At 30.3% G+C, this 138,231-nt stretch overlaps 19 protein-coding genes and 1 non-coding gene across 27 annotated transcripts; 10 read left to right on the forward strand and 10 right to left on the reverse strand.

Annotated features, from left to right (window-relative positions):
* The first annotated feature begins 636 nt into the window (after positions 1–636).
* Positions 637–1,294, forward strand: LOC101210606 (dolichyl-diphosphooligosaccharide--protein glycosyltransferase subunit 4A). Of its 2 annotated transcripts, none has more exons than XR_004216533.1 (2): positions 637–772; positions 1,009–1,294. XR_004216533.1 is itself a non-coding variant. In XM_004142696.3 (2 exons), the coding sequence occupies exon 2, from the start codon at positions 1,009–1,011 to the stop codon at positions 1,120–1,122; it is 114 nt and encodes a 37-aa protein (XP_004142744.1). In that variant the 5' UTR covers positions 649–772; positions 1,004–1,008; the 3' UTR covers positions 1,123–1,294. The 2 variants fall into 2 exon arrangements, 1 of the variants encoding a protein (XP_004142744.1); XM_004142696.3 differs by having other exon boundaries at positions 649–772; positions 1,004–1,294.
* A 2,537-nt stretch (positions 1,295–3,831) lies between these two features.
* On the reverse strand, positions 3,832–3,903 carry TRNAP-AGG. Its single transcript has one exon. It is a non-coding gene; the product is annotated as a tRNA-Pro (tRNA).
* A 1,772-nt stretch (positions 3,904–5,675) lies between these two features.
* On the forward strand, positions 5,676–8,452 carry LOC101210925 (heat shock cognate 70 kDa protein 2-like). Its single transcript, NM_001308871.1, is given in 2 exon segments — positions 5,676–6,083; positions 6,507–8,452. Coding segments are annotated over 2 exon segments (1,959 nt in total). The 5' UTR covers positions 5,676–5,869; the 3' UTR covers positions 8,252–8,452.
* Positions 8,453–8,937: 485 nt separating this feature from the next.
* LOC101211172 (serine/threonine-protein phosphatase 7) lies at positions 8,938–17,615 on the reverse strand. Its single transcript, XM_004142698.3, has 14 exons — positions 17,382–17,615; positions 16,713–16,809; positions 15,588–15,745; positions 15,449–15,499; positions 15,214–15,375; positions 14,572–15,117; positions 13,693–14,166; positions 13,216–13,356; positions 11,734–11,838; positions 11,408–11,467; positions 10,107–10,301; positions 9,952–10,023; positions 9,786–9,879; positions 8,938–9,210 (listed from the first exon to the last, which is right to left on the reverse strand). Exons 1-13 carry the CDS (start codon positions 17,496–17,498, stop codon positions 9,826–9,828), a joined length of 2,232 nt encoding a protein of 743 aa, XP_004142746.1. The 5' UTR covers positions 17,499–17,615; the 3' UTR covers positions 8,938–9,210; positions 9,786–9,825.
* Positions 17,616–21,255: 3,640 nt separating this feature from the next.
* On the forward strand, positions 21,256–22,081 carry LOC101212150 (RING-H2 finger protein ATL52). The gene has a single exon (XM_004142782.3). It carries the CDS (start codon positions 21,447–21,449, stop codon positions 21,972–21,974), a length of 528 nt encoding a protein of 175 aa, XP_004142830.1. The 5' UTR covers positions 21,256–21,446; the 3' UTR covers positions 21,975–22,081.
* A 2,795-nt stretch (positions 22,082–24,876) lies between these two features.
* LOC101211670 (hypothetical protein) lies at positions 24,877–27,168 on the forward strand. The gene has a single exon (XM_004142700.3). It carries the CDS (start codon positions 25,784–25,786, stop codon positions 26,753–26,755), a length of 972 nt encoding a protein of 323 aa, XP_004142748.1. The 5' UTR covers positions 24,877–25,783; the 3' UTR covers positions 26,756–27,168.
* Positions 27,169–32,546: 5,378 nt separating this feature from the next.
* LOC116403943 (protein ANTAGONIST OF LIKE HETEROCHROMATIN PROTEIN 1-like) lies at positions 32,547–33,313 on the reverse strand. The gene is made up of 2 exons (XM_031885890.1): positions 33,082–33,313; positions 32,547–32,962 (listed from the first exon to the last, which is right to left on the reverse strand). The coding sequence occupies exons 1-2, from the start codon at positions 33,311–33,313 to the stop codon at positions 32,547–32,549; spliced, it is 648 nt and encodes a 215-aa protein (XP_031741750.1).
* A 1,581-nt stretch (positions 33,314–34,894) lies between these two features.
* Positions 34,895–37,707, reverse strand: LOC116403981. 2 transcript variants are annotated; one of them, XM_031886111.1, is made up of 2 exons: positions 36,715–37,707; positions 34,895–35,062 (listed from the first exon to the last, which is right to left on the reverse strand). In XM_031886111.1, the coding sequence occupies exons 1-2, from the start codon at positions 36,992–36,994 to the stop codon at positions 34,974–34,976; spliced, it is 369 nt and encodes a 122-aa protein (XP_031741971.1). In that variant the 5' UTR covers positions 36,995–37,707; the 3' UTR covers positions 34,895–34,973. The 2 variants fall into 2 exon arrangements, with proteins under 2 accessions (XP_031741971.1, XP_031741970.1); XM_031886110.1 differs by having other exon boundaries at positions 36,703–37,707.
* A 163-nt stretch (positions 37,708–37,870) lies between these two features.
* LOC101211424 (geranylgeranyl transferase type-1 subunit beta) lies at positions 37,871–41,759 on the reverse strand. Its single transcript, XM_004142699.2, has 11 exons — positions 41,512–41,759; positions 40,869–40,944; positions 40,733–40,791; positions 40,412–40,551; positions 39,943–39,998; positions 39,779–39,855; positions 39,628–39,673; positions 39,350–39,474; positions 38,914–38,981; positions 38,747–38,834; positions 37,871–38,333 (listed from the first exon to the last, which is right to left on the reverse strand). The coding sequence occupies exons 1-11, from the start codon at positions 41,716–41,718 to the stop codon at positions 38,184–38,186; spliced, it is 1,092 nt and encodes a 363-aa protein (XP_004142747.1). The 5' UTR covers positions 41,719–41,759; the 3' UTR covers positions 37,871–38,183.
* A 2,065-nt stretch (positions 41,760–43,824) lies between these two features.
* Positions 43,825–48,867, reverse strand: LOC101212392 (transcription factor ABORTED MICROSPORES). Of its 3 annotated transcripts, none has more exons than XM_031885261.1 (9): positions 48,819–48,867; positions 48,262–48,380; positions 47,972–48,163; positions 47,816–47,894; positions 47,662–47,730; positions 45,265–45,990; positions 44,797–45,087; positions 44,502–44,678; positions 43,825–44,340 (listed from the first exon to the last, which is right to left on the reverse strand). In XM_031885261.1, exons 2-9 carry the CDS (start codon positions 48,351–48,353, stop codon positions 44,128–44,130), a joined length of 1,839 nt encoding a protein of 612 aa, XP_031741121.1. In that variant the 5' UTR covers positions 48,354–48,380; positions 48,819–48,867; the 3' UTR covers positions 43,825–44,127. The 3 variants fall into 3 exon arrangements, with proteins under 3 accessions (XP_031741121.1, XP_004142831.2, XP_031741120.1); XM_004142783.3 differs by lacking the exon at positions 48,819–48,867 and adding an exon at positions 48,680–48,795; XM_031885260.1 differs by lacking the exon at positions 48,819–48,867 and having other exon boundaries at positions 48,262–48,642.
* Positions 48,868–54,627: 5,760 nt separating this feature from the next.
* Positions 54,628–58,201, forward strand: LOC101212316. 2 transcript variants are annotated; one of them, XM_004142703.3, is made up of 9 exons: positions 54,628–55,017; positions 55,102–55,163; positions 55,356–55,446; positions 56,196–56,282; positions 56,488–56,541; positions 57,143–57,327; positions 57,415–57,497; positions 57,589–57,689; positions 57,782–58,201. In XM_004142703.3, exons 1-9 carry the CDS (start codon positions 54,967–54,969, stop codon positions 57,995–57,997), a joined length of 930 nt encoding a protein of 309 aa, XP_004142751.1. In that variant the 5' UTR covers positions 54,628–54,966; the 3' UTR covers positions 57,998–58,201. The 2 variants fall into 2 exon arrangements, with proteins under 2 accessions (XP_004142751.1, XP_031740892.1); XM_031885032.1 differs by having other exon boundaries at positions 54,870–55,010.
* Positions 58,202–63,730: 5,529 nt separating this feature from the next.
* Positions 63,731–66,431, reverse strand: LOC101211905 (heat shock cognate 70 kDa protein). The gene is made up of 2 exons (XM_004142701.3): positions 66,088–66,431; positions 63,731–65,699 (listed from the first exon to the last, which is right to left on the reverse strand). Exons 1-2 carry the CDS (start codon positions 66,299–66,301, stop codon positions 63,967–63,969), a joined length of 1,947 nt encoding a protein of 648 aa, XP_004142749.1. The 5' UTR covers positions 66,302–66,431; the 3' UTR covers positions 63,731–63,966.
* Positions 66,432–82,075: 15,644 nt separating this feature from the next.
* On the forward strand, positions 82,076–84,145 carry LOC101212561 (dof zinc finger protein DOF3.6). The gene is made up of 2 exons (XM_004142704.3): positions 82,076–82,331; positions 82,518–84,145. Exons 1-2 carry the CDS (start codon positions 82,278–82,280, stop codon positions 83,547–83,549), a joined length of 1,086 nt encoding a protein of 361 aa, XP_004142752.1. The 5' UTR covers positions 82,076–82,277; the 3' UTR covers positions 83,550–84,145.
* Positions 84,146–92,608: 8,463 nt separating this feature from the next.
* LOC101212640 (CASP-like protein 4D1) lies at positions 92,609–93,530 on the forward strand. Its single transcript, XM_004142784.3, has 3 exons — positions 92,609–92,825; positions 92,908–93,028; positions 93,136–93,530. The coding sequence occupies exons 1-3, from the start codon at positions 92,677–92,679 to the stop codon at positions 93,331–93,333; spliced, it is 468 nt and encodes a 155-aa protein (XP_004142832.1). The 5' UTR covers positions 92,609–92,676; the 3' UTR covers positions 93,334–93,530.
* Positions 93,531–100,694: 7,164 nt separating this feature from the next.
* On the forward strand, positions 100,695–101,899 carry LOC101212796 (CASP-like protein 4D1). Its single transcript, XM_004142705.2, has 3 exons — positions 100,695–100,904; positions 101,003–101,123; positions 101,498–101,899. Exons 1-3 carry the CDS (start codon positions 100,744–100,746, stop codon positions 101,708–101,710), a joined length of 495 nt encoding a protein of 164 aa, XP_004142753.1. The 5' UTR covers positions 100,695–100,743; the 3' UTR covers positions 101,711–101,899.
* A 675-nt stretch (positions 101,900–102,574) lies between these two features.
* LOC116403773 (CASP-like protein 4D1) lies at positions 102,575–105,129 on the forward strand. The gene is made up of 3 exons (XM_031885330.1): positions 102,575–103,303; positions 103,401–103,521; positions 104,621–105,129. The coding sequence occupies exons 1-3, from the start codon at positions 103,044–103,046 to the stop codon at positions 104,822–104,824; spliced, it is 585 nt and encodes a 194-aa protein (XP_031741190.1). The 5' UTR covers positions 102,575–103,043; the 3' UTR covers positions 104,825–105,129.
* Positions 105,130–107,328: 2,199 nt separating this feature from the next.
* Positions 107,329–108,602, forward strand: LOC105435517 (CASP-like protein 4D1). 2 transcript variants are annotated; one of them, XM_031885250.1, is made up of 3 exons: positions 107,329–107,547; positions 107,636–107,756; positions 107,935–108,161. In XM_031885250.1, the coding sequence occupies exons 1-3, from the start codon at positions 107,399–107,401 to the stop codon at positions 107,956–107,958; spliced, it is 294 nt and encodes a 97-aa protein (XP_031741110.1). In that variant the 5' UTR covers positions 107,329–107,398; the 3' UTR covers positions 107,959–108,161. The 2 variants fall into 2 exon arrangements, with proteins under 2 accessions (XP_031741110.1, XP_031741109.1); XM_031885249.1 differs by lacking the exon at positions 107,935–108,161 and adding an exon at positions 108,174–108,602 and having other exon boundaries at positions 107,339–107,547.
* A 314-nt stretch (positions 108,603–108,916) lies between these two features.
* On the reverse strand, positions 108,917–110,182 carry LOC101213037. 2 transcript variants are annotated; one of them, XM_011657060.2, is made up of 2 exons: positions 109,800–110,170; positions 108,917–109,174 (listed from the first exon to the last, which is right to left on the reverse strand). In XM_011657060.2, the coding sequence occupies exons 1-2, from the start codon at positions 110,080–110,082 to the stop codon at positions 109,068–109,070; spliced, it is 390 nt and encodes a 129-aa protein (XP_011655362.1). In that variant the 5' UTR covers positions 110,083–110,170; the 3' UTR covers positions 108,917–109,067. The 2 variants fall into 2 exon arrangements, with proteins under 2 accessions (XP_011655362.1, XP_031741112.1); XM_031885252.1 differs by having other exon boundaries at positions 109,087–109,193; positions 109,800–110,182.
* A 2,880-nt stretch (positions 110,183–113,062) lies between these two features.
* Positions 113,063–114,763, reverse strand: LOC101213112. Its single transcript, XM_004142786.3, has one exon. The coding sequence runs from the start codon at positions 114,546–114,548 to the stop codon at positions 113,745–113,747; it is 804 nt and encodes a 267-aa protein (XP_004142834.1). The 5' UTR covers positions 114,549–114,763; the 3' UTR covers positions 113,063–113,744.
* Positions 114,764–124,179: 9,416 nt separating this feature from the next.
* Positions 124,180–124,965, reverse strand: LOC101213357. The gene has a single exon (XM_004142787.3). The coding sequence runs from the start codon at positions 124,963–124,965 to the stop codon at positions 124,180–124,182; it is 786 nt and encodes a 261-aa protein (XP_004142835.1).
* Between the last annotated feature and the right edge of the window lie 13,266 nt (positions 124,966–138,231).

Consider the following 138,231-nt stretch of genomic DNA (forward strand, 5'->3'; position numbering starts at 1 on the left):
CAGCCACGTCACTGGGTTTGAAAAGCCCAAGTGGATCACATGCAAAAAGGAAAAATGCCATATCTGACTATAACATTGAAAAGTGGCAAAGGTTCTTTTTATCTTATTTGGAGGGTTTTCAATACGCCAAGTGGAAATTAATAATATCTTAACACAATTATTTAAACATATTATTATTCTCTAAACTTGGACCTTAGAAACTATTTAAAAATGTCTTACCATATGGTTTGATTTTCCATGAAAGGACAACTGTATGTCACCCCAATATACAATCAATTCGAAGAAACCATCCATTTAATCATTGATAAGTGCCATGAGTCATCTCTCTTACTCTCCCTCTCAGATTTCACCATTGATATCACTTGTTGTAACCAATCGGGTTGGGAACTTGTTGGCGTTTGTTAACGAATGATATCAATAATAAGGATTTTTAGTTTTGGAAAAGGTTGATTGTAGGGTTCAGGTTGGAAATTTTTGTTAGTTTTAATTAAAGTGTAATTAAGAATCTTTCTTAATCAGTTTGTAACATCTCATGTTTGGGATATTTTAGACGTCCTTACCAATTTCATGAAATCTTGTTGGGCTAAATGAAGTACGGAGGCCCAATAAACGAAACCAAATGGGCCAAGGATGGCCCAATCATCCGCTGCATAGAATAGAATACAAACGAGGTTTTTCCCACTATCCTCCACTGCATCTCGAACAATTTCGTCGTCGCATCGGATCTTCTCTTTTCACTTCCTATTTCTCCCTCAATTAATCAGATCGGAAGGTACACTCCTCTTCCTCTTTTCTTTCAATTTTTTATTCTAAGATCTTTTCCCAATCCTTCTTAGTTCCAGTAGTACTAGGTAGATTCTCGTTTTTCTTACCCAATTTTTGAATCGGTCTTCCAAACCCTGTGATTAGTTTTTCAAGGATTTGAAAAAATGTTCTGATTTCTGGAACGAAATTATTGTAGGCGATTGAAGTTTTTAATTTCGTTTGTATCGTTATTGCGCAGCGCAGATGATTGACGATCAGGAGTTAGGTTTTCTTGCCAATTTTCTCGGCATTTTTGTCTTTGCTTTAGTGATTGCCTACCATTACGTTACGGCTGATCCGAAATATGAAGGAAACTGAGATGTGGTTGAATCAGATCCCTAGGTCAATCGGTAAAATGCATTACTGTTAGACGTATACCGTTTTTTTAATCTGTATGTTAGGTTTTCCCTTTTCTTCTTTGAGGATTTTCTAATCAATGTAAGCAACCTTTTTACTATGAAATCGTAACTTATTCTCATGATTTTTCTCATGGCTCTTTGATTGTGATCTCAATTAGTTATATGTATTTGATTGAGTTTCTTCCTTCAACATCGTTTGAGTTCCTTTCAAATTGCATAGAAAGAATCGGCAATTTGTAATTTCCTTATATTGGTTACTGGGTTTCATTAGGATGCTTAACATAAACTTTTTTTTTTTCCATTTCAATGATATAAAATCCCAAGAATGGATGCGTAGAAAATTTCTACCGTACAATACCATTCATGATGATGGTGTCATAGTATGATTTGTTTGAAAAAATAGACACTCTATATCTCATTAGAATTGTTTTTCTGTGGAACCAATTTAGTTTTATTTGTAGTTTTTTGTTTTTGAAAACTCTCCTAAATTTCATTATTATAATATTTATTTATTTATTATTTTGAAGAAACACTTGAAATTAACGATCAAATTATTCAAATGAAAACAGGTTTTTTATAACTTTGTTTGATTTTTGTTTGTAAGTACTATTTTTAAATATAATATAACAAAATATCATATACAATGAATTGTATAGAGGAAGATACATTACTATCGATGTCTATCTTGATTAAATTGTCACCAACTATAAGTTCATGAACTAAATTGTTGCTTCTTCCAAAGGTTTGTGATCAAAATCATTTTTCTACCTAAAATCGAAAAGGTAAGATCGATAAGGGATATTGAAAATTGGAAAAGTTATGTTTTTTTTAATCGGTGTGCAAGTAAGCTAATCCGAATACAATGAATATTTAAAGAAATTAATATTTTAGATGACATACAACTTAGGGAATACATGGAGTGTTTCTATGGATGGAATCTCCTTTTAAGTGAGGAGAATGTTAGGAAATGGAAGTATAACTTAGGAGTGTTTCTATGGATGGAATCTCCTTTTAAGTGAGGAGAATGTTAGAAAATGGAAGTATGTGGTTCAGCACCACATCCCTCATAAACAAAACATTTTTTTATCAACATCACTCATGGACTTTACTAAAATTGTCTTTCAAGTAGGCCATTTTATCCTCGTTTAATTAGAGAATTTATTGTCAATCTACCTACTGATTTCAATTATCTTAGTAATCCTGAGTTTCAGACGGCTCATGTTAAAGAAATCCTTTTTAAACTCTCTCCTACTCTCTTTAATGTCTTCCTTGAAATTTCTCGTTTAGAAGAATTTGTTACAATTCAACCATCTCTAGAGTCCATAATTTTTGAACTCATTGAGGGAACTATTTTCCAATGGTCAACTACCCACAGTATCACTGTGTTAAATATGTCATCTTACACAAGATTAGCATAGTCAACTAGTTTCCCTCTACTCATGACTCTAGCATATCCACTGCTCTTGCTACTTTGGTTGATCATATTGGCAACAGTTCCTTAGTTAATGTAAGGAAATTCATCTTTAATCAATTCCTTAAGCATGCTGACACCTTTGGCCTAAAGTTACCAATATGCTTTCTCAAGTTATTATCTAGCCTCATGCTTCATCAACATAACAAGATGCCCTTGGGCCTACCCCAAGAACATTAACTTTAAGCTATCAATTATTTCAAGACTCTCACGTGTCATATGTCCAACATTTCGTTTGTTCACTTCATTAAGCTGGATCCATCCTTCTAGAAAATGTGCACATATCATCAAAAGGGTTACTAATCCCCCCTGCCTTGGCCACCAGAATACACAGAATACTAAGTGTACTTTCTGCTTAGTCCAGATCCTTAAGTGGTCTACTACACTCACTTTCTGAATGTCGGTAAAAAATCGATGCATTAGTGAATTCTCTCACTATCCTACTACCTTTGTCTGCTGAAGAAAAGTAATTGTTTTCTTCATCACGCAATGGGGAGTAGTGGTAGTGTGCTGCTGATTGGAGATGATGGAGTGTTTGAAGGGAAAGTAGTGTAGTTTCTTTAGTTGAAACTTTTAATGTTAGTTTAAGCTTTTGCTGTACTGTAACTAACTTGACGATTGATTTGTAATAGTTACTGTATTATGTTTAAAAGTTGAAGATAGTGCACTGAGTTTTGCATTGTTATCTAAGGAGTATCATTGGTACTTAGAAATATTCGTGGCTAATACTATGTGCTCGTAGTTTCCAGTTATAGATATTATATTGTCATTCTTGTCGTCGAGTCATTCTTATATTCTTTGGTTGAATTCTTTGGCGTTAATCATCCCAAAACATCTAACGAGAAAATCAAAAAGAAAAATATAACTATCTAATTCTAACGTTTTATACTTTCAAATATCCAATTTTAGTTTCTAAAATTTTAATAAATCTTAGATTTAGTCTTCACTACTAATTTATTATAAAATTTTCATTACTTTTTATTAATCATAAAAATATATGAACACTGTATTTTAATAATAAAAAAGGAACCGTATTTAACTTGAATTTGATAATTTCAATAAATGTTCCCATTGGAACTACTTTCTCCATTCCACCTATAATGACGGACATGATTCCACCTATAATGACGTACGTGCCTGTGAGAAAGGCGGAGAAAGCACAAAATTAATTATTAAGAAGAAACGTAAATAAATAAGGGGGCATTCCGAGAATTGAACTCGGGGCCTCTCGCACCCTAAGCGAGAATCATACCACTAGACCAAATGCCCATCTACATGTAATCTCGTCTCTTAAAATTCTATATGAAATCAATAAATAACTATAGCTGTTTCTCAGTTTTGTACTCTTATTTTTATTACTATTTCATGTTAGTTTATCAACACTTTTTCATTATTATTTAAATAAATCTTCCCATATTTTAATAGTTTGCAGAAATATATATATATATTTAATTATCGTTTTCGTTTGTGTATTTATTAGTTTAGTTTTTTATTTGGTTTTTATATTTTCATTTTTATTTCTATATGAACTTTAGTTTATTTTAGTTATTGTATGCTATTAAACTTTGATTAGTTTATTTTTATTTTTAAGACATAAAAAATAAACATTTTAGAACTATAGAAATCAAAATGAACAAAAATGGAAAGTAACTAAATAAACTAAGTTTAAGAGGTTTTTTTTTTTGCAGTTTAATGGCACATTTAAAAGTAATAAAAGTAATTTAAACCAAAAATGGTTGTTGTTATCATTATTCTTGCTAAAATAGGTTATTGATTTACTTTTTAGTTATGGAACTTTGAATGAATCTTGAGACTTAAATAAAGTATCTAAAAAAATTAAAATTTATCCAAAATAGTTAAATAATAATGACTTATTTTAAAGAAATAAAATAAGTGAATATTAAAATGAGTAAGAAGAAAGTATATGTTGATACAATGTGAAGTATACATACACATTAGAAGTAAAAACATGTATGGAAAAATATAGTAAAATCAAATTTAGAATTAAAGGCATAATCTAAGGGCATAAGTCAAAGAGGTGATGGTAATTGAGAATGATGCTACAAATATATTCTCGTATAAATATGCCATCAAAGTTCATATTAAAAATTGCTAAAAGGTAACATAAATATAAATAAAATAAAACAATAAATTAGCAATGAGAATTAAATTTAGGTTTTATAACAAAAAAATACAAATACTAAAATTGATTTTTTAAAAAATATAGACCCAAAAGTTGAATAAAGTGTAGAGATTAAAATGTTATTTTGACTCATTCATTGATGCACATATTTTGTTAGGTAACTCTTTGGTTTATTCGATGTTTTCAAGCTAACCTGCAAGAAAACTCACACCTAATGTCGTGTCATGTCCACTTTGATGTCTTAAGTTAATATCAAAAGTGTTTAGTTCGACTAATCTTGAATGACATTAGTTATATGATCTATTCTTCGACACTCACTTGGAGCCAACAAGCTTGCTCACTCTTTCATTATTTGGTGAATTGAAAGTGAACTCAACTAACCCAACTACTAACAAGATTAATTTTTATGGGTCTTGAGCCTACCGAGGAGATTGGACTTGATGGAGTACAACCCCAATACTATTATTATTAATATTATTCACAAGATAACCCTACCATTATTATTATTAGTAATGAAGACATGGAAATGCCTAAAAAGTTCGTTTTAAAATTTATACAGAATAGTCGAAGAAGAAAAACCCTCCAATACAAATACTTGATCTAAATCATATAGCATAAACAAATTGTACATTTTCTTTTTAAGACTACGACAATTCAATAGCTTGAATAGTCACAACTCATTACTATGAATTGAGAGATTAAAAAAAAAAAAATTATCCCATAGTAGAAATTTAATAAAAAGAGAAGGGCAAAAAGGTAATAAAAGATGATATATAAATAAAGAAAGGGAAAAGGAAAGTTCTAGAAAAACCTAGAGAGTAGAAAAAGTAACGGTCGACGTTATATTTTGTATGTTCATACGCCAAACGCAAATAACTTTTCAGCCTTAACTATCTTTTCCCATTAGAACTCTCTAGAACCCTATTTTTTTTTCTCCTTAAAAGTTTCTATATAAATCTTCCGCCTCTCTTCTTTCTCCTTATAACTTTCAAATCTTCTAACCCTAAATTCTGCACCCACCAATCAGTTTCTCTTGCTTTCCTTTCTTATCATCGTAGATTCTTTTTTCAATCGACGATTTGAACGTTCACTATGGCCGGTAAAGGAGAAGGTCCGGCTATCGGAATCGATCTTGGAACTACATACTCTTGCGTCGGTGTGTGGCAGCATGATCGAGTTGAGATCATTGCCAACGACCAGGGTAACAGGACCACGCCGTCGTATGTTGCTTTCACCGACTCTGAGCGCTTGATCGGTGATGCAGCTAAGAATCAGGTCGCCATGAACCCGATTAATACCGTTTTTGGTAAGCTTTTTTTTCTTGTTTTCTTTTTTTTTTTTTTTTTTTGCGCTTTGAGTTGCTGTTCTATGGAGTTTTTCTTGTTTCTTGAGAAATGGATTCAGGTTGTTCGAGTTTATAGAAAGTATGTGCCTAATCGGAGCGTCTTAGGTTGTTGCTACTTTGATGAGTTGAACTGTAGGGTATATTTACGATTTCTTTTGGAGTTTTGTGCTGAGGTTTTTGTTATAGTTCTTGATTATATCGCTTTTGGTTTTCTCGAGTTTTGGTCTTAGTCCATCTGCAGTGATGTTTTTTTAAGCTAGTTCAACTGTTTATTTATTTCTGTGTTTTTTTTTTTTTTTTTTTTGTTGAGTTAAGCGGGTTTTCGTTATTTGTTTGGTGTTTGTTGAACTGTTTGATTGATCAGCTTCTTTTGTTTATTATCAGATGCCAAGCGTTTAATTGGCCGAAGATTTAGCGATGCATCGGTCCAGAGTGATATCAAGCTCTGGCCGTTTAAAGTTATTGCTGGTCCTAGCGATAAGCCAATGATCGTTGTAAACTACAAGGGTGAGGAGAAGCAGTTCTCTGCTGAAGAAATCTCTTCTATGGTGCTCATAAAGATGAAGGAAATTGCTGAGGCGTATCTCGGCACAACAGTGAAGAATGCCGTCGTCACTGTCCCGGCTTACTTCAACGATTCTCAGAGACAGGCCACCAAGGATGCTGGTGTCATTTCCGGCCTAAATGTGATGCGTATTATCAATGAACCAACAGCTGCCGCCATTGCTTATGGTCTTGACAAGAAGTCAAGCAGCTCTGGCGAAAAGAACGTTCTAATTTTCGATTTGGGTGGTGGTACATTTGATGTTTCATTGCTTACAATCGAAGAAGGTATTTTTGAGGTGAAGTCAACTGCCGGAGACACTCATCTGGGTGGTGAAGATTTTGACAACAGATTGGTTAACCATTTCGTGCAAGAATTCAAGAGAAAAAACAAGAAAGACATTAGTGGAAACCCCAGAGCTCTAAGAAGATTGAGAACCGCTTGTGAACGGGCGAAGAGGACACTTTCCTCCACAGCTCAAACTACAATTGAGATTGATTCTCTTTACGAAGGAATTGACTTCTATTCAACCATTACTCGTGCTAGATTTGAAGAACTCAATATGGATCTTTTCAGGAAGTGTATGGAACCAGTTGAGAAGTGTTTGAGAGATGCCAAGATGGATAAAAGCACTGTACATGATGTTGTTCTTGTTGGTGGTTCTACTAGGATTCCTAAAGTGCAGCAATTGTTGCAAGATTTCTTCAATGGCAAAGAGCTTTGCAAGAGTATCAACCCTGATGAAGCTGTTGCCTATGGAGCTGCTGTTCAAGCTGCCATTTTGAGTGGTGAGGGTAATGAGAAGGTTCAAGATCTTCTGCTCTTGGATGTTACCCCTCTTTCCCTTGGTCTCGAAACAGCCGGTGGTGTGATGACTGTCTTGATTCCAAGGAATACCACCATCCCCACCAAGAAAGAACAAGTTTTCTCTACATATTCCGACAATCAGCCTGGTGTTTTGATCCAAGTCTATGAAGGTGAGAGAGCAAGAACCCGCGACAACAACTTGCTTGGAAAATTCGAGCTCTCTGGAATCCCTCCGGCTCCAAGAGGTGTTCCTCAGATTACAGTTTGCTTCGACATCGACGCCAATGGTATTCTCAACGTCTCTGCCGAGGATAAAACCACTGGTCAGAAGAACAAGATCACAATCACGAATGACAAGGGGCGGTTGTCGAAGGAAGAGATTGAGAAGATGGTGCAAGAAGCAGAGAAATACAAGGCGGATGATGAGGAGCACAAGAAGAAGGTTGAAGCGAAGAACTCCTTGGAAAACTATGCTTATAACATGAGGAACACTGTGAGGGATGAGAAGTTCAGCTCCAAATTGGATCCGGCAGACAAAAAGAAGATTGAGGATGCCATTGAACAGGCAGTCCAGTGGCTTGACAACAACCAACTTGCTGAAGCTGATGAGTTCGAAGATAAAATGAAGGAGCTTGAGAGTATTTGCAACCCCATCGTTGCTAAGATGTATCAAGGTGCTGGAGGACCTGGCATGGGCGGCGGTGCTATGGATGACGATGATGCTCCTCCTCCATCCGGCGGCAGTGGCGCGGGTCCTAAGATTGAAGAAGTTGATTAAATTTAGTTTCTTTTGATTGTGATGGGAGGATTGAGGCGATGAAAATTTTCTTTATACAATGGAATGATGTATTTTGGGTTTCTTTTTGTCCTTTAAATTTTGTTTTTGTTTTTTGGCCACCCCCTAGTTAATGAAGGGAAAAGTTTATCTTATTGTAAATTCATCGCCAATCCGTTTAAAAGAAGACGCTTTTGAATCGTAGTTCTTTTGGGTTTATTCATATTGGCAAGACTGCGTTTGAACTTTAGTACTTCTTATAATACTTCCGCAATTTCTAGCTTTTTAGATTCTTGTAGCACAATTTCTTGTTGACTAAGTCGGCCTAGCCAACTAGTGTTGGGAATTCCATCAGATGCTCTTCGAAATCAAACGCGTAATTGAAGGGTATTATTCTTTTTGACCAAATTTTGAGGATATGAAAAATGGATTAGTCTAATCGATACAGATCCAATATTTATAACTCTTCCCCCCCCCCCCCCCCCCCCCCTCTAAATTTAATATAAAACTAATTTTGAATTTGAAACGAAGGGGCTAATTTTGAAATTTGTTGATCTGAAAGTAAAGGCATCAAAATTGGAATTGGAATTGGAATGAAGGGGCTGGAAGAAATATGTTGTCCTGTTTTCCTAATGGTCCTATCATTTCATGTTGGAACAGTTTTCTTGGGACCTTGGGGGGGTTATAGATGAAAGAAGAATTATTATTTTGAGATGAAATGTACAAATACTTGATAGGGGCATTGAAAGAATCAAGAATTGAATTGATCATTCAGCTCTGATACTACATCTCATCTTCATCTTTTCATGTTATCCTTTGACATTACAATGAGGAAGATCGTTAAATTGAGCCCAGAAATGAGAGCGGAGATGGCATAAACAGAGCTGCAAACTCTCAAATCACCCCCTGATGTCAACTCATTCCCTCCCCCCATCAGAGATGTTTTCCTTTGGACAAAGAACCTGTTGGAATACAAGTTTAAGTGGGGTATCATACTTTTATTCCAGACTAGTTGAAAAAAAAAAAAAAACAGAATTAGCCTCCAAATGTCTCCATCTAAAACTAGCATGCTTCTAGAAAATTTGTTCGGTCCATCTCGATCCAGATTGACCACTGAGGTAAGAAAAAACTAAATTCTTCATCTTATTGAATGTCTTGGGCTTTTTTGATGAAATCTCAAACAAGATTAACATCAAAGTTCTATAAATTTGGGCTTTCTCAATGAAATCTCGCCCATATTAACACCAAAATTGATTCGGTAAAGATAACTAAATTTGGAGAAAATTTGAAAGGATATAAAGTCTGGAATAAGATTTAGAAAGATTACATAATTAGTAGAATGGTGTTGATTTTGGATGAAGTTCCACCGATGGCTCAAAACCATCGACAAGATGAAAAAGTTTCTAACCAAGTCTAGATGATCGATCTCAACCGAGATGGACAGAGAAAAACTATCTTAACAAATTTTCTAAAATGATGCTAGTTATGAAAGATGGAAACAATTGCTTGATTCAGACAATTTCCAAAAAAGAATTACCAGATTTTCTGAATGACAAAACTTCAATTTCTTCACATGTCTAATTGCACTTCTTCCTCTTTCGATGAGAAACATGGATTTTGTTCTTATTTTCCTGCATACAATCACCATTAGTTTATCAAATTAAAAACATAACATTAACAGATAAGGGTTATGTTTCACTAACTGTTGTTTGGAGCATAAATTTCAGTCCTGCAATGAGCTCCAAGAAGTATTCATAAGCAGCCTTGTGAGGTTCCTATATTTGGAAATTGTAGTACCTTGTTTTAGATCCAATTACACTTCGACAACTGTAAGATAGCAACTAGGAAAAACGATCACCTCTATGCTAGGCGGCAGAGGCAGCCCTTCTACCACAGGAGCCTTTGGAATCGGAACATTTTGGGTACCTGTAGCATCATCTGTCAATGTAATGCTCCAAGAAGGTGGGTTTAATATGCCTAATGCCTCAAAATCAACCCCTGAATGAATCTCAATAGGACTAGAGTTGTTAGAAGAGACAGCGTCAGCTAGAGCCTATAAGAGACATCAGAAAACAAAATAAGTGATGGAAGCTGATATTATTGAAGGCATTGTTCTGAATGTTATTACAAGAACTGAAGGGACTACTAATGGGTTATTGACCCTGAATTTCCAAAAGTATGGTAGCTCCAAATTAAAATCATTACTTAAAAAAGTAACTTTATAGAGAATGGACCAATCCTTCCACGTATGTATCATAAGCATATAAGCCCAAACACCAGCTTTCACCAAGGCATAAAAGTATTGATATTCGCCAAGCAAGTTTGACTAGCCTTCAGCTCAAAGTTTACATGCTGGGCAATTAGAATTTTATTCCACAACGTTTCAATCAAGCAATTTAATGGGGGAGCGTATTTTTGGAGGTGTTGATAATTGCATGTTTATATTGTCCAAATAAACTTTTAAGGGGTGTTTGGCCCAAGGATTTGGGAAAGATGGAGTTGAATGGTGTGGGGTTCCTTGTTTGATCCAAGGAATTTGTGATTTCCACTTCCACTATTAAAAAAATATCAATTTTATACCTTCTTAACTCTTTTTACTGTAGGCCCCAGAGTTCCCAACTTCCTAGCGTCCTAGCTCCATAGAGTTCACAACTCCACTCCTTCCCCAAACACCCCCCCACCCCCTCTTCCACTGGTTAGTGGCTACTGCAAAACAGCAACAATATCCTTACTCTTGTCTCCTCAATCGGTTGGCTACAATGTCAGACCCAGAAGAGGAATTAGCTCTCTGTTTAGATGCTTCACATCCTTTGACCAAACTGTTTGCATTTGCTCGTACAAGCTGTCAATTAACACCAAACCCTATAGTCTTTTTAAGCCGGTCAATGGCTTCAATATTGATCAATATTGAAGTGCTAGAAATAATCCATCAACAATGGTGATAGTATTCCGAATGACCATAGTATTTCATTAGAAATTTGAATAATAACTAATCTGAATACAATCTACTTATCTCCAAATATATGAATCTCCAGATTCATCAAGAATACACGGTATCATGTGCATTGAGATATGCATGTGTAATTGTGAATGTAATATCACGTTCAGGTAATAACGAGGATCTGCCTTTATATTTTGAATAATATAATGCTGACTTACCATTAATGTCAAATCTAAATCTAAATCATGTCCTTCACAACCAAAATAGCAAACGTCTATCTGTGAGCAAAACCAAGCATGAATTAGAAATGCTGGAGCAAAAATAAATTCCAAATTGATCAAGAAATATTCACACTAATCAATAAATCAGATGACTATCTTAAAAGCATCTAGAAGGATCAATAATACCCTTACCCTAGCATGCAGTAATGTGCTTTGAAGTTCATGAACCTAAATCCCAATCAGAGTTGGAGTTCTATATGATCTTGCCTTATACGATCAAATTCTAATTGTTCCCTCAAGAACGTGAAAATAGATGCCTATACCTTCGGTTTATCTACAGCTTTAAATGTATGGAAGGATGGAGTTTCAAAATCCGGATGCTTCAAAGTAGCATATGCTCCCTCATTATTGTAACTCTTCTGACCAAACTGCATAAAATCCAAACACGAAAATTTATCAAAAGTTTTAGTTCATATCAAATCCACTGCTCTACCACAAAATGCATCCTAGCATACAAAGAAAAATATGAGACCACAAATAAAGAAGTGCAATAACATTGACTTTTCAGAATACAAAGTTGGTGGGAAAAGGAAAAAGTAGATGTTGGGAAGTAACAATTAAAGAAAAAATGAAGAAAAAAAAATTCATATTATGACTCTTCTTTTTGTCTTCAATATGTGAGTGAAAAAGATGGATCAATGGTTGTTCACCATGTTTTTATAAGAAACATATATTCCCCAGTAGTTGCTTCACCAATACCACCCTAGTACTAACATAAACCTCAATGGGCATCCTCTTGATGGAAATTTAAATGTTCGACAACCACATGCTAATGCTTAATTCATTTTCTAGACTAAAATATTTATTTCAATCAATATTTTATCATAAATATCATATTTAATTAAAATACTTAGGTTCTAAAGTAATTAATACGCTCATCTAGCACTTCCCGCATAACCCAAATCATTTGAATGATATAGATGAATTTAACCAAACCCATTTACCGTGATTCAATTTTCCATCGAGTGTAAATTGAGATATCATACTATTACACAAGTTATTCAATTTTAAGAATGAAATAGAAAATGAGAAGGAAAGAGAGACGGATATTTTACACACTGAAAAACAGATAAAATTTTGGATGCTAGTGGTGTGGGATTTCTGAAAAATCAGCCAGCGCTGTGGGATGAGAATTTATTCAATGAGGCTACCACAATTTGGATGTCTCTTAATAACAAAGGGATGTACATTCAAAATTTGCACATCCTCCAAGAACTACTAGATATAAGTTTGGACTTCGTAGTACTTTGTCTTTTACAAATAAGAGCTTCTCTCCCACATCTAAAGGTTCAAAATTGCTACCCACCTTGTGGTGGGCTTCTTGAATAATTTTTCCTTTCGATAACTATACAACTCATTTAATACATACCTTATATGCATATTGGACTACACCCATTTTTTTGCTACCCACCCGTCACACAACAACAAAAAAAAAAAGAACTCAAGAATATTAAGAAAAAGAAAGCAAGAGAGGTTCCGACATGGTAAACTGTGGTCGTCCCCCTTGGCTGAATTGCAAAAAGTAGGTGCAACCCAAGATGCATGGAAGTCTACCTTAAATACCTAGGAGAGACTTGTTTGAAATATGATAAGGAATACATCCACAAGCAGATTAAAGGACTACACCTAATTCAACTTATGGTTCACACATGGTGCAGTTATATGTGACTACAAGCACGTTACAATGAGCCTAAAATATGATTTAATGACAATATAAATGGAAGCATGAGGCAAGGAGTGGGTACCTGAGGGAAATCTGGAGCGCTAAATAGAGTATATAATTTCCCTGATTTGATGTCGTGATCTGTGCTATAACCCATTATCATATCATCAAAATCTATCTTACCATCCCTTGAATCTGGGCCTTCATGTGACCTAATGATCAACTACAACATTGACAATCAAAAGAAAAATAATAAACCTGTCAGCTTGGTATCATAACCCCTAAAGTTGGTTCTCAAACACAATTCAAAAGTTCGATTCTTTCCCTTTCTGACCAAATTGGTATATATATTTTCAAAAAGTTCTGTAATTACACATGATAAATGTAAATGAAAGGATGGAAAGATGGAGAAGAAATAACTTTTGATCTAAATACTCAAAATGAACTCATAGAACCTTGAAAATGTCCAAGGTAAAATGGCCTGAATTTACCACAAATGCAGGTCACAAGCTTTTTCCACAAACAAAAATGTCCAATAAATCACAGGTTTGAGTATAACCTTTAAATTGGACAGCTTTAAGAATGCTTCTGTAAAATCAGGACCCCATGATAGACCTGCTCCTCTGGCTTGATTTTCCCTTAAACCATCTACCTTGGAAGGATCTGACCACAATACATCTGCCAAAATTATATTTGGATCTTCGTCTTTAGTTGGAATATCAACAAAAAACCTTTCAAGCTTAGATAAATCTTGCAAGGATCCAATCTCCAGCTTTCCTGTCTTCATCTCCTTGTCATTCTGCAGATCAGGATTGCATGGCTTACGAAATAACCCTCCATGTGTTGTATATACTTTTCCAGCAATAATTGCAGCCAAAGGAAGTTCCTTAAATGTTTCCAAGCACCTGTGATATACTTTTTCACCTTGCTCGCCATATTTTGTCCTTACTTCTTTCTCAAAACCGTAGGATGATGTACAAATTCTCGTTTCATGATTTCCACGGAGCAGATATACTCTATCAGGCATCAAGATCTGTTTTGCATGCCTCATCAATAAATGAGGCATTAAGGTGTCAAAAAGGTATACATTTTCCAGAACAAAAATGTAATTAATGCTACCTTCTCTAAATCCTAAACATCCAATTCCTGCTCACAGAGAACCACCTTTTTTTTTTCCGTATATTCAAGGGTGTAGTTATGTGAAGAAAAAAGGAGAAAAAGCAGTGAACAATGATCCATACTCATATTTGTGTGTGCTCTACATAAGGGCAATATACATCAATAGTTTAAAAGCAATACTTATTTAACTGTTTTTTCTTCTCACAGGTAAGGATTTGCACAAATTGACTCATTCAGAATTTGTTATGCATGCTTGTTTTCCCCTTTTGGCCTCCTATACATAATATATTCAATAACAAGTAAAACAACTTCATCTTACCTTCCACGCCAATAAAACCAAAAACACCTCAAGTCCCCATGCTCCTCTGTCCACATAATTACCATTAAAAACGTAATACTGGCTTTCAGATGGCAAATTAGCAAGTTCGAATAGATGAAGTAAGTCATGATAATGTCCATGAATGTCCCCAACTATAACCACTTTTGAAACTTCTCCGTGGCAGTCAATTTCCAGGCAGTTTGGTTCCTTGTGAAGGATACTTTCAGCTACATCAAGTATTGCATCTACCACAGAAACTGGCATTATAAGTTGAAATTCTGCTGGAGAGTAGTTTCTTGAAGACAGTTCAAGAATTTTCATCATCTGTACAACCCACTCTAAGGTTAAACTACCATTTGGAGGCCAACTGACAGAGTGTTTAACATGCGACATGTCACAATATTGATTCTTGAGCCTAGCTTCAGCTACTGCCTGTTCATCTTCAATCGCTACAATTTGTGTCTCTCCAAGTGGTATGTCATCATTGCAGGAATCAATTGGCTCCACTTCCAAACTCTCTGTCGTCCAGATATCACTCACCATGCCCTATTAATGTAAATAGCATCTTGGTAATTATTATAGACATGATTTTGTAAAAAAAAAAAGTACTACATTAGAAGATCTTGCATCTTGAAGCCCTACCTGTTCAACAATACGGGAAGGTTCAGTTTCCACATCTTTGGCTCCATCAACAATCCCACAAAGAAGCTCTTTCAACCTCAATAGCTGTTGCATCTGCTGGTCATCCAAGTCTTTATAGGACATCTTATTCATAATGTCAACAATATCCTTGCACTTACCTGCCTGCAAAATAGTTTGTCAGTTCATGAATGTTTAACGAGGATCTACCTACGGTGATTAACTATGCAAATCTTACCAGTTTGTTGATGTAAAAGCACATAGCACTAATCACATCATTTCTTGTCACCTACAACACATTAAACATGCTTTTAATTACAAAACTTACGTCCCTGTCCTAAAAGCAAAGGAGTTCCCACCAGAGCATTTTTACTTACCCTCGAATCACGCTCATTAACAATCCGATGAGAAATTTCCCTCAGCCTCATAAGAGAATATACTTGCTGGTCATCCAATTTAGAAAATGAGTACAAGTTTGTGGTGTCCACAATTTTCTGACATATATTTTGAATTGTCTCCAATTTATCATCCATATCTACAATGAATTAGGGCATTTAAATGTGACACTATATCATAGCAAGCCACCAAATACCATCAAAATTATAGTTCGCTGAAGTATGTACAGTTTCACAATGCCATGACAGGTAGAAAACTTCTAAAATGAGATGGAAAAAGTTTGTAAAAGGAGAAAAAAAAAGTGTCTCAAGGTCACAGAATTTATTTATTTCTTTTATTTTGGATAAAAACTAAATTTTTATTAAGAAAGAATGGAAAGTGACTCAAGGTGCACAATAGGCGGTTCTAAGATTTCCTAGGCATAATTGACAACCTGAAGAAAAAATCAATAAATGGACGCTTTTCTCCACTTTCAGGTGTACCAGTTCAGGTGCAAATGTCAACAAAGGTCAAAAAAAATTCCAGGAACAAGCTTATTTGCAAGAGGTGGATATTGTTTCTTCTGAATTTACTTTAAAATGATCTCCAACATCAAATGTTAATCCATGGCATACAGCGGGAGTTTGAGAATTTGGACACCTCAAATACAGCAATCATATTAAGTATTAAGTATTAGAGCAACTGTGTCCACATCCTAAAGAAATCTCAAAGAGAGTGAGAGTTGCAGGATCCATGCTCCCAAGGCTAAGTGATCACATACACACTAACAATTAAGCTGCCTAAAGTGAATTTTATAAGCAACACACTTAAATCCATAATACTTTTATTTTATAGAAACTTGAATCCATAATACTTATCACATACATGCACAGGCATTCAGGTATTCTTAACTTCACATGATATGTCTAAGCACTACAATCAACAAAATTACATTGCAAGTGTGATGGACAATAGCATGACAGGAATAACAACGTTAACTGAAAGAGAAATTGGTAGTAAGAAGATTATAATCAGTTCAAGTTTCAAAAAAATTGAGTATTGAGACTTTATGCCCAAAGATAATAAAAAGAGCTAATTGCTCTCCATTAAATCTCAGAAATACTTACCAGCCTGAATCGCTACATTACATTTACTTTGCAGAGGAAGAATGGGAGACATTGGCGGTGCAAGTGAAGCAGGCATGTTTGAAAAAATAGGATGTACCTGGAGTAAATATAGCACGTAAGCCGTACTAAACTGAAAATATTAAGAGCATGATTACAGCAGAACCTAATGAACAATGGGAACTACAATTCTCAAAAACGAAGAAGAAGAATATGCCGATCCTGATTACCAGAAATAGCAATATTCACAAATGCCGACAATTTTGAATCACAGTTGAGTGAAGATAATTAGAACGTATATCGATTGAATACACTCGACTCTAAATATCTTAAACCCTACCGTTATATAGCATAATAAAATCTACTGCATCGATATAAGTGTTCGAAAATGGAAGTCGGTTAACTTCTTCTATGTACTGCAGCTTATCGCAATTTACACTCCGATAAAAAAAGAAAAACAGAAACAAAACAAGCAACGAGAATTGAGCTAAACACACACATAGTGCACCACTTGAGCAACGTATCTAGCTCAGGAAGCTTCCGTTTCCGCCAGAGCAAGAAAAAAGGCAGTGCTATGAGCTTTGCGTTCGAGAGGATAGGAATGAGATGCAAGAAATTTAAGAATGTAAAGCGAAAAAAAAAAAGAAGAAAGGAGGAGGATGAAGAAAATACATCTTCGGTATCGTTGTCGGAGGATGAGAGCTCGCCGCTGTCTCTGGTATCGGAGGGCTTGAGAGGGTTGGAAATGGAGGCGGTGGCTCCGGGCGTGAGCTCGTCGGCAAAGTCCATCCTACCGCCGAACCGCAGTTGGGATGGAAGGGGGTTGTTTGGAGACGAGAATACAGAATCAAGAAAGCGGAGTGAAGCACGGCCGTCGCTGTGTTTGCGATTTGTGTAATTACACAAACGTTCATGGTTCAACAATTAAATTACGTTAATGCCACTGCCAGGTAGTTTATTGATATTTTGTAGTCAAATTTTTAGACCACTCATTTCTTTCTCTTTCTAGAATTAGTTGCAAATATAGTTAGATTTAAAATAATTAAGTCCAAATGTATTAGGAGTTTATAATTGATAAACTATATATTGATCTATTATTAATGAACTATAATAATTTTCAGCGATAAAGTCTATTAATGATGTGAAGTGATAGACTTTGCTATATTTACAATCTTTTAAAAATATTTTTACATACTTAATCATTATTAAAAAAAAAACTGAGATCCATTAAATTATTCATATATTTATTATATCTTTATACTATTTCAAATAATATCGACAGTTAAAGATTTACGTTGATAGACTTTAACATTGATAGAAATTGATAAAAAAATCTATTTTTGTCGATATAAAATCTAAAATTTTGTCATGTTTGTAAAAAATTTTCAACATATTTACCATTTTGATTAATTTCACTTTTTTATTTACCTTCTTTTTACAAAAAAAAAACAATAATATTTGGAAAAAATTATATATGTAAATTTATAAATTAATCATGGATCAAGTTTGTTTATAAATTATTAATTTATATGAAATTTTATACTATAACAACTAAATTGTTAAAGTTTGAAAAATATCAAGACAAAAATTGTACACTCTAACTAGTTTTTAAAGTTTGATAGCAGGTGGAATAAATTATCACAAACTATAGTTTATGGACCAAAATTGTTATCCGATAATATAATTTACCTTGTTTGTTTTCGTAAAGCTCCAATCAACAAAATCTATCAATCCATCACGGCTACATTTCTCAATTCAACTATCTAAATATTTTAAAACTAATGAATTATATATATGAATCTTCTATATGAAAAAACAACAATAGTGAGATCTTTTTTGAAAAAATATGTACAGGAAGCAGCATTTTGACCAATAAAAATAATTTTGAATATTTTAAACTCGGTAAGAACTTAAATGTTTTCAATCTAAACTATTGACATAACATCAAAAGTGACCTCAAAAACAACATTCTTGTTTGGATTTGGTTAAAATTTATAAATTTGATTCGTAAAGTCGCATCTAATTTTTTAGACTCTCTAGAAGTATTGGTTTAAAGTTTAGAAATATAGGATCATTACTAGATGAAAAAATTAAGAAGATTTATATGTAATTTTTTAGGGTAAGAAAACTTGTATTTAAGATGTAGAAGTAGTTTAGATTGTTGAAGATTATGTGTAATATTTTTAATTAAAATTTAATTTATGTATAAATAACTAATGTTAACTTTGTAAATGAGAATGACGTATATAGAACAAAATATAAAAAAGGTTCCGAAATGAACTCATTGCATAATTAATTAGAGTCAATACATAGTATAATTAGTGTGGCAAATAACTCAAACAAAAAGATAAAATGATAAAGTGGAATCTATCAATATAACAAGCAGACAAATGCAACATCAAAAGTTGCTTCTATGATCCATCAAAAGACATTTTTATAAGTAAATAAAAAGAAAGAACGAGATAATGAACGTGAAAATAAAATAATTATTTATACTTTAATTTAAAATTTATAAGAATTTAGTCTTTAATTTAATAAAAAAAAATTGGATTTAATCTTTAATTTAATAAAAAAAATTACTTCACTACATAAAATAATAAAAATGAATCTATCATTTTGATGATTTTTCATACATTAAGAACTAAATAGTAACGAATTCGAAAAGTACAAGGATAAAATTGTTAGATTAATAATTATTAGGAAAATAAAAGTTCAATTGTTAAATTCTTAAGTTTATGGACCAAAATTGTTTTTTAATCGAAATAAAACACATATTAAAAAAAGATTAATTCTTTGAACATTGCTCAAAGCTAGAACTTCAATTTCCCACGTAAAAATAACTGGACAAATATCAATTTCAACCTTCAATTTTGGGATCGTATCAATTTAAACCCTAAACTAATAATTGTATCAATTTAAACTTATTTAGACTTCAAACTAATAGTTGTTTTAAATTAGACCCTATCTTGTCAGACCAACATGAATGAATGTAAGAAATGGAGTAAGAATTTGGTTGGGTCAACCTTTTAAAGCCCATTTGGTAACGTTCCCATCTCCTGTTTCCTATTTATGTTTTCATTTTTTAAGGAATAGAGGTGTTTGGTATCGTTTACTGTTTTTCGTTATAAAGATTTTCCATTTTATAAGGAATTATTGGAAACAAAAAAAGTAGTTCTCTTGTTCTGTTTCTCGATTATTTTTATTTGTTTCATTTTTCTCAATTATTTCTATTGATTTTCTTTTCCTTTTTCTCAATAATTTTTATTGGTTTTCTTTTCCTAATTCTTAATTATTTTGATCGATTTCCTTTCTCCTTTTCTCAATTATTCGTATGAGGTTCATTTTCCTTTTTCTCAATTATTTTTCTATTTCCTTTTCCATTTTTCCATGTGATTTCCTTTTTCTTCCTCTTATTTCCATCTTCTTTTCCAAATAATCATTGTCCACGTGGTTTCCTTTTTTCCTTTCTCTTATCTCCATTGTCTTCCCCAAATAACCATCATCTTCGTCATCTTCATTCTCGCTTCTCATCATCTTCCTCTTCACTGGATCTAAGTTTTCCTCCTCTTCTTCTTCGCGCTATGGGTTTTTGCCAAATTTATGTTTTTGTTGTGGATCTTTGTCTTCCTCTTCACCGTGGATTTCAATCTGACTATTCATCACAGGTTTTTGTCTTCCTTATCGTCGGCTTTGTCCTTCAGATCTCAATCTTCATCTTGATCTCCATAAAATTACTAGCACACATTTTTATTTAATTTAGGTTTGATAAAGTGAGTGGTGTAATGTTTGATTGAATTAGATATTAATAAAATAACATGAATACAATAAAAAATAAATCTCGAAGAAAATAAGGAAACAAGAAACAGTTCTCAAACATATTTTCTGTTTCTGCTTTTTTTTTTTCAAAAAACAAGAAGTAGAAACAATTATCAAACATATTAATGTTTCTTGTTTTAAAAAAAAAAAACAGTGAACAGAAAATAAGAAACAAAAAAATTGAAATAAAAATGTTACCAAACGGGCCCTTAATTAGCATTTGATTTGGGGAGTGAACTAGCATTTGTTTACCACACTATGGTCTCGTCTTTCTCCTAATGTGACAAGTGTCTTTAACCATTGAACCTTTGTTTTAAGCCGCCTTTCGAGATAGCTAAACCTCAACTTCCACTTTCCTTTCATTTTTCTTTTATGTTTCAGTTTTAGGAGTGAGTTTAGTAGGCATAGGAATGAGTCTCAATAGTTCGCTCAACCAGTTATGAATGACTCATAGAAAAATAAAGTCTTTCAAATGATTGAGTTAATGGTTAATTGTTTTTTCAAATATAAGTAAAATATTTGGCAATTTTATAAGTTAGGTTAGAATTCGAACTTCTATAAACAAATTAATTAATTTATACTTTCAACTTTGATAAGAAAAGGTTATTTTCTAAAAAAAACAATTAAGAATTCACTTTCATTTCATACAAAATGATAATGGAAAGGGCAAAAATACCCTTGTAGGCCAAAAAGTGATATCCAAAAGAAAGGGCTTTGAAATTTTCACAAAGATACTGATTCTTGTGATTCTTAACAAACAACGCCATTACAATGCATATATCTTGGAAGTTTCTTTTTGCCTTGATCAAATCACCACCTAATAACAAATTCCACATACAAAATAAAAATTAAATTAAATTAATCCCCACTTAACTAAACCCTATTAATTTCATTAGTTCTCTTAATTCTCCTCCCGCCGCTATGTCAAGCAGCACCGGCGACGCCGCCATTTACAGCCGAAAACTCGACATTTTCCTCATCGCCATCGGCTCCGCCGGCGCCGTCGTCACCATTTACCACTGCATCATGGCTTGTTGGTGTGATCGCCGCCGCTTCCTCTCCGGCGACCAATCGTCGGTTAACGACCCTCACACCTTACCGATAACGGATACGCCGCGGAGCACCGAGAATTCGGTGGTTCATTTGATTCCGGCTCACAAGTATGAGAAGCGAATGGCGGTGGACGGCGGTGGTGGCGGTAAAGACGTGGATGGGGATGGCACGTGCGCGATTTGTTTGAGTGAATTTGAAGAAGGGGAGGAAATAAAGACGTTGCCTGAGTGTAAGCATTCGTATCACATGCCGTGTATCGACATGTGGCTTTACTCTCACTCCAGCTGTCCGATGTGTCGTACTAATGCTACTCCGACGTCGTTTAACGATAGGCTGCAGTTTGAAACGCAGTCCAATTCTGGGATTGTTGTGCACGTGCTTCCCACGAGGGGTTGAGTTACTCTATACTTTCTTATATATATATGAAAAGAAATTGAAAACTACCTTTCCCAGTTTTACTAACCCGTGACGACAAACAACACAGTAAATTTCTACTTTTTCTTTTTTTCTTCTCCTTCTTTTTTTACCTTTGACATGTTTTTACTTCAATAACAAAAATTGAAGGGAAAAAAGAAGTCTCCGTTTACCTCTCCATTTCGCTGGCAAACAATAGGTAAGTTGTAAAGTAGTAGATTGAATTACTGCAGTAAATTATAATGTAATTTTTTAGGTGAATTGGGCTGGAGTAATCATATATTTGAAGATTTAATGAATAGTGTTTGAGGAAGTAAAATTGTTTGATTTAATAGGTTGTTTAGTAATGAGAGGGTGAGATCCATAATGTAAATATTTAATAAGTTGTGGAGTTTATACTCAACTTCTTCGGCTATATATATATAAACTTGAAAAAATTAGGTTTTGTATTCTCCTTCCTTCTTATGGAAGATGTAATTTTCTAATGTGAAAAAGGTTGAAGTGAATTATGTACAACTTTCAAATCATGTTTGTAAGTTGATTTGTTTAACATAGAAGAGAAATAGAAGTGCATACATATGTTAGAAGATTTGGTATGAATTTAATTTCATCTACATGAATGGTTACACTGTTGCTAAAACGAACATAACTCGATTAACATGTATATAATATATATTGTGTACTAATATATACGTGAATAAAATGTTTTTATCCTTGCTGTACTGAGAAAAGTTATAATAATCATTATAGACTTCGTATCTTATTTGTTTATCTTCTTTTTTATGTTTTTTTATTCATATATATGTGTGTTTAAAAAGCCCTTTATAAATGGTTGTTTATATATAGTTTATTTACTTCATTTTGTTGTTATTACGATTTATTTGTTAATTACTACTACTATTATTATTTGAACTTTCTATTTCTTTTCATTACTCATATTTATTTATTTCTTTTCGTTATTAAAAAAAAAAAACTTGATGTTACCTTTCAATTTTCCATTACTTCATTAAAAATTTTCTAAATGATTTTTCAACTGGATTCTAACTAAACAAAAGTTAATTTTAATAAATATAACAAAACATCAAAATATTTACTTTTCCACATGTGACAAAACAAATAAATAAAATTCATGATATTTTCATAAATTCCAAATTTGTTCTTAAATAATTTGACAATTTTTCACTCATTTTTTTGTGATTTATTTATCTCCTCTACATGTTATTACTTTTTTTCTTCATATTCCACTAACTGTTCATGATTTCTTCATTTACTCTTCTAGAATTTCTTTCTTATTTAATTTTTCACTTCTCTCAACTTTCGTACACTCATCGATATCTGAACCTAACTTTTGTTAAATAGATCGTTTTTTAAAATTATAAAATGAGTGATCAATCACACCAAAAAATGGTTGACGACAACTTCCAACCTTTCACCTCGAAAAAATCCTTAGGAAAGGATGTCGACTGCTCTGCAGCACGATGACGTTGTAACAATTGTGTTCATGAAAATGATGAACTGTATTCTAGCATTTGGTAGTCTCATTAGGAAATCAGTACAAACGTTAACTAAGTAATTTCAAGAGGTAGTGGTAGATCCAATTAAGATGTTTATTTAAAGTCAATAAATCATTTGAAAAATGAATAAAATAAAGAAGCTAAAAGAAAAAGCTAAGAAAAATGTAAACTAAAGGTATAAAAGTAGTTAAAACATAAACTAAAATAAATGAAAAATGCAAACGAAATGCATATAAATAAAAAAATTTAAAACAATAAAAGAAATATAAATTAAAAAATTTAAAGATTCAGCTGAGAAACTGAGCTCACACGACAATTAAAAAGTTGAAGAATGAATAAAATTAAAAATTTGAAGCACTGTTAAAGTTGATACGAACTACATTAACCTTCATTTCAAAGTATACATTAACATAATTGCTATAGATGTTCTATATACTCGATCTTTTCGTATTAGATAATCTAATGAACAAAAGAAAAGAATAAGAATCTTATATTATTCTTTATTAATTAAAAGTGAAAGGAGAATAAAAGTAGAGTATTTAGATAAACTTTGACATGCACAAGATTTGATTCTCAACCTCGTAGTTATTTGGTTGAAGTTCTTTTTAGTAAAAAAATCTAATATTTTAGATGGAAACATAGTAATTAACTAACACTAAACATATTTTAATATAGTTATGCATAAGAAGTTAATAAATGTCATTGTCCCTCTATTTTTTTAAACAAATTATATTTTATAAATAAACAATTCTTTTATGTTAAGCATTTTGCCTTGTTTTACTTTTATGAGAAAGACAAATATCTTTTTTAGTCTTCAAAACTTGGGTGTGAATTTTTTTTTGTTTGATGCCTAAATTAAAAAGATGGTATATTTTTTATTTAATTAATTATTTTAATTTCAGTAGTTTAGTCTATACGTTTCAACATGTTTCATGTTTAAGTAACGAATTTTGTTTTGTTTCGATGTTTTAAATTTTAAGATTTATACTTTTAACTTCACATCCTTTTATTTTTGACTTCGATAGTAATTAATTAGTTTAGAATAATAGTGAAATTTAAAAATAAATTTTAATAATAATAAAAAAAAGAACGATATTAATTGCTTATAATTCTTTTCTTTCCTTAAAATTAATCCATAGACATTTAAAATATTGGAAGTAAAAAATGTTCTCTATTGACTTTTGAAAGGTCTTAAATGTATTGTATTTATAAAAAAGAGAATATTTAGAAAAAATAGTTTTATTTAAAATTGACATGATTTAAAAAAAAAAAATGTTATATGATTAAAATAAAAGTATAAAGATGAAATGAATGTGTGTTTTTTTTTATAAATGTGAAGAGTAAAATAATATATGTTTAAAATTTAGAGAAGAAAGAAAAGAGAGTAATATTTCCTGTATTGTATCCTCCGAACCCCAAAAGCCCAAAATGAGTTGAAGGAAGCGCAGGGTTCAATAGGTTTGTATTCCCAAAGGAAGAAGAAAGGTAAGAACCAAAGAAAAAAATAGAGTAATAAATTAGAACAGCTGAGCAAAATTCCATATGTTTCTGGTCCCATGTGAGCCTCCCTCGAACCCCGCATCCACCATTTCCCCACCCTTTTGCAATTCCCCCTCTCATTTCCCCCTTTTTCCTTCAGCACCTTAAAACAGACAACACTGGTTTTCCAGCTTGTGGAATGCAGCAATTGTCCTTTTTCAACCTACTGAATACCTGTGGGCTTTTTTATTTCTGCCTCAAACCATGCTATTCTCTCCACAACACTTGTGGGTATGTTTAATTGATTCTAGGTTCAAAAGAAAAACACAAGCTTGTACTTGTAATCATGTTTCATGAGTGAAAGTGTGTGATTCTTAGAGAAACAAAACTGGGTTTTATTTTTATTTTAATGCAGTGGGGCTTTTTCTTCTCTCATTGGTATCAAAAGTGGGCTTTTTCTTCTCTCATTGGTATCAAAAGTTTGGTAATCTTGAAGCTGTTCTTTTTCTTGATTTCTTGATTTCTTGATTTCTTGATTTCTTGATGATGTAGTAGTGTTTTCTTTCCCTGTAAGTTGTGGTTAAGATTCATCATATGGTTAAGTTCTGGTAAGAACTGTATACTGGGAAGTGGGAGGATTTTGAAGCTACTTTTGTTTCTTTGCTTGTGACAATTTGAGGTTGTTTGTTTTGTGTTCTCTTTGTGAAATGGGAGATTCTCTGTTTCTTGTGTTTTGCGAAGAGTAGTAGAAGAAGCAGTAGGAAAGTTTGGTTGCCTGATGTAATTGTGAGGAGGAAGATGAAATCTCTGAGTAGTGTAGGACTTGGCTTGAGTGTGATATTTGGTTGTCTTTTCTTGGCTCTTGTTGCTGAGCTCTATTATCTGTTATGGTGGAAGAAGAGATTCACAGACAGAGATGTTGAGAATGATTATAGTAGTCCAGCTAGAGAGCTCTTTTACATGTTTTGTTGGAAAAGGTCATCTTCTTTGAGCCACACAGCTTTAAATCCTCAAGATCTAAGTTCGTCGGTAAGATTTTCAGAAACAATGATTCATGGAGCTGAAGGGCAGTTTAATATGCACACTAACAATGATTTCTTACTGAAACCCTTTGGAGAAGATGGTATAGAGACAGAGTTTATGAGGCTTCAAAGTCTCTCAGGGCCACCAAGATTTCTCTTCACCATAATAGAAGAAACCAAGGAAGATTTAGAATCTGAAGATGGTAAATCCAAAGTTGATAAGAATGGGAAAGAATCAAAAAGTAGGAGTTTGAGTGATTTACTTCTTACTGTGGAGACTCCATACTTGACTCCATTAGCTTCTCCAACTCTTTTTACACCACCTCTTACTCCCGCAGATTCTTATAAACCCCATGGATTCAATCCTCTCTTTGAATCAGTTTCAGATGCAGAGTTTAACAAGTTAAGGTCATCTCCACCTCCAAAATTCAAATTTCTACAAGAAGCAGAGGAGAAACTCAAGAGGAAGTTACTTGAAGCAGCTGAGAAAGGGGTTCATGATAATCCCAAAGAGTTTGTTGAAGATTCAGGAACTAAGGCTTCCACGGAGAAGTTACTTAAAGATGAAGAGGACAATGAGAAATCTTATATTACAATTGTTGTTGACAGCAACCAAGATATGGAGCTGAATCACCATTATCATCAATGTACAACACAACAGTATCATTCAAGCACTTCTTCACAGGTACTTCCTTTGCCATCTTCACCTTCAACCTTCAGTTCATCAATCAACAAGAAGCCAATCTAACCATTAGGATTGATTCACCAAAGTTGAAATGGGTATTTATTTTTTTTATTTTTAAACTTTAACCCCCTTCTTTGTTGGGTTAAACTTGTTGGTTTGAAGTGTTGTTAAGAGTGAGAGTTTGTAGGCTAAGCTAATCTGGTGCAGTGCATTTACCTTTTTTGACTTTATCTTAAAAATTTGTCTGAAAAATGATGTTGAGAAGTGGGAGGTGGGGCTGATGCAAGTTGGTGGATGGATGTGGGGATATTTGTTTTATTCAATCTCCATGTCTCCTAAGCTTGTCTCATACCTATTAAGTCTTCTTGTGGCTGATGGTAATGCTGAAACTTTGGGGTAGAAGGGAGCTTTGTAAAATCCTTTTCTTTTTTTGAAGTTAATGCTCTTCTACTGTATCTTTCCTCTTCTCTCTCTAAGTTAATGCCTGTGTTTTTCTAATAACCATTTGGTTTTTGGTATTTAGTTGTTGAAATTAAACTTGTAAACATTACTTTCACATTTGCAAGCCAAGTTATGGAAGAAAAAATAAAGTAAGTCTTACTCATTAACCATTTGGTTTTTCAAAATGGTTTTGTTTTCTCACAATTTTGATTTTATCTTCTTGAGAAAACATTTGGAGTTTTAGCTGGTTTTCGAAAATGGCATTGTTTTCTCACAGTTTTGATTTAATATTTTTAAGAAAACATATGAATTTGTCAGCTAAACTCCCAAACCAAAAACAAATTTTATCTTAGTTTTCAAAATGTGGACTGAATTTTAAAAACACTACTAAAAGATAGATAACCAAACAAGTAAATGAACAGGTGGAAGCAATATTCGAACAACAATCGGTTTAAGAATGTAGTTGGTACAAATACTTTCTTTGGTGTAAATTGGAGATTCCTTTAACTCATTATAGTTTATCTTTTATTTATTTATTTATTTTTACCTTTACAATTGGATATCTTTCTTGTAAATCTCCTTTAGGTGTTGTGTTTTCCCATTTCACTCCTTCCATGAAGGGGTCCTTTATTTTCAAAAAAGTTTAAAACCAAATAATGATCAAAAACTGAAATGTTACTTTAAGAAAAGTGTTATGAAAAAGTAAAATAAGAAAGCATAAACATAGTGGTCATAAATACAACCTCAACAACTTTAAACTCTACCATAACATATAGTACTAATGTTGTCAAAGGATTAAGAGGAACTTAGTCTTTACACTTTCTTTACACTTTCTTCATCAAATATACATATGAATTAGGAAGGGGTTATTTTTTCTTTGGGGGGATGGAGGATATTTAGCAGTACGTGGCTTGAAAAAGTACCAGTCAGAACAAAGAGACAGAGATGGATAAGAGCTGGGCAGATCTTTTTTCTTTTCTTTTTATTTGGTTACTTAAAAGGACAAAGTTAGGAAATTGCTCGTGAAAATGTATTGTCCGAATAGGTTGTTGGTGCCCCCACCCTTGAAGAGAATCATTACACCCATTGCCTTTTATCACTTGTTTTTTTTTTAAAGCTGATATGTCCATAGATGAATCATGACTCTTCAACTTTAGTGCCACATGTTCTACTCACTATATTTTATCATAAATACTTGGCTACATCACATATGCATCTCACTAAATTGTCTAATCATAACTTGTCATGGAATAAATTTTATTTTTTCATTTTTGTTAAAAATGTTTTGGTATTTCTTTTATGTGGATGGTGAGAAGGGTTGCATGGAGATGGATGGATAATGTCGGAATGGACTCAAGTATTACCTATGTCTTATTTAGTTCATATTCTTTCAAAATGTTTTCCCACTCTCGATTTTCTGTAGGATAATACCATCATTTTCTTAAAGAAACTTTTGTTGTCATTTTGAACATAGTTGGATGTATCATTACATTTATTATTGTTTCAAGGGTCAAAGTTTCAATTTCTAGGTATATAATTGTTGATTTAAACAAACCATTTGTTAGTTCAAGTTGTAATGTTTGTGTTATGTATATTTTATTTTATGAGATTTTGATTTTGATTTTGGTTTTGGGAAGTTGGGATAAAGCCAACTCAGACTCTGTTTCTACTTCTCTTTGTCATACTACATTATTGCAAACCCCACCATTCATAATTCTACAACTAAAAGTAAGAAGTTAATAGTTACCAAGTAAGTAATATATTTGGTAAAGCAAATATAATTATATTCTTATTTGTGAAAGTAAATATATGGATAATTATGATGGATAACAATTTTAAAAATAATAATTAAGTATAGAACAATAATTTAAAAAAATTGTAATATATTGAAGATAACTATGAATTATTAATGATAGACTTATATTAATATTTGCAACATAAACTATAAGTGATCTCATATCCATCACGGATAAATTTTGACAGATTATGTTAAGTACATTTGTAATATTTTTAAAATGTTGTTATATGTTTAATTATTTTAAATTTAGAAGTTGTGTTTGCAATTATTTTCAAGTATAATTATATTTCTATATTCGAAAAGATAAGTTATAAACTTTATCGAAATATATTAGGGGTGAAAACGACTTAATCAAAGTTGGTCAATCAGAGTATATGTATATATACATATCGTATGTACATGTGTACGTATATATATGTACATACATATGTACATGTGTACGTATATATACGTACATACATATGTACATGTGTACGTATATATACGTACATATATATACGTATACATATGTACGTATACATACGTACATATACATACGTATATATACATATGTGTGTGTATATATATATAACTTTAAATTTTTAGGATCTTTTTTTGTTTCTTTCCTCATCCTCTCATAGATTTCGCACGCCTTCAGTCCATACCCACTAACCCTTGCTTGTTGTTGGCGTCTTCCCTCCCTTGCGTGCCATTAGCGTCTTCCCTCTTTACATCTGTCGTCGAGTGTCCCTCTGTTAGCGTTTGTTGTCCAGTGATCCTCAACCCAATTCCATTGTGTTGGATTTTACAACATAAAACACATACCGAGAGATTTCGCAACAAACCCACATCAGGCTCTTCTTTCTCTCTTTCATTCAAGCATATTTTTTTTTTTTTTATAAAATTATCATATTCATATGAAAAAAAGAAAACTTTGAAGAATCTCTATTTTACCACTCTAACACTTAAAAAGAAACCAAACATGGGAAGAGTTTTTCTTTTGGAATTTTACAATATATTTAGGGAAGAAGAAACATAATTTTGCCTTTTTCTCAACACCCTCTTCTTATTTTCAAATTTGTATGAGTTTGACAATTTAAAAGTACCTAAAAATGAAATGCAAGCTCTCTCGTGAAGATCCAATTAATCTTTATTCCAAGATCTCACGAGTTACTTTAACATGTTTGTTAGATTATGAGTTAGATAGAAGTTATAAAGTTGTGTTCATTTTGATTTGATGTAGAAACTTCAAGATGATTTACATACAATCGGATGATGATGATTGTTTAAATGTTAGATATTGTCTAGTTCATTATTTATTTAGGTGAATATATGTATGTATATATAATATATGTATGTATCTATAATATATGTATATATCTACAATATATGTATGTAATGTATTTGAATCAATGTTAACTTATTGTATTAGATGTTGTAGAAGTTTACCATGACATAATAATTTGAGTGAGTAATTTAGTAAAATAGTATATATTGATTTTAATGAATTTTCTTCTATTCTAGAGTCAATTTTCTCGTATTAATAATAATTTAAAGGATATACCAATATTATGAGATTTATTTGTAAGAAATCTAAATACCAATATCCAACTATTTTTGTTCAAGATCATATATTTTATGTTTGATACATGATTTTGAACCAATAACACTTGAAAACAAAGATTATGATTTCTAAAAAAGATTGCAAAAGAAAAAAGATGATGGAAAGGAAAAGAAAAATTGTTTACAAAGAAAGATTTCTAAAAATCTTTATTCCAAGAAAAGAAAAACTTTTATTTTTAAAAAAGATCGTTTTTTGATTTTAGTGTTTTGTTATATTTATGAAAATTAACTTTGGTCTTTACAAAAGAATGAATTTAATAAGACAAATAAACCCTAAACCCTAAACCCTCAATTTTATAAATATTTTTAGAATGACTATTTTTGCAAATACTTTGTTAAACAACTATATTTTAACACTATGTCACCCAAAGATAGGTAAATCAACCTTATACGAACCTCGACTAATCTCCTTAGACAACCTGTTTGATTTTAGAATATTTATGGTGCGTTTATTATAAAAGTTGTTTGGAAAAGGGTTATGTGAGTAGTGTTATGATAGTGCTATGATAAGATGTGTTTGGAGGAAGGGTTATGTGAGTAATGTTATGATAGTATTATGATAAGATGTGTTTGGGGAAGGGTTGTATTGATAGTGATGTGATATATTTATTATTTAATTAATTTTTTTTAGCAAATTCATATTTAAAATCCAATGGTCAAAGTGAATTATTTGAAATATTTAAAATCAAAATTAAATTAGGTCACATTAATTTTACTACTTGAAATATTAGAAAACAAAAACACATGACTTACAATATCATTCAAAAACACCAATAAAAAGCAGTTAACAGGTACAAACATAAAAAGAAAACACAACAATACTCTGTGGAAGTAAACCAAACAATTGGTTAGCGCCTCGTATGAGCACCGTGCAGTAGTCAAGCTTCTCCTCATCTGACAGTTCGAGGAAACCCTTCATGTTCGTTAAATTGTTCATTAGTATTCGATTACATTGCGCCATGTCCAACCTACTAAGCTGAGGTATGACACGCAATGCACGAACGACCTCTCTACGAACCCTGCTTTCATCCTCCAGTGCCAACCGCAACCACTCTGCAATGAGCCTCAACTGGTCAGTTTGAAGAGCCATGGCATCCTTAATGACATTAGCTATTTCCGAAGTCTGCCCTCCCCGCCTTCGCTTCGAGCCGCTTGAAGTCGTCCTACTATCGACTCCTCGACCTGGTCGTGCGATGTCGTCTTGTGACATGTTAAACCTATGGCTGGATATGGAAGGAATTTCCATATCATTGAGATCCACATGAGGAAATTCCTCAAACCCAGGAGGAACATTCGATCTGACATCAATAAAGGTCTCTGCATTGGCTCCCGTTGCATGATCTTTCTCGAATACATATGCCAACTCGTTGTAATATGAGAAAGGCTTATTTAGCAACCCCTTGGCTGCAGGATGACTCTGTATAGAAAAGAAAAATTAAATATTAGACTTGTTTCATATTTAAGTAAATATTATATCAGTGTACAATTATACTTTTCACATACCCTGACCTAGTTGTCAAACAGCTCATTCTCAGCAACGATGCACTTCGCATCATCATTCCAACCAAAACCACTACGCGATTGCCTAGTATGAGTGCTTCAACGTCTTTATGCGGCAGTCGATGACTGTGGTCGTATGTACATTGCATCCCGGCAACTTCGCGGCCATCATTCGCAGAAGTTGTGCCAGATACCCGGGTTTGAATGTGTCATTGTCTGACTTCCATCACCAGCAGACACCAACTTGACCATACACTCCACGAGGGTTGCCTCCTCCTCCTTCGTCCATACATGCTTAGGAGCACGTGATGAACTTGCCATATTGACAATCATACAACCATGCATTTGTTTCAGTATCTTCAATACACATGAAGGAAAAATTATTAAAATACACAAGAAGGCAAAATTTTCCGATTCGTTTTTTATACTGCATCCATACATTCAAGTGTATAGGAAGACACACCCAATACTAACTAAATACAAATACAAGAATACTAAATCGACACACAAAGCCTATTCGTTATGCAACTGCCATTCATTGAACATCTCTGCGGCCAAATCATCCCTCAATTGCGTCCATTCGTTTGAGTTCTCAACGAATTGAATGTCATCACCTCCAATTGTCGCGTAGGTGGAGTCTCCTTCGTCAACGTCGTCAACGAAATCGACATTCGTCATCTCGCGGTTGATGAGATTGTGTAGTAGGCAACACACTAGAATTGTTCGACATTGAATTTGCACGAGATAGTACGACTTGCCGCGAAGGATTGTCCATCGATCCTTCAACAAATCGAACGCTCGTTCAATAACATTTCTTGCGGCAAAATGTTTCATGTTGAAGTACTCTTTCGCGGCGGCAGGGGCATTTCTCGCTCCTTGCCACTCTTGCAAGTGGTATCTTTGTCCTCTATAAGGAGCTAGAAATCCCTCTGCATTGGGATATCCCGCATCGCATAGATAATAATAACCTGTTACGAATGCGTCAAATCTAACTAATTTGATTGACGTTGTAGGTAGTATATGTTCGAGGCATAAAACATTTGATTACCCTGAGGAACATGCAACCAATTTGGTCGTGCAATAGCATCTCGAAGAATGCACGAATCTGCTGCGGACCCTTCCCAACCAGCCAATACGAAGACGAAGTCGCCTTTCGTATCACACACACCGAGGACGTTTGTGGCAACTTCTCCCTTACGTGTTCTATACCTAGGCCTATCGGTTTGCGACACGTTCACCTTGATGTACGTGCCATCTAATGCCCCAAGGCAGTTTTGCATAATGAAATACCACACAGTTAAGTAGTTGGACGTGGTGATTGATAAGTAACAGAATATAGTAATATGTGGACCTTGAAGCTACTCCATCGTGAATCAGTGCATGTGTTAGTCACTGGCTGCGTTTTCTTCAACAACTCAGTGTGCAATCGCAACACAGCCAACAGTACGAGGTTAAAGTGACGGGAAACAGTCTCTCCTGATCACACGGAATCCCGCTGGATGACTCTATTCTTGACATCGTGTGCCATTATATGTAGAAACATGGCGACCATCCCCTCGACATCGACGATTTCGGTCGACGTCAGACCAACAATCGTCCTCAGTAAGTGACATAGAATGGAAAAAGTTCGTCTATCCATTCTGGTACTTTCACGAAAAACGAGGTTGGACGAGTGGATCATACGAAAGTATGACAGTTGTCTAATTTGATACCTAAATTCGTACGGTGTATGAGTCACTCGCTTATTGTCATTCATTAGTGCATCCAATAGCAGTACTAACTGATTATGGGTGGATGTGAAGACAGCTAGTATAGTGCGAATATTTTGGTTATCCATTTCAGGCTAGTGACTACGAACCTCACGATCTATTTTTGGAACTGTAATGCTAGTACACCTTAAATGCATACATTAGAATAAAATATTTACGTACTTCTAAACTATAATTACGTAAAAGCAACTTATGCATCACCAATATGTTACTAGTATGGATATGTACAAACCCTAAACCAAAATGTTGTTCCAAATTCATGTTGTTCAGTTTAAAACGCGTGGCCAATATCGAAAGAAAACAGTTGGTTATTTTTTTGAAAAACTCAAGTACGATGTGGTCTATTGTTTTTTATAGTGTTTGTGAAAAATGTAAATCCATAATTGAGGCAAAATGAATGGTCAACTATATTATCTATTGAATTTTACACGAACAAAGTGTGTGACTTCCATATACTGTTAAATTTTTGTTATTATTTTTTCTTTTATTTTTGAATTTGTTTCAACCCTATATTATTTTTCCTTTTATTTTTGAATTTGTTGCAACCCTATTTTGTGTTTCTTTGTTTAAAAAAATTAGTTTCTTCCACATTTTCAAAAAAGCCTCTCAATTGCTTACAAATGCCCATGAAAATTAATTAATGACAACATTTTTTTTCGTTTTTTCATTCACGTATAAATAAGGTTATTTATTTTGTTTATTTTCTTTTCAAAATGTATTTTTTTTTACAAATCTTGATGTAAATTATTTTTTTTAAGAACAAACGGTACACTTTTTCTAAAAATGAAATTTATGGCAAAATAACATGTCTTAGTTTGGTACGAAAAAAAAGTAATAAAATGCTATCAAATGACATTTATGTTCAAATTATGCTTTGTCAACCAAAAATAGTTTTATTTTATGCTAATTTTTAAAAATATTTATTGCAAAAATAATTTTTTACTTTGAATAAATCTATTGTCATTTCTAGTTTCATATTATTGATCTGTTTGTGTGGGTATACACTTTGTTTACGATATTTTTTAAAATTGAAGACAATTTTCGAAACCGAAACAAACTGTGAAGTAAAAAATGCAGTTAAATTTGAAATCATGAAAAGAAAAAATAGAATTCTTTATTACCCAATATGGTCACTAAAGTCGGAAGTACAATAAAGTATAATGCAAAAATATTAAAATGACAACATTTGAAAATAAAGTAGTACAATAGAAAGTGCCAATGCCTCGTACCTCTGACGAACGAAGTAGGAAGTCGAATATCCTGCAAATAAAGTAACGAAATTAGTGTCCCGACATAACAGAAGTACAAGTACAAATAGTATAAGGATAAGGTGTATCGCTTACATATCGTATTGTTTGGAGGAATGTCAAGGTCGAAATGAAAAAACAAGATTGATTAAAATAAATGAGAAATTTAGTCCGTGTTATTTAAAAAAACGTTGTGCCTCAGAGGAATTAAATCCGTCCGGTGTAACGAACTGGATCTATTATTACAAACATGAATACAAAAAGAAGCAACAATAGGATGTGCAACAAAACATATATAGCTATAGAAATGCAACCAAATAAGCATAAAATATCGACACATAAAATGTATATGAAAGAGTCATAAAGCATCAACATTCCTTAAAGTGAATATGGACCGTGAACATGAGATGAGATCAAGGAAATCATGAAAAGTATGTTATGGCAGTGCCTAAGTGTGTGTATAAAAAGGTATATCCTTCACAAAAAGAAGAAAGTAGTGACCCACAAATATTCTTTAAACATAACAGATTTTACTTAACATAGATATGACAAAAGAAAAAAGAATGTCAAATGAAACTTCAAAAGAAGAAAACAAAGTTAAGTTACATACAAAATAAAGAAAGAACAGAGGAGGAAGTAAGGACAACAATACAATAAAATACAACAAATGAAGTCCTATATATAAAGGGTTAGAGGTTGAATAAAGTATGCCTCTATTCACTCATACGAAAAAAAGAAAGAAAGGGAATCTCTGCAAATTACAGAAGTGTACAGAAAAAGGGGAGCACATAGTCAAAACCTACCACATTAAGACAAAGATAAGCTATGAGTAGACAAATGGATAACAAAAAAAAAAAAATGAACACAGACAGTGCAGTTGAATGGATGGATGGATGAGATTTGCTTAGAAATAAAGAGAAATAAATAGAACAGACAATTGCTTGCAAATAAAGAGAAAAGACTTCTCAGCAAAGCAAATTCGGAAGACATCTTAATTGCAAGTAAGTGGGAACTGTGAACATAGTTAGTCAAATGCCAAATTAAATAAATATGTCAACATTTTTATGAGGGATCCAATTCAAAAAATGGTTGAAAATGTGTTCAAATTTCTAGGCACAGTAGCAACAAGAAAGTGAAACCAACAAAACAAATTACAAACATGGCAAACAGGGACATATGTTGAAACAGGGATGGACAAAATTTAAACAATATGGAAGTAAATTAAACTAAGAAACAAAACTGCTTAGAAATAATTTTTCACAGAAGTACATTAACAAAAACAAGTATAATTCAAACGAACAAATGTAATAAAAAACATGAAACACAAACAACACCATTACAGAAGTTATGTGGACGTAAATTGAAGTAAGAAACAAAAGAAATTCAAATAATTTTTCATAGAAGCACATAGACAGATGTTATTTCAAAAAACTACAAAGGAACAAAAGTAAACAGAAACGTGGAAAGTAAACAACAACAGTTGTAGTTTCAGATGAGGATGCTCGAATATGAAAAACAATAGAAGTAAAAAACAAAAAACGATTACAAATAATTATTCACAGAACAGAAATAATCACAAAAAATTATTCAGACAGTGCATAACCCTAATCCTCATCATCGACGAAGACAAAAACTTAAAATCGAACCACTTACCTCGAACCCTACCTTGCTCGAACATCCCAAATGCAGTGGGTGATAGTATCCGTAGTGTAGAATGTGTCCAAATCAGAGGAAACAAAATACTCGATCGGCAAATGGGAGTCCAAGCGGCAAGGTTGTGTGGAAGGGGAAAATCGAGTCGGAGTCCAAGCGGCAAGGTCGTGTGGAAGGGGAAAATCGAGTCGGATTGCATGTTCACCAAGAAGAGTGGTGAACATGCAAGCGCTTCAGTTTCAGAGGCAAAATGTAAAACACAGCCGTTCAACGAAACCGACAGAAGACCCATTTGTTTCGAAGGCAACACTGTGAGCGAAGCCTTCAACGAAAATTGGGAGGACGAAGAGTGGGAGAGAGGAGATGATTTTGATTGGAAGGATTTTTTACCGATAAGAAAACGACGGCCAAAGAACAACTGGAATACGTTGAAGATGAGTTGAGGAAAAAAGGGAAAAGTTTTTTCGGAAATTAAATCGAAATCAATGTCGTTACAAGGATTGAAGAAAGGGGATAATTTCGATTGGAAGGATGGAGGCAACACTGTGAGCGAAGCCTTCAACGAAAATTGGGAGGACGAAGAGTGGGAGAGAGGGGATGATTTCGATTGGAAGGATTTTTTACCGAGAAGAAAACGACGGCCAAAGAACAACCGAAATACGTTGAAGATGAGTTGAGGAAAAAAGGGGAAAGTTTTTTCGAAAATTAAATCGAAATCAATGTCGTTACAAGGATTGAAGAAAGGGGATAATTTCGATTGGAAGGATTAAACGGCTTTAAGGATGAAGTAGCGCTCAGAGATTGAAGACGAGTTGCGAGGGATGAAGACGAGTTGAGAGGAAGTAAAACGGAGAAAATTGCGAATGGAAGACGAAGGAGTAAAGTGTGAAGACGAGTAATGGAAACCCTAAAACTAGGGTTTCCATTATACGGACCCCAAACGTGGGTTTGAGTTATTATAATCCAAGCCCACAGTGATAAACCAGGGCCCAAACGGACCCATAGGTGTTAGAAACTAATTACAAGGTAGTAGCCACCGTCAGTAGCTTCTTGCTCTAACATATACAAAGTTTTAACGAAAATGGATACTTTTGACATCAGAAGTAAAACATGCACTCTCATGTACAATGCCCAAATATTTAAGCATGAAGAAATTGACACTGATACATTGCAGAAGAAACATATAATCGCTTACTTGAACTGAAAGAAACATAGGATCAAAACCAGATCTTGTGTTTAAATCTAACTTGAAATATAAAAGTACAATCAGAAGAAGGGATACATGTATTTTAGAAAGTATACAACCAGGATTCTGGATGAAGCTCTATCTGGAGTTGTGAAAAGCTAAAAGATCAAACTCTATATTTTTTGCAATAAGTTGTGTAGGCGAAGTGGAAGATTTAGAAAGGGGGAAATGAATGACAATCGTGTCAGCAAAGCAGTGAAAATGATTCATCCCATGTTGAATCAATGGTCTCGCGTTAGATTCTCCAGGCAGAAACATCTGTTATTCCGAGTTCAACAAACAGAGAGTTGATGTCGGGTTCTTCCAAGAGGCTAAAAGCAGTAAATCCATAGTAGGAGTGGTACAAATCAGGAAAATCCATCGGAAACTTGCTGAAACCACCATACTATAAGAAAAAGTATGACAAAAAGTTAACAAACTTCATAAAGGGGCGTTCAATCCACCAACTTTACAAGTCAGTGTTAAATAATTGAACTCCAACAATGTTCACTATTCAAGTTTGCACATTTGTGGATGAACTTCATCTTTTTCTCTCTTTCTTTTGCACATTTATCGATAAACTCCAACTAACAACTAAGCAATCTAAGCACAAGCTTCCTGACTCGAGATACTAACTCCAAACTTCAGAACTTTATTCAATACCTCAAATACCCCTTAGTTAGTTCAAAAGTCGTGACTAAGGCATCATAAATTTGATGTCGGTTATAGAACTATGCTTTCATGACTCATCCACAGAAAAATTTTGAATTTTTGTTTTAAGAATGAAATCAAACTGAAGATAAAGAGAAGTGATATTACCTTAGACTGGCACGTCAACAAAAATGCCTTCAAAGCCTTCTTATCTATTAAATCGAGGCCTCCTAAAATCCTCAAGGTAGATCCAATCCTGCCACAATATTGCTTTGTTAAGAACAAATTTCCATACTGTACTGGAAAAATGGTCACACATCTACATTTTTCCTTACCAAAATGCGTAACAAGTGTCAGCAGGCTTGTTAGGTCGACCTTGAAATCCTCCATCAGCTGCTTGTTTCTACACGGGTAACTTTTCCGTAAGTAGTTGAAAAAATGTTGGCATAAGAAAGCAACTAAGTTTAGAAAAATCAAAGAGAGGAAAAATTAATTTTCATAAATGTCTTTGTTTCCAATCTACTTGGCTTAGACATTATTTTTCATAAATACGTCTTTCTTTCCAATCTATCCTTGGCTTAGAAATTATTTTTCATAAATATGTCTTTGTTTCCAATCTATTCTTGGTTTAGAAATTATTTTTCATAAATCTGTCTTTGTTTCCAATCTAACCTTGGTTCTTTATTTCTAGTAAAAGTCAAATTTCTAAGCATTACAACGTCCAAGTATTGGAAACTCTTTTATTGTAGTGGTAGGATGATGAAAATGAACCTGCAAGCACCACTCCAGCAACAATGGGACGTTTATTATGGAAGAAGGATTGTCTCTAGAGAGAGGATCATCTTCAATGAAACCCATTAAACGGAGAGATGCAATAGCACAATACGTTCCACCGCCTGTATCACTAAATCCAACCATCCGTAAATAATGATTAACTTGGTGAAATGAACAACACTGGCAACTACAATCAATCCTAGGCCTGATTTTATGAGTTAAAATAAAAGCACGCAGGCATCAAACTTATTAATCAACAGCATTGTCAATCTCACCATGAGATTCTGAGCCAGGAGTTAACCCGAAGCCACCATCATATGACTACAGGAAAGTCATTACAAAAACGTTAAAATGATTAATATTTGCTGTGGGAAGACAACGTAATAAACACACAAACGTCAACATTGTGTCTTTCTTTAAACAAACCTGACAGTTCAATATGTAGGTTTTAGTTTTCTGCCTGTCCATCCCGCTCCAATTCTCAAGCATATAACAGATTGCAGCTGGGTAATTGATAAATGGCATCACAAATTTATTTTCACTAATATTTCAATAATTTAGAAGTAAAGCCACAAACAACTTTCATATACCAGCACAATAGACGAACCGAAGGTCAGCCTCTGCTCCAATATGGATAGGCACAAAGCTGTCGGAACAAACATCGGTGCCAAAGAAATTGGAATTCACATTGTTACACCAAAAATTTTGAAAAAAAAATGCAGAGAATGTGTCATCATTTAAATGATGAATAATAGACATGGATCTAAGATAAAAACCAATTCTCACGTTACAGTTTAAATTTCCACTATAACATATAAACATTTAACTTTAGAAGGTTCACCAACAGTCGTAGCAGTAGTATACATACACCTTGTGTTTTTTGTTCAAAATAAAGATATCTCAATCTTTTTCATTAAGTCATAACCATTTAAAGTTGAATAATGAATAGATGTAAGAGGTACCAATAAATAATCAAATCCAATGAAGATACATTAAAAAGATCAATTTTAATTGATTTTAGATCAATTAATCAATGAACATAAAAGCTTGAAAGAATACCTCCCATCCGATTGTTGAAGGTTTCTCATTGAGATTGCTATTGATTCAGAGTTAATATTGGAGAAGTCATAACCAATAACCTTCAGTATTACAAGGGCACAATATGTGCTCGCCAAGTGACTACCGTTGTGAATTAAATCCTATAACCAGAAATCAACTATTATTGAAAAGAATACGTAGGGGTCTCATTTGCATTGCATTAACTGCATGTCCTAAAAGTAAAAACAGATATTGGATAACATGGGGAAACAGATCATAAACATTAATATACTATCACCAGAGATCCAACAGGAAGCTTTGTGCATAATGTGTTTATCATACCCCATTCTCATCTGGAGGAAACTGAGAACTTCTTGATCCGCAGAATCCATAAAGTTCTCCTGCGTTGAATCCAAAGCTAATTACAAGGCACTTTCCCCATATAAATTTTATACTTTCTTTCTCAAGAAGTTCATACCAGTGGTTTTTTCAGCCTTGTTTGTAGGAAGTGCTTGAAAGGACAAGACCCAATTTGCAATTTTGTCCTTGTCCACCTAAACTTTTTCAAATATCTAATGTTATTTTCTTTTTCGAGTAAGCTTCGGTATTTTAACACAATATATTGGTTAAGGAAATAATCAATGCATAGGGAAATTAAGGTAATTATGGAAAAGCATGTTAATAGGAAGCATTCTGTCATCTCATCATTTTAAGGGTTCTGCAGCTAATTGGATGAAAACCATTACCATGATTAATTAATTAACCCATCATTTTGATCAAAATGTAGATACAAGAACTCGAACAAGAGCTTAAGAAACTCCTCGCAACAACCCCCATCCCTCAAATTAAAAAATCACCTCATTTTCAGCAATTCATGGGCTCAAATAACTAGCAGACATTCCTTTAGACGCAACCGATTACGAAGAGTAAATTTATAATGAGAAAGAAAACATTACGAATTTCAAAATTCTAATTGACAGTCAGCATTGGGTATAAACAAAGGGATAGAAAGAGGAAACCTAAACATTAAATTATAAGACATTTCCAAATTTCAAAGTGAATTCAGGTCAGGAAAAGCGCAATAGAGAGAGAAGGAGAGAGAAATTGAAAATTGAACCCACACGATCCATGGCACCAAGAAGGTCAAGGCCGGAGATGACGAAGTAAGCAAGCGTAAGGTGGTTGATCTCTTGTGTCTGATATTGAAAAGGCAACAACTGGTACATCATCTCCAAGAACATCACATGACGATCTCTATCGAAACCAGAAGAAGAAGAAGAGGGAGAAGGAGTGGAAGAATCTTCAAGCAGGGTCGAATCTGAATCCATGGCGACGCCTCCGTAGATGACCGGAGGACTCCTGCTTTCACTGCGTTACCAAGTGCGATGCTTGGCTTCTTTACATTTCAACGAAAATTAGAAAATTTTAAAATAATTTCTTAAACTAATTAATAATTAATACAACCTTTTTTTCTTTCAAAGCAAAATCAACACTAAAAATGAGTATTACAGACCGACCACTCATCAAACTGATTGAATCGAAGCCAAACGATCCGAGATAAGGAGGTGTTTGATCGGTGGAGTTTGAAAAAAATCCAAACAAACAACATTTTAAACAAATTTCAAGAGCTTAAGCCAATTTAAACCTATCAATTTATTGACTAATGACTTATTTGTACTTTTTCTTAGTCCAGGTAGATTTGAACGTTTATTAAATCGACCATAGTCGGTTTAGGGGAAGTTTGGTCGGAACACCAACTTCGATCAACCAACCGATGTTTACCTCTAGTCAGCCCCTCTCCTGGCTCATATACAATTATCTCGTATGTTGATGTGAGTATTGAAGTCGTCGTTCGTGATTTGAATAGTGATGTTGTGCTCGCTTTGGAGAGTCATTTCCCCATGATGGATTCTGTGGAGCTCTCTAAAGTCATTACCATGTTTAATATTTCTTAAGTCATCGAGGTTGACATTTCCTTGTTGTGGGTCGAAATTATTCCAAATTTCATTTGAAAACTTTTGGTTGACATTTCTAGATTTGCGAATGACATTCAAGCTTTTGTCGATTCTATCAGAGATAGAGATCTCTGTATCAATGGTTTTATTCTCAACTTTCCTTAGACTAACTATCATTGTAATTCGATTACTTATGACTTACCTACCCATGCTTGACGCGTTGGAAACTCTGCTATGTGGCTTAAGGTCATCCTTAATGGACGGATTTTGCCATTCATTTTGAATTTCTTCTAGTGTTCTTTTGTTTACTTTTATGTACCAAAATATATCTACGCTATCCTAAAATCATTTTGACAATTTAATTTATTTTGGAAGTAAAAATGAACTATGATATTTTTTAGTTGTAATTTGTTAGCACTATATTTAGATTTTTTTTTATAGAAAAAGCAATAATTTAAAATGACTAAGTTTTATATAGCAATTTCTATATATTTTTGTCGTTTGGCTTACCAACTTCATAAGTTGGTATTAAATAATTCAACTTCATTAGCTTCGACAATGTTCGCTACTCGAATGTACACATCTATCAAATAATTTTATCTTTTATTTTTTTCTTTTTCATATTTATTGAAAAACTCCAACTAAACAAATCTACATCCCACACTAATTCCTAATTCTAACACATTAATTTCAAATTATGGAGCTCAACTTAGCATCGGAAAATAGTTTAAAGTAGGCTTACAATTAGCTTTTTAAGTCAATTCAAAATTGTAATTTGGCTCTTGCAAGCAAGGATTTTCTAATAATAACAAAATAAATTAGAGGAAAAGAGAAGATAAGAAAAGAATATATATGAATTAAGAAGAGTGTAGGTAAAGATGTAGATAAATCATTTTCATCCTTTTCCTTTAGTAAAATACTAAAATGTAGTTAAACTTATATCACAATTCTACTTTTCTTTTTGTCCCCAACAAATAAAGGTTCTTAGAGGCTTGGAAAAATTTAAAAACAAAGAACCACATTCTACATGAAGCATGTCCCTATATAATATGTATTTTATTTTCAAACTTTTATCATATAACTAATTTCTTATTATCTTGTCTAAACTCTAACAAAGTTCGTATAAAAAATGATATATACTATATCAAAGACTATTCTACTCCCAAATGTTGAACTTAAATGTTCATGACATTTTGCTTCTGTCATCCTTGTGTAAAATTATTCATTTTAACGTTAAATGGTTTTTTCAATTCGATTCTCTTTTTGTTTTTTTTTTCTTTCTTTTTCTTTCTTAATAATTCTTTTTTTGTTTCACATTTATTCTTTTATTTTATACTTTTTTTCTTTTGTCTTTTTTTGGATTTCTTTGTTTTAGAATTTTGTACTATTTTTTTTGTGTTTCTTTAGGGATCGAGCATTGAGCAACACCATATTTAACATAAATGAAACGTAGGACATTGAGTATTGAACATTGAGTCATAGAGCATCCAATAGCTAGTATTTAGTATTGAGTATATAACATAGAGCATATAATATAAGATGTAAGACATCCTTCATTGTCCCAAGTGCATAAAGTAAACTAGTCCAACTCTATGGAATGATCAGAGTATTTGTTATTCAATCAAATTCCCAGCTTCTCATTGATCATAACCAAACATCCAATGTATTACAATTGCTTTAAGCTGGATTACTTTGATTTTGGTATTGGTTGGACATTTCCTGTAATATCGTTTTGTATTTGGTGCTTTTACTCAAGTACAGACAGGGAAAAAGAACTAGGAATTAATCATCAAGGAGATGTATGCGTGAATTGATAGCTTTGTCTTGAAATGAATGCTGGTGGGGGTGGGGATGGGGGTGGGGCTGGTAATCCATGCGGCTCCCAATGCACTCTGGTGCCTTGATTATATCAGACCATCCTCTACATGGGTACTTTGTTATCTCCAGCAACGAGTCTCTTACATCATCTGCTTGAACCATTTCACTATCCTTTTTCTGTCACCAAAATGTTAGTCAAGAAGAATGATTGCTGAATCATTGTGTTATCGGGTAGTTTTGAGAAATTGTTTAGTAGTTTTGGATGAATTGCTTGTTTGATTTATTGTTTGGGTTGTAGAAAGTATGCAAATGTTTTGAGACAAGAAAAGTCTGCTTACCTTAACTTTGAAAACATTAGATACGAGACCTCTATAGCTTGTCACATTTGCATTTGTTACTTCCAAGCCAAGAGCATTTAACGCCTCCATTAAGCTCACAAACCCACCTCGCTTTTTCTCACAAAAAACCTTTATGAAGAACTCGTTTCCATCAATCTGTGCTACTTCCACTTGTGGCTGCAATTATTTAATCTCACTTGTGATTTAGCATCTGTAGTGCATTATATAAAAGGACACATACATATGCACAGACATGCAAAGTTTCTTTTTCCTACAATTAAGTTCTAATGTGTACCTCCATCTGTTGAGTCTTGTCATTGCTAGTACCTTCAGTGTCTTGAAGATTTTGTTTCAATATACTTCCACTTCCTAGTACTCCCATATGGTAACTGTTTTGAGCTTTATCATGTTGGCTCAAAAACTCAGGTAGTTGGACAATATTGTAGTTTCCATTGTTTCCTGAAAGTCCAGTCTTTCCATTTTCATCATCTGAATGCTCTTCCAGTTCATCTCGTAGTTCCTTGACTTGCTTTTGCAACTCCTTCACAAAATCAATTGCATCACCAAGTATTGAGGCTTTGTCCATCTGAGAAATTCACAGAAACTATTTGTTAGAAGATATTGTAAACAGTAATTCGTTGTTTTGGGATATATTGAACTCAAACGAACTGTGAGAGCAATTATGTTAAACTAATTGTGCTAGGGAAGTTGTTTGATTTCATTTCCCAGTGATCCAAACAAGTGTTTAATAGTAATCAATCACCTTAGAGATTTTGGGAACCAATGCTCGAAGGTTATACAGTCGCTCATTTAGTTTTTTTCTTCTCTTCCTCTCAGCAACAAGGTTCTTTGATTGAGGACCTTGTCCTGTCCTCCGGCGGTACTTTGCAATTGCATCATCTTCGTCCTCAAGCCTATCGCTACAATCAGAGATTGAATCAGACCTTCCATTTTCATGTTTGACTAAGTCCTTTTCTTCCCGTTGCTGCTCCTTATATTCCATCATATTCTCCTTGAACTGCCCATGAGTGTTTGATGTGTTCATTATGGACCCATGTATCGTGTCCACTTCTTCCAACTCATTTTCAGCTGAAACCTTGTATGGTTTTCCCTGCTTATCAATGAGGAACGAATCATGTGAACATTCAGTGAAGATTTCATTCTTGTTTTTGTTTTCTGAGCTGTAATTGAACCGTTGCAAGTTCATAGGAGAATTGCAGAGGCGGATTCTGTCTAATGAGATGTCATAACCCACATTGGTGTTTTCTAATGTTAGTGTGACTGAACCTGGTGCCTCAAATTGATTTTCAGAATCTCTTAAAACGACATTTTGATCTGCTACAAATGGCTTTGATTGGATTCCATTTGTTGCATTTACATCAACAGAGAAACTTGTTTCCATGTTGCTTGAATCAATAACGGCTTCTTGCTCCATCCAAACATTGCATTGAGTTGTAACAAAATCTATGACATGTTGATCTTCAGATGCCTGTAAGAACAAAGAATCTATCAAGTACAAATAAATACAGTTGTTGTAGTTTAGTTAGTTGAATTTAACCCTCCAAAAGAAATGCATTTGCTTAAATAAAAGGTTTTTCCCATAAATTTGATTTTTTATGATGTAAGTACAAACAAACTAATATTATTTACATTTATAATGAGAAAACTTTAAACTAAAACTAAACTACTTTTATTACAATTAAAAACATACTTCTAATATATCTAAAACTATCATTTCAATTTCTTTTAACAAATGATTGGTATATGAAAAGAGACAAAGATATCATAATGAAACCAAATATTACCAAAGAAACCGTAGGATTTGAAAATTGAAAGAGTAAATTAGTCTTAGATCTTAAGAAAAAAAAACCATAGGAAGAGTGAGTTTACAAAAAAAATTGAAAAGAAAAGATAAGAAAAGAGAGAGGGAATAATTTTATTTATTTATTTATTTATTTTTAAATTTAGCTTTTGTGATTTGTGATTTGTGATTTTGAGATGAGGTTTTAGAATATCTAATCTCTTTCGAATTTAAATCAAATGAAAAAAAAATGGGATTTTAACGTGAATTTTAGAAAACTTGAAGTTTCTTTTTAGAACATAAATTATAGATTTTGTTTGTTTGTTTGTTTATTTATTTTTAATTTTGAAAATTCATTCTCATTTATGGTTAAAGCCTTTCAAGATAGGGAACATATTTATTTAATTGTTTAGTATTAAGTTACGTAAGATTTAAATCTTAAAGCAAACCTTACAAAAATTGCAATAAAAAAAATCAAATTTTAGAAAAACAACCCAGTAATGATAACAATAGATTAAAAAAACCAAATAAATTGTGATAAAAGATGGTGAATGGTATTTTTATATATAAAAAAATAAGAGCCAATTTTGATTCAAAAAATAAAATAAAACCAAAATTGAAATCAAATTCATGTCAACCATGAAATTTTGATTAAAAAAATTCACAAATTGATATAAAAAAGAAAAAAAAATTGACTTCTAGAGGTTGAATGTTATTGTCTATTTGGTCCTTGGAATTTCAAAAGTGACACTTGAATCTTCAAATTTGAGAGAATAAAGAACTAAGCATACAACAAAAATGATACCAGTTGAAAATTTATTTACATGGAGAAGAATAAACCTATGGGAAGGGAACAGTAAGAAAGACAAAAGAAAATAAAATAAAAAACACGAATGAATATATGATTGTTAGAATAATTGCTATTCAAGTGTCAATCATTTTTCGTTAGTCAACTTTAATGTATAGACCATTTAGAATTATTTTTTTAACTTTGAAGACTCAAATATTACTTTTGAAACTTCATAGATTAAATAGACAATAACATCAAACCTTCATAAGCCAAAAGAGTATTTTGCCCTAAAAAATAAAATCTAAAATCGTTTAGATATATAAATATGTCATTTTGATATAGAATAAAATAGCAGGGACAGTCAAATCTCTAAACCAATAAAATCCATGTGAATAACATCAAATATTCAAAATTTACACAAATTTAATAATGTTTAATGGTTTTGAAGTAAGATTACGTTATGTAAGTTTATATGTTAATCACCAGAAGGTACAAAAAGGAGAAACCCGATAGCCTAAGTGAGATAGTGTATATAGAGATGAGATTACTAGAAGTGTCTCTGTCTATACATGTTTAGCAACGAACAACTCCACTAATCCAAATGCAAATGGAACTAATACTCTGGTCACCGTTGTTTCCTGCAAAGGGATGAAAAAAAAGTGTAACTTCTTGCTGCCACATGTATGTAGTAATATGGTAATGTTCTTTGCAAATGCTACTCACATCGGGGGCGGTCGAATCGGCGGCATTGGAGAAGAGTAGCCAGTTGGGTTCATTTGATAGCAATGTTTGTATATAAACCCTGTTCAACAGAGAACAACTGAGAGATCAAAGAGATTAATATTGGGTATGTGAAGATGATAAGTATGGATGGAATACCCAGAATTTAGAGGCATTGAACATGGCAGTTGATCAAGAAGTTCACAAGAACTAGCTCTTGGGTGTGGGCATATAGTGTCCCTACATTGAATGACTTGAGAAACAGGAAGCACAAGTTCTTCTTCTCCATTACCATTTTGATTATTATTGTTCTCAGTCCCAGCACAACAACAATCCATCCATTCAATACATCTGAAACATGAAAAAAAAAGGAAGGAAAATAAGATTAGGAAAGAGAGAGAGAGAGAGAGAGAGAGAGAGAATAAAGCTAAGTAGTAACTCAACCTAACCTTTGGTCTTGGCTCAATTTCCAAAGAACACAGTAATCCCAACTTTTAGTACCCACAAGGGGTCTTAGTCTCTCCACAAGGTTTATTTGCATGATGACAATGGCTATGATTAGAATCACCTGCATTTATTATTAGAAAAAGAGCAGAGGATAATTAGAAATTATAACATTGGAACATGCCAAAAAAGAAACATCTCATTCAGTAATAGATAGATTTGGTCAGAGAATCATATACTGAAAGAGAATTATGTACAAATTTGAATGAAACAGTTTCCTCAAAGGCACATCAGAGAACCTAGAAGACAATAGCAAGGATCCTCTCCAAGAAAAACAAAAGGGTTAAAAAGATTTGATAAAACACAGTACTTCAATAATTGATAGCAATAGTTAACAACTGGACCATGGGAATGGCATCATACCCTCAAAAGTTTATCAGACAAAAACCCACCGACTCAGACCAATGGCCAACCAAATTGCCACCTTTTTTTTTCTTTAGAAACAAAGTGACAAATAGATGAATACAAACAATGATCAGCTGAAGTAGAAGTAGTACTATACCTTTTGTTCTACAATTGTTTCTTTTTATATAATTTTGGTTGTTTAGTTCAAATTTTGGTAGGTGAATTTCACTCCATGCATGAGAGAGAGAGAGAGATAGAGGCTTTTTATGATATATTTTTTCTGAATTAAATGAAGAAACATGTAGATGAGTTGGTAGGAGGAACAGATTGCATGACCTAAGATACCCCAACTGCCTTGCTAACTTTATTTTAATTACATCAAAATTTATTCATGCTCCCTAAACTAAACTAACAATTTACTCAACTTCCCTTTGTAATGATTTACTCTACGTGTTTTTTATTTTATAACATTTTAGCTTTTAAATTATATACAACAACTCAGTCTATGTGATCATTAGTATTGAGGTTCCAATTAGATTTTTTTACGTAAATAAATCAATCAAACTAGTGAGAGACTCACTATTTTTACTTAATATTAGGGTTAAGGATTAGGGTTTAGACTCACTATTTTTTATTACATCAATGACTAAATTGTCGTATACTAAATTAGTTTACTTACTAAATTGTTACAAAGCTAAATATTATGCCGCTAAAATAAAAGTATATATCGTTACTTTACTTCCCTAAAAATTTTAAAATGAAAAGTGTTTTTTTTTTTTTGGCATCTTTTTTCATGACTCTCAACTACTCTAAACATAGAACTGAATGTTTGTGCATGTCATGATGTTAAGGATGTGATGATTGTATTAATTGTATATATATCCAAACAATTTTAGGTAATTATGACAAAAGTGTATGACTTATTTTCCAAGATTAAAAAACAATATCTAAAAACAAAATAAAACATGCATCCTAAATAAGTATATGACTAATTTAGCATTGAACATTTAAAGTTTGGCAGTTGCGAGATGTTTACGAGATTGCGAAATACAAAAAACAGTAGTTAAAAGCACCCTAAATCACATAAGAACAAATATATAATTCATTTGAGATCAAACATTTGAACTTAAAAACCTGCGAGATGTTTGCGAGGTGAAAAAAAAAAACAAATAACTTATTGACATTCTTTGAAATGACTCTAAATCAACTTGAAATAATTAAAAATTATATTAGGTTTATCCAACTAACGTTCAATATATATATATATAACACAATACATTTCACAAAAAACAATAACAAGAAAAAAACAATAACAAAAAAAACAATAAAAAAGTTTTATTAAAACACACCACGATTCATGAGACGTTCACCGAAGGAGAGGATGAATGGCATCAGTGTAGAAGTGGAAAAGTTCACAACTTTTTAAGAGGGAAGAAAAAAAGATAAGATTTTTCTTTCTTTTCTACATGTTGTTTTACGTTGAAGAAGAGGAAGAGAATGTAAAATTATAAAAAAAGGGTACTTTAGATATTTCACTTCCAATTTGTCATAAAAGTCAAGTTTTTAAAAGTCAATCTTAAAATTAATTTATTCCTCCATTTTCAGCCCATTTTTGACAAATTTTCAACTTTTAGTAGGATTGATGCATATTAAAGTTCTAAATGGTTGGAGTAACAAGCTAAGTCATTTGATATGCTACTCGAATTGTTAAAGAACACATTTCCAACAGATTCATCAACACCTAGTTCATTTTACAAAGCTAAGAAAAATTCTTGTGACTTAGGGCTAGGCTATGACCTAATTTATGCGTGCAAGTATGTGTAACGTACGGTATCTCTCCTAGTCAGTTCGCCAAATACTCTTGTGTACTGATCAGAACAACAAATGATTAAATTGTCTAGTAAAATGCAAACTGCAAAATAGAAAAACAGGTTAGTAGACGACTAAGTCGCGGATCACGCTCTCTTTAAGACGTTTCGCAGCTATTCTCTCTTTGTACAAACAGTTTGATAGCCCCATCGTCTTTAGGATAAAACAGTCTTGGTCTTCAATTAGTTTTACATCGAAGCTAATTGGAATTCACAAACACTATATTTCGGTATGTAGAAAGTGATTTTTTTAGGGTGGGTATGAAAATCGATAGATATTTTTTTGTATATTTTAGGTGAAGAATGAGACTGTATATATAGAAGTGTGGAGGCATAGGCAACCAACGGTCACAATGTTAATGACCAATTAATTTAGAAAACCAAAACGATTATATCAATTAATTTAGAAAATAAAAATGATTATACCAATTAATTATATAACAGTTTTGGTTTTGGAAAGTCAAAAGTCAAAGAAAACGTTTTAGCAAAAATATATATATGTTATTATTTTATTCCTCCAAGCCACGCTCGACCGACGGTGGCATGCGCGTGTGTGGAGATATGGGCATATCTACGTTTGCTTATCACCTCCCTCCTTTCAAAACTTGGATGTCCTAAGGGTCCAAACCCATGAATGAATCGGTGAGTATACAAGGAGACTTCAAGTACGGTGGGAATGCAAGTTATGAATAAAATAATAATAAATATTTCTTTTCACAAAATTTTCATCACACAAAGTATGATTTAGTAGGTAAGTTGTTATGTTTTGGTTGTAGGGAAAGGTTCATGAACATAAGTTTAAATTTGTTTTCTTGGATGTGGGATGACATATAGTTTTGTTTTTGTAAGTTATTATTATTGTGGTTAAGTAAAGTTGAATTATTTAGTATGTAAGTTGTTATGTTTTGGTTGTAGAGAAAAGTTGATAATTGTAAGTTTATTTTTAAAAGAAATTAAACTAGGTAAAGTTTTTGTATATATATATATATATATGTAAAGTGAAAAATGTACAAGTTTATTAATATGTTTCTATTGTTTTCTTTCTATTTGTTTTTTAGGTTCAACTTTCAATCGAGACCATTATGAAAAATAAATTAGAAGTTTATGTATTATTTATGTATTGTTTGTTGTAATTTTGGACAAACTTACTTTTTTTTGGCTAGGTTAATTTTGTAAGAAACTATTGTAACTTTTATTGAAACATTAAATGAATTTTAGTATTTACTATTTTGATAGTTTGAATTGTGTTTAGGTACAAACCAAAATTATTGTGAAAAAATAATACAAATATATATAAAAAAATATTTACAAAATAGGCTTTTGCCCATCAGCATTTCATGTATTTGCTGACAAAAACTATAACTGTCGATGTAATAGATATACACAACCAACATAATTAAATGCCTACATAAAATATTTTCACCTTTAGTGAATATCCTTTTCGCCGATGGTTAATTTCTGGTGTCATCATAGTTTCGTTGGCAAGTCTAGTATTTGTTGACAGTCTCTTTTTTATCGTCGACGGAGGCTCTTCTGATGATCTATGCTGATGGTTTGTGCCGACAGTTTAATATCGTTGGCAAAAGAAAAGCCGACACATTTTTAAAGCTTCGCTGATGATTTTTGTCACTGGCAAAAGGTTAAATTCTTGTTGTATAATGAAGTTCGCTAAATTAAAATATTTAAAACGATATCAACCAAATTAAGTCAAACTCAAATCAAAATGACTAAATATAAACTTTTGAAACTTAGACTAAATTTAAAATAAGTCCAAATCACATATAAAACTTGTAGTTCAACTCCTATGTTAACAATAAATATTAAGCAATAGTTAAATGGATTCCACCGATATGGAGTTTGATGAAAGTGAAACTTGAAAAATTGTACGAGATAAAAATATAGCTGCTAATACAAATGACAAAAGTAAAACCATTAATGTTGATTCAAATGTTGTTCCAAATCCCCCGAATAGAAGAAAGTCAAACAATCCATTGTTTGAGATCACTTTGAGAGGCTTAAAGGTGATCTTAAAGACACTTGTGCTAAATTTAAATACTGTGAAGTTGTGTATGCATGTTATTCTAAATGTTAATGGTAATTGGACTAGGAAGAATCATTTGGAAAATTGCAAAAAGCACCCTTAAAAAAGAAAAGAGAGATCCAACCCAAATGACATAGCTTTCAAATCTAAAGACAATGTTGGGGACAATTCTTTACAACTTGTATGTGAGTCATTTAGTCTAGAGTGTTATCAGGAAGCTTTGGTTGAAATGATAATAGTAAATGAATTGCCATTTAAGTTTGTGGAGAGTAATGAATTCAAGAAATTTGTGGATAGATTAACATGTGTAAATCAAACTAGATTTGTTGTTCCGTCTTGGTTTACTGTGGCTAGAGATGTGCTTAAGTTGTATGTTAATGAGAAGAATCGTTTGAAAGACATGTTCGTAAATAATAAGTATAGAATTTCTCTTACCACTGATTGTTGGCATTGTACAAAATATAAATTGCATGGTCCTAACTGCCCATTTCTTAGATTCTGATTGAAAATTACATAAGAGAATACTTAGTTTTTGTCCAATTGAGAATCATAAAGACGATATGATAGGTAAAACCATTGAAAAGAATTTGAAGGATTGAGACATTAAGAGGGTAATGACTTTGAAAGTTGATAATGCAAGTTCGAATGACACTATGTTTGCTTATCTTAAAGCTATTCAATAAGGGATTATTGTTTGATGGGGGAATTTCTGCATGTTTGTTGTTGTGCCCATATATTGAATCTTATAGTAAGTGATGCTTTTAAGAAAAATAATGATTGTATTAATAGGATTCAATATGCCGTATGATTTATAAGGTCTTCTCACTACTACAGATTTGACATTTCTTGACGCACGCAAATTTTGATTTTCGAATGGCTATGGCAAAGAACCATCAAGAAAAATATTTTTCTTCACACAATATTTATCTTGACGTTCATACAAAATACGAAAAAAAAATGTAGATTTTTTATTTTGTTGATGGACAAAGTTCTCTTAGTTTCGTTGATAGTCCACAAACGTCAATAAAACTATTTCTCGATGGACAATAAATATAAGGATAGTATATTAGTTGACTGACAATGTCCATCAAGTTACCTAGGTTTTCTTGATGAACGAGATTCATCAAGAGATTATGTTTATTGATTTGCAATGTCCATCATTGAAAGAAAAATTAATATATTTGTTTTGGATATCTTGATGAGTGGAAGAGTTTTCTTGATAGACCTAAAACTTTTTTTATAGGCAAAGTCGAAAAGAAGATCATGAGATATCTGGATGGGCATTTTCCATTAAGGAAAACACGTGATTTCATAATGAACAATGCATTTAAAGAAAAATGATTAAGTTGCCGTTATTGATCCTCATCAATAAAAATCTTGAAATTAATAACTTCGTGTTGGACTAGACCAAAATGATGTTGTTTTGTTTGTTGGATTTTATTTTTCATTAATTTTTATTTTTATTTTTTTGACCTAGGTTGATTTAATTTTTTTATTCAAAAGTGTCATAATTTAAGCAAGAGATGGATGAATCAAACTTTAATCTTCACATTGACATTGTACCAACATTATATGTCAAATGAGCAATTGATTTAATAATTTTGAAAGGAAAAGTGATTTATATTTCGATCCAAAGAGATTTGATGGGTTGGTTGATTAAAAAGTTGACGAGAGATAAAGTTAAGGATTTTAGAGTTTATTTAACCAAGGATTTTAGAGTTTGTAATTTTAAATTTATTAAAATTTAGATTTCATTGAAGAAATATTTAGAGTACTTTTTTTAAAAAAACAGAATGTTTGACAAAATATTTATATTTAATTGAAGAATTAAGAGTAAATAAATTTTGTGTTTTAGTGAGTTTGTTTTATAAATCGTAAATAGTTTTTAATTTTTTCTATTTTAAAAAATCCTCTATTTAGATTAAGGAATGAATTAAAAGAGAGAGAAAAATATATCTTTGGTTAAAAATTTAAACTATATATATATATTGTATACACACTATTTTTCTTATATAGAAAATAAAAAAAATGAAATAGGTTGTTTAAAAAAAACGTAAATGAGATTTATTTTTTGAAATGAAACCTAATTCTCTCTTTGAGTATCTCATTCGCAAAACCCACTACCGCCTGCCTCTCCTCATGTCGTTTGCTCCATCAACGGTGGACACATTGGTGCTACTGTTTATCTAATTGCCGCCATTGCTAGAGTTCGACGTTCCTTGGCCGCCATCCTCCGATTGATCAGTTTCTATTAGCCCTTTTCCTTTTAACTTTATCTTTTTCATTTTCTCTACCTATACTTCCTCTCTCTAACCCACGCACAGAAGGTTTGTCGTCGAGAGCAGGAGTTTAATCTATCACTTGGTGATTGTTACCTCATATTTTTGCCTCCCCATATGGTGAAGCCTAACAAAACCGCTCTCCTAACCTTTGCAGAAAGGTGCAAGGTGCTCCCCTTTCCTTCTTTTCTGAAATTAGTTTAAAGAAAATTTATAGCAAATTGATATCTGGGTTTTTCTTGTTTTTTTCAGAATATTCTTGCTTCCAATTGGATTGCCACTCTCAATACGATCAAAGCCGATGCTAATGGAAGGTACCCATTTGTTTGTGATTTTTTCTCTCTTTTCATAATCTTATACTTGAGTGAGTTTTCATTTTAGTCATTAATCAACTGGTGAAATGAAAAATGTTTATGTTAGGTGATGGGAATGGGGTTTCCATTTATTGAAGAGTATATTAGAAAATGGCTTTACTCATTTGTTTTGGTTGGTTGTGTCTATCTCAGCAAGGAGAATATTCACACTTCAAAAGTTATGTACATGATCAGGAAAGGAAGGCCATATATTTGGGTTCCTGAGAAAGATTTTCACAACGTGGTATGCTTCTTCGTCTTCTTCACAAATTTACTCCTTTTCTCTTTCCCGTTGTCTGATATTCAGAATAAGGAAGGGAAATAAGAACCATATATTTTTTTAACTTACTTCTTCGAAGCCTCCCATTACTCTAAGATTCAGGTTTAACTGACTTCAATTGATTTCCTGACTTTGATTTAGATTGACTTATCATATCTAGCGTTGTTATATGTCAAATTCCTATTGGATATTTTGATGTTGGTATTGGTTAGTTGAGTGACACAGCAATTTTTTGCCAATGTGATTACTTTGATCGATGAGAAGCTGAGAGTTCGATTGAATAACAATACGCTGATCATTCTATAGAGTTCGAGTAGCTTATGCACTTGGAACATTGGAGGATGTCTTACATTTTTTCTCAACTCCCCTGTTGCCTCTACTTCTTTGCATTTAACCTGCAGTATATGTTTAACTAACCCTATTTTGTTATGATTTAGTTTTGGACATTATTCTTATAAAATCTACTTATACACATGTTTGTTCATTTTTAGTATTTCACTTTTGGGTGACATTTTCTGGAACTAAAGTTTTATTTTCAAAATTGGCTGGGATTTTATAAATGTTTTTGGTACTAGATTATGATAGAGTGGAGATTAATTCATTGAATTGAAAATCAGAAAAACAAAGAACAAGACATAGTCAAATAGACCCTAATTAACTCGAGTTTTTTTGTACTTAGCACTGGTAAGTGGTAACACATGGTTTTTCTACAGAACACAATAATTGATGAGCGTAGTTCATTTGCTGTGGCCAGTCCTTTCCCAGGTCCTCTAGCTTCCTTGTTCAAATCTCTGGAAAAGGTAACCTCGAGATGTATGAGTAGTAAGTTGTTTTACTACTTTGTTTCGAAATGTTTTGCTCTGGGAGATTTAATATGTTCCTAAGTGGTACTGATACTATTATCTTGCTATATTTCTCCTCGAAGGCACTGGTGACTCTAATTATAGGACTTCATGCTTAAAATATAGCAACTGCCCTAAATAATTGTCCGTTTTCATCCTGCAGTTACCACCAAGGGTTGCTCTTATCGGGGACATGACACGTCTTAAGAGTGAAAAGGTAACGAAAACACATCCTTCCAACTCAGAATATAAATTATACTCTTTAGAAATTTCAAAGATCTTCAGCGAGGTCACCATGCTTTAGAGCCATGAAGGGTATGTCTAATTGTCTTATGACTTTCAGGAAATTTATTAGGAATTGTCTTTTGGATAAGCAACATTATTTAGGTACTACATCTGTGTATATATAAGGAATTAGTTATACACCGAAGTAATGGGAAGAGAAATAGTCTAGTTGGTTTATGGCTGAATGATGAAAGTACTCAAGAGGGGAGGTTTCAAATACTTGAATACTTAGGGAGCTATTATAGGTCTTTATCTCTTACATTTTAGTATCATTTTAGTCTTCGAGTTCTATCAACAGTAATTCATTAGGTGTCAAACCACTACCGTCTTCAATTATAAACCAATCTTTCAGCTTCTCTCATCCAATGGAAAACATTATCGCCACCACATCCTATTTTGGAAGACTAGGATCAGAATTTCGCATTTAGTTTGTATAGAAAGTTTTACCAACTTTGGAAGTACCAATATACATACAAGCAGTTTCTTAAAGTATTATCTTTTGATATCGACTTTATTAGGTAGTCTGATTACAGGCTCAGGATGTTGTTGAAAGGCTTAAAGCAGCCATACTGTTTGAACAAAAAGCCATTGAAGACTTTGGTAGCTTAGTCTCCAACGTCTTGAAATCCTCCAAGCTTAAATGTACATCACGCAGTCAACACCTCAACGAAATCTTAAATGGGAATGAAGAACATGTGATCTATAAGTTTGATGTGAGGTATGGAAAATACACCCCCCCCCCCCCCCCCACCAAATCAAATCTGTTTCAGACGATACATTTTGAACTGAGATTTCCTTTCACTAGATCAAGTATGTATATCGATAGTAAAGGTGGAACATACGAAGTCGAAGCGGAGGACTTCACCACATCAAAAGCAGATTCATTGAGTAGGCACTTCGCCCACCCATCCCTTTTTATTTACTTGATGTAAATATCAATGATAAAGCTAACTTCCAGAGTCCCTCTTGTTCCCTGCAGCACCTTTCTCGGCAGCGCTTATTGATGGAATAAACCAAAACGCCACAAGACGTAGAGCTCTGATGTTATTCTGCCTTGTTTACTTCAATGCAAATGCAAAGGTATGATAGTCTTTTAGCATTTTTATGGAGATTCGTGAGCAAGTGTGGTAGCAATTGGAATTGTAACTCTGTTTTTTTCCCCAATGTTTAAGGATGCATATGTAGTATCAGTGGATCGCAAGGGATTTGAGTTGCTAGTGAAAGTTCCAATCTTTGGTTTGAATGTTGAGGTTGGTCAGTATGAGTGGAAAGATTTCAGATTTACATTGAAGAATGAAGCAAAAGATATTGGGGACTTTTGCCAACAATTGGTGGAAATGGAAGAGGAAGTTGTGAAGAGAATTTCTAGTTATAGTGGTCTTGGGTGATCCCAGCAGATTAAGAATTGTATTTTGCTTACAACACTAAGAACCTTCTTTGTTTTTTACATCCATGATATGAATCGAGAATACTTATTTAAAAAAAGTGAAAAAAATGATGGGTATTAATTTAGTTATAAATTTGGTTTGCAAAAAGAAAAAACGAGAAAAAAAGTGAAAAATTACCTTTTTAGTCCTTCAGTTTTGAAGGTATTTGTTTGGTCTATGAGTATTAGAAATGTATTCTTTTAGGGTCTGTTTTGTAATGTTCTCGTTTTCTATTTTTTATTATGTTTTCATTTTTTAAGAAATAAATGTGTTTGATAATGTTTCTGTTTCTCATTTTAAAAAAAAAAACGTTTATCATTTTAAAAGAAATTACTAGAAACAAAAAAGAAGTTGTTTCTCATGTTTTGTTCTTTAATTATTTTATTTTTATTTTTATTGGTTTTCTTTTCCCCTCTCCCTGTTTCTACTGGTCTTCTTTTCTATTTCTTAATTATTTTTATCAGTTTTTTTTCAATTATTTTTATTAGTTTCATTTTTCTCAACTATTTTTTAGTGGTTTCCTTTTCCTTTTTTTCAATTATTTTTATTGATTTTTTTCTTTTTAAAATTATTTCTATTGATTATTTTTTTTCTCAATTATTTTTATCGACTCTTTTTTCTTTTTCTCAATTATTTTTATTGGTTTTCTTTTTCTTTTTTTCAATTATTTTTCTATTTCCTTTTACTTTTTCATTTTTTCACGTGATTTCCTTTTTCTTCCTCTTATTTGCATCTTTTCCAAATAACCACTCTTCACGTGGTTTTCTTTTTCTTCTTCTTATCTTCATCGTCTTTCTTAAACAAATAACCATGGTCTTCCTCTTCCTCTCATTGTTTTCTTCATCTTTCTTCTTGCCTCTGATCGTCTTTCCCTACACATTTTTCTTTGTCGGGTTTGAGTTTTCCTCTTCCTCTTCGTACAGATCGTTGTAGGTTTTTGTCAGATTTGTGTTTTTGCTGTGGGTCTTTGTCTTACTTTTCACTGTAGATATTAGTCTTTTTCATCGTGGGTTTTCCTCTTTCTCCTCGTCGGTTTTGTTCTTCATATCTCAATCTTTATTTTGATTTATCATAAGATTACCATAAAACCTTCCTATTTAGATTTGATAAAGTGTGTGGTGTAATGTTTAATTGAATTACATGTGAATAAAATAAAAATAAATCTTGAAGGTACTTATTCATAAAAAAGGAAGAAACAGGAAATAAGAAACAAAAAACTAGAAACAGAAAACAACGTTATCGGACCTAGTTTCCATGAACTGGTTTATTTGGTGTCAAGTTCTTAAAAGGTATTTTTTTCAGTCTTTTAAGTTTTTAAAAAAAATTCTAAAAATTATACTCTCTGAAACTATTTTTTAAAATTTAAATATCATATAATTTTTTAAAAAAGAACCAAAATAAAACAAGTCTAATACATTTTCAATATATGAAACGTCCCCATTTAATTCAAAAGGTTTTTAAAATAGTACTTTATTATATTATCTAAAAATACCACAAAATGTAAATACAGTTTTAATGTATTTAAGTTTCTTGCTATATTTTGTAAATTTTTTTTTTTTTTTGTTATTTGTAATAATTCTTCTCCGTATACAAATATTTTATTTTCGATCACTACTATGTAATAAGTAAACCAAAAGTGATTAATATAAATTGAATTATTTATGCTCATTCTAAATTTTGAAGTATACAACCAAAGTGTAATAAATATAGAATTAAGTCGCGAGAAAAACATTAATAGAACATGTCAACATAACTAATTTGATTTGTACTCTACTTTGTTTTAATCTTAATCTATCTCTATTTTCTAGTTTTTCATTATAAAAAACACCCACATATAATAATTTAATTTTTCTCTCACCCATGTATCAATTTAATTAGTGTATTAAAATCTTTCTTAAAGTTTCTAAGTTTGATGTTTGTTCCGGACTCTAAAATTTCTAATTTTTTTCTAAAATGTTGGATGTGTAATTACCTCCACTTGTATATCCCATGACCCATTGTATTTGTTTGATTGATTTAATGACATATTTAAGGTTTGAGCAATTTTCCAATTTTCCAAAGATTGGTTTGTTTGTTTTCTTTTCCATTATAGCATTGGTTTGTTTAAAAGGGAATTTCAATAGTTTTCTGTTTTACTTATGAATTCTAACAAAATTAATTGATTTTGCAAATACAATGTGTCTAATTGCTTTGATCACACACAATTTTCTATTAGATAATTAATTAGATAAGAGTATAAATGATATACATCTCGGTTAGATTTTAAAACACTTTCCATCTAACATACAAATTCATTGAATGATTTTATAGTTTTTATTAGTGTTAAATTTATTAAAGGAACCTTTCAAATTAACAAGAGAGAACAAATAATTTATTGGCAAAATTACCCCTTATTTAATAGTGAAGAAGACTTAATTTGAATGAGTAAAATGAAACGAGTGGAAAGAGAGAGGTTATGAAATAAAAGTACCAAAAACTTTTGTTTTTTTATTTCTTATAAACCTTCTCGAAATAAAAATGAAAAAAATAAATGAATAATGCCAAAATTGACGAATTCTTTCTCAAGCCACATTGAAGGGTGAGTTGTTGCATGCAAGGTAAACTCTAAAAATACTCTTGAAATTACACTTTTTTTCGAAATTTTCACTTTTGATCTTCTTTCTCTCTCGACCATGTTCTCATGCAAGCCTTCACCTTTGGTCTCTACCACAAGGTTAGAAAAATGGAACATACAAAGAAAAAGGAAGAAAATGTTTATTAAAATTCTAATAGCATGCAACAATACATAAATGAATACTCAAATATTTATTGAGAAATGTAGATGATTACAAATACAGATTCAATAATTACTTTCAAATTGTTGTAAACCCTAAACCCTATATAAAAGGTAGACAAGAACATAAGAAATGAAAAAAGTTAAAAGAGAAGGAAAAAACATGATTTGATTTCTTTTTCACCCTTAGTATTTTGTTGTAACTTATGAACATGAATGAAGCAAAAGGGATATTTATATCCAAAGATTTGAAAATGAAAATTTTGAAAGGTTAAAATAGATACAAAAGAGTTACTATGAGAAGAGAATGTAAATTGTCAGGAGAAATGAGACAATAATTACAATAATTAATTTTAAATTGAAAAATAAAGTTGAAATAAAAAAGAAGAATTTGAAAGATTGAAATAGATAGAAAGGAGTTAATACGAGAATAGTTTGAAAAAATGAGAATAGTTACAATAATTAAATTCAAATTAAAATACAAGGTTAAAAGGTAAATTACAATAAAACCAAAATAGGAAATAAATAAATGAAATAAAAGAAAGGACAAATTGGAAACAAAAAAGTTTCTTCACTTCCGTCCTTTTATTTTATACTAGTAAACAACGTGTACAATGCATGTGAAAATCACACCGGAAACAAAATATAATTTTAACTTAACTTTTTGAAATTGGAATAGTCATTTCAATATTTTCATATTTATATATCATTTTTATATTCACATCATAATAGGTGAAAAATGAATTTATTCAGACAATGTCGTCATCCTTCGAATATATTTTTTAATTTGATTTATTTGCATAATTCAAATTTTATTTCTTAACATCTTAAGTTTTCATGTTGCAAACTTAACCATATAATCTAGATATATCTAAATAAAGTGGAATATAGAAAGGTTGTTAGTTGTGTAATAACATATAGCATTATGTAATATCAGTTATGGAAAATGAAAAAGTTTCATTATGGTCTTAATAACATAAAATATTAACTAATATCAGTTATGAGATCAAAGTTTTTTTTTTTAAAATAAGGAGATGAAAAGTTAAACAAGTGTAAAAATGACAATAAACGTTAAATATTTATGAATGATAAAAATTGCCACTAAAGCAAGACTAAATTTTTTTTAATGAAAGGGTAAAATATCCACCAAATCACATTTCTTTTGAAATTAGGAAATTATAATGTGAAATCATAATTTTTTTTAATGATGTTGTAGGTAAAAAATTAAGAAATTTTTTTAAAGTAGTAGATTTTATCAAATATTTATAACCTATAGCAAGTTTTATCACTGATAATCATTGATATGTTATAGTGATAGAATTCAAAATTATGCTATAACTTGTAAATATTTTAATTTATTTTGCTATTTTTAAAAATGTCTCAAAAACTAATTAAGGAAAGACTTTAATATTTCTTATTTACACATTTTATTACCTTATTTATACTTAATAAATTCCAACAATAATATTTACGTTGTTTTAACAAAATTAAAATATAAGTCACTCAACCATTTTAAAACATGAGCAAGGTTCTCCTGGTAATATTAAAAAATTATTCCCAATATTACATAATTTAAACATAAAGAGTATAGACATATGTACATGTCAATCATAAAGTTGGTGGTTCAAGTTTCTCCAACCTATGTTGTGTACTAAAAAGAAACCTATAAATGAAAGAGTAAACACAAACATATTTCTATACAAAAAAGTAGACAACAAAGTAAAAAGAAAAAAAAATAGAAGAGAATAGAAAATCCTGAATTTGATTTCTTCTTCACCCTTAACATTTTATTCTGACTTGTGAACCATAATGAAAAAATAAAGGAGATATTTATAACCAAGATTTGAGAAAGAAGAAGCTAAATGATTGAAAGAGATAGAGAATGTGAATAGTTAGGACATAGAAAATTAAGGAAGAGGGGAATGTGAATAAATTTGGATAAAATTAAATGAAATAATTAATTGGAGTGAAAATTTTCAAATTTTAAAAAAATTATAATAAGGAGATGAAAAGTTTTAAAAATATCATTTCCACCCAAAAGCAATCAATAAAAGTTATAATGAAAATAACACATGTATTAAATCTATGCCAAAAACTAAAAAAAAAGTTATAATGAAAGACTAAAGTGGGATTTAAAAATTTCTCCACTTCCATCCCTTATATATACTACTAGTTGGTAACATATGCACGTTAATTATTTATCCTTTTAATTAAATAAAAACGGTGTAATTAATTACACAAATAATATGATGTTATATTTATTTAATCATGATTTTTGAAAATACATTTTTCATCTTCATTTCTGAAGGATCTTTTACTCAATACTTGTTATAGTATTGGAGATATATAAATCGAATGAACTAGATATAAAGAATTTGATAGTATAACTATCAAACAATTCATTCAATCAAATTGGTAGATTGGAATGAAATAAAAAGATATAAAGAATAATTTGATATTCTCCTCCCTAATTTTCTTATTTTCTGTCTTTGTTTTATGATTTTCGTTCAAATTTTAATTAAATCGAATAGAAAAATTATGATTATAACCAAATCACATAGTTTAGAGTACTACGTGAAGACAACAAAAATGAAAGATGTATTTGAGTGTGCACAGATCGAGTAGATATGTTTTCAAGTCTCACATCTTTCATTTTTATGGTACTTTTTTATGAGTGAATAAAAAGATAGGTTTGCATATTTTGATCACTAACAAACTCATATTAATATTATTTTGATGCATCTAAAATTATATTAATATATACTTGTCCATCTTTAACAAAATCTTAAATTCAAAATGATTTTTACGATTTTCTCATGAAAAATTTAATCGTAAATTGAGAATTATTTTGGGACTCATAATCCTTATTTGGTATTTACAACTCATAATCAATATTTTATTTCCAATGAGGATGTGTCGGATGTCAAAATGATTAACATATAAACAACATTTTAGTTAAAAATTTAACACCATTCTACTGAAAAAACAGATATTAGCAACTACAAATACGAGAAGAATTACATTTCATACAGAGAAAAAAAAAAAAAAAGAACTACGTAGAAAAATACCAAAGCTTCAAAAACTTAAATCGAAACAGAAATGGCAATTACAATACACATCACCATAAGCTTGAACCTGAGGAAGAAGAAAAAAATGTTTAATCCACTTCTTCAATCTTAGGACCAGCGCCACTACCACCAGAAGGAGGAGCATCATCATTCATGGCAGCACCGCCCATATCGGCACCGCCCTGATACATCTTGGCTATGATGGGGTTGCAAATTGACTCCAGTTCCTTCATCTTGTCTTCAAATTCATCCGATTCAGCCAGCTGATTGCTATCTAGCCACTGAATTGCTTGTTCAACTGCATCTTCAATCTTCTTCTTATCAGCCGGAGCAAGCTTACCGCCAATCTTTTCATCTCTGATTGTGTTCCTCATATTGTAAGCATAGTTTTCCAAAGCATTCTTGGATTCAACTTTCTTCTTGTGTTCTTCGTCCTCTGCCTTGAATTTCTCTGCTTCTTGAACCAGTTTCTCTATCTCTTCCTTCGACAACCTTCCTTTGTCGTTGGTAATTGTGATCTTGTTCTTTTGTCCGGTGGTTTTATCCTCGGCCGATACGTTAAGGATACCGTTTGCGTCGATGTCGAAGCAAACAGTGATTTGAGGAACGCCTCTAGGAGCTGGAGGAATGCCTGAAAGTTCAAACTTACCCAACAAGTTGTTGTCTTTTGTTCTTGTTCTTTCTCCCTCGTAGACTTGGATAAGAACACCAGGTTGGTTGTCTGAGTAGGTAGAGAAAACTTGCTCTTTCTTCGTCGGGATCGTCGTGTTCCTCGGAATCAAAACCGTCATTACACCTCCTGCAGTTTCTAAACCAAGGGATAGAGGAGTAACATCCAAAAGAAGAAGGTCTTGCACTTTCTCGTTTCCTTCACCACTCAAGATGGCGGCTTGAACAGCAGCTCCATAAGCAACTGCCTCATCAGGGTTGATACTCTTGCAAAGCTCCTTGCCATTGAAGAAATCTTGCAATAGCTGTTGTACCTTTGGGATTCTTGTAGATCCACCTACAAGAACAACATCATGGACGGAGCTTTTGTCCATCTTTGCATCTCTCAAACATTTCTCAACTGGCTCCATACACTTTCGGAAGAGATCCATGTTGAGTTCTTCGAATCTAGCACGAGTAATTGTTGTGTAGAAATCGATTCCTTCGTATAAAGAATCGATTTCGATTGTTGTTTGGGCAGTAGATGAAAGGGTTCTCTTGGCTCTTTCACAAGCAGTTCTCAATCTCCTGAGGGCCCTTGGATTTCCACTGATGTCTTTCTTATGCTTCCTCTTGAATTCCTGAACGAAATGGTTAACTAATCTGTTGTCGAAATCCTCACCGCCGAGATGGGTGTCACCGGCGGTTGCCTTCACCTCGAAAATTCCTTCCTCGATTGTGAGGAGAGAGACATCAAATGTTCCTCCACCCAGATCGAAAATCAGAACATTCTTCTCGCCAACGCTGGTCGCCTTTTTGTCGAGTCCATAAGCAATGGCTGCAGCTGTAGGCTCGTTGATGATACGCATAACATTAAGACCGGCGATGACTCCAGCGTCCTTGGTGGCTTGACGTTGAGAGTCATTGAAGTAAGCAGGAACGGTGACAACGGCGTTCTTCACGGAGGAACCAAGGTAAGCTTCTGCAATCTCACGCATTTTAGTAAGGACCATGGAGGAGATTTCCTCAGCTGCAAATTGCTTCTCTTCTCCTTTGTAATTGACGACGATCATAGGCTTGTCCCCTGGACCGGGGATCACCTTGAATGGCCATAATTTCATATCGCTCTGAACCGAAGGATCGGAGAATCTCCTACCAATCAACCTCTTCGCATCTATGGATCGTAAACAAAAACAACAATTTAGCGTCTTGTAAACAGAACACAATGACACGAACAAAAACGTCGTCCACAGATAATTAGAATACAGCAGTCTAGAAGACACAATACATTGATACGAATAACGACGATTAACTCGGCTAGAATGCGACATAATTCCAGAGGCAGTCAATAGTTCGAGGATTAAACCACAAATATTGGAGCACAAATTCAGAATCGTACAGTAATTTCTAGTTATCCAAGTACTCATAATTGTAATTCATATTACCGATTCGGAAAGACGCAAGAAAAAAAGGAAAGGATTAAGTTAAAAGACAAAGGAGATAAAACAACGAACACAAGAAAGAAGAGGAGAACACAGAAAAAGTAGAAAGAATTTACATACCAAAGACGGTGTTGAGAGGATTCATAGCGACTTGATTCTTGGCAGCATCACCGATGAGACGTTCAGTATCAGTGAAAGCAACATAAGAGGGCGTGGTCCGATTACCTTGATCATTGGCAATAATCTCAACACGATCATGTTGCCAAACTCCAACACAAGAGTAAGTGGTACCGAGATCGATACCGATGGCCGGACCTTCTCCCTTTCCCGCCATTAATGAATTACAAAGAAAGCAAAGGTGAAGATGGAGTAAGAGAAATTGAGGGAAGAAGAAAGGAATTGATTGATGGTTGGAATGAAATGGTTAGAACAAAATATTGCGAGAAAATAGAGAAAGGTGATAAGGAATATATAGGGAGTTTAGAGAAATGGGAAGAGAGGAGAGAGCGTCTGGAGAGTTCTAGGAAGAACTACGTCTAGAAGGTTCTGTTAAAAGTAAAACGGAAAAAAACAGTATCGGGATTGTTCAATCGGTGTATGACGTTTGTGCGTCATTATTTCCCCAATGAGTTTCTTCGCAATTTTGTTTTTTCTTCTTTTAATTAATAATTCTTTTTTCTTTTTTTGGGTTCAATTATACCAAAATGTTTAGAAGATTATGGGCTGCTTCCACTGTATTGTTACACACTTTGGTAAACATGTTATTAACACGAACTCTAGTCGTTCATTACTCAAAGCAGGTCCTAATGATATGTCAGTTTTTTCTTCCTCGTTATAATTAATAAAATAATTATTATCTTTTATATTTGATGTATATTATCCTAATATAATTATAATATTTTATTATAGTATTGCTATATCATGATCTTGCAAAACTACAATTTACGGTTCTTCATATTAAAGATAACAATTATTTGTCATGGATTCTTAATGCTGAAATGCATCTCGAAAATACCATTAAAGAAAAAAACGAAAGTCATACTTTTTTCTTCGTCATTACATTCATGAGGATTTTAAGTCAAAATATTTATCAATAAAAGATCCTCATACATTGTGAAGTAAATTGAAAATTAGTTCATCTTCACCAAGCTTCAATGTGATGGTGTTGTTCCAGGTGGTGATTGTTGAGGGTGCTTACCTATACAAATAAAAGAAAATGGTTTTTAGTTGCTCCTATTTCCTTTTTATTTATATGATTAAATGGGTTAGTCTTATATTTTATTTTAACTTAGCCAGAAGATTTGTTGTTTTAGGTGGTTTGGATTTGGGTTAATTTTCTAGAGTTGGTTTATGTTGTTATTGGCCATTATGTGCGAGTATGTAGCTTTGATGTTTAATGGTGAAAAAAAAAAAAACTAGGCCTTCCAATCTGATTGCAATGCTGATTAAGACAAACCGGATGTATCTCTAATTTCGGTGATCAAGGGAATGTTTTATAGTTAAAGCTACTTTAGACGTCTAATTCAAGGGGAGCATACCCTAGTGTACATGAGACAAGTTTAGTTTAGTGTAGAACACTCAAATGATATAGTATTAGATTGACTGTGTACAACATTATTCTATTATTATTTTTGTTGTCTATTATCATGTTGTTTACTTCAGTTATTAGCCTAATCGTTATCTAAAACCATTAAGTTAATTATGCGCGTTTCTTTTCATTTGGTATCAGAATGTGGTTTTGTGCGTTGAGTTATGGACATTATTAGTGAAGGTAGCCCTAATACTAGGCCTTCAGTTTTTGATTGATCAAATTATGCTTATTGGAATGCTAGAATGATAGATTTTTTCTAAAATCTATTGACAGCAAAAGCTAGAAGGCAGTGGTCACTGGGTGGGAGCATCCCACCATAACTAATGTTGATGGAAAAGTCTTGGCTAAACCAGAACTATCTTGGAGTAAATGCCGAGGATGAAGCCTCTCTAAAAATTTTCAAGCATTATATTAAATGTAATTTTCAATGGTATCGATCAGAATGTCTTCAAATTAATTAATACATCTACCTCAACCAATGAGGCCTGAAGATTTCTAGAAGTGGCCTCTGAAGGAACGTCTAAAGTAAAGATGTCTCCTCTACAAATTTCAATATCCAAATTTGAATCACTTAAAATGACTGAGGATGAAGCGATAGCGGAGTACAGTGTGCGAGTTTTAGATATTGCAAATGAATCTTATGCCCTTGGACAAATGATTTTTGAAGCTAAATTAGTTTAGAAGGTGTTGCGATCTTTACCACAACACGTTAACATGAAAGTTTACTGCCATTGAAGAGGCTAATGATATTGCCACTTTAAAACTAGATGAACTATTCAGTTTCTTAAGAACCTTTGAACTTAACCTCAATGACAATGTAGTAGAAGAGGTAAATGAGTAACCTTATATGAAAAAGACATCTCTAGAAAAATAAAGAACACTTATATGAAGACAATTTAGCTAACTCCATAGCATATTTGACCAAGTAGGTTTCAAAGATTGTTCGCCAGTTTAATAAAGGCTTAGGGAACTTTGTAGGATAGCATAGCAGGAAATCATAGCAGCTTAAGCTCTTTTAACTTTGAGTCCTATGCTTTTAACAAATGGAGAAAAAATAACAAGAATTCTACTGGCAATTCACCAAGAGTTGAGCAAAACTTTAGGTTTCAAGAGTATGGTTGTCTTGGGCATTATCAAGCCAAGTGCCCAAATTTTCTAAAAAAAAAAAGAAGAGAAGTATGATAGTAACTTTATCAGACGATGAGTCTACTATTGAAAGTAACCGAGTTGAAGATGGTAGGGCTCTGCTTGGATGCACTGTGAGAAGTGAATTTGACAGATGTGAGTCTTAGCTATTCAGAGAGTAATATTAACAGTACTGATGATAATGTAAAGCAAGAAGTCTCTAACCTTAAGTGCTAACCATATATACATGAAATGAGAAAACCAGACAGTTCTGAAATAATAAAAAGACAAGATTTGGTCTTGTTAGAAAATAATCATCATCTATTATCAAGGATTTCTATCCTAAAAATGTAATTGAAAGAAGTGCACCTCAATTTCGAGGCCTTAGCTAAATCAGTTAGGATGCTTAGTTATGACACAAGATTTGGATAGTATTATGAAAGTTGGAAAGATGGGAATAAGATTCTCTAATCAAAGATCAATTTGCATATGATCAAACACTTTGTTTGTTCGAGCTTCATGAAATCAAGATAAGAATCAAGATAAGAATCAAGATAATGGAGTATCCCCAAAAGTCAATGTCATTAAGCAACAAGTTTTTAAGAAGAATACCAAGAGATGGATTTGTCATTTTTGTTGTAGACTAGGACACATCCATCTGATCTATTTTTGTTAACATAGGTCCACTACCTATTCTAACAGAATCTCTAATGAAAAATATAGGAAGACTAATTCAATACATCAAGGAACTTAATATGTATGGAGAGTAAAAAGGAATGGCAACTACAACGTTGCTTTCACATTCACTCATGCTTTTAGTAAGGAAGACTCGTATTTTAATAGTGCATGTTCGCATCATATGACTGAAAATTCTGCTTTCTTTTATGATCTCAAGGAGTGTTCCTCAGAATATGTCACTTTGGAGATGGAGCTAAAAGAAAAGTTTTTAGTAAGGGCAACATTATCAAACCTGATGTAGCCACATGTTTTTATCCTACATAATTTTTATTCTTAAAAAAATAATAATGGTTATGGTTTTAATTGTTTAAAAAAATGTAAATTTTTTAATAATAGATTTTTTTTTTTGTCATATCCATAATCAGATTGCTCTTCGTCTAGGTATTCTCTTTACGAATTATCAACTTTGGAAAGATAAAAAACCAAATGCGAAATACTTTTCCATATCTTTGGCGCTACATTATGGGAGAGAAATGAGATTCCAAGTTTGATGAAGGTATATTCTTAGGTTACTCCACAAGTAGCAGTGCATTTAGGGTCTTTAATAAACGAACAAGAACTATCATGGAATCAACCGATGTGATTATAAATGACTCTTCTGAAAACATGCATAGTCGACAGGAAGATGATGATATATTTTTTTCCTTGTCTTGAAACCTGCACTCCTAGTATTGAGTGCAATCAGGTTGAAGCTACTCTAGTTAATAGTTGACATACTAACGTGAGAAAACACTCATAAACAAATGAGACGATTAACAAGCTCTCAGTTGATCTCGTAGTTAATAGTCAAAGGGACATTTCTTGGATGATGGGTTGACTCTTTCTGGAGCAAATCAAGAGGGAGTCCCTTCTGCTAATGTTCAGAAGAACCATCCTACCATAGAATCATTGGAGAAATTCAAAGTGAAATTACAACTCGTAAAAAAAAACGTCCAAACTGTGCCAAGATGATTACCAATTTGTGTTATAACTCTTTCATTGAACCCACTAATGTCATGAATGCTCTCAAGGATAAACTTTGGATTTTGGCCATGCAAGCAAAATGGATTCAGTTTGAAAGAAATCAAGTCTAGAAATTGGTTCTTAAACCACCTGGAGCAAACTTCATCTTCATTTAGTGGATCTTTAAGAATAAAACTAATGAGCATGAGACATCTATTAAAAATAAAGCTTGAATTGTAGTCCAAGGTTACTCCCAAATAGAAGGTGTGGATTTAGGGGAAACTTGTGACCTGGTAGCTAGTTTAGAAGTTATTCATTTGTTACTTGGCTTAGCATGCATTCATAAGATCAAGCTTTTTCAGATGGATGTCAAGAGCGCGTTCCTAAATAAGTACTTGAGTGAAAAGGTGTTTGTAGCTCAGCGCAAAGGCATAATTGATCCCGCCCATCCACAACACGTGTACAAGTTGCACAAAGGTCTATATGGGCTCAAGCAAGCTCCTAGAGCCTGGTATGATAAACTGACAGATGGGTTCATTGAACAGATGCAGTCTGAATTTGAAATGAGTTTGGTTAAAGAGTTGGCCTTCTGCTTGGGCTTTCAAGTTCGAAAGTGCAGCAATGGCATTTTTCAGTCTCAATAGAAATATGCTCGAAACATGATAAAAAAAAAAATCGTTTGAAAAAATTTCAATCTAAGTGCACTTCTACTCCTATGCTAAATCTCAAAAGACCTATCTAGTGAGAGGGTTGATGAAAGTTTGTATCGAAGCATGATTGCCAGTTTGTTATACTTAATTGATAGTCGTTCGAACATTGTCTATGTTATTGATGTCTGTGTCCATATCAATCTACTTCTCGTGTGTCTCATCTTCACTCTGTTAAGAGAATTTTGAAATATATCATTGGCACATTTGAGTTCGGTCCGTGGTATTCATTTGATAATAGTTCTACACCGGTTGGGTACTGTGACATTGATGTTTGGTTTTATGTCCTAAAGCTCGTAGATAGTAAATATAATTCATTATATTGATCGATATTTATTACTCAAATGTTATTATTATTATTTCAATAAACGTTCTTGATTATATTATTAGCTTTGTCTTAACAACCTAAATCCAATAAGCTAACATCCTAAGTTGTTTGATGAGTTTTAAATAGTATGTACAGACATACAATGATCAATGTTCGAGATTAGCTTAAAGGGTCTATAATATAGGAATAAGGCTAGGTACCTTATCCTGATAACACTATGGATACCTAATCGCCTGCTCTACTAGGTAGATTTACACATAAAATTGAAGAACGATGTTACTTGTAGATTTTCGAATGAAAAAGACCACTGTTTGGAAGTTTCTTCAATAAGGGAAGTTTTCTCAAAATTTGAATCAAGTTTGCCCGAAAGAGTTCTGACGGTCTCCGTTTCCTTATGTGATGGTCCACTTTCTTTATTTTATTTTATTTATTTGTTAATATATTATTAATATTTAAAATGGGTAGTTTGGTCATTTCGACTCTACATTCGTATAAAATTAAAGTTGATTAGAATATTTATGAAAGATATTACAACATTAAATCCAAGTTGTAATAAGACACCCTATTTAGGCTATTTAGGCTGCAGTAGTTAAATCGGTGAAGAAAAATATGGTTGATCCTTCCATCCATTCAAGTCATTTGTCCAATGGCTCAATATTTATGGCCCAGCCCATTCACTAATCCGTACATAGCCATTTCACAAAAGATGGCTCCAATATATTCAGCCTAAATCCATTAAAGGCTCCATACACTTTCTTCAGGTCCACTCTATCAAAAGCCCAGCCCATTTTTACCAAAATATTGTATAATTAGTTCACAAAATTACGTAACTAAAAAATCAAATTATATATATATATACAATACGGACACATTAAAAAAAGATTAATATATTTGCTAAATTAAAAAAAATTGAACTTCCCCCCTTATTTCAAAACTACACATAGTATAAGTTATTAAGTATCAATTTGAATTTTTTTTTTGTCTTTGAAAATTGAACCCATAAACACATTTTCTATCTATAATTTCTTTTCTTCTTCATTTATATATTCTTGTTTTATAAAACCTAGTCAAGTTTTGAAAACTTAAAAAATAATAATTTTAAAAATTTTGTTTTTGTTTTTGGAGTTTGTATAAAAACTTAACCCTTATACATAAGAAAAAATATGTACTTTTGTGATAAATTGGGAGAAAATAGGTTCACTTTCCACAAGCAGAAAAATAAAAATAAAATTATTGCCAAATGTGAGGACTAACATGTTCGATGTAATTTAGAACTTGAAATGGAGTATGTCAATGAACTAAATGTTGGGACAGTATTTGTGTTTACCTTCACTGCCACACTAATTCAAGTTTCAATTTTAATTTCGTTCAATATTTTTAAAGGATGTTCAGGGCAAGAAATGAAGCAATTTGAAAATATACTAATTTTTTAAGGATATATTTCTTTTAAATATACTACGTTGATATAATAAAGCAATTTGAAAGATCAACCCCTCAAAGTCCTTAACCCTTTAATTTCAATTCATCCTCTCTCTTCTCATTTCTAACATCATAAATTAAGTTCCTCCTAGACCGTGAGAAAAACCTAAAAATCAAAAATAAATAAATACATTTATTCCATAAGCAGATGCAAAAATTAAGAAAAAATCTTGAAATAAATAAATAAACAATACATTTTGAGCAAAACAAACCTAAAAAACATCAAGAAAATGGTGTTTTAAGCTATTGTTTGATTTTAGAGAGAGGTAGAGAGAAATAGAGAGATATTGAAGAACTATATATATTAGGGTTTCTCAACAATTACATAATGAGATGAAGCAAAGCTTAAATATAAAACTACAATGGGTTCAAAAAGCTTTTACCACTGTACTAATAGTCGCAAATTATAAAATCAATAAAAAGAACGAAGCTTACTAACATATCTAATTTTTTATAATGATATATATTACACATTATAATAAAAGACAAAGCAAATGTTAGACATTAATTATATATTAATAATAATTAGCTAGAAAAGTAATTGGGGTTGTGGTATCAATCAAATAATGCAGACGTAGAAGGGAGAAGAGGGCCACTTTTTTCTTCTTTAATTCCTTCCTTTACACGAGAGTGTTGACTCAAGTGGAGTATACAATGGTAATTAACTTAAACATGTATATTAATATGTATGTGAACTTTATACATGCATGTGATCCAATTACGTCTATAAACTTTTAATTTTGTGTGCATGTTAATCAATTGGGTGAAATATACTCTCGGGTTCTCAAGTTTTAATTTTTTGAAAGTGACAAATTGGTATATAAGTTTTGATTTGTACCAATTTAATCTTTGTTTTTTAGTTTTGTAACAACTTTTAGTCTCCAACATTAAAAGATTAATCAAAATTTGATGTTAATTTTTATTATTTTTCCATGTTGAATCTATATTTTTATAAATATATTTAATCTCTAATTAGTATTTTTGTTTATTTTTGCATGGAATTTTATTGAATTTTAACAATAATTTTTGGAGTAGAGACTGAATCATTACAAATTTTGAATGACTAAAATCATTTATTTAATAAAATAAAAGTTACTTTATTTAATTGTGTTTTCATTAACTCAATCTAATAAACTAAGATTTGTGGTTATTTTATGGAAACTTAAACATGTGTGTATAGTAGACACACAAAGTTGGATCATTTAATTTAAGAAATAACTAAAATGGTCTATAGCGTATGGATAAGGTTGGGGGCCTTATTTTGTAACACTACAAAAATGACCCACTTTGTAATTGTTACAATTGTTGTAAAGTGATAAAAATGATTTGATCTTGATCATTATGTGGAGACATATTGCGAGTGGCAGTATATATTCTATACAAAATATTCGTATAAGGTTGAACCATGAAATAATCAATTACTCTTCATAACACTGTTACATAAGAGACTTACATTTCACTAGAATGATTGTAGGTAATTTAACCTTAATCATGTATGAGTTGTGAACTCCTATCTGTAAGGGGCTATCCTATGATATATATGAGTGATAGCGATCAAATTTGTTGATTCGATATGCCTACAATTTTAGGGATTTGTTCGAGTAGGGAGTTGGAAACAAAACTATAAAAAGGTAGAATTCTAGTCCTTCCCGTTCATCAAGGAAAGTAGATCAAGTTTCTCCCTTAAGGGCATATCCTCAGGTTTTGAACTATGAGGTGCCCCACCGACTCACTAGCTATAGAAGAGATTAGTTTATAGTTGAACTATAACTAATTGTTCATCAGAAGGATTGGTGGTACTTAAGAAGTTAAATGTAACTACATAGGTAAAACAATATTATTTAAGGGATAAAAGTCCTTGACAACCGAATATTTTACAAAATCATTTTTCAATTTAATTTGGAAATCTCAAAATACCAATACATTGGCAAAATAATACAAAAACTGATTTTCTCTTATTATAACTTAAAGGCTAAGCATGTTTTCTAATTGTAAATTAGATAAGTAAAAACTTACTTAGTTTGACACATCTTCTAAATGTGATTGGTTTATGAGAACCAATTAGAATAAGAAAAAGTTTAGAAAGACTATTTTTGTAGAGAGCAAAAACATTGACTTTATTGATTAAGAAAAATTACTTTTCTTCTACATATTTATAACTTCTTTTTCTTGAAGGACTAAGAAAGAATTATGAGATTCTATTCCTTTAATTTTTTTTAAATTAGTAGAAATTTCAAATCTATTAATCAATTAATAATGAGTTAAATCATATTTAATTAATAATTAGTTAAATCATATTTAATTAATATTTCATTTAAATCATATTTAATAATTATCTTATGATTTTAATGTAATTTAATTAAATCAAATTTAACTAAACCATTAATTAATTCTCCAATTAATTAATAGCTAAATTAAATATCTCATATTTAACCTAAATTAAATTTGAGTCATATTCAAATATAAATTTATCTTATAACTAATAATTTTAATATGAATCCAATTCACACAAATTAATATTTGAACTCATTCAAATATTTTATCTCTCATAAATTATTTTTGAATCATATCCAAAATTAAAATTATATAATGAAGTTTGATTAAGATATATAAACTTTATGTTATAATGCATCACTAGTACATATTATACTAATTCCTAAAGTAAATTTGAACATTTCAAATTACAACCAATATGACTAAATCGCATTGTCCTTTATGAGCTAGGAAAAGAGACCTAATGGACCTACATATCATAAACTACAACTATATGAGATTAATTGACTAAACTCATTAACCATATTAATCAATATTCGTTAATTGTGTGCACACTCCACTAAAGACTCATAACTGAACTCTTATTACTATAGATATTTTTATGTATTCACAGATATAGACCAATAACAGTAAGTTAGTCCTTCACGAGTGTTTGTAACACTAGTTGGATCAAATTATCGTTTTACCCTTGAGTTACCTCTAGTCCTTAAATATTAGTGTTTCTCTAATGAACAATCTGTTGATGGTTCAATCAATAAACAGAAACTTCTTTCGTGTCATTGAGAGGGTAGGACCCTTTGTTCAAGTCCCGGCGACACCATTTAAGGGAACACATATCTATTTATCCTAAAGTTGGAAAGAAGTGAATTTCATCTTGTGTAACTATGTTTTCAGCTCTCCACTCGGTCTTGTCTTCAAAATGGTAAGCATATTGAGTTGACAATCTGGCCACTATCACCCGTACAAATTAAAGAACAATCCCACGCGAACAAGAGTTCATAGTACACTAAGGATTAAAACTAAGTTACTTAGGCCATCCTAATAAAATAGAAACCTAACTAGTTTACGGAGTTACATCTAGTGGTTACTATTTCTTGGTCTAAACCTTATCCCTATATTATGGATCCTTTAGGTTGATCTCAAACATTGATCACTGTATATCTCTACATACTGTTCAAGATTCATCAAACAACTTAAGATGATAGTTTAATTGGATTTGGATTATTAAGACAAAACTAATAATATAATCAATAACATTGATTAGAATTACAATAATAACACTTTATTAATAACAGTTAATGAATTATCTTTACAATCCACGAGTTTTGTGACATAAATCCCAACAAATATAATTATTTAACAGAGTTATAATTACGAGCAATTCGTGAAGGGTCAATTTATTGTCGATTGGGTTATATTTAATTAATACAAAATATATCTATAGCGTGAACATAGTTGTCGGTCTTTAATGGATCTATTATAATATAAAGTTATTGAAAAGTTAAAATCTATGAGTTACATGAGTTTGGTATGATATCAACTATAACATAAGTTTGATATGATATCATTACCTGAGATATAGTATATACAGTGATTATACTAAATTTAATATAATTAATATGGATAGGATTCATGACTTACATGAATTGGATATGATATGTAACTATAAATTATATATTACCTACTTACCTACCATAAAATGAACTCCTACGTGAACGATGATCTCCCCTTATCTCTCTCTCATAGGAAGGACTAAGGAGATAGAGGAAGGAGACAGTGCAGAATTAAAGATTTGATCAATAGTATTTCTCCCTTCCTCTTGAAAACATCTCTGTCTCAAAGGAAAGAATTTTCCCAGTTATTTATATCCACAATTTCTTTGGATGAGTCCACAACTTGGTCTTGATTCTTACATATACCTTGAGAATAGCAAGAAAAATCACTTCGTTGGTGGGTGTCCAAGAAAATTCTTATATATCCTAATGCTGTTAGTTAGATTAGCACGTGACCAAGATCCACACTCAATTTCGTCTCCTCCTAAATTACTCCTAACAGGCACGTGATCATTATTATCATCCATATATGATTGACGGCATAAAGGGAAAAAAAAAACACCAACTTTATTAAATAAAATTAATTAATCACTTTCATATTTCATAAATTACAAAAAGAAAAAAAAATTACACGTGGTAGTAATTGGTATAAATTTTTATAAAAAAAAGGGAAAAGAAAAGAAAAGAAAAGAAAAAAAAGATATGAACAAATATACTTGGTATATGATGGGGAGCAAAAGCTGCAAAGAGCTACACTTTGCTTTCTCATCTTTTTCTATTTAGAAATACATTTATATATATACTTTTTTTTGGGGGGGTTGAGTGGGTGCATGAAAATGAGATAAAGAAATATTCCGGCAAAGATTGATTAGATAGAGAGGGAATTAGATTCCCAAACACACCCACGTACTTTTTTTCTTTCCCTTTTTCTTCTTCTTTTTATTTTTCTATATTTTTTTTTCTATTTTTTCTTAATTATGAATGTATAGTTGTTAAAGTCAATCACATGTTTGAGATCCAAATTAAACATTCTTGTGCTTACAACTTGATTTCATTTATTATGCATTAATAACTCTATAATTACTATATCCTTATTCCTTCAAAACCCCAACTTGGATCTTGTACTAATTTAGTGATTTATGTCAAGTTTAGGGGCAATCAGATTATAATGTAAATTAAATAAAAGCATCTTAGAGGGATTATTAAATTCATTTTAATTTATTAAGTTTTAAATTAGTATGTTAAAACTATTCTATCGTCGTTTATTATTCAATTAACGTAAGTTACATAATGTGATAACGACAAAAAGATTTTAGCTTTTAGTAACTATGCACTTTGAGTCGATGTATCAAATCTTTTTACCATGTGTTGTACGCACAATTTCAAAACTAAATATCATCAATATCAATGTGAAGAGAAAATCAAGAGAACTATGATCTCTTTGCTTGTCCTATGTTAAAAAAAAGTTAGATTTTTTTAAAGTTTTTATCTTTCTAAAATTTTAAATTTTAAATTTAAATTAAATAATAAAATGTCAAAATAAACTCATACCTAATAAATATTAGTTTGTAAGCACTACAATTTATCTATTATCAAATTTTGAATCATTTTAGAACGAATTAGAGAGTTTAACCTTTAATCTTAGAACGAGAAAATTACACGTCAATCACTACTAAACTGTACTCAAAATGATAAACTCTATAAGTTAATCCTTTTAATTATGGTTCATTTCATTATTAGTTTGAAAAGTAAGAGACAATTGTATTAAAAAAGGAAGAATAAAGCATATATAAGGATTTTTTTTACTACATAAAAGGTGTAAACGTGCTAAAGAATTGTCACCTTATTGTCACATCACTTTGTCATTGATATTACTACGGACAAAGTTTGTTAGGGTCACTAATTTGTCAAAGTAATACAACACTACTTGCAACACTGGAGAAACATAATGTAAAGAAGGACCAATCAGAAAAGAAAAAAAAATACCTAAATTTACGAGAGGGTCCTTCTCTTTTTAGTTAATCTTCGAAATTAATATATTTGATTCCCAATCCTTCTAACTTATCAATCCTACTATCATGTATGTTCTTCTTTTCGCACTAAACACAAAAAAAGTTGATAAATCATTAAATTATTTTGTTGATAATTAAAGGTGTAAGCATACCCGACCTTCATGTGACATTGAGAGTAAAATTGTTTGAAGATGAGAAAAGTATGACTAACAAAAAAGATAACCGATGTGGTGTTTGCTCCACACACTTTGATGCTCAAGTTACCTCATGTGAAGTCATTATGATAATTTAGAGATAAAGTTTAACATATGCTGTTCTTTAGATTTAAAATAAATAGATAGTCTACCGAGCCAAAGGATGTGTCCAAATTTATTTTTTGGCTAGGTTCGACCTCAATCAAGAACATAATTTGAGCACTCTATTAGACCATATCTTTGACCTAAAATGTTAAATATTGGGTCGGCATGCGTATTAGGAGTTTGACATAGTTGGTCTAGGCCTCGAGCCGAGATGGGTTTCTAGTCCAAACCAACCCCTTTCTCTTCAATCCATTTTGATTTTTAGTTATCATTTTTGGTCCATATATTTCTTAATTTACCATTCGGTCTAAAATTTTTATAATGATAATTAGATTGAACGTGAACAAGAACAAGAACAAGAAAGTAAGAAATGATTAAAATAGTTTTGATATTTTAAAAATCATATTGAAAATATGTGTTAAATAATTCAAAATCAATTTGGATGAAATAATAGTAAATATACTTCCATATATTAGATATTAATTAGCAAAAGAGGTTTGATGATTAAAGAACTTAAATTAGAAAAAAAAAGAATTGATGATTAAAGAAGAAATGTGTACTTCCAACAATTGATTGTAAATTAAACTTCAGCAACAAACCTGTGTGGTCAGTTTGTTAAAGTGTGGATGCATCCCCAATAGATGCTCTTTTTAATAATTAAATTTGAGAAGGAAAAAATAAATCAAACTTCATTATTATGTTGGACAAAAATATCCTTTTTTTTATTATTATTCAGGGCCAGTTTATTATTTTTATTTCTATTATTTATTCTTTTTGTGCTCTATATGACACCCATATAACTTTTCACTTGTTCTAGAACATATATATATATTCACACATACATATATATTTATATCCTCAACCCACTTTTTATTTTTTAACTTTTTTTATTTATATATGGTCTTTATAAATTTATAATTTTAAAATTCACTATCTTCCTCTAAAAGAAAAAAAAAATCCGATGATATTGAATTAATTGAAAGATAGTTATAGTAATATATTCTAGGAAATATAACTATAACAATCATGATACATTAATTCACTGTGTGCTACCATTTATCATCTAATTGTTTTAGAATAATTTATATCATATTTGATAAGGATTTTTGCCCACTATTATTTTATATTTTACTCTTTCATCATTTTTTTTTTAATTTTAGCTAAATTTTAAAAAAATTAAGAAAAATATCTATAACCCTATTGTGCATAAGACACATTTTTGTTTGAGAAAATGAGAATACCTTTTTATTTATATGTATATAAAGTGGAAGGTTCTTTTCACATACACAATATTCCACATAAAATTAAAAATTTTGTGTCACACTTTATAATTAAATTATATTTTAAACATACAAATATATATACATATAGTATACTATGTAAATGTACATACTATACACACATCATCATTTTATGTTAGGGAAGAAAAGCAAGGAATTGATATTGAGAATGATGGGGGAGCTTCTTCACTAAACAAAATTTCAATCACTTTATACTTTATTGACCTAGACTTCACTTTCATATAAAAAGGAAAATGATGGTTTCAAATTTAAAAAAAGTGAAAAACAAAAGTATATACTAAGTAGGTGAATCATTAACTAGGGGTTTTGCTTATTATTATGAGTTTGCAATAAAAATGAATATTCACCAATATAGAAAAAAAACACGATCTTTTTAATTTTTTTAAAGTCACTCTAATGGTATATGTTTACTATTATTCCCATCCCAAAAGTAGATTGTATTATTTCACCAACTCATTCAAAACCCCAAGTAGGTATTAAATTTTTTTTTTTTTTTTTTTTTTTTTGTATTATATGATATATTTTTCCTTATATATACATACTTCATTTAAGACCTATTTGATAAAAAAAAAAAAAAAAAATTACTTCATGTATTTTTTTTTTTTGTATAACATATACGTATACTATACTATTTGTGAGTATATCACATAGACCATTATGTTTTCATCAAACTTAATCTTTATATGGAAAGAATACACTATTTGCTCAATATAAGATTAGTTTGTGGAACATAATTTAGGGAAGAAAAAGGAAAGGAAAAGAAGGGTGAAAAAGAAAGTAGGATGGGATTGGTTTAATACACAATGGCATGCAAAAATCACAAATATCAAATATATATATAATAAATTTGAGGATGAAACAGAAAGGAGAAACAAAGGTACATTAGATTGTGACACTACCACTCAAGACCATTCCACCATAACTTCAACTTTTTCTTTTATTATGATTATTTTTTTCTTATATATATATATAATGTACTCATTTTTACCCATTCAACTCTCTTTTACACTTTAAAAAAATTTAAATAATGATTAGGTGCAATCTAATTTGATATACATGTGAATAGTTAAAGAAAAATATTTCAACTAATTTTTACATAAAAATTATGTCACACATGGAAAAATTTTATTAGCCAAGTTTGCATTTTAAATGGCATCTAAGTCTTAATTATATATGATGCAAGTGGGATGGGTATGTACACCAAGAAATCCAATTAAGTTGACATTTTTACATTAATCTCATCATTTTTCAGAAAATTAAAATATACTTTTCAAAAGTATGTATGTCACACAATAAATTATAATCGAATAATTTGATTGAATACATCAAAAATAGTTGCTACCCAAAAGACACAAATACATATTTCTCGTGTATATATATATATAAAAGATAAAGATTGTTTTGTGTTTTTTTTGAAAGGAGTGAGAGAGAGAGAAAGAGAGGTTGTAGGGTTGTGTTAAAAAAATGAATATTGAGCAAAAAGAGATTTTCTTTTTGCCTATTAGGGTTTCTTTTTGTGTCCTCCATGACCATGCATGGCCAAACCAAACCCTTCCCATTTCTATTATTATATTCTGTCTGAGTGCCCACAGTGGAACAACAACACACACTACCAAAAAAAAAAAAAGAAAAAGAAGCTTAAAGAATAAGAAACTTACCCAAATATTCTATCATAATAATATCTCTCTATATACTTTTCTCTCTCTTCAAAACCCTAAAAACATATATTATAACTTTCATTCTCTCATATATATATATATTCTCTCATTCCCTTTATATCTTTCTTCTCTTCCACTCAACTCTCATCATCTATCTTTCCTTTCCTTTCCTTTCCTTTCCTTTCTCATCTCCAAGTTTTTCATCCTTATTTTCCTTTTTTTTTCTTTTCCCTTTAAAGAAAAAAATATTTTTCCTTTTATTTTTCCATAATTTTTGTGTTCATAATTACCCTCAATCGATCCATGGTTTTCTCTTCAGTTCCTGTGTTCCTTGATCCACCCAATTGGCCTTCTCAGGTATGGTTTATTTTTCATTAATTTAGTTTCTTTTTCTTAAATATTTTCTCTATATAGCTTCTTCACTACAAAAGCAAGAAATTAAAAAGAATTATATTCCCTATTCTTTTCTATATTTACTTGAATATACCAAACATATTTTGATCTGGGATTATATTCTTTTCCTTGATCTTTCTCTCTCAATAGCAACCAAATCAGCTCCAAGTAAGTGGTTGTGAGACCAATAATGCTCAACACCTTCCACCTCCGGCACCGTCAGCTAATAGTGGCGGTGGTGGAGGTAGCGGAGGAGGCGGTGGAGGTGGACCTGGATCAGTTAGACCAGGGTCAATGACGGATCGAGCTAGGTTAGCAAAGATACCGCAACCAGAAGCAGGATTAAAATGTCCTAGATGTGAATCAACAAACACGAAGTTTTGTTACTTCAACAACTATAGTCTCACTCAGCCTCGCCACTTTTGCAAGACGTGCCGCCGGTATTGGACGAGAGGTGGAGCGATGAGGAACGTACCAGTCGGAGGCGGGTGTCGGCGGTCTAGTAAGAGAAGTAGCAAAGGAGGAAGCAATAATAGGTCAAAATCACCAGGAGGATCAAGCACTTCAACAAGCACAGTATCATCAAATAGTTGTACAACAGATATAATTAGCCCACAATTAGCTCATCATCACCATCCTCCTCCAACAACCCATTTGCCCTTTTTCTCTCAAAATTTACACCATCTTAGTGAATTTGGAAACCTTGGTTTAAATTTTGAAGCCCTTCAAATCCCTAATTCACTCCCATCATCAGCTGAATCATCCTCAGTTTTATCAAGTGGAATTATTTCAGATCATCATCCATGGAAAATACCCTTTTTTGGAAATTTACATCAACAAAATGGGATTTATTCAAACTTCATTGGCGATCAAGATCATCATCATCAACAACAAACAGCTGATTTCACAAATTATCAAAGGTTGTCAAAGCCATTGTTGGAAAGTGGATTCAATCACCAATTGGAGAATATTAATATCAATAACAATAACAATAGTATGAAAATCTTGGAGGATACACAAGGGATTAACAATTTGTCAAGAAATTTTCTTGGAATTCAGCCAAATGAAGATCAATTCTGGAATTCTACAACAACAACGACAACAGCTGGAAATATTGGATGGAGTAGTGATCCAATTTCAGATCATTTCAACACAACTTCTTCCACTACTCATCTTTTGTAATTTGGGGTTTCCAATTTTAATTATTCCTAATATTAGAACCAATCCGACATTTTACAAAAAAAAAAAAAAAAAAAATTAACACTTTGGGGGTTTAATTTTAATTTTATTTCTTTGTATTTCTTTTTCTTTTTTTTTTCTTTTGTTGTTTAATTTGTATTACAGGGGTTGAAAGAGAATGAGAAAAGCCAAGCTGAGAAACTGAGGCTTCAAAATTCTAACATGTGATTACACAACAACATCAAGAGATGGATGTGGGGGAAGAAATTAAGGTGAATGAAATTTCAGAAATTAGGAAAAAAAAAAAAGAAAGAAATACTTTGTGGGGGGCTTTTAGAAAATATTCTGATGATCAAGGGGGTGACGATGATCAAAATATTAGAGTATGGTAGGGGTTAATATGTTAGTTACTTTTGTTGAGGAGGGTTTTCATTGTGTTATTATTAATATATTTTTTTTCTTTCATTTATTTTAATGTGGGCTTTTGATTTTAATTGGGGACTTTTGTTATATTATGTAATGTGAAGTTTGATATTATTCTGACCTAATTCTCTCATTGTGAAATCAAATGAATGATGATCCCACTGCTCTTTTTTAGATATATGTTTCTTTCTTTTCGTTCTCACTTAGTATCTTTTGGTCAATGAAACAAACTTGGAAAAAAGCAAAAGTAGAGTATCCAATAATGCATATAATTATTATAAATGTTGATTAACGTTAACTTGAACATAGTTGAACTTTATAGGATAATTACATAGATAAAATGAGTTCAAAATTTGAAATTATATAGTTGAGTTTAGTTATAAATTTAATAAAGGGTTAAAGTATAATTTTAGTCCCTATAGTTCTAGAATTTAAGTTTCTATCGTTTCATAAAACATTGGTAAATAGTTCCTACCAGGGGACTAAGCATGAAGATTTGATCAAATATAAGGGACTAAATTTTAATTTTTTTTAAAAAATTATAAGGACTAAAGTTGTAGTTAATTAAGCGTTTAATGAATTAACGAGATGGTTAGATACATGCATGTGTGTTTGATTGAAGCTCTCAATCTTGAATCTTCATTTTAGAAAAATCTCAGAAGTCCCATCTGAAAGCTTAGTTTCGTATTTTAGGGTAATGTTTATTTTATTGCATAGTATGTGATTTTCTTTTTCACCTTCCTGAAAAGAAACTGCAGTTTGAATGCATCTAAATTTGTGCCATTTCTTCCTTTTAGATTCTCCCTTAAAACCCCTAAATTATATACTTATATACACACATAAAAATATTCATTTCGGCTTTGTCTCCTTCTCGGTTTATCTTCGTGTTTCTAATAGGGTTGCTTGCTATACAACCTGTTAATAAGCTGCTGGTTTTGTTAATTGTGTTGGCTTTTTTTATTCTTTCAAATTCTAGTGGACGAAATTGAGTTTCGGATGTAATTTATGCCAATTTGTTATTTCATTTGTCCCTTGAATTGGACGTTAGTAATTTTTTTTGTAAAAAGATGTTTAAATGATCATATTGTAATTCAAAAGCTTACATCTAATTAGATCTAATCATACCAGATTCAATCATGCGATAAAGAATTATAATAAAATTGAAAGTAAAGGAAGAATTTGTGGTTTTTAGGATGTTTTTTTTTTTTTGTTCAAAAAGGGAGAAAAGAGTGTTAAGAGAGCACAAACACACACTATTCAAATTGGTCAAAAGTAGAAAAAAGGGAGAAGGCCTTCTCTTGACCACTTAATAGCTTTTTTGTTTTTGGTTTTTATTACATCTCTTTGCTTTCTTGTGTGTTTATTTGTAAAATATATGTGTATTTAAAACAAAAGTGAATCCAAAGTAAAAGGGGGATTGGGAATTTTGCATCATGGTTATGATGTCAGTATTTCCCATCATTTAGTTCTTATAGATTTTATTCTTTTTTTGAATGGAATCTTGCCTTTGGATTTCTTTTATTCTCCCCTCACACACTAAAATCGAATATAATTTTTTTACTCTCATTATTACATTCGTTTATTCTTTTTTACTTTGGTTTCTCAAAACCCTCATCAAATTAATCTCCCTTTTGGGATCAACAATCTAACATAATGACCTCTCATAAAACATTACCCTATAAATTTAACCTCATTATACAACAATAAAAACAAAAGTAATCCATTACTGACCAAATCACGACAAATCAACCCTAGTAAAAAAGATGTTAAAGAGAGAGTGTATGGTTCATTTTATGAAATTGACAAATAAAGTAAAAAAGAGAAGTGTAAACAATAGAAAATCGACATTAGTGTATTAATTATGTTCAAATACAAAAAGAGAACAATTTACTATCAAGAGAATAATTCATATTAAAGAATGAAAGACGCTTATAGGGTTAGAGAATTTATATATAACATGTTTTTCTAAACCGTAGGATTCAAAACATAAATAACATGCATATGACAAATACAAATAGTACAACTTAGGTTTTAAAGTGTCAAATAACGTTATTTAAAACATTTCAACAATTCGTAATTAGTCATTCGAAACGTCAGATAACAGATTAAAAAAACTCAAACAATAATTTATAGTTAGTTGTTCGAAGCACCAGGTCACAAATTCAAAGGCAGTTCAACAATTAGTTTCGAGTGCATATCAATCTTTTTATGTTTTGAACCTGGGATTGTATTATGTTATATATGTAACATAAGTAAAAATTAGAAATAGAAGGGAAGAAGAAAAAGAGAGAGGAGAAAAAAGAAAGAGGGAAGAGCTCGGAATTCCAAGCTATGTTAGGAAGGGTCTTTTAAGTTAATGTTGTTAGTGTGGTTGATGGGCACATGCATAGGCGTGAAGATGTTCTCTCTGTTTCTATGGCAGCTTTATCTTTATTATGTCCTTTGGTTTCTTTTTACCTTTATCTCTCATCTACATATAATATCATCTATGTCACAATAATAATAATAATAATATGTATGTATATATTTTGAAAGAGAGATTCCAATATAATGTGTGAGTGTTTTGTTCTAGGTTATATAAGCCCTCACGTTCTTCCATATGTGCTCAATCATATGTAACTTAGATTCTTGCCCATTTTTAGAAGTATCTCTCTTTTTTATATATTAATTAATCTTTAGTATGTATAAATAGTGAATATATGGGAATTCTTCTTTTTCAACAGTGAGATGCTATTATCAATTACTTGTGAATAGTGTGCATTAATTTTGTTCAACTTTTGGTTGAAAGTATGTGATAATTTCAATTTGATATATTCATGTATTTTGAATTTTTGACAAATGGTTAAGTTCTTTCTTGTAATTATTTATAATTATAGAGCCAACAAGTGCACCTTACTATTTTAGTTAGGTTAGAGAAACTTGCACTATTGTCTTGTTTCAAACTTATGCATTATCAAGTTTTTTTTTCTTTAATTTTTGAATCTTATCTAAAGAGCAAGTTATAAAGACAAGTTGTCTTTAGTATTATATTTCATAATTAGATGAATTGTATCGGTTTAAAACTTCCTACTTTCTTTTGGCTACAACTTTAGTTTAATGAGACTTAAAAAAGAGAGAAGGAAGAGTACCAACTTTACTAAATTTTGAGAGAGAGAGGTCCTAAATCAAAGGAAGAGATAAGAGAATGGGAGGGAATGAGTATAAATTGACATGTGGGTTTGAAGGGTTCCTTTTAGAGGCAAAGGGAGACAAACAATCTTTGACTAAGAAATTATGTCTTAATCATTTCTACTAAATTAACTTCCATACCTACAACATCATCATTATGCTTATTTACCCTAACACTCTAAATTTTCCTCCCTAATTCATATCTATGTATACTCTCCTATGAAACCCTACAATTATTAATTACTTTTTGGCTCAAAATTATCAACCATATTATTATTTCATTTTCTTTGTATGAATTTCAGTAATGTAATAATAACTTCCAATTTGTATTTGGTTCTTTATTAAATAGATTTTCAAATATTACATTTTATTTTTATCTCTGAGAGTTAAAAATGTTGAATTTTGAATTATAATATAATACTAAACTCAAATTTTCAGTAATAAAAAAATGCAACATTTTACAACTTAAACACCCGATAGAAATTAAAGTAAAATATAATCTATAATTTTAAATTTTAATTAGGATCAAATAGAACTTATACTAAAAAAAAAATTAAGAAGATTTATGTGTTCTTAAATTTTTGTATATGTGGTTGTTTTTTATCTAATGTATTTGCATGGGCTTATGTGCCGGCTTTTTCTTTAGCCATTAATTTTCATCTCAAGGTATTATATATTTTCCAATTGGTTCTTTAACCACTAATCAAAATCTTTATATATATATATAATTCTATTGATTTGGTTTTTATGAATTCGAGGCATAATCAATTTCGATATATGAAATAATAATAATTAAATATAAAAGACATATGAAAATAAAATATAGTGCAAATCAAGGAAAAGAATTTCAAGAAACAAATATAATCTTAAATTCTTTGATGATTATTTAAGAAACTTTTTAATTTAACTGATAATCCAAATATCATAATATCCTATTTCTGATAATTTATATCTAATTTTCCCAGATGAGTTGTGACAATTTTGTTTTTATTCAAATCTTTTTTATTTTATTTTATGAATTACCTAAAATGTTCCATAGTAGTCCAAAAAAGTATTCAATTTAAAAATAAACTACAATTATAAAGAGCTCAATTGATAGTATTAAGACATTTTTATTTTAAAAATAAAATATTCGAATTTGGGACACTTGAGCACACATGAAAAATTTTAGAAAACTTATAGCTTTAAAAAATAAACTAAAAATATAGCATGAAGAGAAAATATTGAAAAAATAATAATAAATATTCACCGGTCAACTGATATAAGTATTTAAAATGTCTAGTTTATCCTTTAATAACTATCATTGATAGTTGATATCAAAGATAACAACTAATAACATAGTTCTTAAATTGAATGATAGTATCTATTAATGATTAATTTATAACTATTATTCAATGATAACTATGGTCGATGGTAGTTATTAATTTGACAAAATTAGAAAAAAACACACTTAATTGTGACAAAACAGAGAGTTATTATTAATAGCAACTATTTGTGATAACAACCTATATCAACTAATCATAATAATAATTTTTTATTACCGATTATAGTTTTTAAATTAAGAAATTCATACATAACAAAAATGATTGTTGCACTTCATTTTATCTTTTACTAATTTCTATGCTACAATGTATACAATTATTTTTTCTTTGTACTACATGTAGTATTGTTTTTTTTCCCCTCAAATATCATTTATACAATTATACCGGTAATCCAAAATTGAATAATATTTTATGAATAGTTCAATAAAAATTATGAAAATTGCAAATAAATAATAAGTTCAAGAGGACAAAAATAGGAGGAAGACCATGAAAGGTTATTGAGACTTTCCCTTTTGTAATATGAAAACAATATTTTAAGTCTAAATAATTTGAATAATTCACAAAAACGCGTTCTATCACTCTAATATGATTGATTTTTTTTTTTTTTTGAAAGGAGAGTGATGTGACGTAGATTTAGAGTGATCTAATATCAATAATCAAGACTTAAGACGATCTAATATCAATAGTTGATTGAAAAACGAAAAAAAGATGAAAGAGATTATTATTTTCTATAACGAAACTAAACCTCAAATCCAATAAAATAACAATTATGATTAGTACAAAATTCACAATAGTATATATAGTTGTTACATTTATTCCTTAAAAAAAAAAACTCATTGAGTGATTTAAATTTCTCCATCTTCGTTGTTTCAAATGAAGAAAAAAAGTACATGATATTGATATAACATATGATTATTAATTAGTATTCAAACATGGATATGAGACAAATATGGGAAGAAGTTAAAATGTAAAAGAAAAACATATGAAAATAAAATATAGTGCAAATCAAGTTGATGGGTTAGTGTGACATGTTTGAATTGATTTTATATATTAATTATTGTTGTGTTGTATAATAAGAGAGAGCTTAGCTTTTGACTGAATTTTGAAAATGAAAATTTGTCCACAAAATTAAAATGTGGGGTTTTCTTCTTTGTCACATCCCACCTCACTTAGTGGAGTCTTATTAATTAAAGTGAGGTCCTCCCAACTTTATATTTATTTAACTACCAACCCCTCCTCAAATTATAACCCTTTTTTCTTTACATTTAAAATAAAATGGTTAATTTTATTTCATATTATCATTATTTTACTGACAATTTGTTCTTCTCTTAAATCTATTCCATCTTTTCATATAATCAATGTGGCTGTAGCTATCAATTGTATAATTAAATTTTAATCAGTTAAATACTTTTGTGGAAATTCAACTTGATGGGGGCCTAGAAGGATTGGGCCGGTAGAAATTTTGGAGAGCAAGCCCAATACAATGGGCTGATATTATGCGCCTCCAAAATCCACCACTTGAGAGAGTGGGCTTCGCATAAGCTATGACATAAGCTATGACATAAGCTATGAAAGTTGGTCATTTATACCAGAACCTCGAATTTTCTTTTCTAATTTCTAAATTATAACAATTATTTTACAGATAAGTGCATGGAGGTGTATTTTTATGGTTAATAATTAAGTAATATTACAAACTTATCAAAGTTCACGAGTGGTAAATTCTATCACTTATATACTTTTATTTAAGTATTTAACAAAGAATGGTCAAAACAAACGAAAATTAGAAAGAACGACTTACCAATTTTGTAGAGCTATGATATCTTATTAATTTTTGGAGAGGTGAACCTCAAAGGTTTCTAATCTGAAAAGGAGTTGGAGATGACATTTTGGACCTAATGGGGGTTTAAGAATGTAGGCTACGAGAAGTCATAGCTTGTGAAGAGAAGAGATCATAGTGGCTTTGGCCTTGGCCTCTAAAGTTTGATGACTCTCGGTTTGAAATGACCTCATAGTAGTTATATTATTATTATTATGAAATGCAATGCAATGGGAAAAAATTATAATACGAAATTGTCCCTAATTATTGAAACAAATAAAAATTCTCATCATGGGGATACTCAATTATTCATATAGTTCAATCCTACGTCACCTCTCCAGAACAATAATACGTCATTTTTGTTGTTAGTTTCATAGTTTCATAGTTTCATTATTTGGTTATAGTGAGAAAAAATTATATATATGTTATTTATATTTTTATTTTGTTTAAAAAGCTGACTTCAAATGAATTACTAATTATTTTAAGTCCAGCTTTAATGAGATGGCTTCATCCATAATTATTCATAATATAATGCCAATTCATTTCTACTTATCCACGTTGAATTATATTATCAAGATTAGAGAATGAATTAATCTATCATATGACGTTGAAACATATAAGAGTTATTAGACAAAATCATAAAATTGTATAAATAGATTGAACTGTGGAGAGTTTGCTAACTGAATATTAAAAAACAATATAGAGTTTTATTCTTTTTTCAATGAAATTTTAACATAAATACGATAAGTTATAATCCTTGAAGCAAAATTCAAATTAAAGACACTTTCAAAATATCACACGACTCCTTTAATTATGTCGACCTAATTCAAGTGAAAAGATATAACTTTGAAATACATTAAATTTCCAAACATAAACCCATCATTTTATTATAATAAAAAAGAAAGAAAAAGAAATTAAAATTAGTTTAATATATGGACAAATTTGAAAGCAAAATGTGTTGGGATGTGAAGTGCATGCAAATGTGAAAAGAGATTAAAGGAAACAAATCCGCGTTAAGGAAAAATAAAATAAAAGGAATTGAAATATTCTATTCCAAAAAATTTGATTATCATGGATTGATTTAACTATTTATTTCGTTTATTTTTTTGGAAAACCAATGGGAATAGAGAATTGGTAGCCCACTACTTGTTTCCTCAATTTGCTTGGACACAATTGATGTCAACCAATTTAGGTCAAAACTTGACCAAGCATAAATAAAATTAAATATTTAATTAATTTTGTTACCCAACTTGGATGTTTACTTTAATATTATCTTCACAAGCTTCTCTGTCATTTTTTTGGTCAAACATATCGAAACAAGACTGGGGAAAAACCATTCTTCTGACTTTTATGTTTAAATTAGAAATGGAATGATTTTGTCATCCTTCATAACCTTGGAAAAAAAGAATAATAAAATGTTTGGAAGAGAAGAATTGCTTTGAGAGAGTGGAAGAAGAGTACTTCTATGTAACAAATGGTATGTTATGTTAAACAGAATGTTTATTGCTAATCAACAACTCATTGTATATATTTTAATTAATATAATCATAATTCAATTTGTTATATATTACGACATTACAAATATCTCTTATATACGCTTAAATCCTTATTCCTACCATTCTTTTAAAAAATATAACCAAAATTTACAATTTTTTTCCTTAAAAAAAGAGAGAATAATTAAATTGAGAAATATCAAACGCAATCCGAATAAAAATTTTCTTTCAAATTGCTCACGTATGACATTGTAATAGAGGACAAGAGGAAGAAATTTACCCCCAAAACAAAAACTCTTTAACTCTTCTATAGAAGAGAGAGAAATAAGAGTTAGAACATGTCCATTTATAATAGTTAAATGTAAATGAGCAATATTAAGTATGGTAAGGTGTTAAGAAAGTGTCAATCAATTGGATGAACTTATTTAATCTCAACTAAAATGCATTCATATATTTATTCTACTCACACATAAAACAAGAAGAATTTGAAACATGACAAACCAAAACTTAGAAAATTAGGCAAGATACATATAGATGAATGCACAAAATCAAGTACCTTAAATATTTTTCAAAATATATATAATATACCCTATAAAATGCACCATTTCATTTCAAGAAATAAACAATAATGGTTAATATATTACTAAATGATGATGGAGAAATAAGAAAACATAAAAGTCAACCATTTACACATTTCAATGATGCTACCGTACCATTTCTAAACTCTTATTTCATAATAAATTTCCAAGAAAAACTGTAGGATTTATGACTTAGAAGTAAACTCTTACCTCATATATGCTTTGATGGGGTTTTATTATAAAAGCCTCTTTCCATGCTAAAATTTAAGATATTTTAGAGCTTTTGGGTTTTTTGTTTTTTTTTTGAAGGAATTAAAAGATCGAGAAAATATGGAAAATTCAAGTGGTTCAAGGATAACTTCTCTTATATTGAGAATACTAACATTTGTTTTTCTTTTCATCTCCTTCTTCATTCTTATCACCACTTCTCAAACTGTTCGACCATATAAGCTTCATTTCAATGATTATCATGGTTTTAGGTATGTCTCTTACCTCTCATTGATTGAGAATATACATGTTAAACAGATGAGTTATATAATTAGAGTTGACATTTTTCTACAGGTATATGCTTGCTACGATCATCATTGGACTTGTATTTAACCTTCTGCAAATCGCATTCTCCCTCTTTAACATAGTTAAGAATGGAGACGGTACTATATTATTCGATTTCTTTGGCGACAAGGTACGTACGTACGTTTGGTAATTTCGATTTGCTGTCTTGTAATAGTTAGAAGAATGGTAGAAAAGTAAATTGACGAAAAAGATAATATTGGGGTTTCTTTGGTGCAGTTTTTGTCATACCTTCTAGCAACAGGAGCAGCAGCTGGATTTGGAGTTGGAGTTGATTTGAAAAAAGTAGATCCAGATGATTTGTTCAGAATATTCTTTGATAAGGCCTATGCAGCTTCAACTCTTCTTTTGTTTGCTTTCTTTTGCTCTGCAGCTGTCTCCATTCTCTCTTCATTTGCACTTTCCAAGAGATCTTAATATTAAGTTAATTGTTACTCTTTGGGTTTTTTTTTCATAGTTTAGTTTGTATGTGTGTATTCTGAAGATTCTTTTTCCATTTTTTGTTACTTCTTCTCTTAGGTTCTACCGATTGAAAATGTTGAGATTTTCTTTTTCTTATTGAGGGTTTGTGTATTGTTTAATAAGAATTCGTTTACTATTCTTTTTGTTTGATATATCTTATTGTGTTGTTTTTGATATGATCCTTAACGACGGATAAAGAGTCAGTTTTAGTACTTAATAGAAGAATAGAAGGGGAAGAATTGAATCACCAACTTTAAGCAAAAGAACAGTTATAAATGTACTGAGGATTAACAAAATTTTAGCAAAATGTAGCATAATTTAAAAGATAACAAAATTTAAATCAAACTATATTTAAAATCTATTCATGATAAATTTTACTATATAGATAACTTTTCTTTTTGAAGATGTTGTTATAACAATGAATATAATAAAATGATAAATTAATAAATTCTAGAGAATCACTAGATTGATTGATGATGAAAAAAGGTTCACAATCTTACTTTGTATTTTTAGCATCAACATATGACAACGACTCAAATATTCTTTAAAACGGTCAATTTTTAAAAAAAGGATAATGTAAAATAGAAAGACAAACGTTGTTCAAGATATATAGAGATGTTAAACCATAAAAGAATCTAAAAAAATAACTCATATGCATAATTTTTTAGATAAGGAAAAAAAATTATTATTTGAAACATGTAAGATATTGTATATCATCTGAAAAGATAATATTCTTTGAGATAACTTATGAGACATCATCCAAATAATTCAAGAAAAGAAACAAACTGAAAAGCACCCTTAAACAAATGTATGGCCGAATTATATATAAATTTTAAATTTTGTATATAAGCTATTTACTCTAGTCGAGACAATGTCTAAATTTTAGAAAAATTTATAAAAATGACAAAATTATTTATGATAATAGAATTCATGTCATCTACATTTATTAAATTGCAAAATTGACAAATTTAAAAGTGAATTATTGTCTAGTTAGTATTAATTATCAATTATATTTGCCAAATTTGCAATATGAAAAAAAAAAGTGTATGAACTGTTTTTTCTAAAAAAATTTTATTACCTAATGCAATTTTTCTAAATTTTAATCCTCATAATTATGATTTAGCCTATTTGAATTACAATCCGTTCATATACATGTGTTTGAATTTATATATGAATTTGTATAGGGTTGATGATTTTGTATGAGATCGTTTTTTGTTTTTTTGTTATTATTTTTTTAAAATTTAGAGATTTATTTAATTTTTATTTTCAATGATTAGTTGCTTTTTTTTTTAAGAGAGTTAAGTGGTTAGACAATTAGGACATAATTGGCAGAGAGTTTGAAAACAAAAATTTGAAGAGAAATTTGAATGAAAACAAAGTTGTATGTTATGCTTTTAGATTGGTGGCTATTCAATTTCCGGCGGCAGTGATATAGGAACAACTGGAAATCATTTAATATTCTATATAGACCTTCTCAACTACCAAACACAAATACACTAACTTGCTTCATTGAATACAAGCTGATATATTCTTCTCCCTACTTCTAGAAAAAAGATACCCCGAGTACTTTATGTGGATCCAAAAAACCTACAACAAAAAAGGTTATATTGCAGAGATTTTTCAAGTTAATAACAGATGCAGAAGATGTTGCATATTGGTATCAGAGGGCACAGATAGAGGGGGGTGGGCTGCTTTTCAGAATATGTTAAACATCATAGGTGAAACAAAACCAAAGAAACCAACAAAATCACGTATTACTCACCATCAAAGTCTTCATTAGATTTTGAAAGTCGTAGAACATATGCTGAAGTGTTATCGTAGAGAAACCACTCTAATTCCGACTCTTCTCTTTTCACTACTATAAATTTGGTCTTTCTTAACGCACACAAATTTTGATTTCTTGATGGTCATGACAAAGGACTATCAAGAAAAATATTTTTCTTGATAAAAATATTTTTCTTCATACAAGGGACTATCAAGAAAAATATTTTTCTTCATACAATGTTTATCTTGACGGTCATGTACGTCAAGAAAAGTGTCCTTATTTTGTTGAAGAAATACGAAAAAACGTATAAACATGTAGATTCTTGTTTTTCTCGATAGACAAAGTTCAATTAGTTTTGTTAATAATCACAAACGTCAAGAAAACTATTTCTTCGACTTAGAATGCAACTCTGTTTGCCACTCCTGACACAGTTATTGATCCCAATTGGTACTTAGACAATGGAGCCACTAACCATGTTACTAGAGATTGCTCAAATCTGATTAGCCCAATTGAATATTCAGGTGTTGAAAAAGTTAATGTAGGGAATTAAAATCATTTACATATTTCTTATGTTGGTAATACATGTTTGACTAATGGTGACAAGAGTTTGATTCTTGAAAATATATTATGCGCTCCTGAAACTTGCACAAGACAATCAAATTTATCTTGAGTTCTATGCTCATTGTTGTTTTATTAAGGACAAAGCTATAGGGGAAACACAGTTGAGAGGAACACTTAGAGATGGACTTTACCAACTTGAAAGGGTTATAATGAAGATAGGAGCAGAAATGGATAGTGAGCAGCAACTTGTGCACAAAAATAAGGGTATATCAACTTTTGTACTGTCTGGAGGAAGAAATCTTGCCAATACTAATTTTGCTATATCTAAAGCTGTATGACGTATGAGATTAGGACATCCCTCTTCTAAAATTTTGAATTAAGTACTCATGAGTTGTAATCTGATAATTTTTTAGAATAGTGAAATAAAATTTTGTGATTCTTGTAAATTGGGAAAAGCCTATAATCTTCTATTTACTAAATCTTGGTCTCGTGCTGCTGAATCCTTTGATATTGTGCATTCTAACTTGTGGGGTCCTGCACCTGTATGTTCGTCTAGTGGCTTTAGGTACTACATACTTTTCATGGAGGACTATAGTAAATATATCTGGATATATCCTCTATAACAAAAAAGTGCAGCTGTTGATGCCTTCAAGCACTTTATTACGTATGTCAAAAATCAGTTCAATAAAACAGTTAAAGTTTTTCAATCTGACGATGAGGAGAGTATAAGAAAATACAACAATTGTGTTTAACCATGGGAATCAGTTGTCGTTTCTCTTGTTCATATACGTCGGCGCAGAATGGTAGGGTTGAAAGGAAACATAGACATGTTGTAGAAACTGGACTTACTCAAATTTGAGCATTATTTAGATACGTGTGTATTGCTTGGCTCAAGTCCAGTCCATAAAGGGTTCAAGTGTTCGTAAAAAACGGACAGAATTTTTATTTCAAGACATGTGAGATTTAAAATTTTTATTCTTCTAGTTAACCCTTTTCCAATTTATTTTCACCTGATTCCACACCTCAATCAGCCCCGTCCACATCCACATCCACATTGGGTCCCTCTCTTTTTATTCATTCTTACATTAAAGAGATAACTGTCAGAATGCCAAAAAATTGGATAACAAACTGAAAAATAGCAAATTTAAAAATATTAAGATTTATAACAAAACTGGAGTTGTAGACTTCTTTTTTATTAATTTTTTTTAATTGATTATACCTCTTTGTATACGAAAAATATTTTTCGTCAAAAACAGTATATTTGTATAGGTAAAAATGATACATGATATTACAGATTTATAGATATAGTGTATTTTAAAAAACCATCAATTTTGGAAAATATTAAATAATTTTTTATTTTCGGACTATATAAGATTACACCAACATCCCCTAATTTATGCTTGCAATTTATACAAAATTTTCGGATTTTTAGATTTCAAGTCAATTAATTAACGATTTATTTCTATAATTCATAATATATATAGTAATGACTATTTGAATTCAAATTTTTTTTTCACCCCTAAAATAATAGTTAATATAATTTCATCAATCTCAGTTTCATAAAGTTCCTTTTAATATTTATTAATATTTTATTATATAATATATAATACATATTTTTCATATTTATAATAACAATTTGAAGTTAGATTTTATAACATCCAATAAAATCATCAATTAAAATAATAACAAACATAAATAAATTCAATAATTTTAATTATTTATATTTCAAAAAAATTTTAATTTTTTTTTGAATTTAAATACTTTCAAAATACACATGCTTAATAACAATTTGAATTAAAAATTTTATCATTTCTTAAAATCCTCCCGCTAATTATGATTATTCACTTACTTTAATCAAATTCACTCTGAAAGTCATGCTATTTAGTTTAGTTTATATCTCTGAAATAATGACAAATATAAATTTAATATCTTTGGATTATTTATATTCTAAAATATTTATAAAAATTTGAAGTTAAACACCTCAAAAATACAAGAATTTCACTATTTTATATTTTCAGCTGATTTTACATGTACAAGGAAAATTCTTATCTGATAGGTATGGTGTATTTGTATAGATTAAAAATGATGGAATATAACCGAGAATCATAGATATAGTGTATTTGCAAATTATTTAGTTGTGTAAAAATATTAAATAAATATTTATTTTTTGGATGGATCTGATTGAATCAACATCCGTAGATTTATGCCTACAATTTATACTATATTTTCGTGTTTGTAGGTTCAAATCAAATAATTAACAATTTATTTAGTTGTGGCAATTAAAATTAAAATTGTATCTTACCACTATAATTATGATGAACTTAATATGATTATTCTAAGAAAATTTTGATCTCCCATATGATCGTGTTATTTGATTGATTTCCTAAAACGATGTCAAACATAATTTCAAATTTTATGAATATACTGTTAATATAATTATCTATTTTTCATAATTTTTTTAAAAAATAGATTTTAAATATTGATTTGAAACCGCAAAAATATTAAAATTGCTTTAAAAATTTTAAAAAATAAGTATTGTTAATAATAATTTGAATTTAAGAAACTGACTCTTTACAATATAATATATTCTAATTTCAAAGACTCTCCTTGTTTACCAAGCATAATTCAAGTATGGGTGTTAGTATCATGAACGTGATGTACTTTCCATCGAATCAAGATAAACAATAGTTTATTATGTGGATGCCGTGACAACTGTATTTTAAAGTGAGTGTGTTTCGTGACTAACTTCTTCTTCTTTTTTAACAAATTTTCATTTCACATACGTTTTGTTTATGTTGTCAGTACGTTATATTTATGTTTCGGTTTTGGTTTTTATTGTTTGAAGGATTTAATTTGGTTGATAGTTGTTATTTGTGGGCAAGTGAAGTCGTGTTAGCATCTTAAGGAAGAAAAGAAAAGAAATAATTAAAAAAGAAAATATTTAGAATGTTTTGATTAAATAATGAATGTTATTTAAGAAGAGTAGGTCAAAGTTTAGAAAAAATCAAAGGGAGGGAATAAAAAAAGGATTTAAAGACAAGGACTTGTAAATAATGCATAATAATATTGTTTGACAAAAGAGAAACGAGTACTTGTCCACCATTTCCGCCCACGGAACCCATTGAGCACGTTCAATCTCGAATTTCCATCCTCATCCTATTTTTACCCTAAAGTAAACCATTCACATCCACACTTTACAATTTCCTTCTTTTCTTTTTCTTAATTTCACTCATTTTGAAAAGTTACATAATTAAGTTTTCTATTTTTTGTGTTATAATTTAATCTTTCATTTTTTTTAAGTCTCACCCTTTTGTATTTCATTTTTTGTTTCAATAGTTTTCTTTCTTTCATAGTAAAATGAAGAAAGTTTTCGCAATTTTAGATCTTTTTTTCCAAAGGGAAGAGTATTCCATCAAATTGGAAAAATCTTTCACTAATTGAGGCAAACTGTACAAGTATTATATATATATAAATTAGACACAATTGACTTTGTGTGTGTACATATATATATATTTGCTTTCTTTCTTGTTTTTCTTTTATGAGAATTGAGTTTGTGTTTACTTTTCCACAATCTATAGCCTACAAAGACTTGGTATATACTTCAAAAAAAAAAAAGGAAAAAAAGAAGAAAAAAAGACTTAGTATATATACAATAGTAAAGAAAATTCATCATATCTATTTAAATAATGAGTTCTCATGTTTATCAAAATTTAAATAAATCAATCTATTAAATATATATATTTTTTATTATTGATAAAAAAATAAAAAATTGTTTAAAATAGAAAAATGCTAAAATATTTACAAAAAATCAATTGTGAAATGAAATTTGTATTTTAATAGTTTTTGTTTGTATGGAGTTTTGGTTTTATCTATTTTTGAAAAAATATTTTAAAAGTTAATTAATAAACATCAAGAGTAAACTAAAATTTAATACTTTCTATTTTAAAAATAAGTTATTTTCCATTATTCTTTCTAAATCTTATTAGTGTTGTTCATATCACCTTCCATGCCGCAACATTGGGGTTATGGTTTGCCTAATTCTTACATATGATTGTCACAAAATAATAATTAAGATCAAATTGTATCAATTTTTTTATTATTATTATCTAATTAGAGGTATATATATATTAACAAAGAATTAGAAGCTGGGTTGACCCATTAGCACAAAGAATCTGTCTAAGAGCGTTTGACTTTGGAATTTTAAAATCCATTGAAACTTTAAACATTAAAATATCAAATAATATTATTTATTAATGGATAAATTATTGACATAAATGCCATTTTTCTGTAAGAAAAAACAAAAGAGATTTAATATATATGGTAAAGTGATTTAATGTTTTTCTAAAGTAATTTGATTTTAAAACATAGCAATTTTATTCTACACTTTAAAGTAATTTAATTTTAAGCATTAGTTTTATAATGTTATATCTAAATGATATTGACACACTTTCAAATAATTTGCTGAGAAAAAATCAATTTAAATTCTTCAACGTTAGTCCTATCAATTAATATAAATTTACTTAAACTATAAATTTTAAGGATAATATATCAATTTAAATCATAAATTTTAAGGATAATATCAATTTAAACTTTGAATATTTACAAGTACGCCAATTTCAACCTAAATTTTTATAATAAATCTATCAAGTTAAACATTTCATTAGATTTAGTTTAAAAAATATTTATGTTTTTCTTAAATTAAAATTATTTATGTAATAGATGCATGTCACACCAAGACTATATAGTCTGTTAAAAAAATGAATGAAAATAGGGTATAGATCATATTTTCCATTAATGTGTATCCAAATATACTCCTCTCGTTTCGTAATATATAACTCTACAACTTGCAATTTTTTTTATTATTTTAAATAACGATATCATAAAATAATTAATTAATTAAAAAATTAGCATAGAAAAGACCAAGTTGCGTATAGGATATTTCTTTAGATATCTTCACATGGTTTTACATATATATATAGAAGCAAAAGGGTATTGAATATTTGTGCTAAGAAAACTTCATAAAAGTTTCTGGGAAAAGAATGGCTTCAAAGGGTTTAAGAATTGCTTCTGTTATTTTGAGAATCTTAACCTTTATTTTTATATTTATTTCTCTCTTAATTGTTGCTACCAACACAAAAACTGTTTACAAATATACTGTTAATGAACACAAAGTTAAGTTCAGTGATGTAAATTCGTATCGGTAAGTCTTATTGTTTCTTTTTCTTTTGGTTCAATTCATATTATTAATATTATTGTGTTGTAATTAATTGATGTGTTTTGAATTTAAATGTGTCACAGGTATGTGGTAGCAGCTACTGTTATAGGAGGTGCTTTATGTCTCCTTCAAATTGCTTTCAACATTTACCATCTTGTTACTAAAGCCGAGGGAACTCCTCTTTTCTATATGTTCAGCGATCAGGTCATCATCCATTAACTTTCCAATTAAGTTAATTAAATTTTGCTTTAGTTATACATGGACTTTAACGTTTGAGATAGGGAGGAAAAGGAAAAAGAAAGAGAAAGAAAAGAACAATATCAGAGAAGAAAACGAAAAAGAGAGGAAGAAATAAATGCTCGAGCTGGGTTCGTGGTGACCTTTCTGTTGGTTTGAAATATTAGATTTAGGGATACACAATAGGAAAAATATGGAGAAACCTCACAAATTTTCAACTAGTGATTCCAATTGAAGATGGATATATATAATATCCCACCTCCCAACTTTTATAAGATATATACATGTAATTTATCTTATTATCAACTGGTTTAGATGTTTTGATGCTTTTGTACGTGCAGTTGTTAACGTACCTTCTATTATCGGCCGCATCGGCGGGATTAGGATCGGGGATCGACTTGAGAGCAAATATTAAAGTGCTGGTTGATGGCGATGATTACAGCTCATTTTTTGACAAAGGCAATGCTGGATCTGCTATTCTTTTCCTTGCCTTTATCTGTTCTGCCATTGTTTCAGTTCTCTCTTCTTTGGCTCTCATTAAAAAGCCTGTTTGATTCATAATAAGTTAGAATTCAAATTGTTTAATTGTGTTAGACTTTTGTTTAATTGTGTTAGACTTCTTTTCTTTTTTATTTGAAGTGTTGATGGAAGTGCATTTATTGGCTTGCGTGTATTTATGTATCCTCCTCTTTAGTAGTTGATGTATTACCTTTCAAATCAACAACGTTCTTAATGTCTCATAATTGCGCTCTATACCACATTCTAGCTAGAGATTCAAATTTTTGCCTAACACGTTAAACTCAAGAGAGAGAAAATGTATAACTATCAAATTTGTCTAATTTTGTCTTCACCCATCGACGACTCTTTGAGTCAATGGGGGTGAAGTTGGCACCTAGGTGGATGAGTGGTCCGAACAGTTTCCGTGTTCAATTTTCCACATTGTTATTTTCGTTCAAATCAATATTTGTTTTTCACTTGTTTAACTCTTTCACATCTTTCAAGTGGCTGGATCAAAAGGGTCTTACATACTGTATCAAATTTATTTTCACCCACAAGTTTTAACCTCCTAACACCATACTTAATATTCATTTCCACTTGTTAACTATTTTTCATATTTATACCTTTCAACCAATCATTATATCCAATTCCTTAATCAACTTATAATGAAACTTCCACATTATAAATCATTTTCCATCATCCTACATTCTATCAATCATTTTGTGTATTTATACATATTATCTTATTTATTTCATAAGTATTTATCAAATTTCAGACTGTTTTGTCATTATCATTATTTATTTATTTTTCTAATTTGAAATAAAAATATAAATCGGGGAAGAAGTATTACTTTTTATGGATTTTATAATTTAAATTTTATGAATATATAAAATTTTTCCATTTGAAATTTACTTAACCGGTTGTCTTTAAAATTATAAATACATTTCATATTTTAAATAAGACTAAGTAGTGTTTTCTAAGAATTTATTAAATATATAAAATTTAGACACCTATAATAAAAGATTAAAATATCACAACTAGCCAAAAGCCAATTAAAAACTCCAAGACCATAAGCATAATAGAAACAAAAAAACTAGGAGCAAAATCTCAACAATCAGCCACACCCAAGTACAACTCGATTAAGAGAGAATAGTTAAAAACCGATCTTAATAAAAAAAAAAAAAGAAGATTAACTAAATGAAGTGGGACATAAACACAACATTGTGTACATATATATATACTCCCCTAGTTTTATAATATAATTCTACAGCTTGCATGTTTTTATTTCTTTTTAAAATAATGATATCATAACATAATTAATGAAAAAATTTAGCCTAGAAAAGACCAATAAGTTTGTATATAGGCTGTTTTTTTTTTGGATATCTTCACATGGTTTTACATATATATATATATAGAAGCAAAAGGGTATTGAATATTTGTGCTAAAAATTTCATAAAAATTTCTGGGAAAGGAAGGAAAAGATCAATGGCTTCAAAGGGTTTAAGAATTGCTTCTCTTATTTTGAGAAATTTAACCTTTATTTTGACATTTATTTCTCTCTTAATTGTTGCTACCAACTCTAAAACTGTTTTGATCGACGGGACTGTTGGTGAAGTTAAAGTTAAGTTCAATAATGTTGCTTCCTATCGGTAAGTCTTACTATTTTTTATTTTTTTTTTTGGTTATTGTTGTTGTTGTTATTGTGTAGTAATTAATTAGTGTGTTTTGAATTTAAATATGTCACAGTTATTTGGTAGCAACTGCTGTTATAGGAGGTGCTTTAAGTCTCCTTCAAATTGTTTTCAACATTTACCATCTTATTACTAATGGCGAGGGAACTCCACTTTTCTATATGTTCAGCGATCAGGTGATCATCATACTTTTTTCATCCTATTTTCTCTCTTTTTCGTCATGTTTCAACTTAAATCGTTCAGGTTAGGTGCGATTTATTTTCCATCAACCCAAATCGAGAAATCTACCAGTGTACATGGACCAAGTAATTGAGTTGTGTTGGGTTGATGGTTTTCTTTTTTTACTATCTTTGGTTGCAACTCAACAAAGTCTTTATAACCCAAGTCAGTTTGGTTATAGGAATTTTTTTTAAAATACTTAAATTCATATATGTATGTGTTTAATGCCTAAAATTTCATAAAACTCAAATTCTAAATACTAATTATACATCATAACTATTACAAGTTTTAAACAAACACATATTTTTTAAAGAAAATAATTAAAAATTCACAAATTTATCCCTCTTAAAGTAAATAACATAGTTTTTAGATAAAATTTTAAAAATAGAAAAATTAACAAAATATTTATCTTGCATGAAAAAGTTAAAAGTAATGAACGTTGCATTCTGGAGAATTTTTTCTATGGAGTGTACAAGCAAATTTTCTATTTTTGAATTTTTTTCTAATATTTAATATATAAATAATTTAGATTGAGTTGGTTCAACGACCTAATCCAATTTCAAAAGAGAAAAAAAAAGTTAACCCAACCCGAACAAATAACAAAACATAAACTCAATAACGACCTAACCTTCGTGAGTTCTGAGTTATCCCTGTCATTTTCCTTTTGTTAACTAATCTTTCGAATTAAGTTAATTAAAACATGGTTTAGTTAGATGGATTTTAACGTTTGATATAGGGAGGAAAAAGAAAAAGAAAAAGAAAAGAACAATGTATCATAGAAGATAACGAAAAGGAGAACAAGAAATGCTGGAGCTGGGTTGGTTGGTAGTGACCTTTTTGTTTAGTTTGAAATATTATATTTCATATTTCATATTAATTAGATTTAGGGATACAACATACAGCTAGGTTTCAAGAAAAGTATAGAGAAACCTCACAAATTTCAACTAGTGGTTCCTATTGAGGATGGATCCATAATATATAGACAATGTTATTTTTCTTAATTATTATGGATAACTGGTTTTGATGTTTTAGAATGATATTTTTGTACGTGTGCAGTTGTTAACGTACCTTCTATTATCGGGGGCGTCAGCGGGTTTAGGGGCGGGGATCGACTTGAGAGTGAATATTAAAGAGCTGCTTGAGGGCACTTATTTCAACTCATTTTTTGACAAAGCCAATGCTGGATCTGCTATTCTTCTCCTTGCGTTTGTTTGTGCTGCCATTGTTTCAGTTCTCTCTTCCTTGGCTCTCATTAGATAGCCTCTTTCATTCATAATCATTTCTTCAAATATATAACTGTCAAATTAGTTTGATTTTTGTTAGGTGATTTAATTAAATTTGTCTTCACACATTCATTTAAGTTTTTGAATCAGCAAGATGAAGGGAAGGGAGTTCATGTGTTCAATTTTCTGTATCGTTATTTTCGTCAAAATAAATATTCACTTTCACTTGTTTACGTCTTTCTTGTATATTTTTAGTCACAGGGGTGAGAGAGTGTTAGATATTATATATCAAATTTATCTTTACTCATAAACTTTAAGCTTTTGAGAGCATATTAATATTCATTTCCACTTGTTGTCTCTTTCATATTCAAAGAACTTTCAATTAATAATAATAATGGTTGAATGAAAAATTTGAGAAAGAAAATATTGATTATTATTTTATTCAAAACGTGTATTCCCACGTTGCTTAGATAGCAATGTGGAAGTCTCCTTATATACTCATAGATCCATCTATGGGTTTGGGCCTTAAGGGCACAAGTTTTGAAAGAAATGAGGAGATAGACAAATGTAAATATGTCAGGCATGTCGCTATAACCACCTATTCGATAGGCGGAACCAGCCATAAAATAATATATATATATATATTTGCTAAAACTACCTTCAAACTTTTTCTTTATTATAAACGGTTTTCTTTACTTTCCAAAACCGAAACTGTTATCTAATTAAATGGTGTTTTATTTTGTTTCAAAATCGAAACTAAATAAATAACATAATCAAATTTTATATTTTATGTTTAATTTTATGAGTGTTGGTTGCCTCCCTACTACTATATGTATGGTCTCATTCTTCACTTCCCATAACACATAAAATATACGACCAATTTCATTCTCTCCCAAAATCTCTTCCAGTATAACGAGTAATACAATGTCTTCTTGAGTGCTGTGAATTCCAATTAGTTTTGGTGCAAAACTAATTGAACAACGAAGCTATTTTATCTTGGGGATGACGAGATGATCAAACTGTTTGTGCAAAGAGAGTAGACCTACAAAACGTCATAAAGAGAGTGTGATCCGTGACTCAGCCATTTTCTAACTTGTTTCTATTTTGCAGCTTGCAATTTGACCAGGTGAGATAACTAGGATTTGGTTCTTGGCGATTTGACTATTTGACGTTTTATTCCATCAGCCAGATAATCAATAGCGAGATGATAAGTAGGCGACTTGACAATACGAGATACCATACCTTACACGAGACACAAGGTGGCGAACTGCATCAACAACATTCAATTCCTTAATCAAACTATAACGAAACTTCCACGTTATAAATCATTTTCCATCATTACACATTCCATCCATTATATCATTAATATACTTTTATATATAATATTATTATTGTTGCTACATTTAATAATATTTAATATTATGTTTATGAAAAAAAGTATATTTAGGTACATCTAATTTTTTCTATATACCTTTACGAATATTAGATGCATAAATTAGATTCTCATAATTAAGGATGTCTAAGAGACTATTTAGTTAAACTCAAACTAAAGAATACCCATTATTTTTTAGGGTCAAAGTCAACGAAGAAGTTGCCAAAATGATTACATTTACAGCCCCTTTGCTTGAATACTCAAAAGTCAGCTTCTAAGTTTTTTTTTTGGGGGGGCATTTTAGATTATCAATGTGAATCCTTTCCAAATACTAAAGTTGTACCATCCTTGAATCAATTTGTGCAATTGAAGATGACATCCAAGAAAAGAATAAATAAAGAAAAGAAATAGAGAAGTTTAAGAATAATCCAAAATTTCCACCCTTGCAGAAGAAAATGAAGAAGACTTAATAATTAGAAAATTTATTTTAAATTACAAAAATTTTAAAATTATTTATAAATATAACAAAAATATTTTGATTTAGTTTTTTATATTTAGAAATAGTTTGTATAATTATTTTTTTTAAAAAAAGTAAAATAAGAAGAAATAAAAAACATTTGAAACTAAAGAAAGAAATATTAAATTTGAGGTGTATAAACTTGTTTATTGATGATCTTTGTAGGAGTGAAATCACTCCATTTATAATTAATCAAAATTAATTTAATATTTAATTCCAGGAAGATGGTTTAATGTGATTTTGAAGATAACACAAGAGAATAAGGATAATCATTTAAAAATCATTTTCAAATACATTTTTAATCTATTTGTTCAAACATCCTACTCTATTCGTCCACCTTCATTTTGCATATATCCAGATGGAAAAGAGAAAAATCACAGCAATAACAAGTAGCCAACTTGCTCTTTAATGTTGGTCTAACTTATAATATGAAGAGCATCAATTAATTGGCATCATTACTAGATTTTTTAAGCCTCTTTGTTTGACTATTCAGACTTCTCTTACATATCAAAGTCTTCAATGACAATCCCAATTCTCCATTATTTTCTTCGTCGGAACTAAAACCAAAACAAAATTTAGGCATAATTCTAATCTTTATAAAAAAATAAAGACCCAAAAATTAAAATAAAAAGTCTACTTTCTTTTGGAGCTATAAAAGCTCAACAGAAAAAAAAAGAAAGTTGAGATTGAGAAATAAAAGATATTAAATTCATTAGAAAAAAATGGAAGCAAAAATGGGTACAAAAATTGCTTCTTTTGTGCTGAGAGTTCTTATTTTTGCTTTTCTTTTAATTTCCATCATAGTTTTGGGTACCAATTCCAAAACTGTTGGAAATAGTGAATCTCATTTCCATAATGTCAATTCCTATAGGTAATTTATTTTTTCTACTTTTACTTATTTATGTGTATCGAGTTTCATGATTTATTTATTTATGAAAATTTAAAATTTCTATATATAGGTTTGCAATGGCAACCATCATAGTTGGAGGTGCATTCAATCTCTTGCAAATTGCCTTATCCCTTTATCGTCTTATAACCAAGACCGATGGCAGTATTTTATTCGACTTCTATGGTGATAAGGTATTATATATCTTTTAAACATATGTTTTAATTTCTTTTTTCTTTTAGAACCAGAAAACAAGTTTGGATGCATATTAAAATTAAAACCTTATTTATAGACTAATAAATAACCTAATATTAAGTACATATTTTAAGAAATTGAAATTAGAACACTCGACTCCCTTCTAATTTTTGACAGAAAATCTCCATCTTGTTCCTGTAAAATTAAATGAAAAACGTCCCAAGAGAATAGAGAATGAAAGGGGAGAAAGAGAGGCCTTCACCTCCATAGGCATCTGACTTAAAAGTTAAGCTTTTCCATAAACCAAACTTATTAAAATTGAAAAAATATATGTTTATATGAATGGTATTTAATAATGGTACAAAATGGAAAGTCTTAGTTATTATTGAAGAAGATGAATTGTTATTTATTGTTAGATATTGTCCTACGTTTTGTTGGCGGGAGCAGCGGCGGCGTTGGGTTCAAGCATAGATTTGAAGGCGAATATGAGCGAATGGAGCTCGTTTTTTGACCAAGGCAATGCAGCTGCTGCGCTTCTTCTTCTTGCATTTTTATGTAGTGCTATCATTTCTGTACTTTCTTCTTTAGCTCTTTCTAACAAACCTAATTAGTTTTCTTTTCTCTCTTCTTTCTCTTAGGAAATTTATACAACAATCTTTGTTCTCTTTTTTTACGAAATTATTTGATTGTGTCATGTAATGTAGAATAGTAATTAGGAGTTTGGAGTTTGGAATTTTGTATCATGTAATTTTATGCTTTTGGTTAGTGGTAGACTCTTTTTGTTTAACTCTCTTGCTCTTTATTTTGTTAATGAATTATTCATCAACTTAAAACTTTCTGGTTAATTGATGTTTCAACATATTATATATATAATGATTATGTATTCTATGCATCATTACTTTGTTTATACATTAAAAAATTTAAAAACCAATTCAATTGTTTTAAAATATATTGTCACATGACCTATAATATTTTGAATGGACAACTATCTACATAGGCAATATTGCAGCTAAGACAACACCCTAGTTTTATTTATTTATTTATTTTTCTAAAACAAAAAATTATGTTACTTAAAATCGATTTGAGTAACTTTCTTTTAATTAAGATTTGATTTAGCAAGCATTATGAAAATTGTTCAGTATAAAAAAATTACTAAAACTACAAGAAAAAAGAATATCACTCTTTTATTAATTAATATATGTTCATATCATACTTCTTTAGTTAGTTATCATTGTATTGAATTCATTTTGATAATACAGGCTGAATCTTAAAGTTAAAAGAAAAAAAAAAAAACAAAGACTACAACATTGTTATGTGAGAACTTTAAATCTTTCTTCCAAGGTGGCTCTAAGTCGATGAAGCTCTCTTATATAATTGTGTATTCTGTCTATAATCAATGCAAGGAATAACGAGAAACCTGTTGCCAAACATATTCCCTAATCATAAACACATTCTTCTAATTAAAATTTTTATTTTTTTTTCTTTTTCTTTATTTAAAAAACCCAATATACATTAAATACTTTTATTAAAAATATATATATTTCAATTCCTTAGTTTTCAGTTCAAGTTTTAAGTTAAAAGCAAGGTCTAATTAACTAATTTTAGAATATAGTCTGACTAATTTAATAAAACTGAGAATATAGTATCTATCATTTAATAAAAATTTTATAATATTATATCAGACAAATATTAAATTATAATTCTCTTCAAATTATTAAAAATAATTGATGGCTTATTTTTAAATATAGAAAATAAATTATTATATTTAAAAAAATAGTAAAATATTGATTAACTAAGATAGACTATTCTCTATTTGTATTTGTATTTATATGAGAGTAGAAAAAATAAAAATAAAAATGGTAAAAGATTGAACATTTGGTAAATTTTATTATATAGAAGCTAAATAATTTGTCTTTTTTTATAATTATATTTTTATAAAAAGGTTTACCGTTTAACCAAATTTTAAGTTTCTAAAATTATATTTTTTTAGGCTTCCCAGTTTTAAAATCTCGAAGTCCAAACTCCAAATAATTAAAGCTCACCGATCGTGTAGGTTTCGAGAAGGCGGTACGCCACGAGAATCTCATCAGTCTGGTTGAGGATGCCGGCCTCCGCCACTCGCCGGTTGATTGCTGCCGCATTGTAAAGGGCTGAGGCAAAGACGACCAACATCGTGGCGGCGACGGACTTCACCACCAAAGGACCTCTCCCCTGTTTCAATCTGTCCAATCCCTTCACTATCAAATTTCTCAATGGATTTTTGAACAACAGAGCCAAAATCAAAGCCATTTCGGCCAATACAAGCTTCAATGCAACTTGAATCATCTCTATTTTCCTTTAAATTTCTCTCTAATGCCTTCAATTTTGTCGGATTTTGATTCGCTTTTAAATCAGGGCTTCCATTTTCGATCCCAACCTTGCGGTTCCGGTTTTGGTTTAAGAATTTGGTACTTTTACAATACTCTATTTCGACTCATCGTATCGCATATTCGCACCACGTTTCCTTTCCATTGTTTAATCGACATGTCGTTTCTGTGGAATTAACTTCTTAGGATTTGTTTTTCATACTTTTGAAATTAATTTGAGGCGTGAGGAAATTATATGTTTTTGAGATTGTTTTTTAAAAAGTTAGAATTTAAGCATAAAATGGGATAAGAAAAGTCCAAAATCTACTCACATCAAAATTTAAGGATGAATTCTATATCTTTTTATTAAAGATAATTCTTAAATGTATAATACAAAATGAATTTTATAATTATTTTAAATAATTTAGGATTGTTTCTTACACATTTAGCAAGGTTTCCTTGTTTTTTTTTTTTTTTATCTCGCAAACATCTCATAGACATCTTTCAAACATTTCACAAAAACTCGTAACATCCAAACTTCAAATGTCCAATCTCAAATCAACCATATACTTGTTTTATGTGATTTATGATGCTTCTATTTAAGTTTTAGGCAATTTTTAGCTATTGTTTTTGTATCTTGCACACGTCTCACAAACATCTAACAATGTCCAAATTTAAAATATCCAACTCCAAATTAATTCTATATTTGTTTTAGGTGATTTATGATGATTTTACAACATGTGTTTGATAGAGTTTTTAGCAATTCTATATTGTTTTTGTAGCTTGCAAACATCTTGCAACTTTCAAACTTTAAATGTCAAATTCTAAATCAATTATATACTTGTTTTATGTGATTTTACACTAGAAAGTTTTTAGCTATTGTATTTGTATCTCATAGACATTTCTCAAATATTTTAAAATGTTAAATTTGAAATACATAACTCAAAATGATAATTTTTACAACATGATTAATGAAGTTTTGTAGCTACTATTTTTTATCTCGCAAATGTTTCGCAATGTCTAAATTTGAAACACTCCTCTAAATCAATTATATACTTGTTTTAGGTGATTTTAGGGTGGGTTTAAAACATGTTCAATGAGTTTCTTTAGCTATTTTTTAACCTTGCAAACATTTCGTACACCTCTCGCAAATATTTTGCAGCTTTAAAACTTGATTACCCAACTCCAAATCAATTTTATACCTGTTATTTATGGTGATTTTACACGTTTTTTTTTATCTTGCAAGTATCTCACATCTATATTGCAACTCTTAAAATTTAAATTTTCAAAATCAAATCAATTTTATACGTGTTTGAGATGATTTTAAGGTAATTTAGAGTGATTCGACGCCAGATTTTCTCCCCACAATAAATACAAATCAGAAAGCAATACCTATGACAAGCACAGTATAGTATAGGATGGAATCCACTTTTGTGATTTGTTATCATTCTTCTCCAACCATTGCAAGTGCAACAACACAAACCATTGAACAACACAGTCCTCTGTTTATGAGTATTGCTTTTTCCATTGCTATATACCTTAATTTATCAATTCTAATAGTTATACTTTGAAAGTCTTTGTTAAAATTTTCTATTTCTCCCGCATGATAAGAGTTAAATTTACGGGATAATTGGAAATATAGTAATTAGATTCAAACTAATTAAGTATATAACAACATTTTTAAAAAGTTGCAAGTATAACAAAATTTATCAAAGTTTATCAATGATAGAAGTCTATTACTGATAGACCAACGTTGCAACATGGTTTATCACTAATAGAACATAAGAGTCTATTAGCGATAGAAGTCTATCACTAATTGATTTTGCTATATTTGTAATTTTTTAAAAAATATTAATATATATTTAATTATTTTTTCTAAAATTGCCATCGATTATAATGGCCCTAAATCTAAAGTTATATTTGTTTATCTTCTTTTGATATGTTTGTTTTCTTATACTAGGAAATTTGTTTTCCTTGAACATGTAAGTTGATGGTACTATGCCTTTAAATCTTTTGAGAATGTCTGAGCTTCATTGTTAGTGGTTACCTAACTGTGTACTCTCCTATTTATGAATTTGTGCTGTGTTGTTCGAGTTTACTACTAGAAAAATGGGTTTTAACATAATGCTTGATATATTCACAAATATCAAGTTTTGGTTTAAACTACCCAACACAACACACAAATTCAAAAATAGGAGAGAGTACCTAGTTAGGTAATTAACCACCAGCAATGAAACTCAGACATAAGAAGATTTAAAGGTATAGTACCATCAACTTACATGCATGCTCAAGAAAACAAGTTTCGTAAAAGAAAACAAACCTATAAAAAAGAAGACAAGTTTTAGATTTAACTTTTGACATCAATCCAAAGACAAAATTAACCACAAGAAATAGCAAATCTTGAACAGGTTGGAGACTTTGTAAGTATAGCTATTAGAATTGATAAATTAAGTTATATAGCAATCCTAAGAAGATCAAACAGAGGACTAAATGGCCAAATAATAAGCTACCAATTCCAAAGCATTCATACTCCATTATTTACCTCCCCAAATCAATTCCAAACAAATTTCGTTATTATCTATTCAACAATCTAAGCCTCTCGAAACACCACTTCAATTTACTCAGTTCTAAAGAATATAAAAAACAAGCCAAACCAAATAGACTAATTAAATAACTTTGAGGCAAAAGAAAAACGAAGCGGTTATAAGATCCAAATACCAAAACAAGAATCGAATCGATACTATTGGTATATTTATAAAACTTATAAAGTGTGTCGTATTAATAGTGTTATCAAGGAAGACAATCAACATTTTTCGCGTACTATATAGACTTTTTAAGTTATTTCGTGAACATACACTCGTATCCTTGTCATATATTATGCAAAGTTAGATAAAATAATATTGAATATTAGTTTGTTGGAGTTGAGTTATAGTAATGATTAAATAACATCCATTAATATATATATAAAAAAAGTAACACTTTATTTATTTAATAATTTGTTTACAAATTTAGGTACTACAAGGTGAAGACAAAAATCCCAATACATACTTGTACTGGACAAAACTTATTGGTATTATTATCACTAATACATGTTTGGTGGATCAACTATCCAAAGGGCAAGGTAGTAAAGTTGGATAGTTTAGACAATACATGTTAACACAAACCATATTTCTTGACATTACACACAAATAAATGGCAAAAGAAAAAAACAAAAAAATCAAACCAACTGAAAACCGAACCAAACTGAATAAACCTGACCAAAGAGGCTGAACCGAACCGGCTCGAAACCTTTGAATTTTCAAATGAAGACCAGCATTTCTAAAATAAAAAACCACAAATGGAGATGAAGAACGAGCGGATTGAGTTGGGCGGCGGATCTGATCACTTTGCAAGAAGGGTTTGGGCTGTGGTGTCTGAAGAACGGGGAGGCGTATGTCTGGTCGACGGTGTCTTAAGTACTGGCGTTCTGTTTGGCAGCGGATATGGACGATGCTTACACAAACAAAGCAGAGACCGACGAACAGAAAGGAGATTGAGGATCTGGACGAGCGGTGGTGGATCTGAGTAGCTACGGCGGCAGAATGGTACTCATATAACTTTAAAATGAATTTATACATAAGAGTTCAAAACAAAAGGAAAGATTTAAATTATATTTGACAGTACAGCATGCAAGGCTTCGAGGAGCGAAGAGGCAACAATCATGGTAGGTTCTCCAAGAACAATACTAACAATGGTCAGAATGACCTTGAGGATTTTCCAATACTTTTTCCCACTTTTTCCATGCCCGTTCTTCTTCGCTTGAATTTCTTTAAGATCCACCTTGTGAAGAGCCAGAGCTTTGAGGTTGTCTTCCTTAACATTGCAATTGATCTTGTTGATAGTCTCATTTTTGTTGTTCCATACTTCCAAAAACATTTCAGTGACACAAGTGACATGAACATGGTACCTGTTACACTTCGAGATATAAGACCATCCATTACTACGGCCACCTTCTTTGATGCTCTTCTTATTGCACCACAAGCATTTTTGTTTCATATTCTTGTGAAGAATGAACTTCAATTCTTCTTCTCCTTCTCCTTCTCCTTTGATTGTGTATTCTCTCTTCAGATTTCTACAACATGGGTGAAGATCTAAATCATCCTTCTTGCAATGGTACACGAAGCCGTTGATCGGCTTTCGACAAGCATCACATCGGCGTTTGCAGTGTTTGTGGCAAGCTTTTGGTGGGGTTGTGTATAAATTGAAGGTGGAATTGGGGAAGAAGTCGTGGGAAGTTGATGGGGTAGTTTCCATACAGTATTGATGGAGATCGTAATCACATTTTTCACAGCGGTATCTAGAACCAAAGCCTCGCTCCTTGCAGCCATCGCAAATGTATGGTTTTGTGTAGCTTTTGAGCTGAAGTTCATGCTTGTGGCTTTTAGTTCTGAACTTCTTTGTTGCCATTTCTGGAGTGTCTGGTAGAGAAACGATTTTCGATGTGCAGGGGGAAGAAAACACAGAGAGTGGATATTGGAGATGACACTTGAGATGAAGTTGCAAATTGTTGATGTAGGAATGATTTTCATTTGGTCTTGGCTTGACTATGTATTTATAAGGTTACTCGTTAGTGAAGTTACGCGGTCCTTTCCAAGTTGGGTCTACTTCTTTGAGAAGTTGCAGTTTCCACAAGCACTTCTTTGAGAAGTTGGCTGCCCTACACGTGGCACAATGACAATTCCCTAATTGGTAGAGTCTAGACTGTTCTTTTTTTACTGTTTTTTTTCCTAGAATTTTATTTCTGTCACACTTTACTTTATTACTACTGTTGTTCGACTCTAGTTACATTTTTTTTTATTGCCTAGCTATAATTATCTTTAAACATAACAAAATATTCAATATATAAAGTTAAACTATAACAATAATTTTCATTTAGGAAAATCCAATATATTTTTCAAATTTGTAGTAAAAGTATTATAAATAGCAAAAAATTTTCTTTTTGTTCTAACAAACTTGCATTTATGATTTTTTACCAATTTTTTCTTTTGCTTTTCCAAGAACTTCCTAAGTATAATTTTACAAGTTATTTTCCAATTAAATAACAATTGACTTTGTAGTCTGCTGCTTCCATCATATCTTCGAAGAGAAGCAAGAAGCTTCTACATCTGTGAATAAACCAATTTTATTTTTTTCTTTTAATTTTTATCATTTTATTTTCTGCCATTAGAAGAATATATGTGTGAAATTTTGTAGGGTTTGAATTGTGTTGATAGCTTCGTATAGTCATTCTGCTTTTCAAATGTATTTTTTAGTCCCCGTATCTTTACAAAATATATTTAAAGATCTATGAAGTAAGTTTTTAAAAATTATATGTCATCTAAAATTTTGAGTCTACAGGTGAGTGAATTTCTCACCCAATTGGGGTGTGCATCACAAATCAAGAAATCAAGTCGATTAACCAAAGTTGATCAAACTAAAGGTAGTTCGTCAAATAGAATAGGGAATTGGAGGGGTTGGTTCAGGCAAAATCCAAATTACAATTTTTTTTTTAAAGTTTTAAGAATAAACTCAATCAAAAACAACCCGTCGACGACCGATTTATACTTATTAACGATTGAAATTAGTTTGAACATTTACAAAACCTATCACAGTCAATTCCATTGCGTTTTAGTAAAAAAAAAATTGAATCCAACCAACCGGTGTACACCTCTGTTCTAATTCTTTATTGGGGAATTGGACGGAATGACAAAATTTGGAAAACTAGTTAGAATTATAGAAAAAAATGAAATTAATAAGTTTGATAGCAAATTCCCTAGCGCCTTCCTTTATTATTACCTCTTTGACCCTGATTCTATGGTATGTTATGACTTTCACGTACAATTTCAAATGTATCAAACATTTGTAAGTGTGAGACCTATGTTTGGAATAGAAAATGGTCATTCATAAGGAATTTTTGTAGTAGGCAGTAAGTTTTTTTGAAGAGTAAGGTGTTTAAATGGATCGTGTTGGAGTGGCGATCAAAGACAAAAATGCAGTGAATGCGACAAAGGGCACACGAGGGAGTGTAGGCGAAGATAATTACAACACCATAAATTTTATGAATATTCTAAACTTTCAATTATTTTATAATTAATTGCTTTTAGTTTTAGCTATAATTTAAATTCGAGATTTTTTCAAAAAGGTAATTATCATTAGTGACAATTTTAGAAATAATAGTTAAGTATATAGTAACCATATTTTAAAAAATGCAAATATAGCAAAATCTATTAATAATAAACTTCTATCGCTGATATAGACTCATATGTTCTATCAGTGATAGACCAATATTTTACAACATGGTCTATTAGTGATAGATTTTGACAAATTTTTCTATATTTGTAACCTTTTTTTAAATATTGTTATATACTAAATATTTTTTGAATCTAATTGCTAGATAATTTGCCAACTATAATTTTTTAAAAAAATACAAAAAAATTGACGATGAAGTTAGGAGATGGTTGATGGTCTGAAGAGTGAGAGGGCAGTAGGTAAGAGAAGGCACGACGACGACGGACGTAGGAGGGTTTTGATATGAGTGAGACAATTGTGAAGAAAAGAACATTGTGAATAAGCATAAGATGGAGAAGCCTTCACTGTGAGCAAAATTGCACGGAGGAGCATTCACTGCAATAAGCACCTTGAGCTATCATCGAGCGGAGGAGCCTGGTGGAGAAGGGGAATCGACGACCTGTGTGAGACCACTGTGGGTAGTTGATAACATGTGGTGGAGAAGGGAAATCGTGCGATTGGAAGGTGAAGGAAAAACTTTTTTTTTTTAGAAAATTGAGAAAAGAAAAGTGGTTTTCTCGTAAAGGCACAATTCCCCCTCTTTTTTTTCGTTCTTTTTCTTTTAATTTAAAATAAATATTTTTTTATTATTTATATTTGATGATAGTTAAAAGGTGTAATAGATTTATGGCAAAAAAAGAACGGTCATAAATTCTTAAAATCCAAAAAATTTTCGTCTTTTTTTTTGCCAAAAACGCGGATTTTTGGCATTTATGACAGTTTTTTCTTCCCTCAATTCAATTTGGGATGTATACAATTGTCATAGTACGCCACTTTTGTTGTAGTGTGCACATGCTACCTTTGAAATAATTTGGCTGAAACAACTACTTCGGGAGTTTAATGTCTCAAACTCAGTTAAACCAATTCTTTGGTATGGCAATTTAGATGCGGGTGCCTTTGCAGCAAACCCTGCCTTTCATGCTAGAACCAAGCATATTGAGATTGATGTTCATTTGTTTCAAGACCAAGTCATTTGTGGTGCACTTGTAGTTCGTTATATTCCATCCTCTAATCAACTAGTTGATTGCTTAACTAAACCCCTCACACACACTCATCTTCAGTGTTTAAGTGTCAAACTCGAAGTATTTAATCTACCCTCTCGTTTGAGGGGGATGTTAGGGAGAAATGCTAAATAGGTTGTACACATAAGCAATCCACAAAGGTAAAGTTGCCAACAAGCCATCCATGTCAACATCCTTCGGAAGAATTAATTTGTTAGCCTTTTGTTGAAGAAATATTTCCCTAACACCTGTAGAACCAATAAAGCAATAGAGATAAAATTTCTCCCAAATACAAAAAGGGATCATGATTTCCTTCTAAACCAACACAGAACAAGTTGGGTGAGAGTTAAGGCATCACTACAAGAAAAGTGGTCTACGATAACAGTTATTTTCTGTCGCGAATAAAATTCGTGACAGTTATTTACAGTCATAGAAGCGGGAGTCATGGAAAGTCATTCTATGACAGTTTTCGAAAACTGTCGCAATAAGTTTTTTCATGACAGAAAATAAATGTCGTTAATTACTATTTTATAACAACAAATAACTGTTATATTTTATATTATAACAACAAATAACTGTCATCATTGGCGTATTAATGACAGTTTAAAAATGTCGTAAATTCATTTATTATGACATTTTTTAAATGTTAAGGATTTGTCAATTGTGACAATTTTAAAAAAATTAAATGTCATTGTTTTGCTATTGACGACATTTTTTTCCTGTCAAATATAGGACAATCTTGGCAATTTTTCTTATAAAAAATATCATTGTTTTAATATTGACGGCAATTATGGAGTGTAACAAATTCATATATTATGACATTTACTTATGGTTGCAAATTCTTCAATTACTACCGTTTTTTCATGTTCTCCTTGTCGCTCCACCATTACACGAACCATTTGAATGACAATAATGTTAAAATACATAACAGTCATATAGAAATAAATGGTCGACACTTTAATATATATACACTATAATACACTCTGTAATATTCGTACATTTCTAATCAAGTTTGAACAATTTACAAGTATGAAATTACAGCCTTTAATCAAAACTAGTGTAAATACCATTATAATACATATAACATGATTTTCTGTACAATCATAAACAACCAACCGATAATCCTTCACCTCTGAAAATATTCTTTGTTGCTTGAATCATGGTCAAATCCTTCATATTAGGACAAGCAGACATAAAAAAATCACAACCATCAACCAAAAAGTAAAGTAGTACTAAATGCTAGAAACCAAACAAAATAATCAAATAAAAGGTTTGAGTTTTCTTCTTCTTGGATAACAACCAAATATCATTGACATTGAGAAATCGACATATGACCACAAGTTAGAAAAAACATAGTTACATTAGTTGGTAATTTCAAAGAAACGTAGTTAGAAAAACTTAATAAGGATGAGAATAAATACAAGTAAGGAGGGTGGTATTGTCCCAAATTTCCACAACTCTTCTAAAACCTTCAAAATTCCATGGAAACTCATCAACAAACAATAAAGCTTTAGGTAAACTTTTGAAATTGGAAACTTACCATGGCTCTATCCGGTGCAAGTCCACAGACTTTACACTTTTTTACCTTTGAGTTAAACAAAGAATAGAGCTTTAGGTAGATTTTTGAAATTGGAAACTCATCAACCTAGCCATATAAAGATCAAATTTGCTTTAACAAAACGTACATTAAAGTCCTTCCAACCCTATTAAAAAAAACAGATAAGTCTAACACTTTAACAAATTTCTAGTGCATATTATGCATCTCAATTGATCACAACAAAATAAGATTGAACATAAATACTCATAAGTAATACCTTTTCAATGTTGCATTTTCATAAAACTTACAAAGGTGAGCATATAAATTCTTCCACCATTACTTATCTAGAAAGTCTAGTAGAGTAAATAGCTAAATAAGATTCAAGTTTGTAGCTAAATTTAAAACACAAAAACTATAGTCTCTACATTGTAATAGCAATAGCAAAATGATCAACATAGTGCAACAGGTATCAATGATATAATTTAATTAAGCATGTCTTGCTAATATAGTAATACTAAATATGGAAAATATCTAGAATTCCATAGCATACAACACCAAATTTTAATGGGCAAATAACTGCTTGTGTAATGGAAATAGCACAAACTACATGTGAACCGTTTTTAATGCAAAGGAGATGGTGGTGAGATTCTGATAATAAATTTTAGGTATCAATACTGTCTAAATCAGCCTTATACAATTATATACGCTTATATTATAGACCAATTGCTTTAAATCGGAATGCTATCCAATCCTAAACCCTACACACCATCAAATTTAAAATCTCACATTTCATTTTTCATTCTTTTTTTCTCAAAGCTTCAGCCCATAGCCACGAATCTTCCTTGGACTTGATTTCCTAATTCGAACGAACAAAAGTCAATTAAAAATCAACCAAATGTTTCATTGAGGCATTTCATCAAACACATTGTAAGCTACCAAAATGTTTCATCACATAGCCAACCATAAAGAAAAAATGTAGATTAAATTAGAAAAATGATCGTAATCAACAATATTGAATAGGATGGTAGACAAAACAAACACATATCTTCTATAAAAGAAAAAATATGAAGGATGTTTTTCATAAAAAGAACCATCAATATATCACATTGTGGGTAAAATGAAAGCATTTGAAGTTAATACTGTATAAATACAAACAATAGAAATAATGGCTGAGATTCACCAGTGAGTTCAGCAGTGCAAGGGGTGTTGGGTGGTGGCATCGGCTGAAGGAGAGAAAGAGGGGGATTTCGGACGTGTCGTTGACAAAAAGTCTCGCCGTTCTCGGCGTGCATGAGAGAGGGAGAGAGATGGTTAGCAGAAGGGAGGAAAAATTGAGAAGGAGGGACGAAGCGTGAATTTTCCACAAAGAAGAAGAAAAGATAGGAGGAGGAGGAGGATGAGATATTTTATTTTAATAAATAAATTTTATTTTAGGAAAAAAAAGTGAAATCCGAAAAATTCCGTCTTTTTCCGCAAAAAAAATGCGGTTTTTTAGCTTTTGTGACAGTTTTTTCTTTTCTCCTCCCAATTCAAAAAATATACAACTGTCATAGTATGTAGTTTTTCTTGTAGTGCATGCCTTCGACAAAAAATTAAAAAAACTATTTTTTGAGGAATAGATAAAAGCCACAAAAAATTCCAAAACATTCCTTAATCATGGCTAGATGATGATAAAGCTTCATTGGGCAATGCCGGAACCAACTTATAACCACTTTTGACAGAGAGTTGGGTTCCTATTCTATCATAATGCCAAACAAAAGCATCAATAACTCCTCAATCATGGGTTGATTTCATTGCCCATCCGAGAGAGTGATCGACTGGTTAGAGTAAATGTTAATGGACTGAGACCCTCCCCAATCATCCATCTCCCACCTTAACCCATATTCCTTTTAATAAACAACTCTCTCTTAGGTTAATCATTTTGGTTTTTTGCCCTAGCTTTTAAAAGTTAGACCTATAGACACCATATCCACCTCTAAATTTATTTATTTCTTATATATGCCTTTTATCAATAACTTAAAATACTAAAAGAATAACTTTTAAAATGGGACATTTTAAAAAATATCACAATCAACAAAAAAATATTTATAAAATATAACAAAAAAAAATTAAGATTGACATTCATAGACATTGATAAACAATTATGCATTCATAAATATGGATAAACAATTATTGATAAAGTCTAAATTTTTACTATATTTTGTAGTAAACTTGTCATTTACAGTAATTTCTTTTTTAAAAACAATACATGCAAATGATGGTAATAAATAGATATAAAAATGACTTAATATTTATAAATGAATGGGTTACTAAAACAGTCCAAACAATTAGAAAACTAATCTTATATAATTATCAAATGAGTTTTTTTTAAAAAAAAAAAAAACTTAAAAAAATATATGAATACTTTTAAAAGGAAATACTAACACATCCAACTTTTTACTTTTTTTTCCTTAAAAATGTTAAAATAAAGTTATAAAATCAATAAATGTTTAAAAAGTTTTTTAATATACATGTTATAGTTAAACCTTACCTAACGACATTAATGCTATTTCTTTGTACTTTTCCAACACTAAAATAGATTTATATCCCAATAGAAAATAAAAAGTGCATTTTTTTAATATAAGAACACACTTCATTTTTATTCCATTTTTAACTTTGTATGACTTTTTCGAGTACAAATTAGGTAGAGATCTCTTGCCCTCGTGTACATAGATGAGCTAAACACTTGTTGATTTATAGGTAATTAGATATTAATGACAACACCCTTTCATTGTTTCTATTTATTATTTTTTTAAAAGATCTTTTAAGTACAATTTGGATGGAGGATTTGAACCCGAAACTCCTATTCCCATGACATACATATATGAGTTAAACTAAGTTCATGTTGATTTTATTAAATATTTCATGATTACCAACACTTTTTAAGGAAATTTTATTGTTTGCTTCAACTATATATTTTTAATAATATTGTTATGAATAATTGCCAAAAATAGTAAATTTGACAAAATTATTTACGACCTATAACAAAAATTTTTAGATTTTATCAATAATAGATATTAATAGACACTGATATGCTTTTTTAGTGACATTGATAGATAGTGATAGAAGTCTATCAGTTTCTATCATTGATAGAATTCAAAATTTTGTTATAATTTGTAAATATTTTAATTTATTTTGCTATTTTTAAAAATGCTCATATTGTTATTGTTATTTATTATTATTATTATTAGAATAATTGTCAAAAATATTTATAAATATAGCAAATCTTCAAAATTTATGTGTGTCTATCAATATCTAGCAATGATATTTTGCTATCTTTGTAAATATTTTTGTTTATTTTGTTATATTTGAAAATAAATCTTATATGGTTCTTGTTCATGTTTTTATGTAGGTTTAAATCCTATTTAAGTCCATAAAAACTTTGAATTCTTATTTTATTTTGATCACCAAACTTTTGAGAACATTTGTTTTAGTCCTTCCATTTGAAAGAAGTATTTATAAAGGTTAAGTTAGATGAGACTGATGTATTTTAAGATGACTCAAGGAACTACATGGTTTTGCTAAGATGCTAAATAAGCTGATCAACTTTAGACTAAAAGTTCTATTGTTTTAATTTAATTTCTTGTTAACTGAGTTGAAATATCAATATCTAGCTCGTCTTCTCCTTTTGAAGCTACTCTACCGTGGAGGTTGATTTTAAGGTGTACAAAGCAATGACGGTGACAATAATTGAACTGGTGTGAGAATTTTGTTGTCCATATCCACCCCTGCATACTAAATCTTAATAGAAAAATTGGATTGAAAAGAAGTGAGTTTCTCAATTAAACAGTTTAAAGCCTGAGGTAGCCGATGGACGGAGGCATATAATTGAATATAATTGAACTGTGTAAACGAAAGTAAATTCCAAGAAAAGCTCTAGCTTGGACGTTGTTTCCCTTATCTTATAACTTAATCACGGGACGATTAGTTAATTATTATGTCCATTAATATCTTAGTCATCTCACTTAAGAAGAAGCTAGTTGGAGTAGAAGCAGGAGTTCGTTTGGCACTCGTACTATTCTCCAAGCCCAATTTCTTCAACATATTTTTAGCATGTTTTTTTCTTTGAGATTATGAACATCCCATCACTAAAGCTGTTTTAACTTGAATTTCCAAGAAGAAAGATAACTCACCAAGCATGATCATCTCCAATTCGATACTTCATTAGATCATCATGAGACTTTTCTTAATTCAAAATTGAAATTCCTAATATATTGAAAGACCCAGACCCAATCTTAAGTGGGAGAAGGTGGTCTTTTTCATTGCCAATTCATTTCTAATATCCTTCATTATTGGAATTAATTAAATTGACAAAAAAAATATATTAAACGTTTATTTTAAAAAAGAAATTATTTGGCCTTTTCAAATGAAAATAGAAGAAAGGTTTGTTTATTGTGTGGGGTTTGTAGAAGATGAGTTTGAATTGTGGAGACACATTCAAGGAGAATTGAGAGAAGTTTACTCATCCAAATCTTTTTTTTTTTACCAATATTTAAGCACTAGATATGAAATAGTAATATAACAAATTTGTTTTCTAACTATGTTTGATTTCTTACTAAAATTTTTAGTAAAATAAAACTTTAGGGTGGCTCAACTAACCAGTCATTAAACAGTACAGCCCAATTAGACTAATTAATTTGTATTTTTGAAATGATTCCAACAATTACGACCAAAGTATTACTATAATGTGAATATTACATGATTATTAGAAAACAAATGTCCATTAAAAAAACTTTTAAAGTTAGTATAAGCACAAAACCTTTTTTTTTTTAATTACGTTTAAAAAATACTTAAAATTTTAAAAAATAATTTAAAACTACTCTTGATGAAAACCATTTATCAACATTATATTGCTTCTCTCTTTCATCTCATTTTTTTTCACATTTGCTTCAATAATCCTTGCCCAATAATTATTACATGATTAATTTTTTTTGATTAAATTGCATGTATTCGTCTTCAGTCGTTAACTAATTTCTCTCTTCATTAGCTATAATACGAAACACAATGCTTAGCAAAATCAAAAGACATTTTATTCATTAGCACACAATGAAAGAGATACAAGCAATTAACAAAGCTGAGCCCAAGTTGACGTTATGAACATAAATGCCAACTCTCGCACAAACACAATCAAATAAGTAAACTGAAAAGCACAAATACAACCAAACTTGAGAAAACAAGAAGTTTAATGATAGTTTCATGAAAGTAGATCGACGAAGAAAGAGGCGAGAATCATAGTAGGATCTCCAATAACGATACTAACAACAGTCTTGACGAGGAACTTTAAGATTCTCCAGAACTTGTTCTTCCCAAATCCGCCATCTCCATAACCTCCAACAACTTGAACTTCTTTCAGTTTCTTCTTTAGAGCCAAAAATTCTTGTCCACCACGGCTACTAGTACTACTGCTTCCTCCACCACCATCAGTTCTGTTGTTGTTATACCATGCTTCCAAAGCTATTTCAGTAACACAAGCGACATGAACATGGTACTTCCCGCTGTTGGACACGTAGGACCATCCATTATCGGTACCACCATCTTTGAGCCTCTTGCTATTGCACCACATGCACTTCCCTTTCACCTTCTTGTTGAGGTTAAACTTCATGTCTTCGATTTGGTAACTTCTTTCGAGGTTCCAGCAACATGGGTGGAGGTCCAAGTCATCCTCTTCGGAGTGAAAAACAAAGCCTTTGATGGTGTTTCTACAAGCATCGCATCTTATTTTGCACTCTGGATGGCAGGGTTCTGGTGGGTTTCTAAGAAACATGAACTTAGAACCAGGGAAGTAGTCATGGTAAACAGGGTCGGTTCCCGTGTAAGTGCAAGCTTGGTGGAAATCGAAGTCACAATTTTGGCATCGATATCGAGGGCCGAAGCCTTTTTGTTTGCAGCCATGGCAGGTGTATGGTCGTGCATAGTTTTGGGGCTCTAGTTCATGGTTTGGATGGGTTGGATGATTACGAAGAATAACATTCATTGCCATTTTGAACAAAATGAAATTACAGTCAAGTTTGATTTTGGGTTGTAGTTTAGGGCAAATCAACAACTTGATATGTCATTATATTAATCTAGGGGGTATATATATATAGTAATACTCATCCCATGCAATTGGGTCAAGTTTGATGTATGTGTATGTATCTGTGTATGGTAGCATGTAGGTTTAATTTGTTTGGTAATCACCGCTAAATTTATTACTTTTTCATACCTTTTACAATGTTATTAAAGAACTAAATTAAGTTTGAAAATGAAAAAAATAGGGTTTTAAAACATGTTTTCTTTTATTCGAAAGTCTTTCGAAAAAATGTAAATCATTTATTGAAATTAAAAGTATATACACTAAATTTTTTTAAAAAAAACAAAATATCAATTTGTTATTAAACCATTGATAATATATATATAATTGAAACTTGGTGAAATAGATGTTTTGTAGGTTTATTTTTATTTTGTTTCAGTTTATTATTATTATTTTTTAATTTTTTGTTTTGCTTTCTTCAATTTTTATGCAATGATCACCAACAAATTCCTCTGTATTTCCATAATCTTTCCTTTCAATACTCACTTCCCATTCCATTTGTTTCTTTGATTCTTTCATTCCTTTCATTCTTTTTCCTTTTTCTTTTTAGTTTCATTAGAGATTTTTAGTTATTTTCTCACAATTTTCGTAGAGTTTAAATTTTGAATTATCAAATAAATAATTTAATTTATGTAAACATAAAAAAATTGCCAATAAAGATGTGAATTAGTTGAATTAAGAGGTGACATTTAAAATTGAGTAATAGTTGCAAAAATATTATATTTTCCGGTACATCGTTATGGATTGGATTAGTCTTTTTGGTGGGTATTCTTAATTCTCTTATCTCTTGAACTTCTTCCTTCTTGATACAAAAATGAAACAACCCTCCCCTAATTCTTTTGAGTTGTGAGACACATTAAAATACAATATAAGTTCTAAACATGCAAATAAAGAAAAAAATTTAGAAGGAGGGATCTCTTCCTTAAATATATAAATATAATATATTTTAAAGCATATAATAATACTTAGCTATTAAATTTAAATTAATTAAGTATTTAGCCTTTTTAGAAAAAATTTATATATATATAGCAATAATTGTCAAAATCTATCTATGATAAAAGTTTATCATTCATAAATTATGTAGCAAATATTGATCTGTCACTAATAAACCATAAGATATCAGCGATAGAGGTTTAATAGACTTTGCTATATTTACCATTTTTTTAAAAATATTGCTACATGCTTAAAAGGGAAATTTACATAAATAGAAGAAAGGTTGTGGGTTATCTATTTTGAGTTTGGTTTAAAATTTTGTAATGTACCGTAAATAGTTTGTCAATTCTTTTATTTTTAAAAATTAAATTACTTATAAAATATAGTGAAATTCATCCAAATCTATCGAGTCTATTTAAACTTTTTACTATATCTTGTAAATAGTTTTTTTTTGTTACCCATACCAATTCACTCTAATTTTTGTCTCTAAAGAAAATTTTAAACAACATTAATAGTAATCTTTCTCAAATAATAACAACAATAATAAAACTTAAACTTTAGTTTAATTATAATGAATAATTTTAGAATAAGTATTAGGGGCATTTTTAAAAATAGCAAAATAAATTAAAATATTTACAAGCTATAGCAAAATTTTGGATTCTATCACGGATAGTCTTCTATCACTATAACATATCAATAACAGTCTTTTATCACTTTAACATATCAATGACTATCAGTGATAGAATTTTCTATAAGTTGTAAATATTTTGTAGAATCTACTATTTTTAAAAAATTTCCTTAATTATTAAGTAGGAGAATTTTCAAAACTAGAAGAATCGACAAACTATTTACAGTCTACAGCAAAATTTTAATCCAAGCCCAAAATGGATAACCAAAATTTTAACCCAAGCTCAAAGTATTCATTTTTTTTGCTATAGGATATAAATACTTTCCATTTTCTTCTATTTATGTAAATTTCACCTTTATATATATACTATAAACATTAAATAAACATACTTTGGTTTTTTTCGTACCCCTATTATATATTTTGTTAATTTATATGTATTAAATTTTAGAAAAAATATTTTTAAAAATGTTTAACAAATTAAATATACCAAAATATATCAAAGACTATTTGTGATAGACCAAGATAAACTATCTATCATGATACATATAGATACAAAAAGTTGGTTTATTGCGATTCATCATAGATAGATTGAGATATTTTTATATTTTGATTTATTGTACTATAGTTAAAAGTAAGGGATATTTTTAAAAGTAGCAAAATAAATTAAAATATTTACAAGCTATAACAAAATTTTAGATTCTAACCAGTAGTTTTCTATCACATTATAGCATATCAATAACTATCCGTAATAGAATTTGTTATAGTTTTTAATATTTTGTAAAATATACTATTTTTAAAAAAAATTCCTAAAAATAATCGGACATTTTATTTCAATTAATTTCTAAAATTATATTTTATATTTTATATGTTTTCTTGATTATTTTATATTTTTTAAAATAAATATAAGTAGTTATCAAAATTACATAAATTTTTTTTCAAATATAACAAAATGAACAACAATATTTACAAATATAAAAAAAATGTCACTGTCTATCTTCTTATTTAACAAGATACTAGAGAAAAAGAGATCAATAGGTGTGCACACCCATGTATCTCAACTACGCTAATATCTCTTTAGTGTCTTCATCATATACTCCTTAACTAAAAGCGCTTCGTTAATAAAAATATTCATGAGTAAAAAGAGCTAGAGAAAAGCTAAAAAAAAAGAAAATACAAATATAAGACTATATGAATGTATTGTCATGTATAGAAATAAGTATCAAACGTATTTTTATTATATTTTTTTCTGAAAACAAAGTATGAAACAAAAAATGAAAAAAAAAAGTAGAACTTATGAATGTCTTAAGGTCCTATTTAATAAAAACAAAAAAAACGAAATAGTTAAGAATGTGTTTGAATAATAATTCATATGAAATTTATAATTAAACCATTGGAACTTCCCCTTGTTGTATGTTTCTATTCTCTTTTACCAAGTCATGTTCATCTCTTTTCTTTTTCTTTGTTATTCTACTTGTACGGCTGGTTATTATTTTGTCTTCACTGCTCATCTTAATTTCTACCTCCATACATATATTTTAAAAAGTATTAAGATGCAGTTCGCAAGAATATGTAACTAAGATCTATTTTTAACCAAATTTTTATATATTTAAAATTAATTTTCAAGCATACAAATAATTATTTAATTAAATAATCATAATAAAGATCTATTTCTATTTATTTTATTGTTAAATTCGGATATACCCATAGTTGGCATATCTATAGATGTAGAAGAAAATTCAAAACATATGTAATTGTTTTTGTTTTATTAACAATTTATTGACCGATAATATATGTTATCTTTTGTTACAATATTTAAAATTTTAAAAATCTCACAAAGAGCTTACCAACCATATTTTACCCAAAAACTCAATTAAATAATCATTTTGGAAGTGATTGACCAACAATCTTATATCACCTAATTTAATTTCTTCAAAATTAATACAAAACCATTTTATATTTTTCTAAAATCAAATTTAGTTTAACTTAAACAAAATCATAAAGTGATTTTTGGCTAAAGATAAAAGTGATTTTGACAATCTCAAAATCACACACATCCCTACTTAGTGTATATATTGGTCAATCATATTCACAACATCATTTCAATACTCATGGATCATTGTGAAATTATCCATTTAATTTTATAGGGATTCCTCGATGAAAATTTGTAGAGATCGATCTCTACAAAAAAAAAAATAGAACTTCTCAGTTATTTTTCAAAAAAAAATTCATTCATTGTCTAACAAATATTTAAATTTAGCCTTAACTAAATAAAAATTTGAAACAGTGAAGTATCACATGATCAATTTCAATATATATATTTTTGAAATACAAACTCATTAAAACTTCATAATAAAAACAATAATATATATTTTTGTATGCGTAGAAGTATAGTTAAAATAGGTTAACTTTCACGAAAAGAACAAACAGATAAAATATTTATAGTTCGTGTTACAATTGAAAAAGCGTATGGAATTTATCATTTTATAAAAAAATTCAGGTTTGTACTTTGTATATCATTCTCTTTCTTCTCTTGTGCAATTTTTTAAATATTTTCATTTGCTCTCTCTTTTCATATTCTTTCTTTTACGATTTTTCTTTTCCATCTCATCGTCTTTTCTCTTCTTCGGTAATTTTTTTCTTTTTTTTTCCACCATCTTTTTCTTTCTTTGGTATTTTTTAAATATTTTTTTCAAACTGTTATTTGGCTCAAGATCGTGTGCCAAATATAAAAAATCATGAAAAAAAATCATTCAGATATTAGATTGCTAAATGATCGTATTTCAAATTTAAACAATTGTGTGCCAAATGTAAACGATTGTGTGTCAAATCTAAATAATTGCGTACCAAAAAATCTTGAAAAAAAACCCATTTAGATTTGACTACCCAAATATAAACGATCGTCAAATATATCTAAACAACCGTTTTCCAAAAATATTAGTATGGTGGATGCCAATTAATCAAGAGGTATTTTTGAATTTTCTTATTGTGGACTTGTGGGAGGGGCAGTTTTGAAATTTCTTATCGTGGACATGTGGGTTTTTTTCGTTTTGAAAATTATTTCATACTTTGTAAATATTTGATGGTTTTGTTCTCTTTTTCAAAGATTCCCTTAAAATATTTAAATTTTTTAATAATTTTTAAAAGTTTAAATTTAAAATTTACCAGGAAGCTTTTAAATATTAAAACATCTATATCTTAAAAATGTATTAAAGTATAAGAAAAAGAGTATGATGAAAGTTAATAAATGACTAATTGGTGTAGGAAATAAATAATTTCTGCTTGGGCAGTAATTAAATCTATTTCAGAAAATGTTTTTTTCTTTTTTAAATACTAAAAAAAAGACAAAGTTTACACTTTAGGTAGGTGAAAAATAAGTTCCAGAATAATTGTGGAAACCTTCGTGATCCATCTTTTTGACTAAAAAAACCATTATTCAAACTGAAATTCTGCCTTTAATTCTTCTTTCTAACTATCCAAACTCCAACTTTAATCAAACCAAACCCAACTTAATGACCAATTTGAGTGCTTTTAAATGAATCAACGGCGTTCCACACTCGTATCATTAATGATTAAGTGGTACAACGTTCAACGTGTTATCAAAACAATACATTAATAATTAGATGCATAGGACGATGTTGATATCTTGATCGATTTTTTGAAGACTCAAGGTGGATAGTATTGTATTAGTTCAACCCATTGCATCATAAATGAACTTTCTGCTATGCATACTCTTGCATTCAAATGCTTAGGAATTCCAAAGAAATTTCTGAACATACATTGGGATCATAGGCTGTCCATTGCCCACATTCTTTAATTTAATTTGAGAAGTGCTTGTAACTACGTTTCACTTGTGTTTGTGGGGTTAGGTTGGTTTAGGTGTTGATTCAAATCTTTTCTTTATTTTGTCCCTCAAGCTATGTGAAGATAAAAAGTAAAAGTATGTGTTTAAAATTAGAGTAGATATCGTTATTTGAAAATACTCCTCAATAATAAACTATTAAAATATTTACTTAATTTATGTTTACAATAAAATTTATTAAATGTGTTCAAACTAGTTGCTTACATAGATATATTAATTAACCCACTTAAAATATTTTAAATATATCTGATTAGTAAAATTCCATTTTTTTTATAACAATTATATATTTTGGGATTTGAAAATATAACAAATCGACAAAATATTTACATGATATAAAATAATTTTAAAAATAGAAAAAACTCACCAATAGAAATACAAATGTGTCATGATTAATAAGTATCCAGCGCAATATATTTGGAATATCATTGTTTAGATTTGGAACCAAATTTAAACTATTTTTTTTTGTGTACGATCGTTTATATTTGAAAAACGATCGAGACGGTCGTATAGATTTAACCGTGTAAATTTGACTACCCAAATCTAGAAGATTCTTTTGTTTAGATTTGGTTATCTAATATCTCAACTATTTTTTGTTTGAAAAAATAGATATTTTATATTTCACATTAAATCTTGAATCAAATAACAGTTTGAAAAAAAAACAAAAAAAATTATGGAACGAAAAAAATTTGTAGAAGAAAGAGGATAAAAAGGAAAGGCAAACCTAAAATATTTTTTAAAAGTTGAGTTTTATTAGCTTTTTCATTTTGTTACGTAAATATTTTACCGTTTTGTTATATCTATAAAAATTAATCGTATATTTTTTTTATATGCTCATTATTTATTGGGACAGATTTTAATTTGATTTTCCATATCATCTCTACTTAAAAATATTTTTCTTTTATTTCTTATTCACTTTTTATTAAATATATTATTTTTCCAATTTTTCTTACATTAATTTATGTACGTTATTCATTAAAATACATGTAATTATTTTTTTATTTAATTAAATTGATACAAATAAAATTTGTAATTAATAATTTAAACTACGAATTAACTATTATTAAATAACTGATTGTAATAAAAAAAATTGATACAAATCATGTATATATTTAATTTATTTTTATTGATAAAAATTACCAAAATTAATGTTACAAAGAATACTATTGTTTTTTAAAATAGCAATTAATTAATTTTTAAAGTATTATAAATATTAAGATAAAATATAGATGCATATTTTATTAAGTGTGCTTAGTTACGATAGTCACATGTCAACCAAATATCTTAGTGGTCATGTAATGTCACATCATGCCTGTTAAATTGCCCATAAATAGTGACATTTTGTGTAATTGTTAGAGACACACATTCGAAACAATTCCATAAAAATTTGAGAAGTGGAAATTTATGAGATTTCTTAATTTTCTTAATTTCTTATTTCGTTAACTATTTCATTTATTTTCTTTATTTATATTATATAGTATATTTTATTATTTTATTATTTTAATATTATATTTTCTTAATTTTCGTATTCCGATTGTGTCCCATTTTCATAACTGGTTATCAGCATGTAGCTCTGGCTACCTTCTTCACTAAAGGTAGGTTCTAACGAATATATCGATTTTTTCCTACTTGTTATAATAAATATTATTTTGTATATTTAATATATATTAAATTTCTAATATAATTATAATATTTTATGATAGTATTACCATGACAAATTTTACGATATTAGAATTTACGGCTATTCATAATAACAGTAGCAATTAATTGTCATGGATTCTTGATGTTGAATGCATCTAGACGCCATGAATCTCGAAAATACAATTAAAGATGAAAATGCAATAACCAGTCAAGAGAAAGCGAAAGCCATAATTTTCTTTCGTCATCACATTCATGAGGATTTAAAGTCATAATATTTAAGAGTGAAAGATCCTCATATGTTGTGAAATAAATTGAAAGAAAGATATGATTATTTAAAATTAGTTCATTTTCCTCAAACTCGTTATGATTGGATACATTTGAGGCTACAAGATTTTAAATCAGTAAGTAATTACAATTCTGAATTATTCAGAACCAGTTCAACATTGTTGTTATGTAGAGAGAACATTATTGATATAGATATGTTGGAAAATACATTTTCTACCTTTCATATCTCGAATATGCTCTTGCAGCAACAATATCGAGAGATGTTTTACAAAATATTCTGAACTCATTTCATGTCTTCTTGTTGTCGAACAAAATAACTAATTGTTGATAAAAATCATGAATTCTGACCAACTGGAAAAACATCATTCCCTGAAGTGAATGTTGTGAATTTTAATCGTGGACGAGGTCGTGATCGTGGTCATAGTTGAGGAAGAGGAAGAAAATGTTTTCTTGTTGCTGAACAAAATAACGAATTGTTGATAAAAAACATGAATTCCGATCAACTGGAAAAACACCATTCCCTGAAGAAGCGAATGTTGTGACTTTTCGTCGATGAGTTCGTGATCGTGGTCATAGTCAAGGAAGAGGAAGAAATATTTATTATTGTTGTGGTGGTCGTTCTTATAATCCAAATTTCAAAAGAACCACACAGAATGAAGATCCTAAAGGAAAAGCTCCACAAAAATCAAAAAGTGATAAAGAAATATGCTACCGATGTGGACTGACTAGACATTGTTCACGTGTTTGTCGTACATCGAAACACTTAGTTGACCTATATCAAGCTTCTCTAGAGAAGAAAAAATGGGAAAATGTAAAAGCCAATTGTGCCTATATCAAGATAATGATACATTCAATCCATCCAACATAAATAATTTAGATGTGACAGATTTCTTTGAAACTCCTGAAGAGAAAATCGACATAATTGGTGAAACAGCAAATGTTTCTTTTGACTTTGAAAATATCTAGAATAATATTGTTGTTTTGTTATCTTTCTTCATATTTTTTTTTATTAATATACAAGTCTATTTTACTTATTGTAATTATTTTTTAAAATGAAGAAATATAAATCATTTTCATATGTTCGATGATTCAGAAATGAAAAAATAAGATCTATGTCTAGTAGACAGTGCAACCACACATACAATACTTACAAATAAAAAATATTTTTCCAAACGGACAATGTTGGAAGCAAAAGTCAATAATATCATGTTCCGCGAACCTGATTAAAAAGATTGGAAAAACAAATATTATTTTACCTAGATGAACAAAATTTACAATCGATAAAACATTGTTTTTTCTAGTCCATCAAAGAAAAATCTATTGAATTTTACATAGATACGTTGATTATCATATTGAAACTGATAGAAAGAATGAAATAGAATATCTTTATATTATATCTATTGTCTCAAATGAAAAACGTATATTAAAAAGATTGCATGCTTTATTTTTTGGATTATATTATACTCATATAAGAGTAATTGAAGCATATGCGACAATGAACCTAAAATTCATAAATCCAAACATATTTGTAATTTGGCATATAATTGATTGGATCATCCAAAATCCATAATGATGAGAATAATTATTGAAAAACCTGAAAATTCTTCAATTTAATAAATTATCATGTGATGCTTGTGGACCAATTTAACCTACCAAGTGGACTATTTAAGTATGGAAATTGCAATTGATGACTATTTTAGCAATAACAATTAAGGATATAGCAAAATTTTAAAAAAAAATTGCAAATATAGCAAAACTATCACTGATAGACTTGTATCGCTGATAGACTTCATATGGTATATCAGTGATAGACCAATATTTACAACATGGTCTATCAGTGGTAGACTTATATCATTGATAGAATTTGACAAATTTTTCTATATTTGCAAATTTTTTAAAATTGTGCTATATATTTAATTAATTTGAATTTAATTGCTAAATTTGCAACTATCCCTTTAAGTATTTTATAGTCTTAATAGACACATTCAGCAGATGGTTACATGTGTGCTTATTATCTAGTCGAAATCTTGCATTTGCAATTAAGAATATTATCTAGTCGAAATCTTGCATTTGCATGATAATGCTAGTGAATTTACATCTCAAACATTTGATAATTATTGTATATCTATTAGGAGAAGTGTTGAACATCATGTAGCTCATGTTCATACACAAAATGGACTAGTATAATCATTTATAAAATGCTTGCAATTAATTGCTAGACTCTTGCTTATGAGAGCTAAACTCTCTACATCTATATGGGGACATGCTATTTTGCATGTTGCGTCACTTGTGCGTATTAGGCCAACAATTTATCACAAGTATCCACCATTATAATTAGCATATGACCATGAGCCAAATATTTCTCATTTGAAAACTTTTGGATGTGTAGTATATGTTTCAATTGCTCCACCACAACGTACTAAGATGAGTTCTCAAAAGAGGCTAGGAATATATGTTGGTTTTGATTTTCCATCAACTATTAAATATCTTGAACCCCTGATGGGTGATGTGTTTACTGCACGATTTGTTGATTGTCATTTTAATGAAACAAAATTTTCAATATTAGGGGTCGGAATTAAGAAGTTAGAAAAAAAAATTACATGGAATGTATCATTATTGTCTCATTTAGATCCTCGTACAGATCAATGTGAACTTGAAGTTTAGAAAATAATTTATTTGTAAAATATAGCAAATTAGTTACCAGATGCATTTGTAGATGCAAAGAAAGTAACTAAATCACATATAGCAGTTGCAAATGTCCCATCAAAGATTGATATCCCTACACAACATGTTGTCATTAATGAATATGGAACACGTCAAAAGCATGGTAGACCAGTTGGTTCCAAAGATAAAAATCATCGAAAAAGGAATCGAGTTCATAACTCGATTAAAGATATGGATGTTCCAAAAGAAATCCAAAAATTAACTTCTGAAATAAATGTCGAAGAAGATAAAACAAACGAGGATAATAATGAGATCTCGATAAACTATGTCATGACAGGAAAAAGATGGAACCGAACTAATGCAGTTATTGACAACATTTTTGCATATAATGTTCTTGGTATTATATCCGAAAAGAGAGATTATGAACCAAAATCTGTTGAAAAATGTCGACAGAGAAAAGATTGGTTATTGCGGAAAGAAGCAATTGAGGTAGAATTAAATTCACTTTCCAATATGTCCATGTGTTTTTATGAAGAAATCACAGTCAGGATTTACTATTATAACTATATATGTTGATAATTTAAATATAATTGAAACTTTTGAAGAGTTTTCAAAGACAATGGAATATCTTAAAAAAGAATTCGAGATGAAAGATCTTGAGAAAACAAGATTTTACCTTGGTTTACAAATTGAGCATCTGTTAGATAGGATATTTGTTCATTAATCAACTTATAGAAAAAAAATTTTTGAAAAGATTTTATATGGATAAAGCACATCCATTGAAAATCTCAGTGCAAGTTCGTTCATTAGAAGTCCAGAAAGATATATTTTGACCTCTGGATGATAATGAAAAACTCCTTAATCCAGAAATGCCATATCTTAGTGGAATTGGTACACTTTTGTATCTTGCTAATAAAAGACCAGATATTGCATTTTCAGTAAATTTATTAGCTAGATACAATTCATTTCCAACAAAAAAACATTGGAATGGAATTAAACATATATTTCGTTATCTCTGAGAAACAATTGATAGGAAATTATTTTATTCAAATACATCAAAATTTGACCTAGTTGGTTTTACTGATTATTGATATTTATCTGATCCACAAAAAACTAGATCGGAGACAGAGTATTTATTCACATTTGGAGAAACTGTTATATTTTGGTTATAAGTAAATTAAAACAGACCATAACAACAACCTCCTTAAATCATGTCGAAATTCTTGATATTCATAAGGCTAGCCGAGAATGTATATGGTTATGATCGAAGACTCAACACATTTGAGAAACGTGTGGTTTGTCTTCTCTAGTAAATTCCCTCCAACAACATTATATGAAGACAACACAATATGTATAACTCAAATAAAAGGAGGTTATATTAAAGGTGATAGAACAAAGTACATCTCACCGAATCTTTTATATACTCATGATCTTGAAGAAAACAGTGACATCAAGGAACAACAAATTTGTTCAAAGAAAATTTATGAGATTTCTTAATTTCTTATTTCCTTAATTATTTTATTTATTTTCTTTATTTATATTATATAGGCGCATTTTTTAAAATAACAAAATAAATTAAAATATTTACGAACTATAGCAAAATTTTGGATTCTATTACTGACAATTTTCTATCAATATAACATATCAATGACTATTAGTGATAGAATTTGCTATGGATTGTAAATATTTTGTAAAATTTGCTATTTTTTAAAATTCCACCCTTAATATTATATTTTCTCGAGCTTCCTATTTGGGTTGTTCTCCATTTTCACACCAAGGATCTATAAACATTAAATCAAACAACCCCTAACCAAATACATTATTTATTCATCGGAAAATGTGAACACAATTTCTACACATAACCAAGTTATCTTTAATTTTATAAAACCTTAAATCAAACTACTATTTAACACTTTTGTAATGCTATCAAATTAAATTCTTAGGATAACCTAAGAATTTTCTGTAAAAGTTCCTTAAAAATTTGTGAGAATATGTGAGATAAGATATTGACAGAATTAGATGACCAAAAAATAAGTGGGAGAAGGTGGTTTTTTCTCTGTTCCTTCTTAGTTTCATCTTTGATTGGAATTAATTAAAATTTAACAATAAAAATGGGCCATTTTTGCCATAATCCTCTTTTTATTCAATTGATTTGGAGTTAATTAATTAATACAAGTCTTTTAATTTGCAATTTTTTTTTCTTTTTCAAATTGAATATGGCAAAAGTTTGTTTGTAGTATGTGGTGTTTGGTTTGGATTGGAGAGAAACAGCTTCAAGGAGATTACTGTGGGAGGTTTCTGATCTAATTAAGTCTTTGTTCCCTTATTTTTAATTAAGCAAGAAATATGAATATGAATGTAACCAATTATTTTTTTTCTTTATTTTTTTGTATTAATATAAGGGACGATTAAGTCATTGTTCTTTGTTTATTGATTGAGACCCTTATTCTCATTTTAGTTCCCTAAATCCAAACAGTTTGATCAAAATTCAATCAAGTCGGTCTAAAAAAGTACAAAAAATAAAAAATAAAAAGAGAAACGAGCCAATTGGAACCAGCCGAAAACAATCTAAATTTATTAATTTTTAGTTTTGAATGAGTCAACAAGACAAACAATAATACAAGTTAAGTTTGATATTTAATTTTTGTATCTAAGTAATTCTCTCAAGCAACAATCAAATTATTTCATAAATATTTCTTTTAGAAAAATTCTAGACATACGAACAAAATAGGAGCTAGTTAGGGTTAAAATTGGATAATATTTAATTTTACCTTTTAAAAACTAATTACTGATTAATATCATAGTATATATAATCTCTCTCATATTATTAAATGAGTAAACTTCACATATATCTATAGTACAATGAGATTATATATACGTGAAGACAGAAGATACAAATTAAACAAATAATTAAACAAAATAGTAAAAAAAAAAAACTAACAGAAATATAACTAGCTTAGACAATATATATTTGGTTTCATAATTGTCCATCAATTTAAACCATTAATCATAACAAAGTAACACAAAATTTATAGAAAATATATATAAGTTGTTGATACAACCATTAGACATTCTAGGAGTATATAAATTGATGCTTACACAAAGTTCATTCATACAATTATTACTTTTAAATATTTTTAAAATAAAATTTAAAAAAAAAAGAGAGAAA

The sequence above is a fragment of the Cucumis sativus genome, chromosome 5 (assembly GCF_000004075.3).
Source record: "Cucumis sativus cultivar 9930 chromosome 5, Cucumber_9930_V3, whole genome shotgun sequence".
Lineage (NCBI taxonomy): Eukaryota > Viridiplantae > Streptophyta > Magnoliopsida > Cucurbitales > Cucurbitaceae > Cucumis > Cucumis sativus.

Coding starts and splice junctions, on each gene's coding strand:
- LOC116403943 (XM_031885890.1), bottom strand. CDS start 33,313: ATGCAAAACTGCCTTGGGGCATTAGATGGCACGTACATCAAGGTGAAC. Junction 32,963..33,081: donor TTGGTTGCATGTTCCTCAGG/GTAATCAAATGT, acceptor ATCCCAATGCAG/AGGGATTTCTAGCTCCTTAT.
- LOC101212316 (XM_004142703.3), top strand. CDS start 54,967: ATGGTGAAGCCTAACAAAACCGCTCTCCTAACCTTTGCAGAAAGGTGC. Junction 55,164..55,355: donor AAAGCCGATGCTAATGGAAG/GTACCCATTTGT, acceptor TGTCTATCTCAG/CAAGGAGAATATTCACACTT. Junction 56,283..56,487: donor TGTTCAAATCTCTGGAAAAG/GTAACCTCGAGA, acceptor TTCATCCTGCAG/TTACCACCAAGGGTTGCTCT.
- LOC101213112 (XM_004142786.3), bottom strand. CDS start 114,548: ATGGCAACAAAGAAGTTCAGAACTAAAAGCCACAAGCATGAACTTCAG.
- LOC101212561 (XM_004142704.3), top strand. CDS start 82,278: ATGGTTTTCTCTTCAGTTCCTGTGTTCCTTGATCCACCCAATTGGCCT. Junction 82,332..82,517: donor CACCCAATTGGCCTTCTCAG/GTATGGTTTATT, acceptor CTCTCTCAATAG/CAACCAAATCAGCTCCAAGT.
- LOC101213037 (XM_011657060.2), bottom strand. CDS start 110,082: ATGATTCAAGTTGCATTGAAGCTTGTATTGGCCGAAATGGCTTTGATT. Junction 109,175..109,799: donor TCTCGAAACCTACACGATCG/GTGAGCTTTAAT, acceptor GTTTGGCAACAG/GTTTCTCGTTATTCCTTGCA.
- LOC101211905 (XM_004142701.3), bottom strand. CDS start 66,301: ATGGCGGGAAAGGGAGAAGGTCCGGCCATCGGTATCGATCTCGGTACC. Junction 65,700..66,087: donor TCCTCTCAACACCGTCTTTG/GTATGTAAATTC, acceptor TACGATCCATAG/ATGCGAAGAGGTTGATTGGT.
- LOC101211172 (XM_004142698.3), bottom strand. CDS start 17,498: ATGGACTTTGCCGACGAGCTCACGCCCGGAGCCACCGCCTCCATTTCC. Junction 13,357..13,692: donor TAAAGCTGTCCAATTTAAAG/GTTATACTCAAA, acceptor TCAATGTTGTAG/TTGATCATTAGGTCACATGA. Junction 10,024..10,106: donor CTCTGCCGCCTAGCATAGAG/GTGATCGTTTTT, acceptor TTCCAAATATAG/GAACCTCACAAGGCTGCTTA.
- LOC101210606 (XM_004142696.3), top strand. CDS start 1,009: ATGATTGACGATCAGGAGTTAGGTTTTCTTGCCAATTTTCTCGGCATT.
- LOC101211424 (XM_004142699.2), bottom strand. CDS start 41,718: ATGGATTCAGATTCGACCCTGCTTGAAGATTCTTCCACTCCTTCTCCC. Junction 40,945..41,511: donor TTCTTGGTGCCATGGATCGT/GTGGGTTCAATT, acceptor GAAAAAGTTTAG/GTGGACAAGGACAAAATTGC. Junction 40,552..40,732: donor TTCCTCCAGATGAGAATGGG/GTATGATAAACA, acceptor TTCTGGTTATAG/GATTTAATTCACAACGGTAG.
- LOC101212796 (XM_004142705.2), top strand. CDS start 100,744: ATGGCTTCAAAGGGTTTAAGAATTGCTTCTGTTATTTTGAGAATCTTA. Junction 100,905..101,002: donor AGTGATGTAAATTCGTATCG/GTAAGTCTTATT, acceptor AATGTGTCACAG/GTATGTGGTAGCAGCTACTG. Junction 101,124..101,497: donor TCTATATGTTCAGCGATCAG/GTCATCATCCAT, acceptor TTGTACGTGCAG/TTGTTAACGTACCTTCTATT.
- LOC116403981 (XM_031886110.1), bottom strand. CDS start 36,994: ATGGGTCTTCTGTCGGTTTCGTTGAACGGCTGTGTTTTACATTTTGCC. Junction 35,063..36,702: donor CGAGCAAGGTAGGGTTCGAG/GTAAGTGGTTCG, acceptor CTTTATTTGCAG/GATATTCGACTTCCTACTTC.
- LOC101212150 (XM_004142782.3), top strand. CDS start 21,447: ATGTCAAGCAGCACCGGCGACGCCGCCATTTACAGCCGAAAACTCGAC.
- LOC101213357 (XM_004142787.3), bottom strand. CDS start 124,965: ATGGCAATGAATGTTATTCTTCGTAATCATCCAACCCATCCAAACCAT.
- LOC101212640 (XM_004142784.3), top strand. CDS start 92,677: ATGGAAAATTCAAGTGGTTCAAGGATAACTTCTCTTATATTGAGAATA. Junction 92,826..92,907: donor AATGATTATCATGGTTTTAG/GTATGTCTCTTA, acceptor ATTTTTCTACAG/GTATATGCTTGCTACGATCA. Junction 93,029..93,135: donor TCGATTTCTTTGGCGACAAG/GTACGTACGTAC, acceptor TCTTTGGTGCAG/TTTTTGTCATACCTTCTAGC.
- LOC116403773 (XM_031885330.1), top strand. CDS start 103,044: ATGGTTTTACATATATATATATATAGAAGCAAAAGGGTATTGAATATT. Junction 103,304..103,400: donor AATAATGTTGCTTCCTATCG/GTAAGTCTTACT, acceptor AATATGTCACAG/TTATTTGGTAGCAACTGCTG. Junction 103,522..104,620: donor TCTATATGTTCAGCGATCAG/GTGATCATCATA, acceptor GTACGTGTGCAG/TTGTTAACGTACCTTCTATT.
- LOC101212392 (XM_031885260.1), bottom strand. CDS start 48,386: ATGCAGGTGATTCTAATCATAGCCATTGTCATCATGCAAATAAACCTT. Junction 45,088..45,264: donor TGGTTCCCAAAATCTCTAAG/GTGATTGATTAC, acceptor TGAATTTCTCAG/ATGGACAAAGCCTCAATACT. Junction 44,679..44,796: donor ACAAGACTCAACAGATGGAG/GTACACATTAGA, acceptor AAATAATTGCAG/CCACAAGTGGAAGTAGCACA.
- LOC101211670 (XM_004142700.3), top strand. CDS start 25,784: ATGAAATCTCTGAGTAGTGTAGGACTTGGCTTGAGTGTGATATTTGGT.
- LOC105435517 (XM_031885249.1), top strand. CDS start 107,399: ATGGAAGCAAAAATGGGTACAAAAATTGCTTCTTTTGTGCTGAGAGTT. Junction 107,548..107,635: donor CATAATGTCAATTCCTATAG/GTAATTTATTTT, acceptor TTCTATATATAG/GTTTGCAATGGCAACCATCA. Junction 107,757..108,173: donor TCGACTTCTATGGTGATAAG/GTATTATATATC, acceptor ATTTATTGTTAG/ATATTGTCCTACGTTTTGTT.